This window comes from Dromiciops gliroides, chromosome 3 (assembly GCF_019393635.1).
Source record: "Dromiciops gliroides isolate mDroGli1 chromosome 3, mDroGli1.pri, whole genome shotgun sequence".
NCBI lineage: Eukaryota > Metazoa > Chordata > Mammalia > Microbiotheria > Microbiotheriidae > Dromiciops > Dromiciops gliroides.
In genome coordinates this window covers 454389548-454526139 of record NC_057863.1, presented here as the reverse complement: position 1 = coordinate 454526139, position 136592 = coordinate 454389548, and the positions used below count along the sequence as shown (strand labels likewise).

General features: G+C 36.8%; 1 protein-coding gene across 1 annotated transcript; it reads right to left on the bottom strand.

Moving 5' to 3' along the window:
* Window positions 1-33816: 33816 nt before the first annotated feature.
* IFIH1 (interferon induced with helicase C domain 1) lies at window positions 33817-128962 on the bottom strand. The gene is made up of 16 exons (XM_043998878.1): window positions 128207-128962; window positions 116598-116769; window positions 107423-107584; window positions 78474-78578; window positions 68200-68414; window positions 62670-62880; window positions 61779-61996; window positions 57758-57874; window positions 55074-55197; window positions 52962-53213; window positions 50619-50881; window positions 50193-50342; window positions 46590-46751; window positions 37100-37290; window positions 35430-35523; window positions 33817-35295 (listed from the first exon to the last, which is right to left on the bottom strand). The coding sequence occupies exons 1-16, from the start codon at window positions 128657-128659 to the stop codon at window positions 35116-35118; spliced, it is 3069 nt and encodes a 1022-aa protein (XP_043854813.1). The 5' UTR covers window positions 128660-128962; the 3' UTR covers window positions 33817-35115.
* Between the last annotated feature and the right edge of the window lie 7630 nt (window positions 128963-136592).

Genomic DNA, 136592 nt, shown 5'->3' with positions numbered 1-136592 from the left:
AGATTTAAAATAACTTTATTTGCAACTAAACGAAGGATTAAAAGTAAAATATTGTTTTCTCTATGTGTACTGTCTGCTCAATTTTTAACAGCAGATGACAATAATGGTATATAGGACTACATAAGAAATAAAATTATCCTTGTCTATCCTGCCTCTCTTGGGGAGCTTAAGAAATCCTTAAATAACTATTTATCTCAATGCAATCCCTTTGTCTATATAGCTTCACATGCACATCTGTTAAATATAGGCATTCTTTAAAAATCAAATGTCTGATTTTAATTAAAGAATAAAGATTGATATGATTATGTTAGATATGTGTGAACATATTATAAAAACTAAGATACATAATTCACCAAACACCCATGAGCAGAGTAGGAATGACTTACAAATGTCCTATTTTTTCCTCCTGAAATAAAATGGACTTCTAGGTGGTTCTGGGATGAGGAACCCAAGAATATGGATGTGTGTTGAAGTTGGCCAGTCAGTGTTATTGTTTGCTATTTATTTTAGCCTACTGGTCTGGGTACTAGCTGAGTTCTTCTCCAGCAGAGACTGGGAAATTGACATGAGAGCTTTCACACTCAGACTTTCCCCAGACACACCTCACTGAATTCCAGGATTATGAAAACTTATGCTGAGGAAAATGAGTCATTAGGCACTTACTAGCACAAAGACATAGCCACTCCAGGCTTCTGGAAGACATCTCCCTTTGCAGATGGCCAGTAAATGAGATCAACCTTTCTGGACCTGTAGGAATCAATAAAGGTCTTATTATTCACTAAATGGTGTTTCCCAGTGACCCAAGTGACATCCTCGATTTCATGACATCTTAAGGCAAAAGCTACCAATCTCTTCTTGACCTTCAGGCAAATTGTTCTGCTTGGGATAATTCACTTTAGTTTGGTACTTGTTCAGAGATAATGTTCTGAGCAGTTCCATTCGTTCTCCTGCCTTCTGAAACCACCAATTCTATTATAGAGAGTTGCATGCAACGAACTTTAAAAGGGTTTTGTGCTTTGGAGAGAGAATCTCTGCAGAACAGTTTATCTCTAATAAATAATTAGAGGGTAATTAAAATGAATATTATTAGCTTTGGGAATGAGAAATTTCATTGCACTGTGACTGGTCTGGTTACAGATGAATTCTTCTACAGTGGCAAGTAGGAGCCAATAAAAAAACCCTCATGTGTCATGTTTTCTCAAGAGAAAGGCAGTGTTCTGTGATGAAGTACAAACTAATTGAAGTCCAAACTGGTAACATAGAGGAAAACTATGAAGGCAAGAAGTTTCTTCTTTTGTGTATTTTTTTCCACTTGATAGCTTAGACTGGCTAAAACTGGAGACATTTAGATGATTCAAATGGTGACTTCTGACATACACCTCCTTGTTAAATTTGTTTAAAGGAAAAACAGTCAGTTTTAACAAAAATAAAACCAACATTATGCTTGTGTTATATTTTCAGTATATTCTGGAAAAACCTGTACATTTTCCTTTTATTTCAGGAAATCAAACGTGTGCTTTTGTTGGTGCATCTACTTCCTCCACTGAAGCAGATTGCAATCTCTCCACAACTTAGCAGGTGGGTCATTCATTTATTCATTCACCAATTACTTATTTTTTAGGTATATATATATATATATATTTTTTTAGTGAGGCAATTGGGGTTGTGACTTGCCCAGGGTCACACAGCTAGTAAGTGTTAAGTGTCTGAGGCCAGATTTGAACTCAGGTACTCCTGACTCCAGGGCCGGTGCTTTATCCACTGCGCCACCTAGCCGCCCCCACCAATTACTTATTAAAGACCAACTATGTACTAGCCATGATGCTATGTGTTAGAGATATGAAGACAAAACAAGAGCCCTTGCCTTCTAAAAGATTGTATTCTATTATGGGGAAACAATATGTACAAAGAAAATAAAATTTAAACTACCAAAAAAGTAATTTCTAGGAGTGGAGGGCACTAGCAATTGTGGGGACTAGGCTAGGTTTGTAAGAGTTTCAGTGGCTGAAAAAATTTACCACACTTTGGCTAACCTGGTATTGAGCCTGTCTGAGCATAGCATGTTCCTCAGACAACAAATAGACCAGGTGTGATTAGGCCTATACCGGCCTTTCCAGCTTAGTGAGACCTGACAAGCTTGTGCTGCACTGACCTCACTTTCTAGAACCCAGGGTCACCTCAACACTGATGAAGCAACAGTAGAGAACTTTAGCAGAAGGATTCTCTTTAGAAGTAATTATGAGGGGACAGCTAGGTGGTGCAGTGGATAAAGTACCGGCCCTGGATTCAGGAGGACCTGAGTTCAAATCCAGCCCCAGACACTTGACACTTACTAGCCTACAAGATCATTTAACCTTTATCATCATGTTATTTATTTATTGGACTTTTGGGATCCAAATTCAGAATGAAAGTCAAAACCAAAATCTTTGATGCTGACCCTTTCATTCTTTATATCTTGTCAGTTCAAGTCAACAAGCATTTACTAAGCACCTACCATATGCAAGACACCATGCCAGATCTTGAGACTACAAAGACAAAAACTAAGTAGTTCCCACTCTCAAGGAACTTACATTCTAATAAGGGGATATAAAACTAGACAGGTGGAACGGTGGATAGTGAGACAGACTTGGAGTCAGGAAGATCCAAGTTCAAATTCTACATCAGCAAGCTGTGTGACTTTTGAGCAAGTCACTTAACTTCTCCCAGATTTAGTTTCCTCATCTATAAAATGGACATGATAATAGCACTTACCTTATAGAGTTGTTGTCTATAACAATATACTTGTCCATAACAGGATCAAGTGAGGTAATACAAATGAAGTGTTTTTCTGCAAACCTAAAAGCTCTATGTAATAGTTATTATTATTACAACAAATAAAAAGATAAATTAATATAAGATGGTTGGAGAAGGAGGGAATACTGACAACTGTGAGGGCTAGAGTTATAAGAAAAAGTAACACCAAGGACTGACACCCATGTTGGACCTTGGAGTAAAATAAGGATTCTGAAGGTCGGAGATAATGTGAGGGGGTAGGAGGATGGACTGAAATCAGGAGCTAGGGGATGCTTTTCATGAATTTAGTGAGACAAGGACTGGAATGTCAGGTTCAGGAAACAGCTAGTAGCTAGTAGGCTAGTCTAGCTGAAACATAGAATGCATGAAGAGGGATAATATATAATATGTTCAGAAATGTATTTAGAGGCAGACTGTGAAGTACAGCCTTAAATGCCTGATTAAAGTGTTGATGTTTTCTCTTAGTACAAGGAGGAGTCATTGAATATTTTTCAGAGAGGTCAGATCAGTGCCTTAGGAAATTGGATTGGAGGAACTGGAGACTGAAAGCAAGGATAACAATTAGAACACTTACAATATACAGGAAAGTGGTAATAGGGGCCTAAACTAGGGTAGTGCAATATAAGTAGAAAGAAAGAGAAAAATCAAAGAGATTTTGTGGAGGTAGAACCAGCTTGACTTGGCAACTGATAAGGAAGTGAGGGAATCAAGTATAACTTGGCAACTAAAAATGTGGATGACTGGGAGGGTGTTAATGCTTTCAACAGAAATAGGGAAGTTTGGAGAAGCTACGTGTTTAGTGGGAACATGATCAGTTCCATTTTAGACATTTTGAATTTGAGATGCCAACAGGACGTCCAGGTGGAGGTATTCAACAGGCAGATGGAGATAGAGAACTAGAGTCCAAGGGAGATTAAGGTTAGTTAATTAATAGATGGGGCAATTGAATCCCTGGGACCGAATGAGATTGCCAAGGAATAGACTATATAGAGAAGAAAAAAACTTCAAGATAGAGCCTTGGAGTCACCTGTGTTTAGAGAAGAAAAGATAGATCACCCTCAAAGAACATAGAAAGAATTGTGCTCTAGGTGCCAAAGCAGGGCCACATATCCAGAGGAGGGGAGAATAATGGAGGATACAGAGTCTGATTGGTTGTCCATCATGTGCCCAAAGTGGAGAGTTCTAATTAAGTATTTCCTGTACTACTAGGAAAGAAACAGGCATGTATATATTAAATTAGGGCTAAAATTATCTATCATCTAACAATGGTAGTTCAATCCCTGTAATTTAGTCAAAACTGGGTTATCATTTCATTATGGACACACAGAGGTTACCAGAGAGATCCATGAAAAAGTTTAGATTTAGATGACCTTTAGTTTCCAACCGTCTCTACCATCCTATGACTCAACTCGATTTGATCTAAAAGTCAACAAGGAGCACATACATGTAAGGAAAATACGCAGTAAAAAGCTTCCAAGTTTGTAATTAATACCTGTTCTCCTAATAAACTACATAATTGGATTCATGATGTTTTATTACAGTGAAAACTGTTTTCAACTTCTGTTTGGCTCATTGAGGCCCAGGAATTTATTTCCCTAGCAAAGTAGATTAAGGAAGAAACATTAGCAGAATAATGTGATTCTATCTAATGTTGGATTCTGAAAAGATCATGAAATGTAATGGCTCTTTCATATATGAAATATGTCATATATTTCACATATTAAAACTTAAAAATAGCAGCTGCTTGGGCATAGCTAAATACTAGCAGGCAGGGATAAAACTGCCTAAATTGTGTTTATTTTCAGACTTGACTATCTGTATTTTCTACTTTGATAAAGTTCTTTGAGATGAATGTGTATTTCACTAGCAAACTGGAATTAGAATTAATGTGGTCTGACTATAAAGGCTTTGTGTATAATAGAGTTGGGCTGAAGGACTTCTAAGATTCCTTCCAACATTCAAATTATATGACTATTTATTATTAAGGACCACTGCAAGAGGCTAGTCAGTCAGTCCACTAGCATTTATCAAGCATCTACTATGTCCCAGGACCTGCATTAAGTGCTGGGGAATAGAAAGAAGGGCAAAACCAAAAACAAACCAAAAACAAAGAAACAAAAAAAACACCCCACAACAAACTAGCAAACAGTTCCTGCTCTTAAGAAGCTGACAGTACTCTCAATGGTGGAAATAGAATGCAAATAGCTATGTGCAAGCAAGATATACATATAAGATAGGTAAATTGGGGGTAGTCTCTGAGAGAAAGTTCAAAGATTAAGAAGTATGGGGAAAGGCTTCTTGTACTAATTGGGAATTTAGTTGAAACCTGAAGGAAGCTAGAGTAGCCAGGAAGTAGAGATAAGAAGGGAGAGTATTCTTGGCATGACAGACAGCCCCTGAAAATGCTCAGGTAAGAGAGATTGAGTTTCCTGTGTGAGGAAGAGCAGTAAGATCAATGTCACTCTGTTCATGTGTAATGTATCAAATTGCTTGCCTTCTCATTAAGGGGGAAGAGAAGGGATGGAGAAAGAGGATTTGGAACTCAACATTGAAAAAAAGAATGGCAAAATTTTTTTACATGTAATTAAAAATGTTTTTGAAAAATCAATAAAAAAAAAGACCAGTGTCCCTGGAGCACAAAGTCTGTGGATGGTAGTAGAGTTTAAGAAGAGTAGAAAGGCAGGCAGGGGGTCCAGTTGTGTAGGGTTTTAAAAACCAAACAGAGGGCATGACTCTGGAGGTAATAAGGAGTCATTGGAGCTTTTGGATGGAGGAAGGGTGGTATAGACAGGCCAGCGTTTTAAGATCTTGACAGTTGAGTGGAAGATGTATTGTAGTGGGGAGAGACTTGAGGCAGAAAGACCAACCAGAAAGCCTGAACCAAGGTGGTAGCAAAGTCAGAGGAGAAAAGGGGGTGAATACAAGAGATGTTAAGATAAAAATGATAGGACTTGACAAATGATTAGATATGGGGAAGGGAGATGAGAGAGAGGGAGAAGTCAAGAATGGCATGTAGGTATCAAGCCTGGGACCCAGTGAACATGGTTTTGTTATTCCCCCCACCCTAGCTTCATTCCCCCCACCCTAGCTTCATTCCCCCCACCCTAGCTTCATTCAGCAACATGTGAGCAGGTACAAAGGCAGTGGATGGTGAGGATAATTCCAGGCTGGGGTTTAGAAGGGCAAAATTTTCAATAAGGGTATGAGATTTGAGAGGACAGTGTAGAGGTGAATTAGTTCACAAAGGTGTTGGGTTGGGGAAGGGAAGCAAGTATAGGTGGTGCAGGGGTGACAGCCTGGGAAACAAATGAAGGGTAGAGAGATTGGAGGTGATGTGAGGATGAAGAACAGGGTTTTGAGCTGCAAGGCAGAGGAAGAGGTGGAATGACAACAGACTATGATCAGGTAAAGGTATGTCAGAGCTCTTGAACATGATTGTAGACCATTTATGGGTAATGGCAAGATGAAGGGTACAGCCATCTTGGTGTGTAATCGTGATGGAGGAATAGGTCATGAGTAATAAGGAAGCTGAGGAACTGGGAGGTGAATGTGATAATTTGGATGTGTAGAAATCTGTAATTTCATCAGCTTCAATGCTCCTTCCACTAACACAACTCACAACCTTTCCATGCCCTCATAAATGAATTTAATGATTGCCAGGGACAAAAGAAATAGTCACCTGGCCAATGATCTTCTGTTAATCTAGCTACAATCAAACAGATCAAACAATCAAACAAACCACCCTGTCCCAGAACCCAACCTGAAGGCTTGCATCTTGGTAGGCCTCCTAAGAGTCTGTGATCTGCTAGCATAGATTTGGTGAACCCTGGGTGACTTCCAAGCCATCAAGAGCCATCAGAGTGGCACATGGATATATTATAGTGAAAAAAACCTTACATGACTCTCAGTTATTTTAGTAAGTTTGTGACATACAAGATTTGGGAAGTAATTTTCTAGAATACTCTAGATGGTCTGATTTTTCCCTTAAAATACTTTGGGGAGCCACAATTTTGTAGAAAGTTGGAGAAAAGAAATTGGGAATGCACTGTTTATGGAGAAAGGGTCAAGGGATTGAGGTCTTGAGATTATACAAAATAAATTGGAGGGATCATCATGGAGGATGCAGAGTCCTGAAGGATATCTATCATGTGCTCAAGGTGGTGTTATTGTTGAGTCATTTCAATCATGTCCAATTCTTCATGGCCCCATTTAGGGTTTTCTTGGCAGAGGTACTAGAGTTATTTGATACTTTCTTCTCCAACCCATTTAATTTTTAAATTTTTTTTATTTTTTGGTAGGGCAATGGGGGTTAAGTGACTTGCCCAGGGTCACACAGCTAATAAGTGTCAAGTGTCTGAGGTCAGATTTGAATTCAGGTCCTCCTGAATCCAAGGCTGGTGCTTTATTCACTGCACCACCTAGCTGCCCCTCCAACCCATTTAACAGATGAGGAAACGGAGGCCAATAGTGTTAAGAGACTTTCCCAGGGTCACACAGCTAGTAAGTGTCTGAGGTTGGATTTGAACTCATGAAGATGAGTCTTTCTGATTCCAAGCCCAGTGCTCAATGTACTGCATCACCTAGTTGTTCAAGGTGAAAAGTTCTTCTTCTTCTTCTTTTTTTTTTTGCATGGGGCAATGAGGGTTAAGGGACTTGCCCAGGGCCACATAGCTTGTGAGGATGGATTTGAACTCAGGTCCTCCTGAATCCAGGGCCGCTGCTTTATCCACTGCACCACCTAGCTGCCCCCAAGGTGAGAAGTTCTTAATGAAAACTCCCAATGCCCAGTAATACCTATGTTATCACTAAAATTAAATCATTATCTAATAATGATAGTTTAATTCCCATGATGACCCTTGAGAGTACCTTTCAAAATGTGCTGTAGTTTATTTTTTTAACTTAAGAATTAGTAATGAGATCCAAGTGCAGCTATTCATTTTTTTCCCATAAGAACTCAGGGTAGCTTACCAGGTATTTTGTGAGAAGTATCAGTTTTATGGATTAGTAAAGTGAGGATTAGCTTTACCCTATATCCATTTCCTCTTGATGTTGTATTTCATGAGCTTTTAATTAGAATATCATTCACTCAATTTTAATTAGATTATTAATTCAGAGCACCTCAATGTAACTTGTCCTCTCTTTATAAAATGATATAAGTGCATTGTTTCTATTTATCAGGGTAATCATATAGTTAGAGCTAGAAATCATGGGGAATATTTGCTATCCCTGCTTCCTTATGGAATTGATGTGCCAAGACTATTAGGATTGAGGATGTTTTTTGTTTTTTAATAGATAATATGCATCTATTTTAGGAATTGACTCAAAGATGTCATCCAATTAGTAAAATCACACAGTTTAATTGCAAAATCTGATACTGTCCACTGTGTTCCCACTGGAAATATTTCTTTTTATGTTAACTTCTCTGCTCTTTAATTCTTGCATTTGGGCCTCTACCGAATACAGAAGAAAGATTAACAGTCACCTGTACTATTACGTTACATTGCTATAACAGCTATTTTTAAGTCTTTTGTTTTGACATTATAGTCATTTTCTGGTATATCACTAGCAGCAACATATCCACAGCAACATTTTCATCTCTCTTCCATCTCCTTTAGCCCCATGGGAGCTTTTCATTTTAACAATCATTCAGTAAATATTCATTAGGTATTTGCTATTTGTCAGGTATCATATGAAAATAATTAAGCATAATTATCAATAATCAACCAACACAGTGACCATATCGGATGGTATGCAATAGTCTATATTAATAGTTTCTGAGGTATATGTAATGGGGCAGCCAGGTGGCACAATGGATAGAGCACTGGTACTAGAGTCAGGAGGACCTGAGTTTAAATCCAGCCTCAGACACTTGATACTTACTAGCTGTGTGACCCTGGGCAAGTCACTTTATTCCGATTGCCTCAAACATCTAGGGCTATCTCCAGTCATTCTGATATATGTATTGCCACTAGACCCAGATGGCTCTGGAGGAAAGAGTGATGTTGGTGACTTTGCACAGCTCTCCCTTATTTAAATCCAATTCACTGTAAGTCATGACATCATCTCTTGATGTCATGGTCCTCTTTGAGAATGAAGGACAAACAACAACAACCTGGTATATGTAACATGTTCATCACCACCCAACATGCATAGCTCTCCAAAGAGAGGAGGATTGTACATTTTCTCAACTCTTAAATGTGGTCAAGATGGGTCATAGAACCATGAACCACGATCAAGTTAATTCTGTCACTCTTCCTGAATGGGCTGTGCTTATCTACTCCCCTATACCATCCCTGTAACTTCCCTATCAGAGTGCCTCCCTCTGACCATCATTCCTCTATGTGTTATACTTCTCTATTAGAACACAAGTTTCTTGAGATCGGGGACTATCATTGCTTTTTTATTTGTATCTCTAGAGCTGAGTATAGTGCTTGCTAAGCATAGGCATTTAGTAAATGTTTTTTTTCACTCATTTGCTCATTCATTCATTCATTCATTCCATGGTGTTTAACTTCCTTTTATTGTTCTTTTTATTTACATGATTGTATTCATAATGCTTCCCCCCATTATTATAGTCACTGTGTATATTGTCTTGTTCTGCTGATTTTACTCTGCATTAGTTTACATAAGCCTTACCAGTAGCATAGGCTTCTGAAATCCTCACCATTTGTACTTACCAATAGTGACAAAAATACTCATTCAAAAATGTAGTAATCATGCTTTCTAATTTGCATTATAAGTAAATAAGATTTTTTGTGAGTTAAAATATAAAGTACCTACATTTTCTGGTATTTTTCCCACCCATCCTCCTAACTTTTACTGGACTCTGGAAATGCCTGGTCCAAAGAGGAAGATGCCAGGACACATTTATGAAGAAAAAATTCATTGTCTGTGATTTTCTCCAGTCCTCTATCTTGTATTTATATAGCAGAGATTTTCCAAGAGTATAAAATACTTTATAATCATTAGATCACCATCTGTGAGCAAAATTTGTAGCATGATACTCCAGATGTAAAAACAGGCTTAGGAAACTCAAATAAGAAGCATCCTCAGGAAGAGAATCAAGGTTTCCTAAAGCCTAATTCAGGGCTAAATAATGGATTATATTGTGTGAGAATATGGGAGAAAAAGCGAAAGGAAGAAATTGAAAAGCAGGAAGTGAATGCTTGGAAGGGCTCTTTGGCAATTCTCAGGTGTGGGGGTAGGGGGCTTATAACTTCTGAAAAAGAATAAGTGTAGGGGTGGAGCCAAGATGCTATCAAAGAGACAGGAACTCATCTAAACTCTCACAAATTCTCCTCCAAACAACTTTCAAATAACACCTCAAATTGATTTCTCAAATAGTAGAACCAACAAAAGGTTGGGGTTAAAAATAATGTTCTAGCCCAAAGACAACTTAGGAGGAAGACAAGAATGGCCTATCATAACAAGGTGGTAGTTGGGCCCGGAGCACAGTGTGGGCCTTGCAGTAGTGCCAGAAACAGGCAATGGGGATGGCTGCAGCAGCAGAAGTTGCAGACAATAAAGAAGTCAGACAGCTGGTCAGAAAGAAATTACAGGGGATCTTTTGCTACTATTGGGTTCAGATCTTTGTTATATTGTGTATATGCAGTTCTGGGTCACAACAAAGAAGAACACTAGCACTTGCAGTATCAGGGAAACAAAGGTCCTGGTCACAGTTCCAGGGCAGGTGACAGGCTTCTGGTCACTCACAAGGGAGCAAGGGCCCTGGCTTTAGTTACAAGGTGGAAAGGAATGCTAGTACTTATGGCTACAGGAGAGCAGGGGCTTGAGTCACAGTTTCAGGGACAAAAGGAGTGATAGCACTTGAAGCCACATGGGGAGCATGACACCTGGTCACAGTCTAGGGCCAGAAGGAGCACTAGCAATTGTGGCAACAGGGGAATAAGGTCCCTCCTGGGTAAAGACCAAAGCACAAGTCAGCAGAGTAGTGACCACACCTCTCCTTAGAAAATACCACCTTGGGAGCTGTGCTGGGCACTTGCTCCCAGTGGCGTTTGGATGGGTGTGGTAAGGGAGAAGCTTTTGGATGCTGCTGTTGCAACCTCCACCGCCTCCTACTTTCCGGTTTCTGCCCCCTCTAGGTACTTCATGTGGACAAAATTGAAAGGAGAAAAAATCGAGCTGTGTTGCATTTGGGCAATTGTATGGTACTTTCATTGAACCCAAGCTGCATGCTGCCACATCTGATATTCTCCAGGGCATCTGGCACAAGCCATACCATAAACTGAAGAAGAAAGATGACCTTTGGAAATTGATGATGAAACTCATTTGAGCTGCCAAAGGCATATGTAAATGAAGAAAAATTTACAAACAACTACACAAGATTAAGTACCACATCATTGAAGCACTCTCTAGAATAGACCCTTTGGGGATTAATTCATCAAATATTATATGTAATATGAGTGGAAAAGGCCCTGTAGAAAGCTTGAGTGTTAAAGACAAGAATAATACCCCACTCATGGCAATCCACCAGGTAGAGGAAGGAGAGGAGCCATTGTGTATCTGAGCTTTTGTGAAACCTGGCAATACTAAGGAGAAAATTGCCTTCTTTGCAGCCCATCAGTGCAGCAACAGGATAGGATCAATGAAAATGAAAAGCATTTGGGATATTGATGAAAGAGCTATCAAGCAAAGGAAGAAATTGGTGGATCTTAAATGTCAAGATATAGTCAGAAAAGATGAAAGAAAGAAAATACCACCTTGGAAGCACTGAAAACTTACACACCCCCAGAACTAGTTCTGAAAACAGTAGCATGAAGAACTTAAAGCTTGGAACAGTGCCCCCTCAACCACCAGGAGAAGAGTCCACCTTTAACAAAAGTTAAAAGTCAAGAAAGAACTAGAAAATGAGCAAACAAGAATAAAAGAACCTGACCATATGAAGTTACTATGGTGACAGGGAAGATCAAGACACAAATTCAGAAGACAGTGATGTAAAAAATGCTACAAGCAAAACCTCAAAGAAAACTGAATGGAAAACAAACCCAACAAGAATTCCTGGAAGAGCTCAAAAAAGATTTTAAAAATCAAATAAGAGATGTAGAAGAAAATTGGGAAAATAAATGAGAGTGATGCAAAAATTATGAAGAGGGAGTCAACAGCTTGGTAAAATAGAAACAAAAAAATACTGAAGAAAATAACACCTTAGAAACTAGAACTGGCCAAATCATAAAAGTGACACAAAAATATACTAAAGAAAACTACTTAAAAAGAAATATTGGCCAAATAGAAAAAGAGGCACAAATATTCACTGAAGAAAAGAATCGCTTACAAAGTAGAATAGGGCGAATGGAAACTAATGACTCTATGAGTCATGAAGAAACAGTAAAACAAAATCAAAAGAAAGAAAAAATAAAAGAAAATGTCAAGTATCTCATTAGAAAAACAACTGACCTGGAGAATAGATCCAGGAGGGATCATTTAAGAATTATTGGACTACCTAAAATCCATGATTAAATAAAAGAGCCTAGGCATAATATTTCAAGAAATTATCAAGGACAACTACTGTGATATCTTAGAATCAGAGGGTAAAATAGAAATTGAAAGAATCTACAGATCACCTTCTTAAAGAGATCCCAAAATGAAAACTCCCAGAAATATTATAGCCAAATCCCAGAGCTTCCAGATCAAGGAGACAATATTGGAAGCAGACAGAAAGAAACAATTCAAATATCATAGAACCATAGTCAGAATGACACAAGATTTAGCAGCTTCTACATTAAAAGATCAGAGGGGTTGGAATATGATATTCTGGAAGACAAAAAAGGTACAACTGTAATCAAGAATAACCTACTCAGCAAAACTGACTATAATTCCTCTGGGGAAAAATATTGATATCTAATGAAATAGAAGATTTTCAAGTATTGCTGATGAAAAGATCAGAGTTGAATAGAAAATCTGTCTTTCAAATATAAGAATCAAGAGAAGCATAAAAAGGAAGTCAGGAAAGAGAAATCATAAGGGATTCAATAAAATTAAACTGTTTATATTCCTATATGAGAAAATGAGATTTATAACCCCTAAGAAATTTATCATTCTTAGACAAATTAGAAGGTATACACATGGAAAGATGGCATATATGTGAGTTGACTATGATGGGATAACTTTTTTTTAAATTAAGGGATGAGAAAGAGGGGAGAAGGAGGAAGGAAGAGGAAGAATGGAGAAAATTATCTTACATAAAAGAAGTGTGGGGGCAGCTAGGTGGCACAGTGGATAGAGCACAAGCCCTGGAGTCAGGAGTACCTGAGTTCAAATCCGGCCTCAGACACCTAACACTTATTAGCTGTGTGACCCTGGGCAAGTCACTTAACCCCAATTGCCTCACTAAAAAAAAAAAAGTGTGAAAGGAAGAGCTTTTACAATGGAAGAGGAAATGGTGTGGGGTAACAGCCAATGCTTAAACCTTACTTTCATTGGAATTGGCTCAAGAAAGGAATAAAATACATACTCAATTGAGTATAGAAATGTATCCTACCCTAGAGAGAAGTAGGAGGGGAAAGGAATAAAAGAAAGGTGGGGGGACTGATAGAAGGGAAGACAGATTAAAAGAGGGAGTGGTCAGAATCAAAACAAACTTTTGAGGAGAAACAAAGGGGAGAGGGAGGGAGGGAGGGAGAGAGAGAGAGAGAGAGAGAGAGAGAGAGAGAGAGAGAGAGAGAGAGAGAGAGAGAGAGAGAGAGAGAGAGAAACTGGAAAAACTAGGATGGAGGGAAATACATAGTAATGATAACAATATGAATGAGATGAAAAAATGGAAGTGCATAGCAGTAGAGATTAAAAACCAGAACCAACAATATGTTGTTTACAAGAAACACATTTGAAACAGAGAGAAACACACAGAGTAAAAAAATAAGGGGTTGGAGCAGAATGATTATGCTTCAGTTGAAGTAAAAAAAAACACACAACACAACAGGAATAACAATCATGATCTCAGACAAAGCAAAAGAAAAATATAGACCTAATTAAAAGAGATAATCAGGGAAACTACATTTTGCTAGAAGGTACCATACACAACAAAGTAATATCAAGGGGCAGCTAGGTGGTGCAGTGGATAGAGCACCGGCCCTGGAGTCAGGAGTACCTGAGTTCAAATCCAGCCTCAGACACATAACACTTACTAGCTGTGTGACCCTGGGCAAGTCACTTAACCCCAATTGCCTCACTAAAAAAAAAAAAAAGTAATATCGATACTAAACATATATGCCCCAAATGGCATAGCATTCAAATTTCTAAAGGAAAAGTTAAATAGGTTACAGAAGGAAATACACAGTAAAACTATACTAGTAGGGGACCTCAGCCTTCTCTAAGAAGTAAGTAAACCTAATCATGAAATAAGCAAGAAAGAAGTTAAGGAGATGAATAGGATTTTAGAAAAGTTAGATATGATAGATTTCTGGAGAAAACTGAATGGGAATAGAGAGGAGTATACCTTTTTCTCAGCTGTATATTGGACCTTCACAAAAACTGACCATGCATTAGGGCATAAAAACCTCAGAACCAAATGCAAAAAAGCAAAGATATTAAATGCATCCTGTTCAGATTATGATGAAATAAAAATTACATTGAATAAAGGACTGTGGAAACATATTAGAAAGTCTTTAGGAAATAAATAATCTAATACTAAAGAATGAGTGGGTCAAAGAACAAATCATAGAATTAATCAATAATTGGGGGCAGCTAGGTGGTGCAGTGGAAAAAGCACCAGCCCTGGATTCAGGAGGACCTGAGTTCAAATACAGCCTCAGACACTTGACACTTACTAGCTGTGTGACCCTGGGTAAGTCACTTAACCCTTATTATCGCGCAAAAAAAAAATCAATCATTTCATTAAAAAAAATGACAACAATGAAACAATATGTCAAAATTTATAGGATGCAGCCAAAGCAATAATTAGGATAAAATGTATATATGTAAAACTTAAATAAAAAAATAGAGAAAGAGCAGATAGATGAATTGGACAAGTAAAAGAAATGGAAAAAAAATAAATTAAAAATCTCCAATTAAACTCAAAATTAAGATTCCTGAAAATCAAAAGAGACATTGATAAAATTACAAGAAAACTATTGTACTAATAAATAAAACTAATGCTGTTTTTATAAAAAAAACAATAAATAAATATTGACTAATTTGATTAAAAAAGAAACCCAAAATACTAGTATCAAAAATGAAAAAGATAAATTCACCATCAATGAAGATGAGATTAAAGCATTTATTAGGATCCATTTTATAAAACTTTATGCTAGAAAATCTAACATTTTAAGTGAAATGGATGAATATTTACAAAAAAATTGTCCAGATTAACAAAAGAAAAAAATGAATAATTAAATATTCCTATCTTAGAAAAAGAAATAAAATAAGCCATAAATGAGGTCCCTAAGAAAAAATCCCCAGGACCAGAAGGATTCACAAATGAATACTACCAAACTTTTTAAAAACAATTAATTCCAAAATATACTAGTTGCAAAACTAAGCAAAAAAGGAGTCCTACCAAATTCCTTTTACAACACAAATATGGTGCTGATATTTTAACCAGGAAAGGCAACAGAGAAAGAACCCTATAAACCAAATTTCCAAATGAATATTGATGCAATATTTTAAAATAAAATACTATCAAGGAGATTATAACAGTATATCACAAAGTCATACACTTTGGTCAGACAGGGATACCAAGAATGCAGGGCTGGTTCAATATTAGGAAAACTGTCAGTATAGTTGACCATATTAATAAAGAAAACCAAAATCATATAATTATCTCAATAGATAGAGAAAAGGCTTTTGACAAAATACAACAGTCAATCCTATTAAAACACTAGAAAGCATAGGAATAAGTGAAGCTTTCTTAAAAATGATCAGTAATATCTAAAACCATCAGCAAGCATATCTGTAATGAAGATAAACTAGACGCCTTCCAAATAAGATCAAGGGTGAAGAAAGAATGCCAATTATCACCTCTGTTATTCAAATATTATTCAATATTGTATTAAAAATGCTAGCTATAGGGGCAGCTAAATGGCGCAGTGGTAAAGCACCGGCCCTGGATTCAGGAGTACCTGAGTTCAAATCCGGCATCAGACACTTGACACTTACTAGCTGTGTGACCCTGGTCAAGTCACTTAACCCTGATTCCCCTGCAAAAACAAAACAAAACAAAACAAAACAAATTGCTAGCTATAGCAATGAGAAGAAAGGAAGTGAAGGAATTATAATAGACAATGAGGAAAGCAAACCATCACTCTTTACAGATTATAAGATGGTATAGTCAGACAATCCTAGAGATTCAACTAAAAAACTAGTTGAAATAATGAACAACTTTAGCAAAGTTGCAGCATACAAAATATACCCACATAAATCATCAGTATTTCTATATATTACCAACAAGGTCCAGCAGCAAGAGACAGAAAGAGCAATTCCATTTGAAAAGACTGCAGATAATATAAAATACTCAGGAAAGAGAATATCATCTAACTACTAAGACAAAACCAGGATCTATGTTTGTCCTTCATTTTCAGAGAGGACCAATAACATCATGGGGTGATGAACTGAATTTAATTGAAGTAAAGTTGCACAAAGTTGTCAGCCTTACTTTCTCTTCCAGAGTTACCAAAGTCCAGTGGCAAGACAAAAGTCAGGATGACTGGTGATGTCTTGGGATGCAGTGGATGACCTTAACATCTTTGATGTTTGACCAAGCTCTAAGCACTGTATAGCACCTGTTTCAGCTTCCTTCATGGCCATTGGAACAAATTCTTCTCACCTTCCTATTCTGCCAGGAGAAGTGTTCACATGCTTGGGTTAGACATGCTCCTAATTATGTTATATTTTGTGTTCAGGAAGGATTAACACATTTGGTTTGAGGGCTTGCTAAGTCCTTGTCAGGACTGCACATCCACCTTTGGTGGTCATCTGTTACCCATCTCTCACCTATGGCTCCAAAAAGCTATAGTATGTGAAGTGGTCATACCCCAGTGAAACTGTCCCAGCACATTGGTTAAATTAGGTTGAGGGTAATCAACAGGCTCAGGAACTATACGAACACAATTACAAAACATTTTTCATACAAACAAAATCAAATATAAACAACTGGAGTAATATTAATTGCTCGTGTTTTAGGCTGAGCCAATATAATAAAAATGACAATTCTATCTAAATTAATTTATTTATTCAGTGTCATACCAATGAAACTACCAAAAAATTCTTTTCTAGAGCTAGAAGAAATGATATCTAAATTCATCTGAAAGAACAAAAGGTCAGGAACATCAAGGGAATTGGTAAAAAAAATATATGAAGGAAGGTGGCCTAATAGCACCAGATCTCAAACTGTATTATAAAGCAGTAATTATCAAAACAATCTGGTACTGGCTAAGAAATAGAGTGGTATATCAGTAGAATAAATTAGGCATACAATACACAGTAGTAAATTACTATAGTAATTTTTGATAAATTGTAGTAATATTTGATAAATACAAAGATCCAAGCTTTTGGGATAAGTACTCACTATTTGATAAAAATTGCTGAGAAAACTTGAAAGCAGTTTCGCAGAAACTATGTACAGACCAACATCTCACACCATATAACAAGATAAAGTCAAAATGGGTACATGATTTACACATAAAAGTTGATACTATAAGTAAATTATGGGAGCATGGCAAATTTTACCTGTCAGATCTATGGATAAGGGAAGAATTTATGCCTGAGCAATTGATAAAGATTGTTGTGGGTTGCAAAATGTATAATTTTGATTACATTAAATTAAAAATGTTTTATACAAACAAAACTAATGTGGCCAAAATTAGAAAGAGAACAGCAAACTGGAGGAAAGATTTTAAAGCAAGTTTCTCTGATAAAGGCCTCATTTCTCAAATACAGAGAGAATTGAGTCAAATTCATAAGAATATGAGTCATTCTCCAATTGATAAATGGTCAAAGGACATAAGTGGGCAGTTTTGAGAAGAAATCAAATCTATCTCTAGTCATATGAAAAATGCTCTAAATCACTATAAATTAGAGAAGTGGAAATTAAAACAACCCTGAAGTACTACCTCATACCTATCAGATTAGATAATATGAAAGAAAAGAAAATGACAAATGTTTGAGGGGATGTGGGAAAATTAGGACACTAGTGCATTGGTTTTGTTTGTTTATTTTTTAGCGAGGCACAGTTAGTAAGCATTAAGTGTCTGAGGCTGGATTTGAACTCAGGTACTCCTGACTCCAGGGCCGGTGCTCTATCCACTGTGCCACCAGGCTGCCCCTGACACTAACGCATTGTTGCTGGAGCTGTGAGCTGATCCAGCCATTCTGGAGAACAATTTGGAACTATGGCCAAAGGGCTAAAAAACTGTGCATAACTTTTGACTCGGCGATATCCCTAATAGGTCTGTATCCTAAAGAGATTACAGGGAAAAAGGCAAAGGACCTATACAAACAAAAATATTTATAGCGGCTCTTTTTGTGGTGGCTAAGAATTGTAATTTGAAGGGAGGCCCATAATTAGAGAATAGCTGAACAGCCATTGTGATATATGATTGTGATGGAATACTATTGTGTTGAGAAATGATAAGCAAGATGCTTTCAGCCAAACCTGGAAAGACATGAACTGGTACAAAGTGAATTGAGCAGAACCAGGAGAACATCGTACACAGTAACAGCAGTATTGTATAATGATCAACTGTGAATGACTTAGTTATTCTCAGTAATACAATGATCCAAGATCATTCCAAAGGACTTATGATGAAAAAAAGTATCCACTTCCAGAGGAAGAATTGATGGAGTCTGAATGCGAATTGAAGCATACTTTTTAAACTTTTTTTTTGTTTTCTTTTACAACATGACTAATACGGAAATATATTTTGCATGACTGCACATGCATAATCTATATAAAATTGTTTGCCTTCTCGAGGATGAATATGGGGAGGGAGAGAATTTGGAACTCAAAATTTTAAAAAACAAATATTAAAAATGTTTTACATGTAATTGAGAAAAATAAACTAAAATAAGATTGGAGAAAACAGGAAAAAAGAATTTGCCGGGAGTTTATGGAAAACAAGTTCTGCCAATAAATGTATTGTACTATTTTAAAAAAATGCAAAACAATCAATATACAGTATTTGCTTGCTCCTCCTTCCCTACCTCTAACACTGCTTAGAGAGTTGCTTTGGCTGGGAAATAGGTACTTTAAAATCCCAGCACTAATCTTTGTATCAGACATATATGTGAGCATGGCCAAAAGATTAAGGAGGATTTGTCATTTATAGTTAGTCAATTAACTCTGAGTTGGAAAATTGGAACTGGCTCTTGAATTGAATTTTCTCCACGTCTGTACCAAGAGATGAAATGGGTTGGATAATCTTACAGTCTGACAAAGGTCCAATTACCTCATACCACAAACTAAAGGCAGGGCCCCAAACAGGGGAGTTTTGTGACCTGAAACCCTTACAACCCCACTACTCTGTGTTTCATGTAACCCATTTTCCTGACCTCTCTAGAAAAGAAGCTTGGGCCTCACTCAGCTTGTGTCCTCAGTGACAAACATATCAGTTAGCCCACTCAACTCGTTAGCTGAACTCTGTTGCCTGAGGGTTGATAGAGAAGAATACAGAAAGAAGCCTTGGTGTATTATAGTCATTGGTTTGGGGGACTAGGAAGGGACAAAACTCCACATATTAAAAGGGACTCTGAGGGGCAGCTAGGTGGCGCAGTGGATAGAACACCGGTCTTGGAGTCAGGAGGACCTGAGTTCAACTCCGACCGCAGACACTTTATACTTACTAGCTGTGTGACAAGTGACAAGTCACTTAACCCCAATTGCCTCACAAAAAAGTGAGGGAGTCATTCCAAACCTTATCATGGGGGGTAAGAAAATTCTATCAAATGTAATTCAGCAATCAATATACAGAGAGTGAAAAAACAGCTATTTGCTGAACAAACATTAGAGATTAGGGAAAGAAAGCATGGATATAGCATCAATTATGCGTCTGGCACTGTCTTGAATGCTTTTAAATTTTATTTATTTATTTATTTTTGCTGGGCTATGGGGGTTAAGTGACTTGCCCAGGGTCACACAGCTAGTAAGTGTCAAGTGTCTGAGGCCGGATTTGAACTCAGGTACTCCTGAATTCAGGGATGGTGCTTTATCCACTGCGCCACCTAGGTGCCCTCTTGAATGCTTTTTTACAAATATCTCATTATTCTGGTTTTATAGTTGAAAAAACCAACCCTGAGGCAAACAGAGGTTAAGTGACTTACCCAGAGTCCAACAGCTAAATGTGTAGAGTTCTAGATTTGAACTCATCTTCCTGACTCCAGATCCAGTCCTCTTTCCACTGCACCACCATTTGCCTCTAGTCATAGGCAATTCATATACCACAATAAAACTGGTAAAGTTACAAGATAGAAATTATGCTAAATTATAAATCATATAGAGTACAAAAATTACTTTTTTCTTATCTCCTATCATGCTATACTTTTATATTCCTTATATTGTTACCAACTCTTCATGGTGGAGGACCTATCCCCATTTCTTTTCATTCTGTTGCACTCATTCTTCATTTTCAGTGTCTCTGATACATCATCTCCATTCTCCCTGCCACAATTCTAGGCTTAGACCTTCATCAGCTTGTGTGTGAATTACTACAGAGGCCCCCTATAGGACCATCTCTCCAATTTCTCCCTCCCTTTAATCTATCCTGTAAACTCCTGCCAAAATATTCCCTTGAGAATATTTCTTTTCTTATATAACTCCCCTCCTCAAGAACCCAGAATGGCTTCTTATTACCTGCCAGACATACTCTAACCTCCTTAGTATGCCATCTATTGTTTCCACCTGGCCCTTATCTATTTAGGACTACCTACTGCTCTGCCCCCACAAGGTGTCAGTTTGAGCCTAATTCTGCCCCCTCCTTCTGTTCCAACATTGGCACACCATAGTCATGATCACCTCAGTTCCTTATTGTTAATGTTGTTCCACCTTTCTCCTTCTCTGTCTCTTCTCCAGGTCAGCAAGTATTCTCCCCTCCTCTCTGCATATTCTAATTTCACCCATTCTTTAAAGTCCATCATCTCATCTCTTCCACAAAGTTTCCCCAATCAATCTGATCTCTTCCATCTCTGATCTAATAGTCTGTACCACAAAATTGACTCCCCAGGGTCACAAATTTCCCTTTTTATCCTTTATTGGTTTACCAGCACCCTAAGCATATAAATAACATTTCATAATTATTTCGTGATTTGCCTTGGCTTACTTCAATAAGTATGTATTAAGTGTTTATTATGTGCAGAACATTAGACCAGGGGTTAGGGAGAGAGATGAGTTTGCCCTAGAAAAGCTTACTTATTATTTTGTTTGTTTGTTTTGTTTGTTTTTGTTTTGCAGGGTGATGAGGGTTAAGTGACTTTCCCAAGGTCACACAGCTAGTTAAGTATCAAGTGTCTGAGGCTGGATTTGAATTCAGGATCTCCTGAATACAAGGCCAGTGCTTTATCTACTGTGCCCCCTAGCTGCCCCCAAAGCTTATTTATTCTTGAAGATATCAGGGAAAGGACAAAAGGATGGAAGGAAGGAAGGAAGACATAAATATATGAAACAATTAAAGAACATTCCTATGTAATAATAATACTTTACATTTATAAAGAGCTTTAAACACTTTATATCTTTCCTAAATAATAGAATCTCCTTCACAAATTTAGTAGACTTAGTTCTTTAGCAGAGGTATCTACTGCAATTGCAGACAAGAGCTATAGGTAGCAAAGCATTTCCTCTTAAACCAGAGACATAATCTCCTAGAAATATACACAGAGTGCAGGAGGGAGGAAGAATGGGCTCTCTTAAAGCATAGTTTATAGTGAGACTATGCATGTAGGGAACACATGTGACCAAGGCAATTCACAGTTCTTGATCTGCAGGTCTCTCTGGAGGGTCTTTAGACATTCTCTGCAGGGCATGGTATGGATGATAGATGAATTACTCTGATGTTCAAGTGATCTGGCTCTTTGAAGGACACAGTGTCTCTGTGGGACTGGTGGCTCGATTGGACTTGCTCTTTCTTACATCTCTATTTTAGTACTTCTTAGAAAGCATTAGATGATATATAGGTGGGACGGTGGATAGAACACTTGACCTGGAATCAGAAAGACCTATTTTTAAAGTACATTGTAAACCTTAAAGTCCTAGAAATGCTAGTTACTGTTATTATAGCCTATATATGTATATATATATTTTTTAACAGTGCTATTTTCTATGTTTTGAGTGCTCTGACAGTAAGGCTAATTAAGTGGCAATAGTGAGAAAAGTGAATTCAGGCAGAGGATTCAGCTTTTTGATTGCGAAATTTGTAAATTTTTCTGTTGTAAGATTTGCTGTTTGTCTGGATTCAGACCATGCAATGATCTGGCTATCAAAATACATTTTTAAAAACTTTGTGGTTTTGTGTTCCATTCCCAAATTATCATCTTGCTAGTGAATTGGTCATATACCCCTGAGTCATTTCCTTTGTGGAGTACAGAGCTTATACACTGGAATAGAGGAATATTTGAAAATTGCAAATACTCATGAAATTATTCTTTGTCTTTTGGTGCTATTTTTCCCTTTAATGTTTTATTTTACTTTAAAATTAAATTTTATTTTAAAATCTTATTATTGAACATTGTTACAGTGAGCTGAACTTTTTCAGTAACTTTAAATTTTAATTAAGTAATTACCATGTATAAAGTATCATGGCTTTTTGGGCTATCCTTCTAGGTTATTGTCAAAATTCTCTATCATTCTTTTTTTTTTTTTTGCAAGGCAATGAGGGGTTAAGTGACTTGCGCAGGGTCACACAGCTAGTAAGTGTTAAGTGTCTGAGGCCGGATTTGAACTCAGGTACTCCTGACTCCAGGGCCGGTGCTCTATCCACTGCGCCACCTAGCTGCCCCCTCCATCATTCATTTTTTTTTTTTTAAGTGAGGCAATTGGGGTTAAGTGACTTGCCCAGGGTCACACAGCTAGTAAGTGTTAAGTGTCTGAGGCCGGATTTGAACTCAGGTACTCCTGACTCCAGGGCCGGTGCTCTATCCACTGCGCCACCTAGCTGCCCCCATCATTCATTTTTAATAATTTTTCCTCTTACACAGTCATAGTTTTCATGTATTTTATTCTCCAGGTTCTGCTTTTTATTTTACTTTTTTCCTTTGTATTATTTCATAAAGTCTTCTTGGATTTTTTTTTATTCTTCCTACTTGACAGTTTTGATGGAATTATAATATTATATTTACATTAGTGTACCATGATATAGTCAAGGATTCCTGTATTGTTAGACATTGGATTGCTTCAAGTTTTGTTGGTTTTTTGCAATTATATATAATGATTTTCTGAAATTCTTTGGACCGAGAATTCTTTTTTGAAAATAACGTTTGTATGCTATATTCCCAATAATGGAATTATTGGGTCAAAGGCTACAATTATTCTCGTAAATTTTATAGCCAAGTGCCAGATTGTTCTCCAGAAAGTTTTATCAGAAAGTATAACCCAATGACATGTCGATCAGGGCTCAAGTTTGAACTAAGAGCTGCAGGAAAGCACTTATAATTGTGGAGATGATCCAGATTTATTGTAATGACCAATAGGAACAGATTTCAATCAGCAGCTGAATCTATAGTAAGTATAATTCAGAGCAGGCCCAAATAGCGATACATCATTCCAGATGCCAGATTCCCATTTAAGGAGGCATGGTAGACTCCATATCTCAAATCAACTGGGAATGCACTCTGGCAACTCATCCACCATGCCTCTAAGCCTAAACTGTCTGGTATCCACAGGGGAGAGGCCTTTATATCTCTTAGGAGCTAGGTGGGAAAGTCCCTGGTCTTTTCATTGATGTCATTTCCCACAGGGTAGACTACAGGCATGCCTATGATGTTAGGTTTTCAGCTTTATCATTTTTGCAAGACCTTCCTAGCTAGCTTTGCACAGGTTTGTCAAAAAACAAATAAACGTGAAGTATTGGCTCAAAGTGAGGTACACATCCCTACTCAGTCCTAGAAAAAGAAGCCAAGAATGAAATAACTGATTTCTAGAGTATAGAAACATAAGCAGAAAAGCAAACCAGAGGAGGGTATGTCTGCCACATAAAATATAGAGTCAGTGCAGGATCTGGGCCTTTCAAGACATTTCATGGCCTAATAATACCACACTGTGGTCCACCACACCTGCCATTATTGAGTTATTTTTAATTCATAGGATCAATCATAGAGCTTGAGCTAGAAAAGACTCGCTCCAGAGGTGGGATTTGAACCTACCTTTTCTGACTCCAGAGTCAGGGCTTTTTCCATACTGGAAAATTACTGCCAATTTGCTGGATATCAGGCGGTACCTCAAAGTTGTTTTTATTTGCACCTTTTTTGATTATTAGTGAAAGCAGAACATTTTTTCTAGTGCATATTAATGACTTGTGTTTCCATCTGTGAAAATTGGCTATTCATATGCTTTGACTACTTATGCCCTTTTTATTTTAGAATTGCTATTCCAGCCAGAATATAATACTCCCCACCTTTCTTTACCTATAGCAAGTTCATATTTTCTTAGAGCAACTAAACTTACTCTGCCCCTAACCTAACCCAAATTATTCTCCATGAGGGCAAGGCCTATTTCTTACTTATATTTGTATCTCCTCCAGCAGCTATTATCATATTCTACATATAATAAATTCTTAACTATATTCATAGGCTTGAATTGGAAGAACTCCAAGCTCTGTATTTAATGCAAGCAAATATTTAATGGGAAAATTTCCAATGTACATACTGACTCCTTCCTCTGTTTAATTTCATGAGACAGTAATCAATGGCTATCTCCATTTATGCTAATAGTTGGAAAATGCAGTAGGGCTTAACAAAGCTTTAGCAGCAGTGTCCTAAATGGTGACACATAAACAGTGTTTTGTGGTCTTTGCTGTTTCTTTGTGTCACTTTGTCTCTTGCTTTCAGTTTCTGTCTTTCTATGTTTTATTATCTTTCCAATTACTGTATGTTGTTGACCATCTCTATATTATTACTTTACTTTTCTCTCAGTGAAGCTTTGTCTACCTTCCTGTCTCTTTCTGTGCAAGTTTATAGATTATATATTATACACATATATGCACAGTTTATCTATATGTGTTATACATATTACATATATTTTCTTTCGGTCTATCTCTGCCTCTCCCCTTCCTGCTACCTCCCTTCATGTCTTGTTCTTAATAAGTACATATGAAGACAAAAAGCTTACCTTTTATTATTTGTTGTGTTTGTTGAATGAAAAACCAAAGCCATCAACCACAATACAAAAAGAATGTCACTTAATCTCCCTGAGCCTCAGTTTCCTCATGCGTAAAATGAGTCTTCTAGCTCTAAAGCTAAATGAAACCAAATAAACCTTATGACAAAAAAATCTATACCCAATAGAAACAAAACATTAAATACATTTTTCTCCTATTGTTTATTTATTTTTGACATTTTGTTCTGTTTTCCTCCTGTGGAGTTCTTAATCAGAAAAAACAACAACCCTTCTCTCCCTAAACTTAATATACCTATTTAGTCAGTGACTTGGATAATTGATCAGAATGTACATTTAGGACAAGATAAGCACTTTTTAGAGTAATGATAACCTATGATCTGAATGTAGTAAATTAATTTCAGAAAGGTAGGGTAGCTTTGATATTATAAGACAAGATTTCAGAGGAAGGACAGGTTAAGTGGCTCTGATTATTGAATACTGTCAATTAAAGTAAAGCTGTATCAATCCATTTCAGGGGAAAAAAGCAGATAGTAATATGACTGATCTATTCATTTGAAACATTGTCATTATGTTCCAATGCCTGAAGCTAAATATATTGTATAGGAACTTATTAAGATGCTTATTAAGATGACCAAAATGTGTTGACTGTTAGTTCAGTGATCTCTTCCTTTCTTGTATACATAGTCAAAGACTGATAGGACAAAGAGGGGAAGATAAGTACAAAGGAGTACAGAAGATTGGTTTTGAGAGAGATAATTGCTTTCAATGAATGTTCATCTTGGAAAGTTGATATCACCCAAATGGCTTATGTAACCTTGCTATTAAATGGGTTCTGGGCTTCTTTGTCAAGTGTCAAATTGATTATGAATGAAAATCTTTGAAAAATAACCAAGCTTCAGCAATAATATTGCAAGTATCCATTATTTTGCCACCAAGGGAATTATTTCTGACCATGTAGATTGTAATTATTCTTAGCAGATAGAAATGCTATAAAGTTTTTAAAAATCACTTAGTGGAGGGGCAGCTAGGTGGTGCAATAGATAAAGCACCCGCCCTGGATTCAGGAAGACCTGAGTTCAAATGTGACTTCAGACACTTGACACTTACTAGCTGTGTGACCCTGGGCAAGTCACTTAACCCTCTTTGCCCCCACACAAAAAAAATCACTTAGTGGCCAGCCTTCTAGCAGTGAGCCTCTCCAAGTATATAGCTAGGTTTGTCCTTAAGATCAGTGGTATACACTCTATCATCATACTTTTACTCATGTCCTACACTAAAAGTATTATACCAATACCTAATGGGGGAAATGGAAGTAAATCTTGGGTTCAATACAAGAGTCGTGGCAAATCCTGCCAAAGTCAGAAAATCTTCTTTTATAAGACCACTGATGGAATAATAAAAAGTTTACCTTTATGTAGTACTTTATAGTTATAAAAACTTTCATATATATTATCTCACTAAATCTCTTCATTCAATAACAAACATTCATTAAACAACTTCTCTGTGCTTAAAGGCACTGTGGCAGGCACCCGGGTAAATTTGAAAAACACAAAATCAGATGAGAGTATTGCCTATTTCTTCATTCATTTCTTCATTCAAAAAAATTAAGTGTGTGAAAATCACTGAAGAAGACACAAAGCTTAGATAAGAGTATGGTGCTAGCCTTTGTATAGCATAAAATCTCTAGTAGGAATAGATGTTTCAAGCAGAGATAACCACAATACCCAATCAATTACCCAAGCAACAAGTATCATTAATCATCTTTTATGTACCAGACACTGTGCTAGATGTTAGGGATGGCAAGACAAGGAATGAAATAATCCCTCCTGTCAAACATCTTATCTTCTAATGTGTATACAATATGATATATGTATCTGTAGGTTGAATAAAGAAATGTTATGCATGAAAGGCACTGGCTAGGGCTTGTCTCTGGGTCACACCCACTTATCTCTCTGGTGTTGGCTGGCTGGGGGTGAAAGTGGGTGCTGCTACAATCAGAACTTTCCCATCAACAGAGGGTCCATTAGAAAGTTACAAGACTAAATACTATATGAAGTCTGGGGAAGGTTTGGGGTGAAGAATGTTTATTATCATAAAAATTCTGGGGGAAGACAACGTGTTGTAATAGAAAGAGTTTGGGATCAGAAGTCAGATGAGGCTTTGAATCTTCACTTCTGATAATTACCAGGGGCCAGTCACTTAACCTCTCTTAATCTATTTACTAATCTATAAAATAAATATGATACCTATAGTACTTGCCTGCCTCTTGATGCTATTGTAAAGATGAAATGTAATAATGCATGTAAAGTAATTCATAAGCCTGAAAGTACTATATAAATGTAAGCTATGATAGTTTTTGTTACTGAAAGAGGAGAAGAAAAGAAGGCTTCCTGAAAGAGGGAGCATTTGATTTGCAGTTAACAGTTGAGTAAAAATACAACAGGCAAAAGAGGAGAGGAGTGGTAATAACATGAGTAAAGACAGAAATGGAAAAACATATGCATGGTCAGAGGCCAGAAAAATAATAGTCCAGTTTGCCTGGTATATAGAGTGTACAGAGGGGAGTAATGAGTTTAGGCTGAAAACATTTTTACTTTTTTGCTACTTTCTTTTCTGGGTTGCATGCTAGGAAAAGGACTTTGATTTTAACACAGGTAGAGAAAAACTTAAAAAATTTTAGCAGAAAAGTGACATGACTATATATCTATGCATAAAAAAATATTATTCTGGCCATGGCATAGAGGATGGATTAGAGGGCAGCAGGAGTTGAAATGGGAATACCTGTTAGGGATCTATTGTAATAAATAATCCATGAAGGTGGAAATGAATGTAGGTAATAGGGTAGAAGCACATTACTCTTGGGAGAATGGGGTGCAAATGAGAGAGGTAGCAGAGATGGCAAATGTCACACATGAGAGATGATGGGAGAAAAGTTAAAAAGAACCCAAAGCTTGTGAACATAGGAGACTACTGGTGCCACAGAGAGAAATGATACAGTAAACAACAATAATAACATAGAAATAATACAATAGTACAGGGAAAGGGAGAAAGGTGATAAGCTCATCTTGGGACATAATGAGTTTGAGGCACCAATGGTATCCTGGATATAGCTTGGAGGTAGTCCTAAAACTCAGAGAGGCCAGGGTCAAAGATGGATTTGGGAGACATCTGCATGACTTCCATGAACTGCCAGTACATGGGAATGAGGTGGTGATTGAAGCCACAGAAATGAAGCCTGTAGTCTAGTCGGAAATATAAGGTAAGATAAACACATAAACTATTTTTTGTTTTTGTTTTAAATAAGGGTTCTTTTTTTTTTTTCAGGGCAATGAGGGTTAAGTGACTTGCCCAGGATCACACAGATAGTAAGTGTCAAGTGTCTGAGGCCATATTTGAATGCAGGTCCTCCTGAATCCAGGGCCAGTGCTTTATTCACCGTACCACCTAGCTGCCCCTAACATAAACTATTTTTTAAAGGACATAAGTGGGAGGTTAACTTCCTCATGGGAAGTGGAATGGTGGAAGAAGGATTCATGGAAAAGGGTAACATTACATCAAGGCCTTGAAATATGGGTATAATTTTAAAAGGCGAAGAATATTCCAGGCAAGAACAAAGTATGGGCAGTTTGGGGGATACGGTGGGATCAGTCTTGGACGTTAGGGAGACTAGGGTGTGGGATGGGTTGAAGGAGAGATTGGTTGGAAGTGGGGAGAGCTGTGAAGGGGCTATTGCTGTAGACAGTTAAGAGGTAATAAAGGCCTGAGCCAGACTAGAGCAAGTTGTAAAGAAAGGGAGTGGTCTGGATGCCAGATCATAAGACCATAGGATGAAAAATTTGAAGCTGAAAAGGACCTTAGATTACATAGACTCCAACCTCTAAATTTTACAGATGAGGAAATTGAATTACAGGGAGGTTAAATGATTTATTTGCACAGAATCACTCATTTAGTAAATGCCAGAGGCAGGATTTTTATTTCAGAGGCGAAATCAATAGGACATAAAAACTGGAGGGTGATGGAAAGGGAAAAACCAAAGATGATTTCAAGGTCTCAGGATATGTAAATAGGAGAATTTCATTGAAAGAAGTGGGTAAAAAAATAGTCCAAAGATTAAAAGTAAGCATAACAAAATTATAAAGGTCAAATACTACTTAAATGAAGAGATATGAGTAGACACCCCCAAACTATGCTTTCATGGAGGTCGGGGTGGGAATCCTACATTACGCATTGCACTTATTTTCTGTCTTTTTTAATGTATCAATTAGTTGCACTGATTTTTTTCCACTTTAAAACATGCCATTTGCAGGGAGCAGCTAGGTGGAGCAGTGGATAAAACACCAGCCCTGGATTCATGAGGACCTGAGTTCAAATTCGACCTCATACACTTGACACTTACTAGCTGTGTGACCTTGGGCAAGTCACTTAACCCTCATTGCCCCAAAACCCCCTAAATAGGGAAAAAATAGATGTTAAAAATGCTATTTGCAATGATCCAAGACAATTCCAAAGGACTCATGATGAAAATTGCTATCCACCGCCAGAGAATTGATAAACTCTGAGTACAAATTGAAGTATAATTTTCTCACTTTATTTTTCTTGGGTTTTTGGTTCTTTGCCACATGGCCAATATAGAAATGTTTTGCATGATTTCACATGTATAATGGGTATCATATTACTTGCCTTATCAGTGGGTAAGGAGGGGGCTGGAGGAAGTAAGAGAAATTTGGAACTTGATAAATATTTTTTTTTAATTTAAAAATACTATTTGCTCTCTGAGAGGGGAAGGAAGAAAGATACTGGGGATAACAATGCTGATGTAAGACAAAGAAGATAATAAAAACTTGTTTTTTGACAAAAAGAAAGTGATGGATAAGTCAGAAGAAAGATATTGAGTTCAGTTTCAGATAGGTTGAACTTGAAGTGCCAGCAAGACTTCCACAAAGGGAAGTCTAGTAAGCAATGAAACTTGGTGCTCAGAAAAGTTCAGCGTTATAGACAGAGATTTGGGGATCATTCACATAGCGGCAACTTTTGAAGTAATGAGAATTGTTGTTATTACTGAGACAGAAATATTACTCCATTTTACAGGTGAGTAGCTGAGGCTGAGAGAGGTTGTCTTACATGAGGCCCCACAACTGATAAGAGGTGGAGATAGACTCTCAGCTTGGGTCTTCTGCTTCTCCTTCCCACCGGGCCCATTCTCTTTCCATTCCCCTACACTGCCTCTCACCAGATGAATAGGCTTCATTATATAAGGCTAAGCATATTTGGAAAGTGTTTGGATTGTAATTTAATAGCACCAGTAAATATCCTCCTCTTAAAGAATATTTCTGCTCTTGACATCAAGGACTTTAATGTAGAAACCAGTGGATCTGGTTTATAATAGGATTTTGCAAAGTATAAACTAACATCATTCTACTATGTCCAAATTTCATCTTCAAAGGAGATTTTTATGAAAGACTGATTAATATCATTCAAGAAAAGGATTTTATGACACATTTGGTAGCAAATCTCTAAAAATTTAAAGAACTGCAAATCTCTCATATGGTTTGTATCATTATTATTATTTTAATAACTAATGACTTGAAAACACTATGAAGTTCAAAAACATGTTAAAGACAATCAATTAAACCACAAGCATTTATTAACTACATTTCTGTCAGTGTGAATAAATGAATTCCTTGAAGTGGTCACATTAGTCAAATTATCACTGCATTTCTCCACTGGGCTAGAACCAGTTACCATATTTTACATTGCTAAAATTTGAATAGTGCAACTTTAAATACATAGGATAGGATCACTTCAGGGGATTTCTTATTCTAACTAATGATAACACTGATGCCAGGTACTAGGTTAGGCACTGGAAATACAAAGTAAAGAAGTGAAATAGTTCACTACCCTTCAAGGAATTACCAGCCTGGTTGGAGGAGTTGGCATACACAAATAGGTAGTTACCAAATAGATTTTAAAAAATCAGGGGGACAGGGAGGTACTAAGCTGGGAGTGAGGATCTGAAAAGGAAGTTTGCCTATCTGGTGTTTAAGCTGATGTAGGAGCAAATTCCAGGCACAGGGGACAGCCTATGTAAAAACATGAAGACGGGAAATGGAGTATCCCATGAGATACTGTGATACAGGTTTGGCTGTGTGTGAAGTGAGAACAATGTAATAAAGCTGGAAAGGCAGGTTGAGGTCATGTTGTGTAAGTGCTTCGTATGCTCCAATAAGGAGTTCATATCTGATCCTAGAAGCAGGAAGGAACCATTGGAGTTTATTTATTAGGTGTTAGACTTTGGCAGTGATGTGGAGGATGGAATGGAGAAGAAATGTGAAGAAAAACGATTAGGAGGTTATTCCAATAGTCCACAAGAGATGATGTGAACCTGAACTAGAATGGCCAAATTCCACTAGCTTGGTTGAGGAGGAATTTTGTTCTTAAAGAAAAGAAAATTTCTCATATTTATACTCTTTCCCATTTAATATTTGGCTACTTTTTTTGAAGCTCAATGATTTTCCAGCATTATTGGCTAAATAATCAAAACATTCATTACAAGGACTGAAGGACAAGAAATGTCTATTTTTTTTGCAAACCTTATAGATTTAGTAAGCCCTTATGGATGCTTGATAAATGTTTATTAATGAAAGTGATGATAGAAATTCTTCTAGTTGTAATCACAAAAGACATAAGCATGGGACTCCCTCCTGGACTAGGATAAACATCTGAATAATAGCTAAAATGTGTAATGGCTGAAGGCAGGAGTTATTAACTGTTTTGTGGGTCATAGTTTCCTTTTGTAGTTTGGGGAAGCCTATGAACTCTTTTTCAGAAAAAAATGTTTTGAAATAAATAAAATACATAAGGTTGCAAAGGAAACCAATCATGTTAAATTATCAATATATTTTTTAATTCATAAATATAAGGTTTAAAATTCCAGGTTTAGTTTATAGTTCATTTTTTTTTCTTTTAATGTGGGTAGTTTCTTTTAAATTCTGTTAGTTTCTTGGGCAGGGCATCTAGCTTCTAGGTAAAGGAACAATTGGAAAACAGTACCTGAGCTTTAAATATATGATAACTTAACATTTTCTGTGTTATAAAATTAAAATGTAGAATAATAGAAACAAAAAATCATTTTAATTCAACAAACATTTATTATCTATTATATAAGACAAAAATAAAACAATCCTTATATTTGAGGGCAATAACACGTACACAAATAAGTAAATACAAAGTAATTTCAAAAAGGATAAAGTGCTAATAATTTGGGGAATAAAGAAAGGCCTTAAGGAAGAGGTAGTACCTGAGCTGTGCTTCGAAGGAAGCTAGGAATTCTAACAAGGTCAGTTTGTGGTTTCTCTAGAATAACTCTGAGAACTATAATTCCCTGGAAGTTTCTGTCACCATGCCTTCCTTTAAATATCCTTCCTCAACAGTATGCCTTTCTTAAAGACCCATTCATTGGGCTGAGGTGTTTCATATGTTCATCGAAGCATTCTGCAATCTATGACTACCCATCTTTATCTCTGGTTCATTAAGAATGGGCAGGAAAGTGAAATCGTAGCCACCCAAAAATGCAAGAAGAAAAATGTATGCAAATAGTGCATCCTTATTAGATGTTAATAAGCTGTTTTCTTTGCTGTGACTTACACTGGAGTGATATGGCACCATTATTAAAAAAAATTTTTAAAACCCACCTCTACATGCTCATTCATGCATACTTCCAACTAAGCATTTATCAGTCAACCACCAAGCATTTATTAAGGACCTACTATGTGTCAGGCACTGTGCTAGTTACTATGGTTACAGAAACAAAGAAGTAAACAATTCCTACTGTCAAAGAACTTCTATTTGAAAACAGTAGTTCATAACCTATTTTGGGTCATGAACCTTTTTGGCAGTGTAATGAAGCCAAATGTTTTTAACTGCATAAAATGCATAGGATTACAAAGGAAATGATTACATTGAAATGCAGTTATTAAAATGTTTTTAAAAGTTTATGGACCCCAGGTTGTTAAGAACCGCATTCTAAAGCTTCCATTCTGTGTAATGCATTGTGTTAGAAGGTCAGTACAGTGCTTAATGAATACTTGATGAATACTTGAAAAGCAGTCCTGGTCCACAAGAAGCTTGCAATTCAGTGAGGATTTAAGATATACATAGAAAGAAGCACAAGACAAATAAAAATATACATGTATAAAAGCAGCACAAAGTACAAAAAAAGCCAGATTTTTTCCCGTGTCTAGTTTTTTCCCTCTCTTGTGAAAACATGCTAAAATAACAATGCAGAGTTTTACTTTGCAGAGAATTCCCCAATAGCATAAACAATGCCAAGAGGGCTGTATTTGTAGGCCAGAGATAACATACATGCATGTTCTATAAAGTGCCTAACATGCTCTGGACACTTACAACTCAAAGATGTGTTTTTCTTTCTGAATAAAATGTCATTCACTACCGATCTTCATTTGAGACATATAGCTTAAGATTTTGTAAAGAAAACAATAACTTCTGAATTGAAGAAATCACTGGGAAACTTAGATGAAAAGGATCTGATGTTTATTGATATTTCAAAAATTCATAGCCATTCATTTAGCTATTTTATGCTTTGTTATTTTTGTACAGGAGCAGCTCCGTGGATCAGTGCACAGAGCACTGGGCTTGGAATCAAGAAAACTAATCTTCCACGAGTTCAAATCTGGCCTCAGATACTTATTAGCTGTGTGACTCTGGGTAAGTTACTTAACCCTGTTTGTCTCTGTTCCTCCTCTATAAACTGAGCTGGGGAAGGAAATGACACACCACTGTGGTATCTTCACCAAGAAAACCTCATGTGGAGTCACAAAGAGTCAAACACAACTCAAACAACTGAATAACAACAAGAAGTTCTTGTAGAGTTTCCAGATGCTACTTGAAGAATGTTCTACTTTCTGTGTAGTCTATTGGAGTTCTTTGGAGGCATTTTTTGGTTTGGTTTGGTTTGAGTAAGGCATGGGTGGGTGATGGGATGGGGTGGAATAGATTAATTTGTCCTTTTTGCATTTCATATGATAAATCTTTTTGATCAATATCCATCCAGATCTAGATATCATCAGAAAAAAATCCAAAGAACATGGTGCTAATTAATTTATATCACTAAACTGAAAAACCAGTAGAGCTGAAGGAAGAATCTTCAATACGTAGCCAAAATTCCTCTTCTTAACACATCAGGAGAGAACTACATTCTTGTAGCAAATCAGCTGAAGGAATTTGGTAATTATTGCTCATTGATAAAGACTGACAGTAGTTGCTGGTTCTCCCTTTTTGGGGAAAAGGGAGGAGTATCACAGAGAAGTATTTTAACAGGGGTGTTCTGTCAACTTGGGGAATGTTCAGTGACTCACATAACTACTATTTGGTTGTTCTCATTGACTTTTATAGGAACTAGGAAATAGCCACAGGAAGGCGGCCATTCCTGAAAAGAAAGAGGTAAAAATGATCTCTTTTGGCATAAATTAGCAGAAATCAGGAAACTTGGGAATAAATAATGGCAATGACTCATATAGAAGAATGTATTATTTATTTAAGTTCTGACTATCTAGGACTTCTCTCTTGCATTTCTTTTCCTTCTGAGTTCCTGTCTTTTTTGGTAATTTTCCTGCCGATTGTCATGACTTTCACAGAGAATACGAGGGTAGTACGTTTCAAATGAAGCTTATTCTAGTTTTCTGAGCATTGTATGATGCTAGCTCCTACATTAATCAAATTCTTCAAAGAGCACAAAATGATTTAGAGAAATTTCTCATTTGTTCTTCCATTGCTCTGCTGCAATCATTGCAAAAAAAAAAAAAATAAGACCCATGGGGGCAGCTAGGTGGAACAGTGGATAAAGCACTGGCCCTGGATTCAGGAGCACCTGAGTTTAAATCTGGTCTAAGATACCTGACACTAGTGGTGTGACCTTGGGCAAGTCACTTAACCCTCACTGCCCCACAAAAAAAAAGAAAAAAAAAACGAAGACCCTGTATTCTTTGCAAAAAATATAAAGTTCAAAGAATTGAAAGAATATTAAGTCCGTATTAATCTTCATCACTAAACATGCAATGTTCTGTGTAGTCAAGCTTTGGAAACATTATAGGCAATTCCACCCACTTTTTGTACTGTTTCTTTTGAGAATTATTTTTAAAAGCCACCACAAAATTTTTTATTTTGAGACAAGGTAAATCTAAACCTTTGTGCACCATCATAGTTCCCCAGCCCTGGAAAGAAAAGAAAAGACAAGGTATAAATTTCATATACATATATATTTATGTATATATGCACATATACTTTCACATATAAATATCATATGAAATCTGATTGTTGCTTGAAAGGACAAAACCAACAAGCTTACCTGGCCGCACTGCCTGCAAATGATCTCACCATTTATTTGATAGTCTGCGAATTTCTTTTGTAGTGCTTTATTTTCTCTTACACTGTAGAGTTTCCTAAAATTTGACAAGGGATATCAAATCAAGTACTTTTGTCTTTGTGAAATCTGAATTGGTATCAGAGCTTTGCCCTGCCAGAACAAGTTTCAGATTGTAAATATCCCAGATACTCTTTTTTTTTTATTTGTTTGTTTTTTAGGCAAAGGGGGTTAAGTGACTTGCCCAGGGTCACACAGCTAGTAAGTGTCAGGTGTCTGAGGCCGGATTTGAACTCAGGTCCTCCTGAATCCAGGGCCGGTGCTTTAACCACTGCGCCATCTAGCTGCCCCCCCAGATACTCTTTTTCAATCAAGAAACATAACTTCATGTTCCCTACTGTGGCCTTTATTTTCCAACATTTGCTCAAGTTTTTTTGAATACTTTGAACAGCTGTTTTTCTCTATTCCGCCAGAAGACACCCCTTCAATTTCAAAAGCAATGCTCAGATTTCTTGAGTGTTTCCTTTGACCAGTTTTGATGCTCATTTCCCTAACTGCAGTCTATATGCACATATTAGCTTTGAACTGGCTTCATCACAGGGGACAAGTGATTTAACTTCTCCTGCCTTCAGTCTCCTCATATATAAACTGACAGGTTTCACTAGAAAATAATGGTAATAGCTGGCATTTTTGTTCAGTTGTTTCAATCATGTCTGACACTTTGTGACCCCATTTGGGGTTTTATTGGCAAAGATACTGATAGTAATTTACATAATCTCATGTGAACCTCACAACAGTTTTGTGAAGTAGATATTTATTTTCATTTTACATATGAGGAAATTGAGGCTAAGAGATTGTGCCTTTCCCTTTGTCACACAGCAAGTAAATATCAGAAGTTGTGTTGAATCTAAGTCTTCCTGACTCTAAGACTTTCAACTATGCCACACCAATTCCCAGGATCCTTTTGCTTCTAAAATCCAATTCGTGATTCTAAGACTATGTTCAATTTTTAATCTCCCACATTTGATTATGAATCTATCCAAAGCAATCATATATAAAATTTAATAGAAATTTATAGTACCCACTACAGTGTTATACATCAAGGGATCTTATTACATTCTTAATAACAAATGTCAGATGCTTTGTGCAGTCTACATGCCTGCTATTTTCAAGGACACTGAGCTTGATTTAAATTAAAGGCTGGATGATCACTTGTTGGGTGATATCCCAAAAAGTCAGCTTTGGATATTTCATTATTAAAATGATTCCATGAAATTAAGATCTCAACCAATATAACTTTTAACACAGTTCTGAAAAACAGGCAGTGATGTCCTTCCTAGAAGTCTGGTGGGTTAGGGTGATACCCTGGCTTCTTTTTTGGGGGTGGGGGGGGGCGGGCTAAGTATCATTGCAATAATACAATGACAGGCAGCTCAGTGCTATGTCAGTCATGCATTCACTTGTAAAGGTAATTTTTTTTTTCCAGGAAAACTTGTTCTCTAAAAGGTTGTTTTAGAACTTTGGTAAGGATAAGAGAGCAGAGAATAGAAAATCTTGTAATCAACACATGCTGAATGCATTTTAAAAGTATCTACAATTAAAACTACAATACACCCTTTAAGAAAAACCTTAAATATTAATTGGGAGAAGCTTACTTAAATTCCTGTGTCATGTTGACATGGTGCATGTTCTCAATTACTTGGATGTTTTCTCCAGAACAGGCCAGCACACTACAGTTTTTACAGAGGAAGGTTATTTGTGATGGATTGTCCTTGAATTGCTTTGCAAGACTTTTCTTAGTTTTCATTTTCTTTTCCATTATGCTTTGCATTTGTAACTCCAAAATCTGCACCAAAAAATAGAATTGAAAGTTCAACTTTTTAAACCTTGAATACTTTAAAACCTCTAGGCATTGGGTCACTTACATGCCATGAAAATACTGACATGTGTTGTCTTTGCTCTGATGATTGTAAACTTTATAATAATTTAAAAAAACATTAGAGAAAACAAACACTTAGCTCTTGTGCCTTAGCATAGCATTCTGCACAGAGTAGGTGCTTCATGAATGATTGTTAAGGTTGTTGAATCTGTGGTCAATAACCAGGAATGCTATGAGGTTCAAATGAAATGAAGGATATAAACTACTCTGCAAACCTTAAAGTGATATGTAAATACCAGTTATTATGAGTCTTATTAGCCTCTAGCCCCCAAGGCTCCAGTCTGACTATACTGCCTGAGGCTTCTACTGTAATCCTGCTAGGCTCCCTACAACAATATAGGGGTATGCTAGTAAATATTTAACATTTGGGCCCTGGAAGGGGGAATATATGCATACGTTTTTAAAAGTTTAATTCCTAGGGGGCAGCTAGGTGGCACAGTGGATAAAGCACCAGCCTTGGATTCAGAAGGACACGAGTTCAAATCCAGCTTCAGATACTTGACACTTACTAGCTGTGTGACCCTGGGCAAGTCATTTTTTTTGTTTGTTTTTGTTTTGTGGGGCAATGGGGGTTAAGTGACTTGCCCAAGGTCACACAGCTAGTAAGTGTCAAGTGTCTGAGGCGGGATTTGAACTCAGGTACTCCTGAATCCAGGGCCAGTGCTTTATCCACTGTGCCACCTAGCTGCCCCTGGGCAAGTCATTTAACCCTCATTGTTAACATTTTCTTAAGTCTAGACCATCAATAATATCATAAATCAAGCTCTGATTTGTAGCAGTTGACAATTTCTGAAGTGTAAATGCTTATACTGAAAATTTAACAATCAGTTCTCACAAGTGGTTGGAGTTGGCTCCAGCATACCCTAAAAGTAACTAAAAGTAATCAGTCAATATGCTTAAACCAGCTAGACATAGTGAGAGGATGATTGGACTAGGAGTCAGGAAGCCAATAAGCATGTATTTTCTAAGTACCTACTACGTAACAGGCACCATGCTAGGGACGGGTGATACAAACAAATGGAAAAGTCCCTGACCATAACGGGTTACTTTATATTATGGATTCTAGTCCCAGCCACATTAGCTAGACTACTTAATAACAGCACAAATTTGAGCAAGTTTCTGAAACTTTCTAGGCTTTTGTTTCCTTACCTGTGAAATGGTAGATCACAATGACCTCTTAAGTCCTATCTAGCCATAACATTCTTTTTTTTTTTTTTGTAGGGCAATGAGGGTTAAGTGACTTGCCCAGAGCCACACAGCTAGTAAGTGTCAAGTGTCTGAGGCTAGATTTGAACTCAGGTCCTCCTGAATCCAGGGCTGGTGCTCTATCCACTGCACCACCAGCTGCCCCTGGCCATAACATTCTAAGAGAATTCATATACAGGTTCATGATTGATTTTTAAGGACTAGCCATCAACATATTTAATTCTAGACTGTTTTTTTCTTTGTTTCATGCTGAATGAAAACCAGTCTTAATGTTAGCTCAAAGAAAGCATAAGAAGGTGTGATGTTTAAAAAAGTCTAAGAGACATAGTTTCTGGGTAATTTAATCATTTTATTAACAACGTCAGCAGGTTATCAATAAAAGGTTGGCCATTTAGCCATCTCTCTTAGACCAAAGACAATCATGGCAGTGGATTCGCAAATTATATGCCCTTAAAAACAGCAGGTGGTTCAACAAACAGCAATCAACTCTAATTGGTTAACATGATTGAAAGTGGACTATATTAAAATGAAGGGCTGAGTATCTCTTGGATAGGGAGAGTAACTCTGTACCAGATCATCCATAGCTTTAGACTATCAATTCAAAGAATTATACCCCAGGGGCAGCTAGGTGGCACAGTAGATAGAGCACCGGCCCTGGACTCAGGAGGACCTGAGTTCAAATCCAGCCCCAGACACTTGACACATACTAGCTGTGTGACCCTGAGCAAGTCACTTAACCCCAATTGCCTCACCAAAAAAAAAAAATTATACCCCACCCAAGCCTGAGCAGAACACAATAGCTTCCACCAGGATGGGGCCTGGAACAAGATGAGGTGAGTTAATGCAATCTCATTATATATTACTAATGTCCTTCTGAAGAGAAATGGAACCTTTAAAATGAAGAATTTAGAAGAAGGGGAGTACCTCTGAATCTCCCTCAAGATATTGGTTATTAATAATTTCTCACAAAGGTGAATCTTCCAGGATAGGGGTTCTTAATATTGTCTTGTGTTTGTACTTCTTTAGCAATATGGGAAAACAATGAAGCCAAGAATAAGATCCATAATAATAGTTTCAGAATGTTTAAAAATACATACAATAAAGTATATAAGATTACAAAGGAAGAAACAATATTCAATTTAGTTTTCAAAAATATGTTTGTAAAAACAAGTTCATATATCCCAGGTTAGAAATGCTTTTCTTTCTTTCTTTTCTTTTCTTTTTTTTTTTTACTATGCCCCAAGGGCTATAAAAGTGTGCATACCCTTTGATTCAGCAATGCCACTGCTATTTTTTTGTTTTGTTTTGTTTTAGTGAGGCAATGAGGGTTAAGTGACTTGCCCAGGGTCAGACAGCTAGTAAGTGTCAAGTGTCTGAGGCCAGCTTTGAACTCAGGGTCTCCTGAATCCAGGGCCAGTGCTTTATCCACTGCGCCACCTAGCTGCCCCTACTGCTACATTTTTATCCCAAAAACATCCAAAAAAAGAGCAAAGGACCTATTTGTACCAAAATATTTTTAGAAGCTCTTTTTGTGGTAGTTAAGCATTGGAAATCAAAGGGATTCCTATCAATTGGATAATGGCTAAACAAGATATGGTATATGATTGTAATAGAATATTATTGTACTATAAGAAATGACAAGCAGGATGATTTTGGAAAAACCTGGAAAAACTTACATGAACTGATGTATAGTGAAGTGAACAGAAACAGGAGAATGCAGTACATAGTAAAAGCGGTATTGTTCTATGAAGAACTGTTAATGACTTAGCTATTCTCAGCAATATTTTGATCCAAGATAATCCCAAAGGATTTATGATGAAGCCTGCTATCCACCTCCACAGAAAGAACTGATACTGATGGAATACAGACTGAAGCATGCTATTTATCACTTTCTTTCATCTTTTCTTTTATTCGAGTCTTCTTATACAAAATTACTAATATGGAAATGTTTTACATAATTGCACAAGTATAACCTATATCTGATTGCTTACCATTTCTCAGGGAGGGAGGAGGGGAGAGGGGAGGGAATAGAATTTGGTATTCAAAACTTTAAATAAAAATTTTTATTATTTTTTTAAAAATCAGCAATTTGGGGGCAAAAAAAAAGAAATGCTTGTTCTAGAAGGAAAATTATACTACATATCCCAAGTCCACAAATAGCTAGTAACATTTGTGTTCTTGAGGCATGGCCTGCCCATTGAAAGCTTTCTACCCTTGTTCTATTGTCCAGTGAAGACTGAGTTTTCAATTCAATGTAACAAGGGAAGACTTTTCATAAAGTGATTCCATTCAGTTCCTAAACACTGTTCCTACTATGTACAAGGCACTAAAGAAACAAAGACAAAAAAAAAAAAAACAAAACAACCCAACAGAACAGACCCTACCTTCGAAGGGCTTGCTGGGGAAATATATCAGAATACAAATTAAATATTATCTGATAATTTGAAAAGAGCTATTAGCCAGGAGGCTTGTGGAAAGCTTCACTGAGAATTTTTTTGACTGAGTTGAATCTTGAAGCAAGATAAGGATTCTGAAAGACTGGGATGAAGAAGGATTGTCTTTTAGGCATAGGGAATAGCTAATAGAAATGTGGAGAAGAAAGAGATGGAAAGTTGAGATTGCAGAGCAGCTATTAAATTGTCCAGTTTGTTTAGGACAAAGTGCATGGAGGGGAATAATGCAAAATCTACTTGAAAAGTAAGTGGCATTCAGATTCAAATGTCAAAACTTGACATTTTGATTCTATTTCAGAGGCAGTAGTCTGCTAATGAAAGCTTTTGACCAGGGAAGGGAGATGGTCTGACTTGTGCCTACAAAGGTAATTTTGGCAATGAGGTGAGGGAGTTAAGATTTAAAGCAGGGGACATTTGATTAGGGAAGATAAGGGCAACAGATGTTGAGGCATAATCAATAGGATTTGGCAACTGATTCACTCATACAGTATGAGAGAGGGAAGAGTCAAGGATGACTCAGAAATGATCAACTGAGGTGAGCAGGAAAATAGTGATGCCCTCAACCGAAACAGGGAAGTTTGGAGGTTTGGGGAGGATGATGATAAATTCTACCATATGCTTTGTTAACACCTCAAAATCAACATATCTTCGGGAGAATTTATCAACATTCTTGCTAAACCTCTAAACTTTCCTAGATCTAGAAATTTGCCAGTAAAAAAGGAGGAGAGATTTAAAATACAGCTTAGGAAAATGGAACAATTAAATGAAGATTTTATTTTTTAAGGATGGAGGGAGGCCTGAGTATATTTGTAGGAAGGATCCAATAGATAGGGAGAGACTGAAGATAAGAGAGAGGGAGTAATGATAGAGGGCCAAAACTCCCAGAACAAAGAGAAAGGACACAATGACACAAGTAGAGTAGTTAGTGTTGGTTAATTGTCAGTCCTCTTATTCTTTTCAAATTACTTGTATTACTTTGGGTTTTTTTTCCTTTTCTTTTTTTTTGCAGGGCAATGAGGGTCAAGTGACTTGCCCAGGGTCACACAGCTAGTGAGTGTCAAGTATCTGAGGCTGGATTTGAACTCAGGTCCTCCTGAATCCAGGGCCAGTACTTTATCCACTGTGCCATCTAGCTGCTCCACTTGTATTACTTTGAGTTGATTTCAAATATACTTGTCTGTGTACATGTTGAATCTTCCCAAGAGAATGTAAGTTCCTTGAGGATAAAGACTATTGAGTTTTTTGTCTTTGTTATACGGAGTACCAAACATAGTGCCTGGAACATAGTAGGCACTTAATAAATGTTCGTTAAACTGAATCGAATTAGCAAGGAATTAATTGGCCATGGGGAATTCAATTTTCTGACATTGAATTGTACATATTTTTAAAACCCCTCACTGTGCCTCCTCTTGGTGTTATGCCCTAGGTCATTGCCCACCTTTGCCTCCCTAGCTGTATGAAAACACATGATTCTATAGTAAAACTGAATCCACAAATGAGAAGGATTTTATAATGTGTTGTTAAAAATGTGTATTAGCTTTTGGATTATTCCTAGTTTAGTGTATATGTGTCAAACTTCCTATGATGACCATAGGATTTAGAGTTGACTATACTGTACATATTATCTATGGCCTCTTTCATTTCAGTGGACACCTGTTTTTATGGCAAGTGCCACTTCTTTGAGGGAGCCCTCCCTGATCCATCTGCCCAGGAATGGGCCCACTTATCTTTGTATTTTTCACCTCTTTGAGGTACATTTATTCCCATATTATAAAGCACTGAGTTGGTTGCATCTTATACCCTTCTGTTAGACCATCAGTTTTTGAAGGCATTAATCATCTTCTGTTCTTCCTCAAGGTGTCTATAAAAACACACACATATGCACACATATACATATATATAATAGATACTCAATATATTTGTTAAACTGAACTGAATTACACAGGAACTCTGTGCATATGTTGACAATTTTAACAACCGTGGGACACATGGATCCTAGACTAATATTGTCAGTCAGTCAACAAACATTTATTAAGAACCTATACTATGTGTGGGCACCTAGGTGGTGCAGTGGATAAAGTATCGGCCTTGGATTCAGCAGGACCTGAGTTCAAATCTGGTCTCAGACACCTGACACTTACTAGCTGTGTGACCCTGGGCAAGTCACTTAACCCTCATTGCCCCACAGAAAAATTTTAAAATAGACAATGATAGAACCTATTGTGCGCCAGGCACTGTGCTAAGGTCTGGGGATACAAAGAGAGGTAAGAAACAATCCGCCTTCTCTAGGAGCTTACAGTCCTATTCTTTTTTTTTTTTTTTTTTAAGTGAGGCAATTGGGGTTAAGTGACTTGCCCAGGGTCACACAGCTAGTAAATGTTAAGTGTCTGAGGCCGGATTTGAACTCAGGTACTCCTGACTCCAGGGCCGACGCTCTATCCATTGTGCCATCTAGCTGCCCCACAATCCTATTCTAATGAGCAAATATTATCTTTCAAATGAAAGCTTCTTTATCACATTGTTATACAGGCCCCTCTTCTCTGTCATGCCAGGGTGAAGTTTTTTAATTCATCTTATTGACTGGTAGGTAAATGTCCTATCTACCCAAGCTTTAACATGACTTTTCTGCATCCCTCAGCACCAAAAGAAGGCTATGGGCTACCTTGAATACCTGACAACTACATCATGCCTGGGGGCTATGGATGACAAAGTTAAATTTTAGATGAGGGCAGAGGACCCAAAGGAAAAAAACAAACTCCAAAGCAAGACCATACGCACATCATAAGGCTGTATGACGCTGACTTAATCAATCAAGTATAAACAACTTTTACACATAAGGTAAAAGACTATGAGGAATTGAAGTATTATGTTCACTAGGATGTTTGGCTGGGCTGGTCATGCTAGATGTGAATATCAAGACATTTACAGTTCAATGAACTGAAGAAAGGAGGCATTCTAGCATAGCACCCTGTTCATGTGGGTGCTTATGAAGTACTATGTGATGAATCACACACAGTAGGCAGAAGAAACTTTTTAGGAGTACACTAAGACTATGTAAGATTTACATAAGATGCTGAAAGAGCAACCCAGAAATATCACAAGGGTTTTAAAAAATGAGAACAATAGGGCAATAGACATTGTTATGATGATGATGGTGGTGGTGGTGGTGGTGGTGGTGGTGGTGGTAGTGGTGGTGGGAACTGTTGCAATCAGATTAAGTATAGAGAAACTGAAAAAGGCGCTGGGTGAATTCCAGGGAGAAAGAGTAGAAGAACATCTCTTGTCCCTAAAAATATGGTTTGGTTTAGGAAGTTTAAGGTCAGAAATACTGCTTCAGAAAAACCAAGAGGATGCTGAATCTATTTTGTGTCTGCTGTATACATTGAGCCTAGGTCCAGAGAAGGCCTGGAGGGTCTGAGTTTGATCTAGAAGTTGCTATCCTTGAGTTAAGTTAAATAACTCAAAAATTTAGGTATGACTTTTCATTTCTCATTAAGAACCCAGTTTCTTAATTGTCAATGGACTAGATTACAAAGTCCATGAAGGCAGGGGACATCTGTTATCTAAACTTTTATCTCTTCCAAACATCTATCACAACATCCTGCCTGCATACAGCAGAAATTTAATAAATATTTGTTAAATGTCAGGATATTTTAACAGAAATAATTTCCCAGTGGTATTATCAGTCCTAGAGGTAGCTAGGTGGTATAGTGATTAGAGCGCTGGGCTTCAGAAAGATTCATCATCATGAGTTCAAATCCAGTCTCAGACACTAGCTGTGTGACCCTGGAAAAGTCACTTAGCCCTGTTTGCCTCAGTTCCTCATCTGTCAAATGGGCTGGAGAAGGTAATGGCAAATCACTCCAGTATCTTTGCCAAGAAAACCCCCAAATCGGATCATGGACAGTTGGACATGACTGAAACGACTGAACAACAATTATTAGTCCACAAATATTTAGTTTGTCCTCTGGCCTGACTGTGGGAAATTGAAAATCTTTTTTTTGGGGGGGTGGGGCAGGACGCGAGGCAATTAGCCCATGGTCACACAGCTAGTAAGTGTCAAGTATCTGAGATCGGATTTGAATTCAGGTCCTCCTGAGTTGAGGGCTGGTGCTTTATCCACTGCACCACTTAGCTGCCCCCTGAATTTGAGAGTTTTAAAGATAAGGTACCATGTTGTAATGTGGCATTGGATTCGTAGTTAGAAGACCTGGGTTCAGATCCCCGTTTAGATATGTGACACCTATGGATGTACCCTCTAGCAAGTAATTTAATGTCTTTGGGTTTCAGTTTTACCAATCTATAAAACAAGAGAGTTGGACTAAATATCTCTAAGGTCTGTTACATTTCTAAATCCTAACTCTGTGTCCTTGGGTAAGTCCCTTAAATTCTCAGTGCTCTAAGCAACTATCTAAGATTCAAGTTGCAAAGAAGGTGCTGATCTTCACTGTAAAAGGGAGTTTATGCAACAGGGAATTTCCAGTATCAATGGATATAGGTCCAGACACCAGACCTATTCCCAGGATTCTGTGATATTTAGATAGGACAGAAGTCTGAGTGGGTTTGGGAAAAAAAAGTTCTCTCCATAAGGCAACATGTACCAACTTGGAATCCACAAAATATTATTCAGGATAGAACCAGATTCCATGTTTAAATAAAAGAACACCCACATCTATATAGTCCGGTTAATTTCCTTCCAAAATACCGATTTGCTATTATGCAGATGTATCTTTAGATCCTCTGAAGTGATGAATTTCCTTAAATTCTTCAGCAACAGCACATCAATCCTTCATTTTATCATACCTCTACCTTAAATTACAATATGTTGGAATGTGGTTCATTCTAGTACCACAAACATTAGTTTAACTGGTGAGCTATACTAGTTTCCTTGGGTTAGGATTAGCATTAACTGATGTTGATAAAGCCCATCTTTGGCACAATCTGACCTATTTGATTTGTTTGAGATTTCTTGCATCCTACAGATTTTGAGAGTATATTTGTGTGTGGATTTGGATTTAAGAAGCAGAAGCCTGGTGTTACTTGCTATTTCCAATGGAAATAGATCTTTCCTCTTCCAGCCACAGAGATGGGTATCACAACCATATATAGACATTTTTTCTTTTTGTTTTCTTTTTCGTGGCTGGGTCTCAACTCACTTGGGCCACTAATAGGCTTAATTCTACTCCCTACTGATTAGTGCAGTACTTTTGACCAGCTCTATTTTTAACCTGGGCTGGTTTTGACATTCCTGAGGTAGCCTAGTAGCCTGCAACTCCCAGGCACTCATCATATAGGCGCAGCACTTTGTGTAGATGTGCAATTGACTTAGCCTAATATAGTTTAGAACTCCTGAGCTCAGGCTCCCTAGTGTCAGGGATTATAGGTGTGGACCACCATGCCTAGTGAGAGTTCTTTTAAAATGAACATGATATTGTAGAGGGAAAGATTCCTGTATAGGTACAGATTAGACTAGAGGCCTATAACAACTGAGACTCTATGATACTCTATGAAAATTAACTGCAAAGTAAAGATGGTCACTAACAGTACCTTATGAGCATATTCCTCTGGCTTCATATTTTGAACCCGGTCAATAGCTTTATGCATCATCTTCTCACGATACAAATTAACACTTTCACGTTCAACAACTCCTGAGCCACCACTTGCCACCAATACATATGTGCTTTCGTCAGCTCGAGCTCGACCTCGGGCCTATAAAAACATAAAAGAAAAGAATTATCTAATGAAAAATCCTGACTCCACCCACCTCCTTTTAAAACAAAATATGGGATGGTAGTACTCTTTGCCCCATGATCATTATGCTGGAAGCAAAATATTGCGATAAAGACAATAGAAGTCAAGCAGGCTATTGCATACATTCAAGAACCAATCTGACACATTCTTTCTCAGGTACTTGTGTGCTGAGCAGCTAAAAATTAAATTAAAAGACAGTGGTTGCTTTGATGTAGCTTACTTTCTAGTAGGGAGATATCACACATGTTCAAACAACTAGAATATAAAATATTTGCCATCTAACAAGTTTCCATACATCACATTATTTACTTCTTTGTATTCACATTTATTTAAAAATACCACCAATAAGTTCCCATACATCACATTATTTACTTCTTTGTATTCACATTTATTTAAAAATACCACCAATACAAAATACAATGAAATTAGTCTCTTCAGGGTATTTGCAGGATTTTCTTAGCAATGATTTTATACTTTAACTTTTTTAATATTTTATACTTTTAAAATACTTTATACATTTATATGCTAAGCTGTTTGTTACAATTTGTAGATTAGTAGATACTCTTTCTGTCAGGTCTTGGCTTGTTGAAAATGCTGGTATCAAACACTTTTATTTATGTGAAATTGAATATTCAAAAAGGAAGAAGAGGGGATATTTAGCTATTTTAGAGTATCAACAAAAAGTATAACTTAGCAGCAGTACATGCACGGTCACTTTATTCCCACTTTATTCCATAAAAGGTACAATTTAATATCCACTCAGATAAAATACTCTCTTTTGCCTAATGGAAGAGAAAAATAAAGAGGAGGAAAACCTGGATAAAAATTGGGACAGCTAGATTGCACAGTGGGTAAAGCACTGGCCTCAGATTCAGAAGGACCTGAGTTCAAATCAGGCCTCAGACACTTGACACTTACTAGCTGTGTGGCCTTGAGCAAGTCACTTAAGCCTCATTGCCCAGCAAAAAACAATAACAATAACAACAACAACAAAATTGCTAATACAAACCCTGATGATTATTTTTTATCTTTAAAGGGAGATGGGCATAAAAGTTGAGAATTCTGTAATTTCATAGAGAAATCCAGACTGAGTTATGTCTTAATTTAGAAATCTTTCAATGTTCTAGAAAATCCTGGAGGCTGAGTCAATGGCCAATAATAGAGATAATGCAGACATGCTATGAATGAAATGGCCTATTTCCACCTTTGCAAAAGAACAACAATACTGTATTGTTTAGAGTTTTAGTAAACAGAGACAAAAAGAATTCAAGTATCATATGCCTTAAAAAGTAGGCTGAAGTTTTTAATATGGTAACTATAATTATTATTATTTTTATTTTGCGGGGCAATGACAGTTAAGTAACTTGCCCAGGGTCACGCAGATAGTAAGTGTCAAGTGTTTGAGGCCGGATTTGAACTCAGGTACTCCTGACTCCAGGGCCGGTGCTCTATCCACTGCACCACCTAGCTGCCCCTGAGGCCTGATTTGTAACTATGTTAATGAAGCAAAAATAAAGCTGTTGGTCTATGCTCTCTCTTTTACCTGGAAAGGGAAACAAAACAAATTTTGAAGCCATTTATCTCGAGCTCCCAACTCTTCAATGATCACGTCTATGTAGTTAAATCTCAGATCTATATATCCAACCCCAGTCTTTCTCCTATACATGAGTCTCATATCACTAAATTTCTATTAGACATCTCTATATGGATGTCTTGTAAGACTTTCAAAATTAACCTATCCCAAACAAAGCCCATTATCTCTTCCCCCAAACCCTCCCTCTTCTCCTGACATCTCTATTTCTGTTGAGGACATCATAATTCTCCCAATTGTCCAATTTGTCAACTTGGATCATGCTTAATTCTTCTATCTCTCTCATCCTTCACATTCTCTCAGCTGCCTAGTCTTGTCAGTTTTATCCCCACAAAATACCTTTCATCTGTCTCCTTCTCTGTACTCATCAGTCTAGTTCAGCCCCTCACCACCCTTTGCTTGAACTTACAGCAGTAGTGTCTTTGATGCTAGCTTTTCCCCTCTCCAATTTATCCTCCATACACGTGACAGACTGATTTCCTTAGAACACAACTCTGATCTTGACCTCCCAAAATTCAAGATGCCCCACTGTCTTTCTCTTGATGCTAGGCTAACATACAAACTCCTCTGCTTGTCTTTTCAAACATTTCACGGTATGGCTCCACAGAACTGATCTTTACAGGTTTCTTGTCCATCATCTTCCTTTACATACTCTGTATTCCAACCAAACTTCTCTGTACATGACATTCTATCTCCCATTTCTGTGCCTTTGCAGAAGCTGTCCTTCATGTCTGGAATGTCTTCCTTTCTTACCTCTGCTTCAAACAATTTTTACCATCATTTAAAGTTCAGCTTTAAATGTCCTAGAAGAAGCATATCCCGATCCCTCTAATTGTTAGTGCCCTTCCCCTGACAATTACTTTGCATGTATGTGTGTGTATATATACATAGTTAGATGTATGTGTATAACAATTTAAGCTCTTTGAGGTGAGGAAATGTTTCCTTTTTGTTTTTGTGTCTTCGGTGACTAGTGTGATATCTGGCATAAAGTATGCTTTAAATAATTCTTTTTAAAATTAAAGGATTGTGTCTATATTTCTCTCTATATATTTAGGTATATGTGTATATATACATATAAAGAAAGAGCAGGAAAAGATGAGAGAGGGAGAAAGAAGAGAGAAGAGGTAGCACAGTGTTGTGTGGCTACAGAGCTGGTATCAAAGGTAGGAAAGTTTGGGTTCAAGTATCTCCCTAACACATACTGCCAGAGTGACCCTGGGCAAATCACTTAACCCTTCACCTTTTAGTACTCTGAGATATTCTTTAAAACTATAAGTTGTGGGGGCAGCTAGGTGGTGCAGTGGATAGAGCACCGGCCCTGGATTCAGGAGGACCTGAGTTCAAATCTGGCCTCAGACACTTAACACTTACTAGCTGTGTGACCCTGGGCAAGTCACTTAACAGCAATTGCCTCACACAAAAAAACCAAACCAAACCAAAACAAAAAAACCATTAAGTTGCTGAAAAAGTGCCTACCTATATTGGTAGAGCACATTTTCTCATCTGGGAGACTTTTAGACCAATGAAATCACAGGTCCGGTCCAAGTTCCCATTTCCATTGATCAAGGGAGACAGTTCTTGATACACTAATTCATTATCTAACTCAGCTTAAGATACTTAGCTTGTCTAGGCTTTGGATTTCTCATCAGTCAAATGAGGATATCTAGATGAATTCTAAGGTCACTTTCAGTTCTAATATTCTATTCTTCTATAAGTACTTTGCAGTGTTTGCAGACAAATAGCAAAATAAAACAGACAAAAGGAAAAATGAATAGAGTATGAAAGAAATTAAGATTAACTAAATATACCTGTAACATGGCTATTTCATTGGTGACAAGACCATAACGGATAACAATATTACATTCTTTTATATCCAGGCCTTCTTCAGCTACTGTGGTAGCAATAAGCAGGTTTATTTTTCCAGTACGAAAATTATTAATTACTTCCTTTTGTTCATTCTGCAGAAAGAGTTCAAAAAGTTAGTTTTATGTTGTTGAACATATTTAATATTTTCCCCACTGGAAGAATTATTATAAAATGAAGCTTGGTATAAATCAAATGGTATCACTAGTTTTTGGGTTTGAGCTAATTAACTGCTGATTGTCATCTTGATAATATGACATGTTAAAAAAACATTTTCAATTTCTACTCTGGGGACTGGAAGACTAATTTTAAGCTATGGAAATGAAATAGTGGGTAAACTGGGAGTAGAAAGGAAGTACTCAATGGGATACCTGTGTCATGGGTTTAAATTCACTGCTGTTTCCAGCCCCAATCAGATGGTGAGCTTTTACTCCTACTTCTGCAAATTTTTGAATGTCGTTAATCCACTGAGAGAGAGCAAATGCACTTTGCCGAGTCTTGGTGAAGATTATTCCTCGGGCTACAGATCCATCAGTTTTAGTAAATTCTTCTATTATAGTGTTTCGTAATTTGGTCAGTTTTTCATTTTCGTGATCTGGAGTGATGGCCAGTTTTTTCAGTTTTTTCTCATTTTCTTTAAAAAGCAATTAGGGGAAAAAATCACCAAAATGTACAAAAATACACAAAAATTCCTGGAATTAGGAACTAAAAGTGTCCTGATTACATAAGGATTCAAGGTTCAGTTAGTATAACTTAAATGTGGCAGAAAATCCAGTCAAAACAATCATGTTAACCAATCTATTTCAAAGCTCGCACAGTGAAAATTTCAGTCACATCATAAAGAAACAGGATAAAATTCAGAGTTCCCCATATTACTTTTCTCTCTGTGATTCTTTGAAGATCCAGGATATATACAGGTTATGGAATTCTCACAGCCTGTTTGTGTTTTACTTGATAAATTATAGAGCACTGCTCATGAAACAAGGAGGTTAAATGAATTGCCCAGGGCCACAAAGCTAGTTAAGTGTTAGAAGCAAGATTTAGTTCTATCCAAACTAGTCAGAAGTAGGTTCTCAACAAGGATATAAACATGTGTGAATCATGCATGAATTCAAATTCAACAAAACTTTTTAAGTGTATTATCATACACAATGTAGGGCAGCTAGGTGGCACAACAGATAGAGAACTTGGCCTGAAATCAGGAATTTTCCTGAGTTCAAATCCGGTCTCAGACACTTATTAGCTGTGTGACCTTGGGCAAGTCACTCAACCCTGTTTGCCTCAGTTCTTCATCTGTAAAATGAGCTGGGAGAAGGAATTGGCAAACTACTTCAGCATCTTTGCCAAGAAAACCCCAAATGGGGTCATGAAGAGTAGAACATGAATAGAATGACTGAACAACAACATATGCAATGTGTTGTGCTAGGCACCAGACATATCAATATAAAAAAAATGCTATCTTCAAGGAGCTTACAAACTAAGGAAAATATTGTATAAGAATATGTACATCTTTACAAATAAGCATGATACAAGGTAGAGTTTTATAAAGGCAAAGAAGCAAGAAACTTGAGACAAAACTCTTTCAGTCGGGGTAATAAGGAAAGGTTTTATGGAGAAAAAAAAAAGGTTCTATGACATGTGAGCTAAGAAAGATTTCAGTAGGCAGAGATGTAGAGTGTGCTCCAGGCATGGAGGAAAAGCTTGAATGATTGCTTACAGAGAGACAGGAAAGTATAGGAAAAAATTGGAGAACAGAAAAAAGTCTCATGGTTGGAAATGGAGAATGTGTCAAGGGAAGTGATCAGACTTTGAACTGGAAAAGAAGATTGGAGCTATACTATTAGGGAGATTTTTTTTAAAAAAGTAAATGTTGGGCAGCTGGGTGGTGCAGTGGCTAAAGCACCGGCCCTGGATTCAAGAGACCCTGAGTTCAAAGCTGGCCTCAGACACTTGACACTCACTAGCTGTCTGACCCTGGGCAAGTCACTTAACCCTCACTGCCCCCCCCCCCAAAAGTAAATGTTAATTTTTTAAAAATTAAGTTGGGCAGCTAGGTGGTGCAGTGGATAAAGCACCGGCCCTGGATTCCGGGGAACCTGAGTTGAAATCTGGACTCAGACACTTGACACTTACTAGCTGTGTGACCATGGGCAAGTCACTTAATCCTCATTGTCCCACTGAAAAAAAAAAATTAAGTTAATGTTAATTTTTTTAAGCTAATGTCTCTCTGAATTGGAAATTACATCAGAAGTCATCTGCAGCTGACTTCCTTAACCAGTGCACCTAACCTTCAAAGGAAGACATCAGATGAGGAAGAAAAACACCATTATCTTTTTTTTTTTTTTTGGTGTGTCAAGTGTCTGAGGCCGGATTTGAACTCAGGTCCTCCTGAGTCCAGGGCCCGTGCTTTATCCACTGCACCACCTAGCTGTACCCCATTATCTTTTTTTTTTTTTAAGTGAGGCAACTAGGGTTAAGTGACTTGCCCAGGGTCACACAGCTACTAAGTGTTAAGTGTCTGAGGCCGGATTTGAACTCAGGTACTCCTGACTCCAGAGCCAGTGCTCTATCCACTGCGCCACCTAGCTGCCCCCCCCATTATCTTTTAAAATAACCTACTCTACTTTTTTAGATAGTTCTAAGTATTAGGAAAATTTTCCATATATCAAATTTAATTCTGCTTCTCTGCAATTTAAATAAAAATTGATTCTTACCATAAAATAAATTTAGAAGAAAGGTGTCTGTTTCATCTAATTTCAATAGTTTCCTTTTATTGTCATCCTCCTCGTCCTCCTCACTATCATATTCTTGGGCTGCTATCTTCTTCTCCTTTTCATCATTATAGAAACTTCTGAGGTGGCGGTACGCATCAATCATTCGGATTGTGTCATTGATTTGTAGGGCTTCATTGTACTTCCTCAAATGCTCTGCACAAACACGATCTTTGCGATTCCCTTGTTTTGCAGCTTTAAAGAAAAAATAGTGACATAAAAGAAAATACTCCCTAGGGTCATGCTATACACATCCCTGTATAAAATGCTAACTCTTCCTCAAATCTGCTTCTCTTTGAGGCCAGTCCCCTGTGCTGCCCCGTATCTGATATAACTGGTTGAAGTTTTCTAGACTCTGTAGTGGCTTTGAAAGCATGCCAGGAGAGCATAAAGCACAAATGTGCATATTAGTAATGCTTCTAAATCTATACCAGGCATGCCCTAAGGAAAGGGGTGGTGTCAGACATTTCTAAAAGGTGTCTACTTTCCACCGAATCTAAGGCAGTCATTACTCCCAAATAGTACTTATTTTGCCAATATGGCTACAGACATAAGGTACAACCTGAGAGGAAACACACAGACACAGACACAGACACAGACACAGACACAGACACAGACACAGACACGCGCACGCGCACATGCGCACACATGCACTATCTACTCTCTTGGCTTTTTTTCTAATGAAGCTGGTGTGTCAGCAGGGCACACAGACAAAGGCACACACCCAGTGACTAAAGACGACCACAGCTGTATGCCTTGCCACAACTACAACCCTATCTGCTGCCTTTCCCCTCTACTTTCACACTGTAATGCTCTATAATTAAGGCTTGTAAAAGACCACCTTCACATATACAAAAAAAACCCTTTCTAACATATGTACGTATGTATGTTGGGTATATACACATATAACATATACATATATATTTCTGCTGTGTGTGAATGTATATATGTGTTTGTGTACATATGCACATACACACAGAGAAAATATAATCCTGCTATGTATATGCATATAAATATATTTTTGTATATACGTGTAGGCACACAAACATGTATGCATGCATAGATACACGCGGTAGCAGCCATATCTATCTCTGTTTCTATGTCTATATCTGTATCTTAGCTATAGGCTACCATATCTGTATTGTGTGTGTACATGGATATACACACATGTACGCATGTGTATATGTGTGTGTGTGCATGATGGCAGTAGGCTGCCCATCTGAATGGAAATATTAAGGCCCTTTCTTCCAGTGCCAATGGCCATACTTGCTTCCTTCTAGATTCTATGAGTCTGCTACATCACCTTTCCTCTTATGCAAACATTGTGAACCCAGGAAACCATAAAAGTGCTGTCTTATTCTGCTAGAAAAGCTTTATTAGGAGGCAGCACAGTATAGGACAAAGGGTGGTTCATTTGCAGTCTGAGGCCCTGCTGACACGCATCTCCACTTCTGCCACTTACTATCTGTGTGCCCTTGCTCAAGTCACAATCTCTTTAGGGCTCAGTTCCATCTTTTCAAAAATGAGAGCTTGACTAGATGACCTCAGTTCTCATGCACTGAACATAGATTTGTAGGGACTGTTTAAGGATTAAAATACCTCCAACACCCACTGAGTCTTATGGTTTAAGCATACTGTCCGGTTCTATTCCTCATCAAAAGAGAAACCCCGCTGTACTTCCGAGGTCCAAGGCTGTAATTTGTTCCCTTCCTTGAAACAGTTCATCTACACTGCAGGCTTCTCTTCAACTAACACTGGGGGAAATATGTTAGGTCTATTTATCTTTTGACATCAGCTTGTAATATTATCTTGAAGGGTTTTTGGGGGGGGAAACATAATAAGACAGAGATGATAACGGGATCAAGATGTTAAATAGCTTGATGCCTCTTTCCTTTAACAAAACATCAAGACATGTTGGTCTTTATCCTAACTTTGTACTGCAACTGCAATACACAGATAAATAAATCTTAGAAAATGTAGAGTAGTAAATATGAGTTTCTGAAACATTAACATAAGAAATCAAATGCAAAGGTACTTAATAAAACCCCAAATTACCTCTTTTCTCTTGCTGAATGACCCATTGTTCATAGGTTTGTGTCCCAAAATCAGATCTTGGATTCATTTGACAAAAGGTGTGAATGTTTGCCATTATTTCTAGAAGTTTCTTTTTAAATGGATTCTAAAAATAAAACAATAATAATTTTTATATTGGTGACTGACCTCTGTTAAAATAATATCTTTATTATTATGAACTTCAGCAGAAATATTTGTTTAGGATAAAGAAAAGGGTATATTTCTAATGATGCAGAGTAGTAGTGGTGGCAGTGGTGGTAGTAGTAGTAGTAGTAAACTAGCATTTATATATTTATATGTGCCAGGCATTGTGCTAAGTATTTTATAATCAGTACCTCATTTTATCCCCACAACAACTCAGGGAGGTAGGTGCTATTATATTATTCACATTCTACGCTTGAGGATAATGAAGCAGACAACAATTAAATGACTTCCTCCAGGTCACACAGCTAGAAAGTATCTGAGGCCAGATTTGTACTCAGGTTTTCTTGACTCCAGATCCACCTCTCTATACACTGTACCAACTAGCTGTGCAAGATATGTCTATGTGTCTATGCATATGTCTTCTTTCTTTTTTCTCTCCCTCTTATCCTTTATTCTCTCTTCCCCTCTTCCTCCTAACTTCCCATTTTTTTTTTTTAGTGAGGCAACTGGGGTTAAGTGACTTGCCCAGGGTCACACAGCTAGTAAGTGTTAAGTGTCTGAGGCCAGATTTGAACTCAGGTACTCCTGACTCCAAGGCCAGTGCTCTATCCACTGTGCCACCTAGCTTCCCCCCCATTTTTTTTAATATCACACACAGAGCACACCAATATATACTGCTACTGTTGGAATAAATCCAATTGTTTCAAAGAATAGAGTTAATGAATGATAAATAACTTTCATATTTGGTGGGAAAGTGTATAATTAAACTTAAGGAAAACTAACTTTTTTATCAACTTAAAGAGATGAAGATTAATATAAAGTCAGAAACAATTCTTAACTTCTTAAAAATCAGAAACTGTTCTTATACAAATGAGAAGCAGAGCAGAATTTAATCCATTAAGGCTGACAAATGAAACAACCAAAGAAAGGAAAAACAGTGCTAATACCATTGTCATATAAGTTGGTATACTTGATTGTTAATATTTTAAAAACTATTAAGTAAAATATATAATGGTTTTGAATAAAAGGCTAGAAAAAACAAATTTCAAATGGTGGCTCTAAGTAGACTTAGAAGCAATACAAAAACCTGTTAGGTGAAATATATATTTGTTTTTAATCATATATAAAATTATTGACTAACTACGGAATCATGATGGCCTAAACTGAGATAGGTATTTATGTCATCTCAATGAAGCGAATTAATTGCAAATGTAAGGGTGGAGGTTGACTGAATTAATCAATTTTCACCTCCATTCCAAAAGAAGTAACTAAGAAGATGCTATGCCCTTATAGCTTATCAGGTGAGAGTACTTCTACTGAATTAATCAATCAATCAAGGTGTTAGTTCTAGTATGAGAAGTTACTGATCCATTTGGAAGGTGTAAAAGCCATTTGTTTGAAAGTGAGTGACACTGCACAGAAGGTGTATTGAGATTGGCTGAGTGGATTCAATTGTTGGTTGTAGGTCTTCCATAAGATATGTTAAGGGCTAAAATTCTAGCTAGTCTGTCTAAAATATCCAATGAGTGGTCGCCAATAAATTATAAGCTTTAGCAAGAGTTAGACTTTTAAGCGTTTATTAAGGAGAATAAGAATTTGGTAAAGAGAGAGAGAAAGGCCTAGATTCCTATCTATTAAAGGGAGAGCACATTTCTAGCTCCGCTCTCCACCAGAGTCCAAAGGAAAGAGAGTGAGCCCAAGCGCCAGTCTCTTCCTTCCTCTTCCCACTAGCCCGCGTCACTTCCTTTTCCAAAGAAAAGACTCCTGGTCTTGCCCTCAAAGACCTTCGTTTCATGGGTGGAACTTTTCTACAGTAAGTCTCCAGCAGGTGGCGTCATTCCAATCGTTACAGTTAGTAATATCAGTTTCAGAACCCAGCATTCCTATGTCTAGAAGCCTAGAGGAGAAAGTAGTTCTAGCTAAGTCCTTGAGACCAAACTACTTAAAGAAGAGGAGAAAAGCCTCTGTCTCTGCCTGTGCTGCTCCATCTGTTCAGAGGAGGTCCTGAGGTATTGTGCAAATTTGGAAGAATTAGATTTCTCATAGATTTTCTCATATTTTCTTCAGAACAGCCAATGGAACTGTTTGCATTTGGATCCCAAATTATACAAGACGAAGAAAGATAGCCCCAAAGAATCTATATCTTGTGTAAGGGGACCTTAATGAGAATTTCTGGAAGAGTAATAGTGTTTTAGCTTAACAGTAATGGAATTCTGCAAGATGATCAAGGCTAAAGTGGATTACTACCCTCAATTTTAGTCTAGTAAATGTTCTCTGACAGCCTATCTGCAACAAAAAGCCAAAAATGAGAAAAGAAAAAATTTGATATAGTTTTCCCCCTTGCTATCAATGCATAATAACAAAACTGAGGTTTTATTTTCTAATAGTTTTAGATGACGTTGCTTTTTAGGAGGAAAGGGTAAAATAGCTGTATAATTTTTTAAACCTGAAATAATGATTATTTTTTATTTTAAAAACATCATCTGTATAAAAAAAAGCAGTACATAAATTTCCAAACCTACTTCTCTGTTGTCATCTGCAATCACAAACTTCTTATAAGGTTCCTTCACTTGTTCTTTTAAGAGGCCAGCATTTTCTTTAACAGTGATAATTGTACTTGCGTCAAGATTAGCACATATCTGTACAAAGAAAAGTTGTCAGTACTTAATTAATTACTCTTCATTCACATATTGGATTCAATTTGGCACAGAAGCCTTTCTCATGTAAGAAACAGACAACATTCCTTATTTACTTTGTTTACCTACAGGTTCTCCAGGTATTCTCTCCAGTAAAGCAAAACCCCACAGCAATTACCCCAGCCTGGGCACATTCCCCTGCTCCCTCCTTCCACACACTGATGACTGATGCTCTGGGACAGTTCCACTCCCAGGATGAACCTCTATGGGCAATGATAATCTATCTGAACTTATTCTTCAGTGATTAACATACTTTCCTCCTCATCCCAGTGATTCTGAAACCTAGATTGGCAGTGTTCAAACCCTGCTCTTCCTCTTACTTCTTAACCTTCTCAACTGGAGGGTGCTGGAAACAGCTCCAACCAACTTGTGAAAACTGACTAAAATTTTCAGTGTGAATGTTTACTCTTCAGAAACCAGCGAATGCTACAAATCAGAGCTTCGTGTGTTGTTTTGTTTATTGTCTAGACTTAAGAAAGTGAGGGAAAAGTTGATAATGTAGCCTAAACTTAATAGCATGCTGTGTGCATTTTTTTCTCAGAAAGTCAGTTGTTATATGTTTACCAGCACACCCCTACAATTTCACTCTTATCTCCCACTCCATGGTCATATTGGAATACTCCTTGTTTATCACTGCCACTTTGAGGCTCATCCTCTACCACCAAAGCTCAATCAATATTTAACACTCAAGATTCTAGAGGTCTAATGACCTCCGGGATACTCTCCTTCCTTCCTCAGTGGTTCAGGGCCTGGCTCACAGTTTTTCTCTTCTCTCCAACTTCCACCCTCATCTTAGGGGACTTCAAGATCCATACTGATCCTTCTTCAAACACCCTAAGCAATCAGCTCAATTTACTCATTTTCTATGACCTATTCTTCCACCCCACCACATATATGTATGGAGATGGACATATCCTTGATCTTACTATCACCTGCAAATGTATCACATCCATGTTCATGAACTCTGAAATTCCTTTACTGAATCAGAATCTATTGTCATCCCACTTCTTTTTACATGTAGCTCCAAAACTAGTTCCTTACCAAGACATCTAGGTGGCTCATTGGATCTCTATCATGATAGGCCTGTAGTGAGGAAGACCTGAATTAAAATTTGACCTCAGACACTAGCTAGCTGTGTGACCTTGGGTAAGTCACTTCATCTTTGTTTTCCTACAGTTCCCTCAACTGTAAAATGGAGATAATAATAGCACCTACCTTCTAAGGTTGTGAGGAAGAAAAATGAGATCATATTTGTGAAAGTGCTTTGAAAACCTTAAAGTGCTAAAATAAATGCTAGTATTATTGCAATGATCTCCAGTCCTTTCTGAGACTATCATCCCCTGCACTGGCTATCCTCTCCTTCCTTCCCCAGTTCAACTCTACACTGTCTTCTTTTCTTGTGTCTCTCATTCCCTTATCCTACTGTAGATCTTGTTCTGTCAAGACTCAACCAGGGGTCACTGCTCCCATCCACTGCCTTCCTTCCAATACACATGCTGCTGAATGAAGAGATAATTACAATACTGTGAGGACCACATTCACTAAAGATTTACTGGGAGCTTTGCTCAGCAACTCTTTGATAAAGATAGAAGCCATCATGTATAGTATTGTTCTGGCTTTCGAGAGAAGTTTCTCATATTGTTTGGCTGAACACTCCATAAAACAACAACAACAACAACTTGGTTTTGGTGACTAAAATGTGGATATGAAAAATGGACCTGTGTTCCACTAAGTTTACTGAGTTCAATTTGTGACTCACAACTTAATATTTGCTTCCTTAGCATAGAACCTTATATGTAGCAGACTACTGATATGATTTATTGAACTGAATTGAATTAAATCAAATCTATCTCTGTTATGCCTTGGCAGCAGGTGCTCCTTGTAACTCCTAAATGCTTATGTGATAATAAGAGTTCATCGCTAACATTTATTTTTAAATTGTTTATTGATTTTATTTTTAATTTATAGAATAAAACATGCATTTCTATAACACGGTATAATAAAAAAGATGGTTGTACATGAAATTGCAAATCTATTATGTACAGGTATGCTATTCCTTTTAAATATACAATAAATTTGTCATAGATTTCTTTTTTCACATGGTAGGAACTGTAGAAATGCTAATAATAGTAACTAATGGCTAATGTTTCCATAGTGCCTACTATGGGCCAGACGCTGTACTAAGTACTTCACAGATATCATTTCATTTTATCTTCACAACAACTCTGGGAGGTAGGTGCTATTATTATCCTCATTTTATAGTTCAGTTAACTGAGGCAACGGGATCTTTGCCCAGGGTCACACAGTTAATTAGTGTCTGAGGCTGGATTTGAACTCAGGTTTTCCATGCCCAGCACTCTTTCTGATCTATAAGCAAATTGTAAAACTTTTCTTTGTGGTCACTATCTGAAGTTATAAAACATGGTTTGTAGCACTTCTTTCATCAGAGAAGGTCATCAGGTCTGTGTTTTCTTATTTGTTATTTTTGTGTGAAATTAATAGGATAGTGCTCTGGTTAGATTTTGTTTAAGTAAGAAATAAGAATACCAAAGATTGAATCAGATAGAAAACAATTCAGAGGAATATCACATTTTCAGACATTCATGTCACGTACCATCCTCTCAATGTACAGTGGAAGCTTTCATTCTTAATAAATTATACCTTTGCTAATGCATATTTCTATGAATGGACATCTCTGTATATAGTTGTGGTAAGATGGAGAAGTAGGTCATGAGAGTAAGTTGACCTGAGAGCTTAGGATGTTTGAGCAAATACCAGCTTAGATCTTGAAATCCCCTAGTATAAGGGTGGGAGTTGGAGAGGAGAGAAAGACTGCAAACCAGGCATTGTTATTAAATTTACAAAAACATATACTTGAATAGCTTTTGATGTTTTGTAAAGCACTTTCAAAGATCATTTGGGCCTCATAAAAACCATATAATCCAGATGGGGCAGGCATTATTAGACCATTTTTTATAGATGAGGAAGTGGCAGCTTAAAGAAATTGAATGTCTTCCTTTAGGTCACATGAGTGGTAAAGAAGCTGTGACTCAAACCTCAAATCTTGCACATTTCAGATTTCAACTTATCTTCTCTTCTTAAGATAACTCAGTACCTTTCTGTTAAAAAAAGAAGACATTAACTTTGTCCCAGTTTATTAAATATGGTAGTCTTCCACAGTTCATGTGATACTGTTCTCTTTCAAATATAAACAGCTGAATCAATGTTTTGCAGAAGGTATCTACATAGATTTTCTGTGGTACATATTTATTTCTCTTTCTTTCTTTTCTTTTCTTTTTTTGTGGACCAATGAGAGTTAAGTGACTTGCCCAGGGTCACGCAGCTAGTAAGTGTCAAGTGTCTGAGGCTAGATTTGAACTTAGGTCCTCCTGAATTCAGGGCTGGTGCTTTATCCACCGGGACACCTAGCTGCCCCCCCCCCATATTTATTTCTCTTAAACATAAATCATTGAATGCTTCTCTGTGTTCATTCCACTAAAAATTAATGAACATAAATTAAAATTTCAAACCAACACCTCAGTAAAATTGACAATGTATAACTGATCATTGAACCGGACCGTGATTTCATTAGGATAGTGAGAGTCCTCCCTTTAACAATGCAGCTCAGCACCTCCCTCTGCAATGTATGCTCTAAGACAGTTGCTTTGGTCAGTGAGAGAATAAGTGACTTGAGTGAGCACTGTATCAGAGCCAGTATACCATAGGTAATACTTGAACCCAAGTCTTCCTGACCATGAGGCCAGCTCTCAATTTACTATATGACACTGCTTCTTCTATATTGTACAATATTACTTTTAAATTACTCACTTTCAAAGGAATTACTTACTTTTAAAATATGTTCTTCAGCTTTAGCTTGCTTATTGGCCCCTCCCACACCAGGTGAAGCTGTCAGTCCAAGTATTTGAGGTTGAGGTACCACTGGCTTATTTTCCTTCTTGAACTGACGGTTCTTCATCTTTTGTTTCAGATAACGTGTCATTATATTATTATAGACAGCTTCTTTGTGGGTATGATGGCATTCATCAATGATGATGAGGGAAAAGTCTAGAAAGAAAATAAAATGGTTCAAATTATTCTTTCAAATGAACTTCTCTGAGTCTATTACAATTTTTAAAACATTAAATTATTTTTAACTTCTATGTCTTATAGGGGGATATTTTTGGTTTTTAATTAGAATGGTAACATTTCATTTGTCACAAAATGATATTATTTTTCAGGCAACAATTATTACCTTATAGATTTTCATATGATTTAGAGATAGAAGGGACCTTATACCCTTAATTTTATAGATGAGGATATGAGGCTTAGAAAAGGGGGTGAAACTTGACCATGGTCATTCTTATGGTTATTACTAGAATAAGCATTCGAATCCACATCTTCTTATCCCTAAATCCAGAAATGGTGGCTAAACTGTTTTATTCCCTCAAAACATTAATACTATTATGGAAAATTAATATGTAATATCTTTTCATTTTCCATTATGTTGCCTTAGTATATTTCCCTTTCTCCCAATATCAACTGAGAATGATTTTGTTCCATAGGTAGCTCTAATAAAGGTACCTTCTATTATGAATAAAGAAACATGTAAGTCCCTAACAAAAAGATTGAAAAAATAAATGAAAAAAAATCATAAAATACCAACTAAATCAAGGTTTCTTTTTTCCTTCTATCAAAGACCACTGAATTTCTATTCACAGTAATAAAATTCTCTTAGTACCTGATAACTGGACACCATCATCATCTCCATTCTCTAAATTCAAAAGGGAATTCTCCAAGATTTGAGCAGTACTGATAATAACATCATGGGAGTTTACAACTTCTGGGAAGGATATTTTCAGTTGGGAATCACCACTTACTCCAATGACACGATACCATTTCTTCAAGAATGGATTAAACTCTTTGCGGAAGTGCTGTTCAACTAATGGTACCTAAGTAATACACCCAAAGCAGAAAAAAAAAATGACTTCACTTACTAGTTAGTTAGTTGAAATCCAAAATTGTTCCACACACATTACTAAGGCAAAGAAAGCTAGAATAGCAATCATTATCTCAAAGTTAAAGTTAAAATAGATTGAATTAAATGAGATAAACAGGGAAACTATATTATGATAAAAGATACCATAGATAATGAAATAATACCAATACCAAACCTATATGCACCAAATGCTATAGCATCCAAAATATTAAAGGAAAAGTTAGATGAATTCCAGGTGGAAATAGATAGCAAAACTATTATAGTGTGGGACTTCAACCTTCTCCTATTAGAATTAGATAAATATAACAAAAAATAAATTTTTAAAAAGTCAAGTAGACAAATAGAACCTTAGATGGACTAGATATGATAGATATCTGCAGGGAATTCAATGGGAATAGAAAGGAATATGCTTTTTCCTCAGTGATATATGGTACCTTTACCAAAATTGACTGTGTATTAGGGCATACAAACTTTATAGTTAAATGTAGAAAACAGAAATATTAAATACAACATTTTAATGTTATAATGCAATAAAATTATATTTAATAAGGGATCATGGAAACAGATGAAAAATGAAATGGAGACTAAATAGTCTATTATTAGCCTATTATTAAAGAATGAGTGGGTTAAAGAAAAAGTCATAGGTACAATAAGTACTTTTATTAAAGGGAATGATAATGAGACAACATACTAAAACCTATGGGATGCAACAAAAGTAATAATCAGAAGAAAATTTATATCTTTAAATGCCTACATCAATAAAATAAGAAAGAGAAGACTAATAATTAGTTATAAAATTTTTAAAAATTGGAAAAGAACAAATTAAAAATCCTCAATTAAACACCAAATTGAAAATTGTAAAAATTAAGGGTGAAATCAATAAAATGGAATTTAAGAAAAACATCGAATTGATAAATAAAACTAGAAGTTGGTTTTATTCAAAAGAACAAATAAAATAGATCATCAGTTAATATGATTTTTAAAAACAGAGAAAACCAAATAACTATTATCAAAATTGAGAAGGACGAATATACCACTAATGAAGATGAAATTAAATCAATTATTAGGAATTATTTTGCCCAATTATATGTCAATAAATTCAACAATTTAAGCAAAATGGAAGAATAATAACAACAATATAAACTGCCTAGATTAACAGAAGAGGAAATAGACTATCTAAATAAAGCTATTTTAGAAAAAGGACAGAATTGAACTTCCTAAGAAAAAAGCATTAGGACCAGATGGATTTGCAAGTTAATTTTTCCCAAACATTTAAAGATCAACTAATTCCAATAATTATTTGGAATAGTAGGCAAAGAAGGAGTCCTGCCAAACTAATATGATGCTGATACCTAAACCAGGAAGAGCAAAAAGAGAGAAAGAAAATTATAGACCAATTTTACTAATGAATATGGATGCAAAAATTCTAAATAAAACACTAGTTAAGAAACTACAGCAACATATCACAAAGATTATACATTATGACCAAGTAAAATTTATGCTAGGAATGCTGCAGGGATGGTTTAATAGGAAAACTATTAACATAATTGATTATATCAACAACAAAAATCATATGATTATCTCAATGGATGCAGAAAAAAACTTTTGATAAAATAGAACACTCATTTCTTTAAAAAGAAAAACCTTGAAAGCATAGGTATAAATGGATATTTCCTTAAAATAATAAGAAACACCTACCTAAAACCATCTAAAAGCATTATTTGTAATGAGGATAAGCTAGAAGCCTTCCCAGCAAGATCCGAAGTGAAACAAAGGTGTCTGTTATCACCAATATTATTCAATATTATATTAGAAATGCTAGGGCAAAGGGCAGCTAGGTGGCTCAGTGGATAGAGCATCAGCCCTGGATTCAAGGGGACCTGAGTTCAAATCTGGCCTCAAACACTTAACACTTACTAGCTGTGAGCTGTGTGACACTGGGCAAGTGGGCAAGTCACTTAAACCCAATTGCCTCACCAAAAAAAAAAAAAAAAAGAAAGAAAGAAATGCTAGGGCAGCTAGGTGGCTCAGTGGATAGACCATCAGCCCTGGATTCAGGAGGACCTGAGTTCAAATCTGGCCTCAGACACTTATCACTTACTAGCTGTGTGACCCTGGGCAAGTCACTTAACCCCAACTGACCTGCAAAAAAGAAAGAAAGAAAGAAATGCTAGCAGCAGCAATAATAAAAGAAAAAGAAATTAAAGGAATTAGAATGGGCAATGACGTAATGAAACAATTCCTTTTTGCAGACAATATGATGGTATACTTGGAAAATGCTAGAGATTCAACTAAAAGGTGAGTTGAAACAATGAATAATTTTAGCAAAGTAGCAGGATAGAAAGTAAACCCACATAAATTGTCATTGTCTATATATAACCAACAAAATCCTTCAAGAAGAGATAATAAGAGATACCCAATTTAAAATAACTATAGACATCATAAAATTCTTAGGAGTGTATCTGCCAAGACAAATCCAGCAATTACATGAACATAATTATAAAACATTTTTATACAAATAAAGTCAGATTTAAATAATTGGAGAAATAGTAATTGCTCATGGGTGGGCAGAACCAATATAATAAAAATGACAATTTTATTGAACTCATCTACTTATTCAATGCCATTACAATTAAATTACAAAAAAATTAGTTTCTTCAGTTAGAAAAAATGGTAACAAAATTCATTTGGAAGAAAAAAAGGTCAAGAATATCAAAGGAATTAATGAAAAAAGTAAAGGAAGAAGTTTAGCAGTACCAGATCTTAAACTATATTATAGTTTATTATAAAGCAATTATCAAAACTATTTGGTCCTGCCTAAGAAATAGAAAGGTGGATCAGTGGAATGGAGTAGACATACAATATACAGTAGTAAATTATTATAGTAACATTGTGTTTGACAAATGTAAAGATATAACCTTTGGGATAAGAATTCACAATTTGGTAAGAATTATTGGGAAAACTAGAAGGTAGTATGGCAGAAATTGGGTATAGACCAATATTAAACCATTTACCAAGATATGGTCAAGATGTATACATGACTTAGATATAAAGGGAGATATCATAAGTAATTTAGAAGAATATGTAACATATGACCTTACCAGACTTATGAATAGGAGAATTTGTGAATAAACAAGAGGTTGAAAGCATTGTGAGATGTAAAATGATACTTTTAGTTATATTAAATTAAAAAGTTTTTTTTAGACTAGTAAAACCAATGTAGTCACAATTAGAAGGAAAATAGAAAATTGGGGGGGAAATTTTTATTGATGGTTTCTTGGATAAAGGTCCCATATCTCAAATATTTAGAAACTGTTGTCAAATTTATAAGAATATGACTTATTCCCCAACTGATAAATGGTTAAAGGATATAACAGGCAGTTTTTTGATGAAGAAATCAAAGCTATATATAGTCATATGAAAAAATGCTCTAAATCATTATCGATTGGAGAAATCCATATTAAAACAACTTTAAGGTATCGTCTCATGGCTATCAGATTGATTAAAATGATAAAAAGGGGAAAATAATGAATGTGGGAGGAGACATGGAAAAACTGGGACACTAATAAACTGTTGGTGGAACTGTGAACTGATCTAACCATTTTGGAGAACAATCAGGAACTATGTCCTGAGTTATAAAGCTGTGTATACCCTTTAACCCAGCAATAGCACTATTAGGTGTGTTTCCCAAGGCAATTAGGAAAAAAGAAAAGAACCTATATGTTCTAAAATATTTATAGAAGCTCTCAAAAAACCCAAAAAACAAACCACATATCTTTATGATTCTTTGTACAAAGAACTCTACAAAAAGATGACATGTACAAAATGCACTGTGAGCTACATAGTGGAAATGACATAAAAATTTGGATCTTTCCTGCATTTTTCTGAACATGTTTACTTGAGCATTGAAAAGCATTTCTCATTTTAAAGTTTTAATTGCAATAGCAATTAAAAGGTTATGCAATATTTTTATGTAAGGAAGATGTTGATGTTTCATTTTGCAAATATATCTTTTTAATAATCTCAAAGATTGGATAGAAAAATTATGTTCCTCAAAAAATGCTTCATTTTGCACTGGGAATGTAAATGAATTACACTGTGCATTTGGGAAATAGAACAGTATTTTTAATGACCTCAAGTGGCTCCCTGACAGACATCATCATCTTTTTAACACCAATAATCTACCGGGAATACAATGTGGTTATATCATATGGTTGCTGATCAAAGAACACCACAATTTCTGAAAAATTAAAATTATAGATCACTGGAGATACACACAATTGGCATTAAGTTAACTATAACATATTACCAATAAGGCACAGTAGAATAAAAGATATCCAAAACATAAGTGATCGAAAAACAAGGTGAATCAATTCCCTTAGTGAAAACAAGGTATAACATATAGATGATCTAAGTGCTACCTGGTACCTTTGTAATCCTAAAAGACCTAGAGGAAGGAGTTCAGAACACAGGGTAAGCTTATTTAAGGAAAGGAAGACAGAAAGACACTAACAAGAATTATACAGTATTAGGTTTGTGTGGGTTGCAAACTACATTGTGGACAACCAAATCATGGAGCCATTGAAATATTGATGTAAATATTAAATTACTCTATCTAGTTTATAGTGTGGAAAATGATAAATATTGAGAATCTCTGAATTATTGAATGTAAGTATTAGAGGGACCTTAGAAATTACCTAGTCTTATGGTGTCATACTCAAATAGAAATAGATCGCTGTGGGCTTAGAAAACCACAAATTTACGCTTTCTCTATATTGCCATGTAATTTTATTTATTTTCTAAACATTTCACAATTATATTTTAATCTGGCTTGGTCCACACTCAAGAGTTTTGCAGGCTACAGATTTGATACCTCTGACTTAGTTGAGTCCCTTGAAAGGTTAATCATCTATCCAAAAAAATTTATCTAATTCTAGATTTCCATTCCCCCACATTGGGATTGTCCATGTTAATATTTTATGATAATTTCTACTAGCACAAATTAACTTTAAGTTGTCTCAAGGAAAATGCATTAATATTCATAAGTTATAACCATTAAAATGTGAGATTTGGGCATTAAAAATTTTTAGAGTGACAAGTTAACTGTTACTTATAACTTCAGGTATAAAGGGGAAAAAGAATGATAATACCCCTTTAATTAAACTATTCTTTTGGGATTTGTTGTTATAATAATTGTTGTGAAACTTAAATGTGTTAGAATAACAAAAGAAAACAAAAATGAAAAACCATTATTTAGATGTGACTTATATACCTTATTCACAAGCACCATAACTTTTCCAGGTTCTGATGCTTTTTTCTTCTTATCTAGGTGGTCCTTGGCAATGTAAACAGCTACTCTTGTTTTGCCACTTCCTGTAGGGAGGCATATAATAATATTCTTCCCTTCTAAAGCTGGTTTGGCCACTTCCATTTGGTAAGACCTGAGGACTAGTTCTGGCTCAGGAGATGCTCTTTGCTTCTCATCATCTTGGATGGAACGAAGTTAAATTGGGGAGGGGCAGAGAGGGAAGAGAAAAAGAAAAGGGTCAAATGAGATACACTCATAAACACTGAATGAGATATGGGCCTTGTCTCCCATATTCCTTTTTGTGTACAGTCTAATTCAAACCTTTTCTTGCTCTGCTGCACAGATGGAGTTTCTGCTCTCAGTTTGCATTTACGAGATGAAAAAAAAAAAGGAGCTTTGGGTCAAAAAAATTATTGCAATATCATTCCCTTTAGAAAGTTTTAAAGACCATCTGAGTTTAACAATTATTAATATTGAATCTATTTATGTACTAATTCTCAAAGAAAAAAAATAGCCTCATTGAGATGAAATTAATCCTGTTCCAAGTTAAATAAAAACCCATCCAAAGTTTTATAAAATCTCTAGAGAAAAATGAAATTGTAGGACTTATCAGTATTACATTACATATGCAATAAGAGCTCTCTTTCCCCTACCAGTGATTCCAATAAAACCAAAGAGAATCCATTAGCGTTAAAAAAAGTTGCTGATGGTTCCATTTCAGAATGTATTTTAACTTATTTTGATAGTACTATTTGAACGGTAGGAAAATTCACACCAAACAGTGCTTAGTAATAGTCATCTACTAACCCTGCAGGAAGTTTGCCTTCTGTATGAATGAATACAAACAGATGCATTACATTTAAACTAACATTGGATCATCTGTCTGATTCATTTAATTTCAGTATCATCAAATTCTCATTCTAGCCCACCAGACTTTAAAATGCTATATTTTGAGTTCTTTTTATGCTTATTTTGCAGTTAGTTAACAATTATTAATAATTCATCTAAATTATTTACATTAAGGTGAACCTTTATCCAAGAACATCATTACTTCTTCAAAAAAGTCTCTTTATAGATCACCAAAATACTAACATTTCACTTATTTTAACTACATTCATCACTTTTTAAAAATACTTTTTGCATAAGAACTAGTACATTTGTAAGAGAAGATATATTTTAAGCAGTGTTTAACTTCAAGATCAGTGTATTTACTTTTGCTAATTTGCTGTTTGAGCTAGACAGTTTGTTAAAAGGTATCAACAAGATCAGTTCTCTTTTGTTTTATTTCAATCTGCATACATTTTTGCACAGATTAAAAAAATGCTGCTTCCATCAAAATAGTTACATGTATTTTAAAATTTATTTATAAAATTGTTCCTCCTGTTGTCTTCCACTCTTCCTACCCAACTCATGCTACCCTATCTGTGGATATTAAGATTCAGAGAAAGACACAGTGACTTTATAAGTCTTTTTTCCCATAAGGGAGCATAGATCATATTGATATAGAATGTGATTGGGGGACTATAACTTAGAGAGCATTGAGTTCAACACCGCATATTTTATAGATGAAATTCAGTCTCAAAGAAAGTTATGCGACTTGTCCAACTGTTCAGTTTCAAAGATCCTTTTCTAATTTTAACATCACATGATCTTATTGTTTATCATTAATTCTATAAATGAGTCAAAGTGGATTTTTTTACTGCTCAAGTAGTTAGGTCTAAGTGTTATTCATGATTTTTATATAACTTTTTCATTTATTAAAGTTTCTTTGAAGATTATGAAACTTGATAGATAACTGCAAGTAGAAGAGGCAGGAATAAGAGGTGTATTCAATGTTGATAGAAAAGCCAAATAAAAAGCCCTGCTTACTAGTAAGTGCTAACTGGTCAGTTTGATTCTTGCTATATCATATTCCCTTTTGTGAGTAAGGAAGAATTTCTCTATATAATCAACAGTGGAAGAGTTTTCAACCCTTTGTTGTTAAAAGTGGAAAATTGAACTGATTTTCATTTAACAAAGCTACTACTAATCAGTTTCCTTTTTTTTTTTTTTTTTTTTTTTAGTGAGGCAATTGGGGTTAAGTGACTTGCCCAGGGTCACACAGCTAGTAAGTGTTAAGTGTCTGAGGCCGGATTTGAACTCAGGTACTCCTGACTCCAGGGCCGGTGCTCTATCCACTGCGCCACCTAGCTGCCCCAATCAGTTTCCTTTTAAAAATCAGTTTGAATTTTGTTTTATTGTGAGTATTTTTTTTTAATTAATTTGATTCCCTTTGGGAAAGTGAAATCAACTAATGAAAAGGGCATTTTTAATGGGCAAAGATTTTTAAAATATCCTCCCCCTACAACAAATATTGAGCCTGAAAACATAAAAATTATCTTTCTTTTTAGAATTCTATAGCTTGCAAATGTCCAAATTAAAATAAAATATTCTTTAAATAATAATATGCGACTGGAACCACACCATGTGGCAAATTTCAGCCTCAAGTTGATTTTGACAGCTGAGTTATTCTTGAAGAAAAAAGGTCTGTCACTGCATGTGTTAGAAATCCAAAAAGCATAACTCCACCTAAAATAAGTAATGATGGAAAAGTACAGCATTCCAGCTGGACAGGATGAAATGCATTATCTACAAATCTATGGGGAATAATAGCTACATATTAAGCAAATATTTAATGCCAAAAATATTAACACGAGAAGCATTTTGATCCAATATGAATGAGTCAGGAAAAAATTGCTATGTTTGACTGGAAGGTAACTTACCTTTACAAAAGAGTGACTGGTTATACAGTTCTGGGGTATAATACACATAGATATGAACAGGCTCCCAAAGTCCTGTTCTGATGCTTCATCCTTGGGGTAAACTGGGGTTCTCAAAGGTTTCTCAAGGAGTGAAAACTCTGACAGCTTCTACCATGCTAGAAATACTTTGAGTACAGTTCCAGCAACAGATTGAGTCCACTTTTCAAGGACCAGCCTAGATAAGTATGAAAGGCTCATCACCAGTAGAACTGGCCATTTGGTGATGAGATTTTTTGGCCATGAACAACCTATGAAACAAAAATAAACCTAAGACCTATGTGCCTAACTGTCAGCTTCTTGTAGTAAAGGTGGCAGTATCAGGAAAGAGGGATAGAATGCTTAGAATCACATTGTTTTTATATTATCTACATTTTTTTCTTATATGTTGGCATTCTAAATGTGATATGCTTATCAATGACTAGCTAGGAAAGCACAGAGAATGGGTCAAGAGGGCCGGCACTTTTGGGGAAGATGAAGGGAGAGTGAGAATGCTCTCCCAGGGTGTGTGAGCATATTACTAAAGGCACTAAACTGCATTAATCTTTATATTCTTGCTATAAATTAAACTAGGTGGAAAAAAAGTGGCCACTAAATGAAAGAATGGCTTATACTTTCTCCTTGGACAGACAAATAAAGAAATTAGCATAGTTGATTTTACTCTTTGTTTAAATACAATACTTCACAGAACATTTAGTCATCTCATATTGATGATCATATAATAATAACAGTAATAGTTAAATTTATGTATGCTTTAAGTTTTAAAAAGAACTTTACAAATATTTCCTTTGATCCTCACAATAATCTACATAATAGGTGCTATTATTATCCCATATTATAATAAGGAAACTGAGGTCTAGAGAAGTAAACTACCTTGCTCAGAGTCACATACAACTAGTAAGTGGTTAAGGCAAAATTTGAACTCAGGTTTTCTTGACTCTGAAGCTAGAACTCTATGCTCTGTGCCACCTATCTTACCTGCTTATGAAAAACATTTTTAAAAAAATTCACCAGCATCACTTTCAGAGGATTAAGATGTACCAAAATTATGAGAAAGAGCTTAATTAAATACTTTAAATTATAACAATATATAACCTGATGCTCAGCAAATTCAACACAAAGAGGGAAATAAGCAAAAATGATATAAAATATAATGGAAAATATGGATAAAAAATAAGGAATTAGAGAAGCCTAATACTTGTAGAGGCCTCATGGCTGCATATCTTCTTCAAAGAGAGAATCAGCAGTCACTAGACATAACAAGCACCAAATAACATTGAAAAAATGAAAATGATTATATCTTAACATTGATAGTTGGAATCATTACTGAATCAATTGTGTGTATATAATCAAACACCAAATTGTTAAAACAAATATCAAAATTAGTACAAAGCTAGAAGAATAAAAATCAGAAAAAGATATGGTGTATAATTGAAACAAATCAGTCAAAACCTTTTAAACTAGATGGGATATGGGAAAGAGAATATGGACATGGACAATGACATTGTATGTGAATACAGGAGTTTAAACAATGTAAATCAACTGCCATAAAAATAAAAAGGCCAAAAAAACTATCTTTTTCATCATCAAACATTTTACCTCTCAGGCAGAAGATATGACTGCCATAGGAAATGTGGTTTTAGAATATAAATTTGTTCATAAAATTTCACAAAGAAAGATGATGGATTATGAACATCATCACCTAATAAAATGGAGAAAAACAGCAAAAGGTAAAAACAATTTGAAGAAAGCTTGGCAACAGATACAACTAAGAAAAGTCATCTAAGGAAATTTAAAGATGAAAATGTGATGGTTCTAAATTGCTCTCCAGAATGGTTGGATCAGTTTACAGCTCCACCAACAGTGCATTAGTGTGAGCCAAGATTGCAGAGAGAAGCCAGGAAGTTGCCTGAGCTCTCCTGAGTTTCCCTCAAAAACATTAAATCAAGCCTCTAAATGGATTCTGGAACTACAGAACCTACAAGATAGAGAGACACAATCTCCCAACTTAAGATAATTTAGAAGACTTCAGGAAAGGTCTGTGTCACTTGGGTGAAAGGGGAGGGCAGAGCAGCACAGCTCAACACAACACAGCTCAGTGTAGCTCAGAGGGAGTTTGGGCAAGTCAGCAGGAGGCTCCTGACCACAGCATAACTCAGTAGCTGAGGCCCCTTGGTCCTGGCTCAGAAGGCTGGTGGCACAACAGGCCATTTGTGAGACCCACCAGCCCTGGCTGAGAGGGCAAACTGACAGAAAACCACACACAGGACAGGTGCGACTTGGCCAAGTCATCTTAGCCCAGGGAGCAAGCCCAGGGCAATGAGAAATCCAAAAGCCACAGAGTCCTTGGAGCAGAAAACAGGCCCCTATGCCCAAGGAGCAGACCTCAACTTTGTAAGTTTAAAAATAGGCTACAATATGAGTAAGAAACAGAAAAGGACCCTTACCATTGACAGCTTCTATGGTGACAGGGAAGACCAAAACACAAAAATGAGGACAATACTGTCAAAATGCTTACATGTAAAGCCTCAAGTGGGAAGATGAATTGGTCTCAAGACCAAAAAGCCTTCTTGGAAGAGCTCAAAAAGGCTTTTAAAAATCCAATGAGAGGGGCAGCCAGATGGCGCAGTGGATAAAGCATCGGCCCTGGATTCAAGAGTACTTGAGTTCAAATCTGGCCTCAGACACTTGACACTTACTAGCTGTGTGACCCTGGGCAAGTCACTTAACCCTCATTGCCCCACCAAAAAAAAAATCCAATGAGAGAGGTAGAAGAAAAAAAATGGGGAGAGAAATGAGAATTACACAAAAAAATTATGAAAAAAGAGTCAACAGCTTGGAAAAGGAAGCACAAAAATTGACAGAAGAAAATAATTCCTTACAAAATACAATTGGCCAAATGGAAAATGAGGTGCAAAAGCTTACTGAGGAAAATAATGCCTTAAAAATTAGAATTGGGCAGATGGAAGCTAATGATTCCATGGGACACCAAGAATCTGTTAAGCAGAACAAGACTGAAAAATAAAAGAAAATGTGTGAAGATGAAAATGTAACACCACCAAACAAGAAAAATGGAAAATATCTGTAAAGATTTTCATAACAAACCTTTTTTTAACCATCAAGGACAAGTTAGCCAACAAATCTAGTCTCTAACATCATGGCCCCTGATGTGCCTGAAGAGGAGGTAGAAATGATAAATTGAAGAAATGATAGGAAAAAACACAAACATGGGAAAAGCAGCTAGATTAGAGCAGTGGAGGGAGAAGAAATCCCTGCTTGAGTCAACATAATTGTGATGATCTTGAGGGATGGCTTCACATGGTATCTGAAAGTGGGGAGGATGCTAAAAGGTATAGAAAAACCCCTCAAATCATATTAGTACCCCAAAAAAGGCAACCAAGAGAACAATTATTACTGCACTAAATGTCTACTTTTTAATAAAATCTTTCTATTTTCTAATCTATATATAATTTTTATGAAAATATATCAAGGGCTTCCTCAGTGTGGTATTGGGAGGAGAGAGATATACTTGTATACAATATTCCATTATATGCCAAATCTTTACCATTATACAATTGAATGGATGATGCCTAATATACAAGATTTCACTGTGCCATTTTTGATCCTTAAAAAAAAGCATTTTAGGGGCAGCTAGGTGGCGCAGTGGATAGAGCACGGGCCCTGGAGTCAGAAGTACCCGAGTTCAAATTCTGGCCTCAGACATTTAATGCACGCTTACTAGCTGTGTGACCCTGGGCAAGTCACTCAACCCCAATTGCCTCACTAAAAAAAAAAAAAAGCATTTTATTCTACAGAGAAAAACACTGTCTTAAAGGTTATCTTCTAACAAGGTGTCCTCCATTGATACATTAAAATTATTCAAGATTTCTTGAAAGGTATAACAGAAATACCCTTGTTTGAAGACTCCTTTATTGTAGCATAAAACAAGGAGATTTATTCATGCCATACATGTTTGTCCATGCAATGAAAGCGATGCAGTTCAAAGTCCAACCTGAAGACAACCTGGACAATGAGGTCCCCCAAATGCTCCTGTTTTCAGATAATACTATGTTCTTTGCATCGAACTCTGGAACACTGTATAGCCCCTTTGCACAGAAAAAAGTTAAGTGGATGAAGAACAAACAGTAAAGTGTATGAATAATAAGTCCAGAATTAAATAAGAGGAGAATGGGATAGTTTGCTTTCAGTAAACTGCAAAGTTCCTTTCATAACCGCAAACTTCTCCCCAAAATAAAGACCCACTTTTTAAAAAAGCAATGTTTTACCAGGATTGTTGTTTGGCTATGGGTCATAGAACATAAGGGTCTCTTAGGAATTCCTTAGAAATGAGTCTCGGGGGCAGCTAGGTGGTGCAGTGGATAGAGCACTGGCTCTGGATTCAGGAGGACCTGAGTTCAAATCCGACCTCAGACACTTAACACTTACTAGCTGTGTAACCCTGGGCAAGTTACTTAACCTCAAATGCCTCACTGAAAAAAAAAAAAAAAAGAACTGATAAAAATGAGTCTCACCCAGTGGTCAATGGAGGCACACATGATATGTATAAGCAGACTGCAATGTGTAACAAACGATGAACTCTAAAGAGGAACCATAGTAAAATATGTCACCAAGGAAATATATGCTTGAAAAATAAGGTAGGCTGGGGATGTGATAAATTACTTCTAAGATTCCCTCTCATTCTAAATCTACAATACTGTTGTCTAAATAAAGACACAAGTGCAGCACCTATGGATGTGTGTTTTTATTGTTGTGGCTAAAGATTAAACTTCAATTCGTGTCTGAAGTAAGGGGTGGGGGAAATGACAAATGTTTGTAGATTGTGATTCCCCCATTCCCCCAATTAGAATGTGAACTTTTTTAGAGCAGGGAATGTTTTTGCCTTTCTTTTTTATCTCCAGTGCTTAGCATAGTGACTGGCACATAGTGGGTATTTAATAAATGATTGTTAGCTGACTTACTAATTTGCATTTTGAAAGTATGTTTAGGATTGGATTTAACAAGTCTTATAATTTCAGAACAAAAAAATTCAGCAAACATTTATGTATAACACTTAGTAAATGCATAGTAAACATTTGTTGAATGAATGAATGAATGAATGTTGAAGAACCCTTACTTAGATAAATAATAATGAGCCTAAAAATCAAAAAGCCTAAAGAGAATCACAATCCATTAAGGTACTTAATATGCTGTGAATCTAGCTGGAAATTAGGCTTGTTATGAGAGTAAGGTCTTCATTCATTTTCTTTATTAAACCATCATGGCAAGCAAACTACCTAGTGAGAAAAGTTTATAAGGGTCTTTGAAACCCTGAACTACTTAGTTCTATATAACTCCTTCTAAAACAAATTGTTTCCACTTCCTTATGCCTAATAAATTTACCCATTTTACCTCCCAATGATCTACTTTCTTCACCCTTGTTAGCAACTTAACTGACCTAGATATTATCATACTTGAATAGGTGGAGTCCCCAAAATCACAGTATAATTTAAATAGCTTTAATAGTTTAAATCTGCACAGATTTTTGGGATACCAAGTATTATGTCCTTTTATACTTTGTTTCCCAATTTATTCCATCAGAAAGCTTCCTCAGATCTATTCTCCACATCATTATTTCACTTAATGAAATTATTTTCCTTGAAATCCTCTTCAATGGAAGTGAACTCTCATCTCCCTTTATGCTTAAGGCTGAGAAGTCTCTGCAAATTTCTTACTCCCAACTAGTAAGGCCAGAGCCCTGTTGCTACAATTACTCAATAACCTCTCCTCTCTGGAACATAATACTCTCTGATTATACCACCCTATTCTCCACCCACCTACCTATTTCTTATCCTCAACTTGAAATAATCCCTTCCCCCTTTTAGTACTTTGACATTTATTAGTAGGATGATCTGGGAAGTACTAAACTCAATTTCTGATGGTAGGTACTCAAAATACATGATTGAAATACCTAAATTTCTGTGCAATTTCATTGGCATAGAGACCTCGCAGGTGTGGAAACTCCATCTACCAATGCAGGTCGGCACCTTCTCTTCAAGTTAAAGTCTTAGAGAGTTGACCAGAGCACTGACTTGCCCAGAGTTGACCAGTATGTGTCAGTAGTGAGCTTCCAACCCAACTCTTCTAGGTTCAAAAGCCAGCTCTCCTACAACATTCTTTTATCTAATAATAGGAGCAAAATTTAAATGAGCAATAATAACAACTTATATTTAAGTCATACTTTAAATTATTTAAACCACAACACCCCTGATGTGAAGTAGGTAGTGGAAGTATTATTATAACAAAATTGAGGTTGTTACTTTCCCAAGTCATGTAAGCATGTGCCAAAGTCAGTATTTGATTCCTTCCCAACTCCAAGTTTATTTCACCACCACACTGCCTTCCACAGGGAAAGACATATAGTAAATATTAAATTAAAAAAATACTGAGCTGAATTCTTTTTAATTTAAAAGAAAGATGCTTTTAAAATTATTATACATAGTTTGGTATTCAAAATAGCAATTTCTCCTATTGTGATTTAAGAAGTAGAACTATGAGAAATGAAACGTGATCAAAAGAAAGTATGAATCTCCTCTTCAGATCTTTAAGAACAATATACAGTTTCTGGAATGATTCTATAATGTTGCCTCTTTGGTCCAATATTCCTGTGATTTCTTTGAAAATCCCTTAGTTTTTGAATTTATGGGATTCTTTTGAGTGCTTGGCAGGGACCTTCCAAATATACACAGATTCTTTATTCTGTTTCTCCACCACTAGGCTATAGTATCAGAAAAGACTGGAATATTTCATCTCTAATGTGACCATTTTCCTAACTCTAAAATATGAATAGTAGATAATTTTTGCCAGTGGTCTTCACACAAGCCTTTAAAATATTTTCCCCCTATATCAACTGACCAAATCATTTATAATTCTTGTTTCTTTTCCAGCAATATTTAAAAGAAATGGAGTACTTTTTCCCTTTCTACATGTCCTTTTTGAATACACATTTTTATTATATTATTATCTACAAAGCTACATACATTTTAACTCTCATTAGCCAATTCTTTATTAATTCTTGGATTAAAAATATGCCCCTGGGCATTTGGGCACATGTACAAAAAGGAATACAGAATCCAAAAGCATTAAATTAAATTATAACAGATTTCATAAATAAAATAGCCATGACTCTATGGAATTTAGAATGTGCCAGACCAAAAAGACAGGTTCTGCATCTAAATTAGATTATTTAGTTCTAAAAGACTTTTGTAGGTTACACTTCAAAAGAAGGTATATGGCAAAGTTCCAAAACGACCTCACAGTGAAAAAGAATTGTTTCACTTCCATAAATACACTAAGTAGGGTATAAGCACCAGCCCCCACTCTTCCTACTATATGTTGTCTTATTTCACACTTTTTAAGGTTTACACAACAGTTATGCGGTACCTGAATCACTTCCCATGGTGCCTGAAACACTGCCCATGTTGCTGTTATGTCCAAGACTTTCATCTAAGCAGCTGACACTTCCTTCTGCCAAACTTGTGTCTGATTCTGCAAAGGAAAACATTTTAAAATATTTTTAAAATATTTCCAAGCGTAAACGTATTTTTAACTGCACACCTCTACAATACACAGTACATACAGTTCAGTGTGAGTGGTGATGGCACACCCAAAAGAGATATTGAAAAGGTAAGGTAAGAGTTTCTGGCCAGCTATACTAAAAAAAAATATCACCACTATGGGCAAGTAGCTGCTGAATGGGGAAACAAACATTGACTATCAACTATGAAATAATGGTTTTAGTAAGTGCAACACAGTGCATGCCCACCACAGGGAGATAGAGAAGGTCTAATGCCATCACTGCACTGGGACTTACTAGAGTCGGGCACCCTTGTTTTTCCATCTGTGCAAGTTTTGCCATAAAGGGAAGAACTGAATTTGATATCATTATCTTATCTACCAAAAAAAATCTGGAATTTATTGTATTCTATACATGTAAATTTTGCAAGATATTAGTTGTCTAGTAATATACTGATCAACTATGAAAATACTATAATTAGACCCAAAAGATCCAATATCAAATCACCAAGTTGAAATTTCATTTGCTTTTCACTGATAAGTAAGAAGACAGATTGATTTCAAATTCATACTAGAAGGAAGAATTAAGGTTGGAAATCATCCTTGCCTTTTATTAGCATTAAGCTAAATCTTAGTAAAGGAATGATAGCTCATGTGAATAGCAGATGAAAGGATTCATTAACATCCCTTTAACCACTCTGATTTTCCCTTTTTGGTTCTCAAATAAATTATTCTGGTAAACCCTTTCATCATCCCTCCAAATATCCTCTCTGTGTATTTCTCTCCAAGGCACAGTCAAAGAATCAGGATCAATAGTTAAGATTTCTTAAGGTCCAGATTCCCAGGCTTTCTTCAAGGCTCTGCTCAGAGGCCTCCTCCTTCAGCAGATCTCTCCTGAAATCCCTACTTGTTAGTACCCTCCTCTGTCTACATGCTCAAGGAGATTATGTGGAGGGACTTTGTGGGTGATCTGTATTCATTTATCTGTGAACATTCTCCTTCCTTTGAGAATCCAAGCTCCTTGAGGGCAGAGAATGCTTTAGTTTTGACTTTGTAACTCCAGCACTAGAGCCAAGTGATTTGTACATAATAGGCACTTAATAATTGCTTGTTGGATGAATAAAAGAACTGAATCAATTTAAATGCTTGTATTTTGATAATAAAATAGAAATCACATGTCATTTCCACTTCACTATGGAAATTTTTATGTTACACATGGTTTAGGGAGATTAAATAATTTCTCATTTCTGCTTCCAGATAACTATTATGATTTCTGGTTCACTAGAACTAATTTTAGCCAAAAATTAATAGATAAAAATTAAATATAGAACCTATTTTTAAAAAAAATTCTAGATGAAGTTTTCATAGGTATTTTTCCCATTTCATTTTATTCCTTGCCTTTTTCCACTAAATAACATCCTCCTCTCATTGGTACATCTGCCCATAAAATTTTTCTACTTGACAACTCTATCCCACACTTTCCTCAGAGCTACTAACAAGAGGTACCTCTGGGAATTGCAAAGTGCCATATTTAAAATCTCTCAGTGAGATGTATAGGTTTTCCCATGCAATCATAAGGGAGCCTTCAAATCTGAGTTTTGGAGCTAATCTGTGACAACTGATAAGCACAGTATTTTCACATTTTTGTATTTATGTTGTTCTAATATACTTAAACAATATGCATATTAGCAGAGAATTTTTCTATAAATTTCTTATCATCTCTCTTTAGCTTTCAAGAGACGTGACGTGCATATTTTATTGGATCAGGCTAGAATTCACTAAGTTTCACAAGCTAAAAAAGAACTCATCCGATATCGGAAGGGAGAGTTTAACTTAAATCCACAAATATTTATTAAATACCCACTATTAGTGTGCAAGGCAAGGTGCTGGAGACACTAACCTAAACAAATGGCACAGTTGATGCCCCTAAGGGACTTATAACATGATTCACTTATGTCTCTTACTTGCCTGGTTCAATTGCCATTTACGATTTAATAGAGGATTATGGGTTTAGTAAAGGAAGGAACCTTAAAAGTCATTTAGTCTAATCTCATTTTATAGATGAGGAAATGAAGTGATGTGCCTAAAGTCACACAATCTGAGTCAGAATTTGAACCTAGGTTCTTTGAGTTCTCTTTCCACTGTAGCATGTTCCTTCCCTTACAAAACCCCAACACTACACAATATTCACCATCTGCCTTCTCGGCTCCTACATTCATGCTGCTGATGAATGGTGCCAGAAGGCCATCACAAATTTCTGTGTTATCTGTTCTATTTTGCATCTTACAGCTAAGATACAATCCCTTTACTCTTCCCTAATTAAGTCTTCACTGTGATTGTTCCAAACCTTTTCTTCTTTGCTTAAGCTTTCCACACACGTTTCCTTTCCCCTTTCTCTCAGCCAAGAACCTCTCGTCATACTTTTTGAGTCTATTCATGAACTCTTTCTAGTGCTCTATTCTGCATATAAACCCCTCTTGACATCGTTCCCTATTCTCTCTTTTGGGGGGGGGGAGGGCAATGGGGGTTAAGTGACTTGCCCAGGGTCACACAGCTAGTAAATGTCAAGTGTCTGAGGCTGGATTTGAACTCAGGTCCTCCTGAATCCTGGGCCGCTGCTTTATCCACAGCACCACCTAGCTGCCCCTATCATTCCCTATTCTCTTCCTTTGTTCTTGTCTCTGTTTAGAGGTAACCCTTCTTGGGGTTAAGTGACTTCACTTAACCCTCATTGCCCCGCCCCCCCCCCGAAAAAGAGGTAACCATTTTCTGTGTGAATCCCAGCCTCTTTATTTATGCCTTTTATCCCATCCCATACAATTTTCTTCAGGTGATTGACCTACTATGACCACTACCTTCCTCTAATCTTCAATTTCATTATATCCAGTCCTACTCTCTCTTATCAGAATAGATCTATTTCATAAGATAAATTTCAAACTAGATGTTCTGTAGACATTTCAAACTCAACATGTCCAAAAGAAAATCCATTTCCCCCCCAGCCAAATCCACCTTGCTTCTGAAATTCCCCATTACTGTTGAGGGTGCCTATTCTTCTAGTCTTCCAGTTTACAACTGTGGTGCCATACTCGAGTGCTCACTCTCACTCACCCTACATATCCAACCAGTTGCCAAAGCCAGTCATTTCTATCTCTACAACAATTCTTTCACATGTCTTCTCTCCACATAGCCACCACCCTGGTTTGCTTTACTTCTCCCCTAGATTATTGTAATAGCCTGCTAATTGGTTTCCCTGCCTTAAGTTTCTCCCAACTCTATCTCCCATATTGTCACAAAGTGAATTTACCAAATTGCAAGTCTGACAATCTCAAAGGACTCCTGGTGAAGCATGCTATCTGCCTACAGAGAAAGAACTGATACTGTCTGAATGCAGACTGAAGCATGTTATTTTTCCTCCCTCCTTCCCTTCCTTTTTTCTTATTCAAGGATTCTTGTACAAAATGACTATTATGGAAACATGATTGCATGTGCATAAATTATATCAGATTGCTTGCCCTCTTAGAGAGGGGAAAATGGGGGGGTAGAATTTGGAACTCAAAACTTTAAAAAAATGTTTAATAATTGTTTTAACATGTATTTGGGGAGGAGATAAAATATTATTAAAATATGAGGAAAAAAGTCAAAATGCAAGTCTGAGCATCTTGCCACTGTTTAATAAACTCTGATGGCTCCCTATTGCCTCCAGGATCAAATATAAACTCTACTCTTTGGCATTAAAAAAATCTCTTTATATCCTGATCCTTTCTTACCTTTCCAATCTTCTTATAAATGACTCCCTTCCTAGCACTTTAAGATCTAAACTGTCCTACTTAACTCTTCAACACATGATATTATTTCCCCTCTCTATGCCTTTGCACTGACTGTCCCCTGTATCTAGAATGCCTCTCTTTTTATCTCCACCTCTTAGAATTCTTGTGCCACCATAAATGAGGCCTTCTCTGCCCTCTCAGGTGATGGTGCACTCCCTCCCTCCCATAACTTCATGCTATTCCTTTTATATGTATTACACACACACACACACACACACACACACACACACACACACACACAGAGGTATGTGTAGATGTTCCCTCATCAGAATGTAGAACTTCCTAAGGTAATTAATGGTTTTGTATCCTCAGTGATCAGCATAGCTCCCAGCACCAATTAAGCACTTATATTGTTGACATCAATCAATGGAGAAATTTGTCCTTTTTCTCTCCCCTTTCAAAGAAAAGCTGTCTATACTTCGTCTCCACTTCCTCTCATCATTTCTCATCCCTTTGCAATCTTTTTTTTAGACCTAAAACTGCTTTATTCAAGGTGACCAATGATCTTTTAAATTATTTTTATTTTTCAAGTAACTAGCGTTTTTAATGTATCTTTTCTTCTCATTAACCATCTTCCTTAGTTAAACTAATTCAAAACAAAACAAAACAAAACGAATCCTTCAGTATATACTACATAGTTTGGCAAAATAAATTCCCCTATTAGCCACTCTCCAAAACTGTACATCTCTTTCCACATTTTAAATTCACCACTTCTATCAGGAAGGAGGTTAGTGGTGTGCTTCAATTTTTTAGACTTGAGTTGATCATTTTGTCTAACAGAGTTTTAAAATCTAAAATCATTTTTCTCTATAATGTTCATCATTATATAAATTATTTTCCTGTTTCTGCTCATTTTATTCTGCATCAGTTCATAAATTGTCCATTTTGTCATTTGTTACAGTACAGCAATATTCCATTCTATTCACATACTACAATTTGTTTAGGTATTTAGGAATATAGTACAATAGGAAGACAAACCCTTAGTTCCCAGTTTGGAGCTACTATGAAAAGAGCTCCTATAAATATGTTTCAAACATATAGATACTTTTATTCTTTATAGTGTGGGTCTAGCATAGTTGGGTCAAAGGATATGTAGTATGGGATAACTTTTTGGCCATTGTTCCAAATTAATTTCTTTTGTTTTTTGTTTTTGTTTTTGTTTTTGGTGAGGCAATTGGGGTTAAGTGACTTGCCCAAGGTCACATAGCTAGTAAGTGTTAAGTGTCTGAGGCCAGGTTTGAACTCAGGTCCTCCTGACTCCAGGGCCGGTGCTCTATCCACTGCGCCACTTAGCTGCCCCCTCCAAACTAATTTCAAGAATGGCAGGACCATTTTTCTGCTCAACCAATGGTGCACAAATGTTCCTATTTTTCCACATCCTCTCCAGCACTTAATCATTGTCCACTTTTGTCATCTTTGCCAATTGGATAGCTGTAATGCGGGACTTCAGCAATGGCCTCTTAAATCCTGTGTTGCCTTCTCGGTCTTAATCTTTCTTAACCTTTCAGCAGCTGTGACACTGTTCATTACCCCTTCCTTTTACAATAGTTTCTCCTCTCTGGGTTTTTGTGACATGTTTCTTTGTTTGCTCTCCTACTCTCTGGGCAGCTCCTTTCCAGTTTCCTTTCTAGATCCTTATCTAAAGTGACCTGATAGACAAAGCCCCAGGACTAGAGGCAGGAAGACCTGAGCTCAAATCTCACCTCAGATACTTACTAGCTGTGTGACCTTGGGTGGGTCATTTAACCTGTCTATTTTAGTTTCCTTAACTATTAAATGGAGATAATAATAGCTCATACCTCCCAGGTTGTTGTTATGAGGATCCAATTAGATAATTGTAAAGCATTTAGCACATCCCTGGCACATAGGCAATTCATACATACATATATACATACATATACATATATATGTATATATATGTATATATATTCATATCCCTCCCCCTCTTCTCTACCCCCACCCCCACCCCCAGCATCTCCCTTCTCTTGGTTGTGCCTCAGGACACTGTCCTGGGTCCTGTTCTCTTCTTTCCCTATACTTCTTGGGTGACTGCATCAGCTCCCATGGGCTCAAGTACTATCTCTATGCCTATGGCTCCCATAGCTACATATCTATCCTATTCTCTCCACTCGCAGAGTTGCCATCACAGTTCAGGTAACGCCTAGCACAACTGCCAACTCAATATTCCTAATGCACAGGTTTGATCGCATCACACCTCTGATCAAAAAACCCTAGTGGCTCCATTTTACCTCTAGAATAAAATAGGAACTGCTCTATTTGGCATTAAAGTCCTTTGGAATTTGGCTCCAGCCTACATTTCCAGGATTATTGCACATTATTATTCATATACGCTACATTTCAGCCAAATTGGCCTACATGCTATTCCCCAAACATGCCATTCTAGCTCCCCAAGCCACATCTTTGAATAGGCTGTCCCCCATTCACTTTGTCCTTACCTCTTCCTTTCAGAATCCCTAGCTTCTGAGGGCAGCTAGGTGGCACAGTGGATAAAACACTGGCTCTGGATTCAGGAAGACCTGGGTTCAAATCCGGCCTCAGACACTTGACACTTACTAGCTGTGTGACCCTGGGCAAGTCACTTAACCCTCACTGCCCTACACCAAAAAAAAAAAAAATCCCTAACTTCCTTCAAGCTCAAATGCTTCCTCCTACGCAATGACTATTTTGAGCCCTCCAATTGCTAATGCTCCCCACCCCCACCCCACCCCATCCCACCAATTACTTGGTAGTTACTTTATATCTGTGTTCATGTTTCTCTCTATATTTTTCTCCCTCCCTGCTGTCTTTGTATCTCTAGGGCTTAGCAGAATGACTGGAACATAGTGGGTGTTGAATAAATTCTTGTAGAATGAATGAACGAATCAATCAATCAATAAGTATTTATTAAGTGTTGACTGTATGCTAGTCACCATGCTAAGTCCTGGGGATACTAAGACAAAAGTAAATAGCCCCAGCCCTCAAGGAGATTACATTCTAATGAAGTAAATATGTATATAAATAAATAGATGGGCAGTTAGCTGGCTCACTGGATAAATAGCTGGGCCTGGAGTCAGGAAGACCTGAGTTCACATGCTTCCCTGGTGACTTACTAGCTATGTGACCCTGAGTAAGTCACTTAACAACCATTTGCCTCATCTTCCTCATCTGGAAAATGAGCTGGAGGAGAAAATGGCAAACCATTACAGTATGTTTGTCAAGAAAACCCCAAATGGGATCACAAAGAGTTGGACTTGATTGAAATGACTGAACAATGACAACAACAAATATGCATATGAGTATATGCAAAATAAAAATCCGTGCACCTGATAAAGCCTAGTCCTGCACATGCAGTCTGATCTGCCAGGTACCAATTCACATGAATGCTTGATGTGCCTGTACCATGTGTGTATGATGTGGAATAAAAGGTCTTGACACTACTTTGTTTTTGTATTTTTTTCCTGAGGCAATGGGGGTTAAGTGACTTGCCCAGGGTCACACAGCTAGTGTCAAATGTCTGAGGCTGGACTTGAACTCAGGTCCTCCTGAATCCAGGGACAGTGCTTTATCCACTGCGCCACCTAGCTGCCCCCTTGACTCTACTTTGGACCATGCACACATATTCTGGGACTTCTCTGGTTGCATACTGAGTAATGAAGAAAACCTTTTAATTAGCTGATGAGTTCGAACTGAAAGTCCATACAAAAGGAATCAACCAACTTATTTGATCTCATCTTGGAGGAGATCGATGCAAGGCCTACTGTAAGCCTCTAGGTCAGAAGAGAGAGGTTGTGCCGGTCATGCGTTCTTCCCACTCCGGCAGATGTGAAGCCATGAGTGTACAGCATTGTTTCTTCTATCTCTGTTCTGATTTACTTTCTTGCTATTAGTTGAATAAGTGTCGGAAATAGATTGGATTAGGCTACAACCTTACAAGTTTTGAAGGGTTAGACAGGCCACAAGAGAGAGACAGGTATAGGAACTGGAATTGCACTTGAGACTGGTAAACCTGTATAGCCCTGAAATCCAAACTACTTGACCCAGCCCAGGAACAGATCAACCAGGTATCTGCTATCCATCAGTTATGCTACATTTGGAAGTAAACTTGGTGGAAGTGAATCCTTTTTTTTTTTAATCCTTATTTTAAATTATTATATAAAAGTTGTTTGTCTTTAGTATCATTATTAGTATTAAAGAGGAAGGACTTAAGTTGGATCCTCAAGAAAGAGTTGAAGCTTAACAGACTTTTTAAAAATTCAGGGTATTGACGAACTGGATCCCTTTGTTTCAGACCTTTTTGGGGGGGGGGCGGGGATAGAATTCCCTTAAGTGTTTTCCCTCTTAACTTCTGATTGATCCTCAGTCAAAAAGTATAACTGTCACTAAAATTTAAATAATTAAAAATATTTGGGCACATTTTAATAACAATTTATATACATTTAATCATTTAAATCTTACCATAACCTTGCCAGATAGGTACTAGAGGTATTATTATTCCCATTATAAAGATGATGAAACTGAGGTTCAGAGAAAGTAAGATCACAAGTCAGTGTCAGACACCCAGGTCTCACCTGATTCCAAGTCCAGTGTCCTTGAGAAATATCAGTTTAAACAGTTGTGGTTCCTTTATAGAATTACAGGATGACAGAGTTGAAAAGGACACCAGAAGATATTTAATCCATCTTGTGCCTGAACACAACTTCTCTCTACAACATCATCAACAAGCAGACATCCAGCCTTTGAAGACATTCAGTGAGGAAGAACCCATTACCTCCTGAGACAGCCCATTACACTTCTGGACAAATCTAAATTGTTAGAAAGTTTTTCCAGCCTAAATATGGCTTCTGGTATTTCTTCCCATTGCTTTTCCTTCTGCCTTCTGGGGCCACACAAAACAAGTCTAATTCCTTCAAATACTTGAAGAAGCTATCAACTTTCCCCTCCCCTGAGTCCCCCCTTTTATAAGGAACACCCCCAGTTCCTTCCTTATATGACATACACACAAGGACCTTCATTACCCTGGTTGCTCTCCTATAAGCTGATCAATGTCCTTAAACTGTGGCACCCAGAACTGAATACAAGATTCCAAATGCGGTATAAATAAGGCAGAGATTAAGACCATCACCTCCTTATTTCTGGACGCTATACCTCTCTTGATGAGGTCCAAGATCGCACGCACACACACACACACACACACACACACACACACACACACACACACACACATACAATATTGGAGAAGGGAATGGCAAACCACTTCAGTATCTTTGCCAAAAAAACCCAAATGGGATCAAAAAGAGTTGGATACAACTGAAATGACTCAAAACACACAAACACACACACACACACACACACACATATAGTGATACGTACATATTTACATACATACATACACACACATATATATATTTATATTTATATATTTATACACAGAGAGGCACTGCCACATCACACTGCTGATTGATCTTGGGTTTGTAGTCTACTAAAACTCCTAGATCTTTTTCGAATTGTCATCTATCCATACTTCCACTGTCCCTTATCTGTGAAATGAATTTTTAAAACCCAAATATAAGACTTTATGTTTGTACCTAATGAATTTCATCTTACTAGATTTAACCTAATGCCCTAGCCAGCCCTTCAAGATCTTTTGAATATTGACTCTCTTATCTAGCATGTCATCCCTTCCCACTTAGCATCATCTGCAAATCTAATGCACATGCCAGCTATGCTTTATAGCATACAAAGATTCTTATACTTGTCATCCTGAAGGATTTGAAATGCGCCAAAAATACAGCACATAAGATGCATCTACATATTCTCCATTTGATCTGAAGCATTTCCTGATAGATTTGACAATATTATTTGTAACATCAGAAAGTGTTCTTTCGAAAAAGGTGATAAAAATAAGAATCCATTCAGATATGATTTAACTTGGATGAAATTCCTACCTGGTATCAAGATTCAGTCAGTCTGCCTAGTTTTAAACCTATACCAGGACACTATCTTTTAAAAGAATATTTTTCATATATCTTTTATATGCTTCATATCCTTTGAGTACCAAATATTTTTAGAGTAATACCTATTTCCTAATGAATGAAGATGTGTATAGAGAAGGAAAAACAGGATCAAAAAGTTAACTGTCTTAACTGGATCACTACATGGTACCACAGAAATGAGTTGTTAATATGGTTTTCAACCCCCCTCCCCAAGTGGTTTTACAGAGAAATAGTTAATATGGATCAATCCAATTATTCTCCATTTGCCCTTGTTCATGGCCCAAAATTTCTTCTTGCTAAAGTTTCATTGTTTACAAAGCACAGTTTATTATCCCTATATGATTGTGAGGCATTATTCATTAACAAAAGATTAGAGGGAAATGACTCGACAAGAAACAGAATACACATTCAAAGTTCTTGTGAACATTTTTATATAGCTGTTTTATTGAATTGAGAAATAACTACAGTTTCTCCTGGGAAGCACAAAGCAATGTATGAACAGAGTAGAATGTAGCATCAATTTATGTTAAATTTTTCAAGTAACTGAACAGGTGATATTCTATTGGATTTTTTTTGGCGAGGCAAAAGGGGTTAAGTGACTTGCCCAGGGTCACACAGCTAGTAAGTGTCAAGTGTCTGAGGCCCGAGTAGAACTCAGGTACTCCTGAATCCAGGGCCAGTGCTTTATCCACTGCGCCACCTAGCTGCCTCCTTATTCTATTGGATTTTTAAAAATCCAAATTTGTTATTTCATTGTCAACAGAACTCATCCGGTCAGTGTAAATCAGCAAGTTCTCTTTATCAATTTTATTTATTATTTTATCTTTATCTTATTTATTATCAAGTTGGCTGCAACAAGACAGTGATATCCCTAGGGTCATACAGTCAATAATGCTTGAACCTGAACCCAGACAGTTTGGATTCCAAGATCAACTTGCTCTATACACTATTCCATTCTGCCTCTCACTATACTGAAATAACAGAAATTAAACTTAAGTAAAAAGAATTTCTGTGATACTTTATCAAAATAATATGCTATATCACACATATGTGCCATGGCTATAAAGTAATGAGACTCGTTCTACGAGCCATACACACAAATCAACTTAATCAGTTTATACTGGTAAAAACACACATTAAATGACAACTGACAAATTCAATGTGTGATTTAGTAATAGCTTAAAATACCATATTGATGTATTAAGCCAATTAGAGACCCAAAGTAAAATGCAGTGCAGTATATAAAGTTTTTAAATGCCAAAGTTAACACACACACACACACACACACACACACACACACACACACACACACACACACACACACACTTACTTCCTGGCATGAATTAATTTTAGATTTATCTCAATGTGAAGTGTGCCCTCTGCTGGACAAAAATAAAATTACAATAAGTTGATAACCATATACTATTTTATATTTATGTTATAATAATAAAGACCAGATACAATGTATTAAGCAGGATATCCCCAAATTTTAGTTTTCTTTTGGGCGTGGCAATGTATCCTCCCCAAGTCTTCTGGAACAGCACATCATGTTATTTACAGATTCCCCCCACCCACTTTACTTTCCTCTTTTCCTTTCCCCAGTCTCTTCCTCACCTCCACAACCCACCTTTTTCCAAAACACAAACTTTCACTACATAGATAGATAGATAGATAGATAGATAGATAGATAGATAGATAGATAGATAGATAGATAGATAGATAGATAGACAAATAAATGAATGAATAGATTTAGAATGGAGTAGACCTAAATGACTGCTGTATAAAATGAACTCAAGCTCCCACTCCACTTTAAACTACAGAGCTGAACTACAGCCCTAAAATAATCACATTTCTACCTTTCTGGGGAACTTAATTCCCCATTAAATTCTGATGTATGATTCATTCCCAATGTCCTGAGGCACCACCTCCCCAGACACACTTGTGTCCGTGTTGGTGCTGTTCACCGTCTAGACTGGACCCCTCACACCTGAAAGTGTGACCACAAGCATGAGAGTTGCCCCTTTGTCCTATACTAGCATATGTGTAATATGGCCATTTTTAATAGTATAAAAATTCCTTTTAAGAAAACATCTGATTTTTCTGACAAACATGCTTAAATTTATTTTAAAGGATATGTATATGTACCTACACACACACACACACACACACACACACACAGACATTTTGGTCTTTTACATTTTTCCCCTCTATTCCAGGGAACATGTGTTCCCTGAGTGCAGAAGGGAGAAAAGCCTCCTCCACCCACTTCCCACATTCTCTCCTGGATCCAATTCAATTAAAAAAAAAAATTATCAAGTATGCACTACTAGTAAGGCCCCGTGCTAGGCCTCAGGGTTAAATCAAAGATGAAGGATACTAAAGCAGTGGAGGGGATAGGGAAATAAGAATAATTACTGTACAAAGCAGCATGTGGTAAATGCATAGGAAAGGTACAAAATCTTCTAAGAAGTTAAAGGGGAGAGAAAACACTCTCAACTGAGATACTGGGGAAAATTTCAAGGAGACCACCTGAGCTGACCCTTCCTTGATGGCATTTCAATTGGAAGAAATTTGCAGGTAAGGGGAGATGGGGGGACAGAAGAGGATCAGGGAATTACTGATTTATAGCAGAAAGTGACCCTGAGATCACAAGGATCTCAAAGTCTGCTGGGAAGGGCAGTGAGTCAGAAGAGGACAGGATGAGTGGGTGGACAAGTGAATGTGAGAATTGGAATGACACCTCCTGCGGGGAGGGATATAGTGAGCTCTGGCCTGAAAAGAAACCATGTGACTTTAACCTCTGGAAGTGACCTTTTCTGGGGTTTCTAAGGTCAGTTTGGCGTCAGGAAGTGATGTTTGCTCATGGGTCCTACCAAATCAAAGTTACCAGCCAATTAGCTTGGAGCTCTGTGTGTGTGTGGATGGCCCTGTTTCCTGTTTCACAAGAGGTTCTGGGAGAAGAGGAGGAGCAAGCGAGCCTTTTGGTGGGAGACTTTGGCAGGGGAACAAGAGACAAGCAGGATAGGGAAAGCAAGCAAATTTCATACTTGATCCACATGTTTCTCTTTACTTACCCCTAATATACTTTAATAAATACTTAATGCCCAAAGATTGGTGCTATACGTTTTCTAATTTAAGGTGACCACTCATTAGATTTTAGACATCATAGCTAGAATTTTAGCCCCTTATATGAGTAACCCAGCTGAGGCACTGAGGATGCAAAAGCAGGTTGGAGTCAGGTTGTGACAGGTCTTGAGTACCTTCTGCTCAGGGGGTTTGGGTTTTATTTTGTCTAGTGACAAGTTATCATAGCTTTTTATTTAAAAAAAAACCAACAGAGAACTGATACTCTGGAAGCAGTATAAGATGAACTGGAATGTTGAGAAACTGGAAACAAAGAAAACAAAAAACTATGGCAATCTGTAGATCCATTTGAGCCTCTCTCCCATGCTCCCTATTCAGATTTTCAGCTACCTATTGGAAAGCTCCAGGTAGATGTCCCAGAAGCAGCTTAAATTCAGTCTCTAGAATAGCATCAGCATTCTATCCTCATAAGTGATTCCTAATAATCAACTATCTACTTCTTTTGATGACATCACCATCTACTCCATCATCAGTGTTCAAAAGTCATCACTCTTGTCCTCTTTCATCTCCTGCTTCTATTTAGTCTTGAGTCCCTATCAATCTGTTCCTACAGTATTTCTCTCAGCCATCTCCTCAGTTCCAGACTCTGTCTGGTACTAGCCTTTCATTACTATCTGCATGACTAACTATTCTCTTGGCCGCCAGTTTCTCTTCCCTCTAATATAGCCTTCAAACCATTGCTGATCAGGCTGTAGAACCCTTCAATGGCTTCCAATAATCTATCAAATACAGCCTAAGGGGCAGCTAGGTGGCACAGTGGATAAAGCACCAGCCCTGGATTCAGGAGGACCTGAGTTCAAATCCAGCCTCAGACATTTGACACTTACTAGCTGTGTGACCCCAGGCAAGTGTCACTTAACCTTCAATGCCCCGCAAAAATAAATAAATAAATAAATGGATGAATGAATGAATGAATGAATGAATGAATGAATGAATGAATAAATCAATAGATAAATAGATGCTAGATAGCTAGATAAATTGACAGACAGAGATAGATAGACAAACAAATAGATTAAAATAATAAAAATAAAATAAAATACAGCTTAAATTCTTTAGCCTAGAATTCAAGGCCCTCCCAAACCCTGGTGTCTCCAAACTTATAACATTCCTTTGATATGTGCTATGTTCTACCCAAATTATGCTCCATTCTGTGCCACGTACATGCTCAGTGATTTCCCATGTCGTGTCTTTGTTCCTACTTTTCCCTTTGCCTAGAATGATCTGCTTGTTGAAAACCTACTCATTCTTAATTTCCTGCCTCCTTCAGGAATCCTTTCCAGATCTCTACCAACAGAAATAGCCTTTTCTTCCTCCAGTGTTACACAGTACTTTTAACCAGTTCTGCACTCTTATTATATTCTATTCCAAATTATACTTGCATATTGTATAATGTTTTTTTTTTATCTCTGTATGTGTCATATACTCCTTCTAGACCATTTGTTACCTACCTTAGTGCTTAGCATAATACGTTGCACACTGTAGGCACTTAGTAAATGGTTGTCAAATGAATGTTTACAGTTCGAAAGGTAATGAGGGCCTGAACTAAAGTGGAAACAATGTGAGTAGAAATACAAGAATGGATGTGTGAAATGCTGTGAGGATAAAAGCCTCAGATCTTGAGATATTTGATTGAATGGGGATGGGGAAATTAGGGAGAAGGAAAAAGGAGTCAAATATGACTTGAAGGAATAGGAAAGTTAGAAGGAGAAATAGAGTTGGATTTGAGAGTGGGAAACTGGTGATTTTAGGACTTATTAAGTGAGAAACATCAACAGGAAACTAAAAATTCAGGACTCAGGGGAGAAGCCAGGGCTGGAGATAAGAGTTGAGAGAGTCATTCATAGAGTTGATAGTTGAAGCCAGGTACTGAGTGAAATTACAAAGGGAAACACTATAAAAAAGGAAAAATAGAGAGCACAGGACTGAGCTTTGGAAGATACCCATATTAAGTGGCAATAAAAAGATGAGGAACCAAAAAAAGCTTGGGGCAAGGGGGACAGACCAAGCCAATCCAATTGCATGTTATTCACCTTCATGCACTCCATATTCCAGCCAAACTGGCTGACTTGCTTTTCCTTACACTGGGCACTCCTTGCCATTTTAGAGTTTGTCTCTAAGGCCTGAACTGTACTCCTTCCTCACCAAGACTTCTAGGAATTCCTAGATTTCTTCAAGGCTCATTTGTCATCTTCATCAGGAAGGCTTTCTGATCCCCTTAATTATTAGTGTTCTCATCTCAAGTAAATACTTATATTTTAATATGTTGTATTTTCTCAGTAAGACGTTAGCGCCATTAGGGCAAGGCCTGCTTTGTTTTTGTCATCGTATTCCTTGTAACTAGTATAGTGTTTTGTATAGCTGTTGTACATTTAAACTGTGACATTAAAAAATATGAACACCCACATCCACATATTAAAAATGACCTGCCCCATTGGCTACCCCACAGGAAGAAGAGAGAGACCCAGGCATATTCATTTATTCATTCACTTAGTTATTATGTACCTATTATCACAAGGTATTGTGCATGTGACAGATCTGAAGATTTTTTGGAAAAAATGAGCGATTGTTAGAAATAAGGGTCCACAGTAGTAAACAATGGGTCAGAATGTTTTCTTTGCCCAACAGATGAGATGTGGGGAGATTAAACTTTGGAAAGTTGGCTGAGGGAATCTGGATCCAAATCCTGCTTTACGCACTTTTGACAGCATAGTGATTTGGGGCAAATAAGTCACTTAAGTTCTTTATGCTTCAGTTTTCTTATTCATAAGGTAATGGGATTGCTTCTAAGATGTCTTCCAACTCTGAATCTATGATCCTATAAAAATGCATTCCTCTATTTATAAATTATTATTAGAAAATAAAATATGTGAAGTTATTGAACACATCCATATTAATCTGGTATTTAATTATTCAAATGATTCCATTTTCCTTGTACCAATTTCACTTTAAAATCTGCAGTTTAAAATTTAAATTTTTAAGTTATACTTCCTAAACTGATCATTTCAAAGTTGGCCACCAAATAAAAATTTTTAAAAGAAACACTAACCTTTTCCTGTAGGATATGAAGCACATTAAAATTCAACTGAATTTAATACAACTCACATTTCTTAAGACCTACCATGTACAGTGAGTGCATGGTACTAGATAATTGAGATTTAAAATTGAAAAACTGCAGTATTTGACCTCAAGGAGCTTACAATCTAGTAGAAGGAAAAGGTGTGTACACAAATAACTATAATACAAGTCATAATGTAACTACGTGTGTAGGAGGCTTAGATAGCTAGTGGATAGCAGCTGCTGGAATTTAAGGTGCTACCCTTCATTGTTGTTTTTGGGTTTCAGCAGTTCATGAAGTATGCTGTCCACATTTTCTGGGTAAGGTGGAGGTGGGAGGGGGAGAAGAAGAGGAATTGGTAAACTAGGTGATGATTTGTACGGCCGGATGAGAAAGAAATTTGGTTTGGAAAGGATAAGGAAGATTTATCCAGGAATAAATACAGACCAGACCCAAGATTGGACTTTGATATATAAAAAATGCAGGGGAAAATGCTACAACAGATGGGGGAGGGGGAAGGTATTTCCATAAAGGTCAATTTTTAAACTCCTCCTACAGAACACGATCTACTCTTTGCAAAATATATCTACAATAACTCCCAGAACATAATGTCACCAGATAAACCTTAGGAATGGAACATATGGGGAAATATGAAAAAGAAGGTAGTGAAGTCTGAAAACAAGCAGGTTGGTGAGCTCATTAGCTGGGGTGGAATTTAAAAATCTTCACGTGAAAGAATATATAAATCAAAATAGACACACGTATTCAGATGCATGCGCACTAGGCATTCACACATACCACTCTCATATACAAAAACTTAACTTTCTATCACTGCTGAATTATAAGGCTGTTAGGATGGAGTTTCACTATGTGTCTTTATAAATGCAAAAGCACCCTCTGGTGGAAAATGCAAGGTATTTGTTACAGTGAGGAACTAGATAGAGCAACCATAAATAATATCCAGAGACAAAAATTGGGGAGGGATTTCTGTTTCATTTTGCAAATGCGGAAAGGTTTTTATTACAAATCCAAATTTATATTTTTAACCGACTTGACCTTACTCTTATTTTAATAAGCTATATTAACCACTCCAAAAGCAAAGCACCCAAAAAATGATATTTAAAAATAAGTCATCATTTCTTTCAATATATATGTGGCATTTTTCAGTTCTTGGTGACATATGCAGATCTTAAATTTATTGTAACAAACAACGACTTATTTTTAAATATCCTGGTACAGAGAGTTTGTGTGGTCTAGTACATAATGGGGCTAGACATCTCTAATACTTGTAGTATGGCCACAGGTAGGTTATTTAACCTGAACCTCAGTATTCTTATTTGTAAAAAGGGGAAAATACTACCTGTAATTACCTACCTCACAGGATTATTATAAGAAATATGCTCTGTAAACTTTTAAATTTTTTTCCTGCTCCCTTCAGGAGAGGTACTATATAAGATAGAGAACTGACCTTGAGTCAATAAAACCTAGGTTCAAATCCCAACTCCTATGGGTAAATTTAACTTTCCTTAGTCTCAGTTTTCTCAATTGTAAAATGAATATAATCTTTATTTACAGGGCTGTTGTGAGGTTCAAATGAAATGACATTAGTAAGACACTCTTCAATCCATATAGCACTATATAAATGTCAGTTGTTAACATTCACTAGCAACACAGAGATTGTAGATGGGTTCCTCTAAAGTCTCCTTTGACGGTGACCAGGAATTTCAAATTATTAATTGTATACTTCTTACTATGATTTCTGAGGGGGAAAAGTCCACTTCTCTTTAAAGATTACTTTGAATTCTCTGGCTAGATCTGTGGGGAAAAAATTCCAGCATGTGCCCTAACCTCACTTTTGACCTCCAATATCATCTTTAACTGCCTATCTTGAACTGGATGTCCTTTAGAAAATCCCCCCAGACTACACATGTCCAAAATCAAGCTTATCTTTCCCCATCAAACCCTCCTCTCCTTCTAACTTTCCTATTGTTAGTGGCACCATCATCTTCCCAGTCCTTTAAGCTCACAACTCTCTCGTCATCCTTGACTCCTCACTGTCTCTCACCGCCCATCTCTAATCTGTTGCCAAGGCCTGTTGGTTTCACCTTTGTAACATCTCTTGAATGCAGCTCTGTCTCTCTTCTCATGCTGCCACAACCCTGTTTCAGGCCCTCATCCCCTCAGGTCTGGGCTACTGCACTAGTCAGCTGATGGGTCCACCTGCCTCAAGTCTCTACCCACTCCAGTCCATCCTTCACTCATTTGTCAAACTAATCTTCCTAAAGCATTGGTCTGCCTACATCATCTTCCTACTCTATATACTCCAGTGGTCCCCTATCATCTCTAGAATCAAAATTTTAAAAATCCTCTGGCTTTTGGGGGCAGCTAGGTGGCACAGTGGATAAAGCACCGGGCCTGGATTCAGGAGTACCTGAGTTCAAATCAAGCCTCAGACACTTGACACTTACTAGCTGTGTGACCCTGGGCAAGTCACTTAACCCTCATTGCCCTGCCAAAAAAAAAGGAAAAAAGAAAAAAGAAAAAAAATCCTCTGGCTTTTAAAGATTTTTTTTATAACATGGTCCCTATAGGTCTTTTCAGGTTTTTTTACACTTTAGACCCCTCCACATAATCCATGATCTAGTGACATTTGCCTCTTTGAAGTTTCTCAAACAAATTACTCCATCTCCTGACTCTGGGCATTTCCACTGGCTATCCCCCATACCTGGAATACTTCCCCTCCTCATCTCTACCTCTCAGCTTCAGGTTTCAGCTAAAATCTCAGCTTCTACAGGGAATTTCTGAGTCCTCCTTAATTCTAGTACCTTCCCTCTTTTGATTATTTTCAATTTATCCTGTATATAGCTTGTTTATACAGTACTTTTTGCATGCTATCACCCCAATTAAACTGTGAGCTCCTTAAGAACAGGGACTGTCTTTTGCATTTCTTTGTATCATTAAGCATTTGGCACAGTGCTAGACACAAAGTAGGCCTATAATAAATGTTTAGTGACTAACCGATATACACGCCATTAGAAACAGTTCAACCATGTTGCCAATCCTTGTATTAAAATTCCATACAACAGTTCACATTTACAGCTAATGTGAATTATAAATACCATTCTAATCCAGTATAACACTAGCACAATGCCTACCTGTAATAGGTCCTCAATAAATCTTTCTCGAATGGATGAATTCAAAAAGATAAGTATGTGTTAAAATTTTAAAATGAGTTCAAAAAATATTAGGTAGTCCTAAATCTGAAATTGCAGGTCATTTTAAAAAATTTTGCCAAACCTAGTTTTGTCTTTCTGCAAGTGAATTTAGCACATGTAAATATGCCAGATTGATGATTCTAAAAACTGAGGTCTTCTGTCTACTTACAGAATGGGTGCAGCTTGAGTAACAAGTTTTTTTATGCTACTTTGCTTTTGCTGTTCGTGAAATCTTCATAAAATACATTAGAATCTAAAATGAGGCTTATTCAGTATTGAGAAAATACCTAAGGCAATAAGCAGGCAACAATGCAAAGTAGGGATCTGAGAGAACTTGAGCGTGCTATAGTAGGGCTTTGGAGTCAATACATGGGTCTGAATCCAGCCTCTGACACTAATTAGTTCTGCAACTATCAACAAATCATTTAATTTCTCTAAGGCTCAGTTTCTTTATCTGAAAATGAAGATGAAAATACTTGTATTGCCTACTTCACATGGGTTTTGTGGGGAAAGTGCTTCTTAAAACTTTAAGTATAATATATATATGCATATATGTGTGTACATATATATACATATATCACATGAACTATTATTTCTTTTGACTATCCAATTCTAAGAATTTTATATAGGCAAAACGTCCTTCCCAAAATCTCCATAACAAAAGGTTTTCCACTACTACCAAGGAAGGGCCTACGTATGTGAAGTAAATTTGGCACTATAAAATTTTAGTACTATACAACAACAATAAAAATTCCAGTTCCTTAGAATATCTGTGTGTGTGTTCACATGTATGTTTGTGAGTGTGGTCATATGTGGTTTCTTTTCCCCCAGTGAAATCAGCTCTGGTATAGTCATGCTAAATCATAAGGCACTATAAGCAGGCACAATTTTTATCTTCTCTAGAAAGCCAGAATTTACCTTTGCCCTAGATAAAGAATTGGACTCTGTCCAAATATCTTGTGTGGTTTACATTTAGAATGACCAGAGACATTTTGGATTGGATGGGATCCTCAGCTTACTCAGAAAATGAAGAAATGGTATTCTAAGCCACTGGTCAAAAATCTTTGAAAAACCAAGGAGAAGGGTACTACTGTCAGGCTAGAAATGGACAAATGCTGGCTTAATTTTCAAAAACAGGAAGATGGTAAAGTTTGGGAAACAAAATGTGCTGACGACTTGATGTTAATTCATTGGATTGTTCTAGAATGAATTATTAAAGGAATGGCTTATGAGCATTTAGAAAGTGAGGCAGTGATGACTAAAAGCCAACATGGTTTCATTAAGAAGAGGTTGGTCAATCTAATTTCTTTTTCTTTTTGACATGGTTACTTACCAGGTAAATCAGAAGCATAGTGCAGATATGTCTCCACAGACTTCCATTCAGTGAATTCACAGACATGGTCAAATTAAAAAACCTTCTAAATGTTTCTTTCATGATACTAAACATAACCCTCTAAGGATTAAGGATTCTTAAATGAATGAATACAGCAAGGAAAGCACAACCAGGAGAATGACAAACACAATGACTATCATAAAAATAATACTAATAATACTAAAAGGCTATCAAACTCTGATTAATTGAAATGACCAACCTCAGTCCGAGAAAACAGATGATGAACTCCCCAACTGTTTAATAAAGGTAGATGACTATGGGTGTAGAGTATTGAATACCAAATCTTAACAGTGAGTGTCAGCTGGTCTTGCTTAACTGATTTGTTGTTGTTGTTGTTGTTATTACAAGAAAGTTCTATGGGAGAGGTGAATGACTATTGTGTAAAAAATAAAAGGAACCAATAAAAATTCTTTTAAAAAATAATTTGGTTAATTCAACTTTTTAAAAAATTTTCATTCAATTAGCCAAGATCTTATAGAAAGAGAAACAAATAAGAGCAAATGAATTTTTGAAGGAGAATTTGAATTCTTTAAAAGAAATTTTAATTCTGGAAGATATCATTTGACTATTTTTTAATCTGCTTGTGACCCTGGGCAAGTCACTTAACCCTCACTGCCCCCCCCTCAAAATCTGCTTGTGGCATCATAAATAGACAGTTGATCTTGGAATTAGGAAGACCTGAGTTCAAATCCAGCCTTAGACACTTACTAGCTATATGACTTTGGGGAAGTCAGCTAACCTTCAGCTGCAAAATACAAGGATCAAATGAGAACATATTTGTAAAAAGGGCTTAACACAGTGTCTGGCAAATAGTAGTTACTATATAAGTGCTCATTTCCTTATTCCCCCTACTTTTCCAAACTATATTTGATTATTCACCTAACTATATATTTATTCATATATTTGACTATCATCAAGCTCTATCCAGTTATGGCTCATCATCTAGTACTAGGGATCTATAAAATTGGGACAGTAATAGCATTTATCTCAAAGTGTTATTGGAAAGATCAAATGAGACAACACTTATAAAGTGTTTTGCTATAAAATAATCTATTATTTATGTGTTTGGTATTAATTATTATTTTGTTATTAAACCTGAAGGTTCAAATAATCAATCCTTTTAATTAAAAAAAATTATACAAATATTCCCAGGTGAAAGAAGTTTCCAAAGCAGTTCATGAAAATAAAGGCAAGTCAAAGGACTCTGAAAAGAAATTAAAGGTAATCAACAAGTAGATTCTCTGAAGGTCTCAGGAGCTACCCACAAAAGTCACTTGTATAAATTATTCTTGCCCAAAGGACCTACAGCTGGGTCACAGATCAATACAATGGGCCCAGACTCAAACTACTCTAAGCTTGCACCATAGATTCTCCATTCACAACAGTACCAACTGATATTGTGGGAGTGTGAGGGGTCATCCCACATCTGCCCAGTTCCATGAGTATCCTGGAAAACAACACTCCACTCCACCCTCCAACACCAGGCTACCAATAACAAAGGTGTCCAAGATAATGAACATCAGATTCACAGCTCATTCTTCATTCTTATAGCAATGCTAAAGGGGCACCACTGAAAATGCAAAATTAATTCAACTCCTATTGATGGTCCACTTAGCTGGCTAAGGTCTGCCCCAATCAGCTAGCAGAAGACTACCTGACCATTTCCAGTCTCAGAAATAGGGGAGGGGTATGTGGAACAGAATGAATATGTGGGCCAGGATGAGGAAGTGGGCTCTTGTGCCTAAAAGCTGAGGTTTGTGACCCTGGCTACCTATATTATTGGCAGCTAGGAGTAAAAGGGTAGAGTGTTGTGGGCCATGATATTGGTAGAAGTGGGGGGAAAATGAGTTAACATTCACACACAGACGTACACATACCTCCTTGAGACCCCAGGAAACCTCCCCGCCAATAGGTTTTAATTTATTTAACAATGGTGTTTACTTTGACAAACTGCCTTGGGAATAGCTTTTACCTAGGGGTATTTATATACATATATGTGTGTATGTGTATATATTTTATGTATAATTTTATATGTGTGTGTATGTGTACATACACATGTTTATTATATAAGTCCTCTGGCCCTGAATGATCCTTTGCACTGGACCATGAACCATGACTGGGACCCCAGGAAACAAGGTTCTCTCAGTTTGTCATATCTAGTACTCTAATTTTGACTTTTAGAAGTTTAATGAATTGGTTCAGAAAACTGACAAACTCAAAATCCACACAACTCTTTCATAGCTCTGGATGTAAAGCCTCTGGTTTTTTATTATGTCTTGCCCTTATTTACAGTGAGAAAAATATGAAGGCCTTTGTCAAGGTATAAAGACTATAGAATTCTGTCCCATCCTCAAATAACATATTCCTACAAAAAGATACAAATCCCAATTTCCTTTACTAGTTTTTAGTCTAACCTTTGAAGATTATAATGTCCAGAGTGGCCTAAAGTTAAAGTCAAATATTCTTTTCTTTTCCTTTGCTTTTATTTCCTGTTAAATTTAGGGATGTCTCTTGTGAAAACTGCTGGTTAGGCAAAACTTATAGGAAAAAAGGTAATTCCTCCTCCTCAATCATAAAGGCTAGAGAGGTCACAGAGATCTCAGAGGTCATCTAGTTTAGCTTATACCTAAACAAAAATAACATCTACAATATCACCAACAAATGACCATCCAGTGTCTGATTTAAGACCCTCAGTAAAGGAGACACTACTACCAGATGGAGAAGATAAAATACTGGATGCATCGTCAAGAAAACCTGAATTAGAATTCTATCTTTGACACAACAATTATGTGACTGTTACAAGGCTTATTCTAGCCCCCAGAAGGGACCGGGTGATATGTCTCATATATGCTAAACATTGCCATATATGAAGTAAAGAACAAAAGTGTAGAGTGAATATTTTGTATACAATATGTACAGTATACTGAGATAGGGTTGGAAGAGATCAGAATTGCCAGAAATTCAGACCATGAAAAAACTTAATACCAATTATATGTACATTTTACTAAAATATTATTCCTGAGTGTTAGAGTACTGTATCTATTCATAAAGTCTCTATAGAAGGGCTGGTCTCTGGGATCTGAGAAATTTATAGATAAATATTTTGCAGAGTCCAGGCAAGGTCATGGGATGGGGCCCAATAAATCTATAGTCAAGCATGGGTAGAGTCAGCCTTCAACCTCACTTCTTTCTTCTCTCTCCCTTACCTTGTGAGGGCCAAAATTTGATATACAGAGTATATTAGGGTGACTCGCCTTAATATTGGGGCCCCAGAAATATGATGGACTCTTTTAGGTTTAATTTACCCTTTGAACTTTCCTTTTTTTTTTTTTTTTTTTTGGTGAGGCAATTGGGGTTAAGTGACTTGCCCAGGGTCACACAGCTAGAAAGTGTCGAGTGTCTGAGGCCGGATTTGAACTCAGGTACTCCTGAATCCAGGGTCAGTGCTTTATCCACTGTGCCACCTAACTGCCCCAGCCACCTAGCTGCCCCTGAACTTTCCTTTTTATATATTCCTTCCAGGCCAATAAGAAAAGGAGCCTCTGAGCTTTAGTTCATAAAGGATCAGGTTTTATTACTTTGGAATTAATTAAACCACAAAGGTAAAACCAATTAAGGAAATAAGGAAGTAGAAATACAAATAGATAGTCTTAACTCTAAGCTTGGTTCATGCAATCCCAGAGCATTCCCAATTAAGCTAGTTCAAAGGAAATTAGGGTTTTCCATAAGTGACTTACCGACCCCAGGGTCAGTATGCAGTTTTCCAGTGCCACACTGAGACCCAGACTGCTAACACGCCGCCATGCTGAGTGCCACCAGACTGACTTCCAGGCCGAACAAAAGCAAACTCTTTGAACACACCCCGCCTTCTGGAAGTTCCCTCCCTTCTGGTTGCATTCCGTTTTTTTCCTCCCCCAAAAGGGGAGGTCCTTCTCAGTAGCATACATAATCTCAGGGTGGGCCGGGTGTGGCCCCTCCCAAATGATTCAGCTAAAACTTTCAATATTAATCTTTACCACAAATAATTTTTACCACAACCTAATCAACCAACTCCAATGTCAAATGATCCCAAAGCATAGCTGTGATACTATAACACATAAAACCTTGCTTACCTACCAAATACTACCCTAGAACTACTGAGAAACAAGGAAAACTGAGGGAACATCCTTGGCACACATTAGAGATGGAAATGATTTGTGAGAAAAAAGGGCAAGTTGGGAAATCAGTGCTAATGTGCTTCTAGAAGCTGATCTGATGCCACAAGTAATTGTATAGATGGCTAGTGGAGGCCCAATTTGCAGCATCCTCTGAACCAGCCCTCCAAGGCAAGCTTCAGGGCTGAAAATAACGCCTGTCAATAAACCTCTAGATTTAGAATATATTTGTGTTTGAGCAATTTATTTCCTTAAAGAGACTGTACTGCTAAATGTAGAAAATCAAGTGGGGTGGGGAAGAGGGCCATATTTGATCAATTTTCTTTTACAATTCAAGAAACTCTTCTGGACCCAAAATTTAGCAATCATGAGCAAGTCTGGGACATAATAAGAACTTAATAAATGCTAGCTGACTTACTGACTTTTTTCAAGCTCAGTCTTCTGATCTGCAAAATGAAGATAATAGCTACAATATTTATCTTGCTCATTTATTTATGACTCAAACAAGATAATTAATGTAAAGTACTTTGCAAATCTTCAAATTTTATATACAAGTATCAGCTATTATCTCCTGAGATACATTCCAATTTTTAACATATTTAAATCATACAAAGATTTTTTACTCTTTAAATAGAGTAAAAAAATCTACTTTTCAGCAACTTGTACTCCCTAACAAAGAGAGTAAGATTTATCCTCCTTTTATCCTAAAAGAGCTTTTGTGATCACCCTTTAAATACCTGAAGTAGCTACTATCTTCCTCCCAAGCCTTTGCCTTCCCCAGCTAAACATTCAATAGTTCCCTTGAAGCACTACTCAGGTGACATGATCTCGAGTCATTTCATCATCATGATTGCCTTCCTTTGACTATAGTCTGGATTGTCCATGTCCTTTCTAAAACACCACTCCTAAAATTGAATATACTTTGGATGTGATCTGACCATGGCAGAATATTAAGGCTGCTCACCTCCTTTATTCAGGACAGTGACTGGAGCAGCTAGGTGATGAAGAGGATAGAGCATTGAGCCTGGAATCAAGCCCTGAATTCAAATCCAATGTCTGATACTTATTAGTTGTGTAACCTCAGGCAAGTCACTTAATCTTTGTTTTCAATACAATAAACATTTATTAAGCACCTCCTGTGTACTAGGCACTGTGCTAAGCACTGGGGGTACAAAAGAGAGGCAAAAAACAGTTCCTGCCTCAAAGCACTTATAATACAATGAGGGAGACAACAAGCAAATAAATATATACGATACAAAGCAAGTTATATCTAGGATAAATAAGAAATAATTAAAAGAGGGAAAGCACTAGAATTTTAAAATATATTTAAAAAAATAATAATAAACTTTTTTGTTAATAGTTTTGAGTTCCAAATTTATCTCTCCTTCCCTCCCTCCTCTCCCCCCTCCCTTAGGCAGTAAGCAGTCAGGTATGGATTATACACAAAGCACTAGAATTAAGAGGGATTAGGGCAGGTATCCTGCAAAAGGTAGGATTTTAGTTGGGATTTAAAGGAAGCCAGGGAACTCAGGAATCAAAGAGGAAGAGGGAGAGTATTCCAGGCATAGGGAACAACCAGAAAAACAATTCCCAGAGGTGAGGTGTAAAATGGGGATAATAATAGCACCGACCTCACAGGGTTGCTGTGAGGAGTAAATGAAAAAATATTTGTAAAGCCTGGAACAGAGAAGGTGTTTTGCTGTTTTCTTTCCTGCCTTCTTAATGTAGACTGATAGAATGTAAGCCTAAATAAAACCTTCCACTGGCAATTTTGGCTGCCATGACACACTTGTGACTTGTTTTTAATCTAACCCCATCCCCTCCAGAGTTTTTTTTTTTTTTAAGAGAAGCTGTTATTTAGCCTACCTCCCCCACCCTGTAACTTGTGCAAGGGAGGGTGTAGTGGGTGTCCAGGAAGGACTAGCACTTCTGATGTGAGGGCTTCGGGGCGGTATATCTACCTTTGGTGTCCGACTATCCCTCAGTTCTCATCTGTGGCTCCTATAAGCTATAGCATTTGTAGCAGTCACACCCCAGTAACTGGTGAGTTAGGGGCATCTCTACCCCAAGCATGTGAAGACTTTCCCTGGAAGAATGGGCAGATGAGAATAATTTGTTGCAACGGCCATGAAGCAGGTTCTGAGGAGCACTTAGAGCTTAGTCAGACATCAAAGATGCCAAGGTTATAACTGCATCTAAAGCTACTGCCAGTCATTCTGATTTTTGTGTTGCCACTGTACTTTAATGACTCAGGAAGAGAGAGTGAAGCTGACAATTTTGTGCAACTCTGCCCCACTTAAATCCAATTCATCCACAAGTCAAAGCATCACCTCGTGATGTCACTGGTCCTCTTTGAAAACAAAGGTTGAATAATAACATCATATGCAGGAACACAAGTATTTTATTTTACTGATCCTATTTATCCTTATTAAATTTAGTCTTATTCAAGATAAGGATAATTTAGTTTTATTCAAGTCAGGCTATCATTCTAACCTGTCTCCTTGTATCCTTGCTGTTATTGGTTTTTGTTTTTGTTTTTTTTCAGTTGTGTCCGACTCTATATATGGGGGTTTTTTTGGATAGATCCTGGAGTAGTTTGCCATGAAGAACTAAGACAAACAGGGTTTAGTGAATTGCTCAGGGTCACACAGCTATCTGTATCTGAGGTTAGATTTGAACTCAAGAAGATGAGTCTTCCTGATCCCAAGCCCAATGCTTTATCTACTATGCTACCTAGCTGCCCAAGGTCTATGTCCAATGTTAGTTCCAGATTATCTGCAAATCTGATAAGGATAACATCAAACTATTTATGCTTTCATTCAATTTATTGATAAAAATTTTGAAGAGCATGGGATCAAGGCATTTCTGATTCATTTTTTCCCTCCAAGTTGACATCAACATATTAATTAATGATTTTTCTTTGAGTCTGGTCAGTTAGTCAATGCACATTCAGTTCATTGCACTATTGGTATATAGATATCATATAATTTATAATCAAGCCAACTATAATTTTAGTCTAATCATAATAACTAATATTCCAGTCTAATTCTCTTTTAGTTATGAAGACCTGACTTTTGTATAGCTTTTAAGAGCTTTTTATCAATTATAAATAAATGATAAAACACAAATATGTAATTATCTGCTAAGACTGTCCCCCCATAAAATGCATTATTTTGTATAAGACACTATGCTATAATAGTTTTTAAAATGTCATTTCAAATGAATCAAAATTCATTTGATTTTAATCATCAAATGAATGAATTATTTATTAATAATGAATTGCAAATCTTAAAATATCACACAAATTAGTATTATAGGCAACTTTATAATTGCTATTTTCTTTATATCTAAAATTACCATGAATGGTTTAAGTTAAATAGCTTTAAAACCTTTCAAATGCCCCATAGTTTGTTTTAATAACTTAAATAAAATATAAATATTATTGATCAGAGAAAAGGAAGTTTGTTTCATTCCTTTAAAGCAGTGGAGTCAAACTCAAATAGAAAGAAAGGGGTACACTAAACTATAAATAAGGACCCCTGCAGGCCACATATTGACTTAGAAAACCACATATTAACACTATGTTGTAGTTTATTTTTAAAAATATCTCCCAATTAAATATTTAAAGATATTTCCCAATTAAAAATATTCCCCAGGGCAGCTAGGTGGCACAGTGGATAGAGCACTGGCCCTGGAGTCAGGAGGACCTGAGTTCAAATCTGGCCTCAGACACAACACTTACTAGCGGTATGACCCTGGGCAAGTCACTTAACCCCAATTGCCTCACCAAAACAAAATTAAAAATTAAATAAATAAATAATACCCAATTTCTCAATACTACCCAATTTCAATCTTGTTCAAGTCTCTTTTTTAAAGTATGATTTTTAAAAAATTTTTCAGAAAACCACGTATACCAACATTATTTCCCCTTTTTTTGATTGACTTAATTTCTTCTATACCTAATAAGATTGTTGTTACTCATTGTGTAAGATTAGACTCTGTGAAGGGTTCATAATATTAGATAGTACAATGTTACCTGAAACCAAAGAAGAATATGCAAAAGATGATTCCAATTCATCACTTTCAACAGTTAGGCCATTGTTTTCTTGCTCTTGTTGATCCGATAAAGAAATAAGTGTCTCTTCAATGACATGATCATCCTTTGGGGGTAATTTCTCAATTCCATTTTCCTTAATCTCTGGTTTTTGAGCAAAAATATTAAAATATAAATGATATTTAAAAACAAGTTACTTTTCAAAGACATCATATATTTTTATCTCTTTCTAACAGAAATATTTCAAGTAGCATTTTTTCTTTAAAATTAAAGTTTAGTTTAAAATGTTTATCTTTTACTCAATTTCTAAAAGCTAGCATCCTGTATTTTAACCTTATAAATATTTATCTTCCATAAAATCCTGCTCAAGTTTCTCTTTGTGTCATGGATGTGATTCTGGGCTTTGAAAGGCTCTGTCAGTGGACTGCATGTTCTGGCATCTGTTACTAAACTAGAAAGGTTTCAAGTAGGGTGATGGCAATAGCCTATTTCTGCTTTCCAGGACTAGCCTAGCTAAGTATAGTGAGGTTCATCATCATTGGGTGTGGTAAAACTTCATGACATTGTCTGAACCTAGCCCTGCCTGGCTCAGAAACCAGTCCTGTTTCTTTGAGACCAGATATATTTAATGAAAAACCCAGGACCTAGGTTATACTGTCTAGAAACACAATCAGATCTGAAGTTTGTTGCAAGTAATGTGAGGAGTTTCCTCTTGCTATATATCTTTTTTTTTTTTTAGTGAGGCAGTTGGGGTTAAGTGACTTGCCCAGGGTCACACAACTAGTAAATGTTAAGTGTCTGAGGCCAGATTTGAACTCAGGTACTCCTGACTCCAGGGCCAGTGCTCTATCCACTGCGCCACCTAGCTGCCCCTGCTATATATCTTAAGCAACTCATATGTTTTATCTGGAAACTGCCTTCATGCTGGCCAATCAGCTACTGTTTCCTTGCTCAGACCCTATTTATTGTCCCCCCAAAAGATGATCAAAGAGAATTGCCAGCCCATATGCTTGAGAATAATTTACATGTGCATTAAGGATATCCATGATGAAGATATGATAGCTATAGGATAAAGGCATGGGAATGAATAATCAGACTTTTTCACCTATTAATCTATAGCAGATTGCATCTTCCTATGATTCACTGAAAAGTATAGATAAAACAAACCCCAGTATTTATCATTTACTGTAAAAAAGAATTTGCTTCGAACCAGAAGAACATTGTACACAGTATCATCAACATTGAGTGTTGATCTACTGTGATGGACCATATTCTTCTCACCAATGCAATGGCACAGAAGAGTTCCAGGGAACTCGTGATAGAAGAGGATCTCCAAATCCAAGAAAAAAACAAAAAACTGCGGAGTATAGATGCTGAATGAACCATACTATTTCTTTTGTTTTTGATGCTGTTGTTTTTTTTTCTATTATGAGGTTTTTCATCATTGCTCTGATTTTTTCTCTTATAACATGACTAATGCAGAAATAGGATTAATGTTATTATGTGTATATATATATAACCTATATCAGATTACCTGCTGTCTAGGGGAGGGGGGAGGGGAGGGAGGGAGAAAAATCTGAAATTGTAAAGCTTGTATAAACAAAAGTTGAGAACTATCTTTACATGTAACGGAAAAAAATAAAATACTTTATTAATTAAAAAAAAGAATTTGCTTCAATAGAATAAAATGCTGTCTTAAAGTTGGTTTTCAATAAATCAAAAAACACTTACTAAGCACCTAATATGTGCTTAGTTAACCAGGGACTGTGGTAGGTGCTAGGGATAAGCAGACAAAAATTAAACAGTCATTCCTCCCAAGGAACTTATAACCTACCGGGGGAGATAGAATACAAAATAAATACAACAAATGAAAGGTTGTTAAATTAAAGATAAATACAAGGAAGGTAGGTGGGGGATGCTCACAATTGAGAGGGCTCAGAAAAGGTTTTTTGTAGGATATTGTGTTTGAGCTGAGCCTTGAAAGAGGAAAGGGATGCTTTTAGACAGGATGAGGAGGAAGTACATTTCAGTACATGCAGTCATTGAGGAGACAGAGTTTCATGTGTGAGGAACAAAAAAGACCAGTTTGGCTGGACCTTATTGAATAGGAAGGGATATATGTTTAATGAGGCCAGAAAGATAGGATGGAACCAGGTTATGATTTTTAAAACCAAGTAGCATGGTTTGTATTTTATGTGACAGGTAAAAGGGAACTACTAGAACTGATTGCTTATGGGAGAGATATGGCTGGATCTGTATTTAAAGAAAATCACTCTAGTAGCTCTATAAATAATGCACTAAAGTAAGGATTGACTTGAGACAGGGAGACCAATTTGGAGGCTACTGTAATAAATAGACCAGGAAAGAAGTGATGAGGACCTGAACTAACTTGATGGTTTTATGAATAGAAGGAAGGGACAGATTGCGAGATAACATGTATGTAGAAATGGCAAGATCTGGTAAGTAATTGGATGTACTGAGATTATGAACTTAGCAAAATGCAAGAATAGTGATGCCCTCAATAGAACCAAGGAAATTCAGGAGAGGTAGTTTTGTGTACAAAAGATAATGAATTTAGTTTGATGCTATCAGCACAATATCAATTGAAAATATGAGGATCAAAATGAGTTTGACATGTCTCCAAGGCATCCAGTTAGAAATGTCCAACCGGAGAGGCCGAGGCTGGCTAATTTTTTGAGCTCTGAGCTGGGAGCTGCAATAGCCTATATTAATTAGGCATCTGGGTTGCCTAAAGAGGGGCAAATAGTCCTAAGCTGGAAACAGAACAGGTCAAAGTTTCCATTCTAAGTGGTCTTGGCCTCAGAGTAGCCCTTGAATTTCCCATGTAGGTGAGATGGGAGACCTAGTCTTAAGTTCGGTGGGTTTTTATTGTTTTCTTTTGTTTTCTTTTAGTGAAATTCCAAAAGGCAATTAGTGATGTAGTACTGGAGTTTAGGAGAGAGAGAGAGTAGCAACTCTTATCTGTGAGTTACCTGAATAGAGAGGATAATTAAAAATATAGTAGCTGGGGGGCAGCTAGGTGGCACAGTGAATAAAGCAACAGCCCTGGATTCAGGAGGACCTGAGTTCAAGTCCAGCCACAGACAGCTGAGACTTACTAGCTGTGTGACCCTGGGCAAGTCACTTAACCCTGCCAAAAACAACAAAAACAACAACAAAAATAAAAACTACAGTAGCTGATGAGGTCATCAAGAGAAAGAATGTAAATAGAGAAGTGAAGAAGGCCCAGGACAGATTCTTGGGGTATACCCATTGTTAGTAGGGCAGGAAAATGAGAAGCCAGGAATGAAGATTGAGAAGAAGCAATTAGTCAGGTAGAAGATATGGCACAAAATTCCCAAGAGAAGATATGGGAAGAGGAGACAGTCAATAGTGTTGCAACTAATGCAGCAGGAGGGCAGGTAGGTGGCACAGTGGATAAAGCACTAGCCCTGGATTCAGGAGGACCTGAGTTCAAAGATGGCCTCAGACACTTGACACTTACTAGCTGTGTGACCCTGGGCAAGTCACTTAATCCTCATTGCCCCGCAAAAAAAAAGAAAGGAAGAAAGGAAGAAAGAAAGAAAGAAGAAAGAAAGAAAGAAAGAAAGAAAGAAAGAAAGAAAGAAAGAAAGAAAGAAAGAAAGAAAGAAAGAAAGAAAGAAAGAAAGAAAGAAAGAAAGAAAGAAGAAAAAAACCAAATGCAGAAGAGGTCAAGAAAATAAGAACTTAGAAGGGAACATCAGATCTGGCAAATGAGAGATCACTGGTACTTTAGAGAAAGCTATTTCAGTTTAGCAATCAGGTTGTAGTCAGACTGCAAAGATGTCTCTCATGACTATAACAAAATTATAAAATATTCCTTGAAATATTTAACAACTATTTTTTAAAAAAGCAAGATATGAATAGGTGCTCACCAGAGATTTTTGCCATTCTAATCAAGGATCTCAGAAGTTTAATCTAAATACCAGTGGGATTGCTTATAGATGGGGAGATCCTCTTATTTTCAGGTGATACTGTGCTGGTAGCATCAAGCTCCAGAAGACTGCAGAGCCTTCTAAATGGCCTCCATAATCACTCAAGAGAATTGGTCTAACTAACTTACAGGAAAATCCAAGTGGATAAAGAATACTTTTTGACCTGATTAGAACATGCATCTGAATAGACAATACAGAGAGCTGGTCCATCAATACAAAATTTTAAAGAAACTATACGTGGAAAATGTAATGGAAATAGAATAGAATACTAAGGAGATAGTTGTCTGGAATGCATTTAGAAAATTTTGGAATGCTTTAAATGACTCCAATCTTCTTTCAATGATGTATGTGTGAAGGTTATAAACTGTCACAAACTCCAAAGAATTAACGTTGTTGGTCATTCAAAGGATAATAGACAGACCTATGGTGGGCATGAGTTAGGCTGCAACATTTAACCAACAAAAAACTGTCCAAGAGAAAAACTGCAAAGGATATCATCAGGAAGATGTATAATGGAAAATGAGGTGCGCTGGTCATATAGCAAGATCCAGGCATTTTTACATAGAAAGCTTATGTGACCTAATAGTATCCATGCAAGTGATCTGAAGAAAGAGTTCCCAACATTTAAGGTTGTCCCTTTATGAAGGATTTAGGAAAGGAAATGAACAGGATGCAAGAAGTTTGTAATTTGATTGGGTTGCTACCTATACTATTGGAGGGAGGCTGTATATCAATGCATAGATTCATCAAAGTATATAAGTAACTGTATTTATATTTTTAAGACAGATGTCCTTCATTAATGCCTTAATTATGTTAAGAATACAGATTTGGAAAAAATAATACAGATTTGGTGGGCAGAGAGCAGCTCAAGATCATTGAAAGTCATTCTCAGTTTCTCCAATGTAATCCAGCTTGCTCTCATCCCCCTATTCAATCAAAGTCATTGTTCACTGTGGCACCAACTCAACACACTGCTCACATAATGCCATACCATAATTTAAGGACCAAATATTCTTTATCCAGTTAGCTTTTTTACTAGGCCAATTTCTCTTAATATAGCTCATTGAAAAGGGCCTCTAGTGTTCTAGGATAATTAACACATTGTCATCCATTGTGAGCAGGAGCATTCAAAGAGCCTTACCATATATAGTGAATTCCTTTTCCATGTGGACTTTGCAGAGGATATTCTTGTTGACACTGGAGAATACCTTTGGTAGACTCCAGGTTTTCCTGCCTCCTTTTATACGGATCATCTAAAGTTCTCTAAACAAAATTATTTCTGTGGCTGTACGTATCAAAGAATTTTGTATGATCATAATGTGAGTATATCAAACATCTAATTGTTGAAGAAGAGTACTTAAGGCTGACTTTTGACTGAGGCTGAGGCTCAGACTTGAGTGGAGACTAAGGCTAACTACCAACTCAATTTTTTTCCCTTTTTTTTGGTCATTAACAATCAATAAACACATCAAGCTGTTTTTTCTCTAACCCTTTTAGTCAGTGGTATGACTATGAAGGTATAGTCTGGTATAGTGAATTATCTACAGAAGCCTGCTTGTTCTCACCTAATTTATCAAGGATATTTTCAATCTATCAGAGGAGGTAGGAAGCAGTGGGATCAATGATACAAGTGGAGAGAATGGCCTTGAAGAGAAGGACCACTTCATCATCATCAGAGATTAGAGTAAAGAAGGTCAGAATGAGAAATGATATAATGAAGTTTTGATGAAGAATAGAGGGAATGATCTCCCTTTTTTTCAGTAAAGTATGAGTGAATGACATGGTGAATGATCGTTCTTTTCTCAGTAAAGTATGAGGTAAATTCTGCTGAAAGAGTAAAAGGAATGGAGTTTGGGGAAATTAGCCGGAAAAGAGAAGGTCTGGAACAGCTGCCAGTTATGAGATAATGGTAATGAGATAAAGAATCAATTAAGAGGGCAGCTAGGTGGCGCAATGGATAAAGCATCAGCCTTGGATTCAGGAGGACCTGAGTTCAAATCCAGCCTCAGACACTTGACACTTAATAGCTGTGTGACCCTGGGCAAGTCACTTAACCCTCATTGCCCCACAAAAACCAAAAACAAACGAGAAATCAATTAAGAATGAGTAAAAAATTGTCTTTAAGTAGTAATGGCAAAGTTGAGATTAGATAAACTTGTAGTGGACCCAGTCTGCAGGGTTTATGACTTCACTCAGCATCATTCAGCAGAAATGTAAGAAGCAGATAGTGGATGTAATCTAGGATGAGGGTTGAGAGAATTAAGGACAGTGTAATATAGAACTGATTAAATTAAAGGATAATATAGTATGAACTACAGGATAAAGATTGAGAAGGGGGAAAGTGAGGCTACAGCAGACAATAAATATTCTTCATCCACTTAAGGTTTTCAGTGTAGCTCATTAGGCAAACTCTTTTGAATGGTTGTGAATCTCAGTAAGGAGTCTGTCTAAGGTTCTTGGGCTTGATGCAATTATCAGTGTCATCTACAAACAGGTATATCAGGAAAAATTCTGCCATCTATGGGAATTTCCTCTTCAATTTTGACTCAGCCAAATATCCTACATGACATTGGAGAATACTTCTGGTAAGCAGATATGTGTCTTAGTTTCATGCCTAAATGGATATTGAAAATCAAAGTATTGTTGAATAAAATTATCTCTCTGACTTCATCTTTCAAGCTTGGAGAAGCTCTTTTTGGAAAAGAGCTTTAAAAAAGACATTTTCTTTACTAAGTAAAATATTTTTTCATGAGATAGGGACTGGACCAGTGGTTTTATTAATAAAGGGAACTTTTGAAACTCACTCAAGGTACAAGTGAATACCTTTTTTTTTTCAATTTATAGTGTTAGAGATATGCCTATCCCCAGAGCACTAAGAGGTTATGTGACTTGCATAGGGTCACACAACCAGTATATCTCAAGAGGTCTTGAACTTAGGTCTTCCAAGATCCAAGGTTGGCTCTCTATCTACTATGTCTTGGTTGCCACTTGCCTTTTAAAAATAAATTTTTAAAAAACACCACTATCTTATACATTCTGCATTTATCAGTCAATTGTGGACTTGTGAAGTAGTCTGCTGTATAATATCATTTATTAAAGCTTGCCTATTGTCTTCTTAATATCTTCATCTACAATATACTTTAAATGTTTGTACATCATTCTATCAGGGTTTTCTAGAGATGAAGAAGTAGGAATATGGGTGAGCAGTTATAAATGATCTCACAATGATCTTTTTTTAAAAGTAGTAATAGCAGGGGGCAGCTAGGTGGCACAGTGGACCAGCCCTGGATTCAGGAAGACCTGAGTTCAAATCCAGTCTCAGACACTTGACACTTACTAGCTGTGTGACCCTGGGCAAGTCATTTAACCCCTGTTGCCCCACACACAAAAAAAAAGAAATAGTAATAGCAGCTATGATTTTTTTCTAACTGCATATCTTTGCCTTTTGCTGGAGCATTGATCTGCCAATACTTTCAAATTTGTGCTTTCTTTACTGTAGATTTCTTTTTCTGTCTTCATCTTCTTCAAAAACATTTCCACTTATGATAAGATTATAGTATTTAGAGCTAGAAATTATCAAGATCAATTACCATATTTTATATATTTAATCTGGTTGTGCACTGGACCTGGAGGCAGGAAGACTTGAGACACTTTTAGAGGTCATTTCCCCAGGCCTTTAATTTACTATCACTTCATTCTCATAACCCCCAGGTTTAAGATTACTTCATGTGTAATGTCAGGCTTTCCTGACCATCTTAGTTCTTACTGTTATCTTTCTCTTCAAATAAAGTAATGCTTCTAATATAGTAAATTTATTCCAAATTTATAAGATTAAGAACCATCTCACAATTAATAAGTGGTGAAAGGATATGAAGAAACATTTTTCAGAGGAAGAAATTCATGCTATCAATAGACATATGAAAAAATGCTCTAAATCACTAGTAATTAAAGAAGTAAATTAAAACAACTCTGAAGTTCTATCTCACATTTATCAGATTGGAAAAGTTGTCCAAAAAAACTGACAAATGCTCTAGGAGCTATAGGAAAACAGGCACATTGTTGGTGGAATAGGGATCTTATCTAGTTATTCTGGAAAATTGTTTGTAACTGTGCCTTAAGAGCTATTAAAATGTGTATATCCGTTAACCCAGTTATACCACTACTAGGTCAAACAGAACAAACAAAAAGGAAAAGGATGCCTTTGTACAAAAATGTTTATAACAATTCTTGTGTGGCAAAGAACTGGAAATTGAGGTGATTTCCATCAATTGGGGAACTACTATTGTTCTGTAAAAAATAAGCAGGAGGAAGACTGGGAGAAGAGATGGGGGAGGAAGCAGGGAGGGGAAGGATGGAAAAGAGGAAGGGAGAGGGGCAAAGAAGGGGTAGGGGGAGGAGGAGAAAATGTAGCATTTCCCAACTCTGCTCAAATTGTCAATTTGTGTCCCCAGAAGGCTACTAAAGACACAGTTAATACAAAACATTCTCCTAAAACCTGGTTTACTCCTTCCCACAAATATACACAGCATCCATGGGAGGAGTAAACTTAAACTTAGACCATAATAATAGTGGGGCACTTGTGTAAGAAATATGTATGACAAAGGTTTCACTCACAGCAACTGCTCTGGAAGGCCTTATACAAAAACCTTTAATGTAGGAGTTATTTCCAAATCAATTTATTTGTGTTCACTCAAAATATCATCTACTTTTCCTCCTCTAAGGTAAACATTTTTAAAAAGAAAGAAAATGTTTTATATGGTATTATATTATATTTTATAATACATTATATTTAAAATATTTCATTTTGAATTATATTTATATTGCATTTTGGTTTTGTATAATAATAACTTGTTAACAATATCCTCCCCCACAATATCTTGCCCAAAGGTTATCTAGTCCAGTTTCTTCATTTAAAAGATGAAGCTCCAGCTGTGTGACCCTGGGCAAGTCACTTAACCCTCATTGCCCCACAAAAAAAAAAAAAAAGGAAAAAAAGATGAAGCTAAGACCTAAGGAGGTAAAGTGGTAATATCTAAAATTCTTCTATCCCTCAAAGACTACTATTCTAATTTCTTAGATGCTTGGCATTATGTAAACATAGATTTCATTAAGTATGCAATGTTTTGGTAAGGTACCAAAATTTGTTTTCATTTGACATCTATAGAAAAAAAAGAAATAACCTTCATTGTCTTCCAAGTGATCAATGCCTGTGAGGTCTTCAGCAAGTTGAAAATACTCAGTTTCACGAAGGATACTCAAAAATTTAGAAAACCAATCTTCTTTTTGCACTATTCTACTTAGTAGTTCCCTGACAGCACATTCATTTCCATGATTTTCACCAAGAAGAACAACCTAGTTCAAAAAGAAAAATAGAATTAAAGAATATAAAACTTCACAAATCCAAAATGATGTTAATAATTACCAGAAAAAAAAAGTTTACAGTTAGTCACAAGTATAAATAAAGGCTCAGATTAGGACAAAGAAACCAGGAATGTTCCTACCTAGCAAAGAGGCATCCTTCACCATGAAAAGCAATGGTTTCCAAACTTTATGGAGCAACACTCTCCCTTTTTAAATAAATGAATGAATGAATAAGCATAATAATAAGCATAATAAATAAAGTCATTGCTTCACTTATTTTTCTTAAAAAACTTAGAATAATATTTTCTTAGTTCATATTTTACTTAAAAATTAAGATGTATTAAAATGTCATACTACAAATGATTAGAGGTACAATAAGATATATAAAATACATAATTTCTGAAACCCACTTACTGTAATATTTCCAAAGATTTAGGGAAAAAGGGGACCTTTGAGGTCATCTAGTTCAACTCCCTCATTTTACAGTTAACTCAACTGAGGCTCAGTTGTCCAAGTCCAGGTGGGTAATAAGTGGCAGAGCCAGGTTTTGAACTTGGATTTCTCTTCTCCAAATCTAGCATGTTTTCCAATGCATCATGCTGCATCCCAAAGAGGACAGTAAAAACACAACAGTAATAGGAACCCTTTAATTCTTCCTCCACTGCCACTCAAATTCTTTAAATTTTATAGGTATTGGGGCTAGGGGTGAAGGAAAGACTATTATACCATTTGATTGAGCTCTCTGACACTCATTTAAAGTCTTATTATTTCAATAAATATGGTAATCCTTGCTAGTTTTATATAATGCTTTAAGGTTTGCAAAGTGTTTTACACATGCTATCTCATTTTATCCTGACAACGACCCTGGGAGGTAAGTGGTATTATCATCCCCATTTTACAGATGAGGAAACAGAGGAGGCTGAGAGATGTTATATAACTTGGCCCAGGGTCACACAGCTTTGAAGTCTCTGAGACAGAATTCAGGTCTTCCTGATTCCAAGAGCAGCCCTCTATCCACTACATTACCTACAAGCTTAAAATATTCCCTTAAACAATACATAAAAGATGACTTGTTTTTTCTACCATTTATCATTTTCTAGTTTGACTTTCTAAAAATCTATTTCCTATATTACCAACTCTCAGAACCTTCCTATTTAAATTCCTTCTTCCCTTATATTTGTCACATTACTATTTGCTGATTTAAGAGAGAATTGACAAAGATGTTAAATATGACTAGATTGTATACCTTCTTTTAACCCAAGACATCCCCATATTTCATTTATACTACCCTTTAATCAGTTTTCAATCCCTCTCAGAGCTCATACACAAGCTGATAAGACAATATTTCTCTAGTAAGAATGAATAAATATAATGAATATTTTATTAAAAAATCAAGATCCATTATACCTACTACTTTTCATTCTACTATTAATGTGCTAATTTGATTTAAAAAAGCAATAACAATTGTGATTCTTTTGTCTTCCCTGAAGTCATGAGCCTCAGAATATTATTATTCCCTGGAGATTTTGTTTTGTTTTAATATTCATTTGAAACTCTTCATCACATTTGTATAACTTGGGCAGCCTGGTCAATATTCTGGTAAATAAATCTCCCACTTTGGGTTTTTTGGGGGGGGCAATGGGGGTTAAGTGACTTGCCCAGGGTCACACAGCCAGTAAGTGTCAAGTGTCTGAGGCCGGATTTGAACTCAGGAACTCCTGAACCCAGGGCTGGTGCTTTATCCACTGCGCCACCTAGCCGCCCCCTCTCTCTTTGGGTTTTGACAAATGTATCAAATCCCTGGGAAGCAATAGTTTTACCTAATTATCCATTGCAAAAGAGCCTAAAGAAATCCAATTTTCATATATACATATATATGTATATGCATGTATGTGTGTATACTTGTAATATATACGCATACACATATGTATGTATAATTTGCCACTAAACTCCTGAAAAGTAATTGAAACCTGAAGATATAATAGTTAAAAAAGAAAAAAAAAACACCCAAAAAACAAAAAAAGATTAAAAGTGGTAAAAGCAGGCAGTCTTCAAAGGAAAATTTCTAGCAAGCTACCAGCAACTATAACAAAGAATGCTCCAAACCACTATTTGTAAGATAAATGCAAATTAAAATAAACTCTGTGGTTTTGCCTCACAACTAGCAAATTGTGAAAAAATGACAAAAGATGAAAATTATCAGTGCTGGAGCTTGGTTTTATGAAAAAGAAACAAACAAGAAACAACAACCACCAACTTTCATATGGTGGTCAACCTTTTGGTGATGTTTTTCTATATTTAGCTAGGTTGGTCCTCAAACAATAAGCACTCAGTCCTTCACAGGATCTATACAAAGCTGATTGACAAGGCCTTGCATTAATGCCCCATGCTAACATGAATCCAAGAATCCAGCATCACTCCCATACCACGTTAAGGTCTTGGAGTAAGGGTTCTATGAAGGAGGCGTGTCAAATGCCAATTAACTTTAAAGCCTTAGTACTTATCAGGATCAAAGTTAAGGAAAAAGTTAAGGAAGCTTATTTAGCCACAACTGAGAAAGAATGTTCAACAAGGTTACAACATGGATTCAACTGGGCACAGCCTCCCTTGTCTCTATGTTGGCCATCTTGACACTCCAGATTATTCTCTTAAAGTTTTTGTAGAGATGGTTTGATGGTTATTAATATCTGGATCACCTTTTTTCAGTAGTGATAACATCTGTGATTGTTTTAAAAATTCCTTCCTCACTTCTTTTGTCTGGCTTGGGAACTGATCATTCCTCAATGCCCTTATAAAATTGTATCCCTTCCAGCATGCATCTTCTTTGTGCATACTTGGTTTTGTCCTCTTCCACATGGGTTTTCTTTGTGCCATTTTTGTTTCTTCATGTAGCACACTGGGCACGGGACTGTGATGTTATAGAACAAATGTAGAGGCTCTATAGTTACTGAGGGAGAAAACTGTTATAGAAACTTTCACACATCGTCAACAGTTTTTGTTACTTTGTTGTCCTTCCAGTTTCATCCTTTAATGGGTAGAGCTTAATTAGGTCCTTTGCCAAACTTTCTATAAACTTGAAACATTTAAAGGATCAGAGTGTCACAGAGCTAGATCAAGAAAAGAGCTTGGAAGCCATCTTGTAGTCTCTTTTTACCAATAAGGAAAGTGAGGCCCAATTAATTATAGATACATGTAATGTTTTCAAAAGCATTTTTTTTTTTGCAGGGCAATAGGGGTTAAGTGACTTACTGGTCAATGGTCTCGGGGGCAGCTAGGTGGTGCAGTGGATAAAGCACTGGCCCTGGATTCAGGAGGATCTGAGTTCAAATCTGACCTCAGACACTTGACACTTACTAGCTGTGTGACCCTGGGCAAGTCACTTAACCTTCATTGCCCTACCAAAAAAAAAAAAAAGATCTAGTTACTCAAATCAATGGTCTCATTATATACAGATAGCTGATCTAGAAATGACTCCCACATTAGTGAGCACTCATTTCCTCTGTACTAAAATATAATCAGCTTCAAATATGGTAGTCATATCACTGCTTGCCTTCCTACACTCTTGTTGAAGGAGGTATTCTTTATATTTAAATGTGATGTTTCTGTGTTGTCTCCACATTTTTGGCCACTTTCATTTGTTAATCTTGAGCCATATTTCCAAACATATTTTTTACCATACTCCCTCATGCCCACCTTTGCTTTGAAGTCATAGAGTAGCAAAGTTAATTTAATTTGGAGAAATTTATAGAGTTCTTTGTATAATTGTTCTCCCTCCTTTCCATACTCTGCAAAAGGTGTTGGCACATGACCTACAATTAGTCTTTTTACAAGGGTTCTCAGTAGAGTGACAATACCAGATGACCAAATATCCCATAAAATAATGTTTCTTGCTGCCTTTGGACATACTCTACCATTTCCTTTATTTAACTCTGCAAGAAGAATCTGTAAGCCATCCTTCTGTTTGGCTACTGCTTCTTTATCTTTCCTGGTCTGATTATGAATAAGCATTTCAATATTGGAAGGATTACAGATTTAGAGCTAAAATGGACCTTGTATATCAATATCCTTTATTTTATAGATGAGAAAAACAAAATTACCAAGAAAAGTTTATGAGTTGCCTCACATGAGTTGTAGCAAACCTGAGATGAGGACCTAGATCTCTTCAATTTAAGTCCAACGCTCTTTCTACTACCCCATAGCTGCTCACTCTCAACTCATTTGTAACTGGAAAAGGATATGACATCTGGGTTACCAATAATTGAGCTCATGTTTTTAGGTAGTATAAAAACTGTGGTTTCTTAACACCATTATGCCATTGTTATTGAAGAAAGAATGAGGACTAACAGGAGTTGAGACAATTTCTTTTCATAGATTGCTATGGCTAAGTCATTTATCATCTAATAGCCAGCTTACTAGTGATCAGGCTCTCCATGTGTAGCTAGGATGGCCCTCCAAAAGTAGACTCAATCTGTCATTGCGAATGTACTCACAGCCGCTTTTGCCACATGGTAGAATTTACCAGAGCTGAATTTTGCCAGCATTGATCTCAAAACCCAGGGTTATCTTTATACCATAATGAGATCCTGAAGCAGGACTTTTGTGGATACACTACATTTTAACTTAAGATATAAAATATATTATATAAAATATAAAAATATATCAGATATAAAAAAACATGCACCTTTCACAACAAAGTAAACTTGGGATTTTATATGTCGAAGTGAGGCGTGCTGGCAAATTAGTTCAACAGTTTATCCATTATTATCTTTTTAAGCCAGAGTTATGTCTTTCTTCATGAATCATTCAGAAAGATACATATAGTCTGTAAAGATTCAAAATTCAACACAAGTGTTTTATCTAAATTTTAAGCCAGTTGAAAAGTATCTGCATCTTAATCTTTTAAATATGGTACATGGTCTAAAAAACCTGCTTCTAGTAAGAAATTTAAAATTCACTGATACTTCCACAGGCTAATATGCAGTTTTTTAGATGTATACTATCCCTGACAATGTCAACCACACTCTTCAGTGGAACTAAAAATATATTATAATGGGCAAAGTTATTTGTCTCAGAAATATTCCAAAGACTCACAAGGAAACATCTTCCTCAGAGAGCTTGAAAGATACAGCTCTTCATTAGTTATGGCTCCTGTCTTTGGAAATGTTTATTTGGGAGAGGTTATGGGTTGTGAGTCACTCTGGCCTTGAGTGTCATCTATACACAAATGCCACCTAACTCTATATCGCCTTTGTGTCAGTCCCCTTGCGTTATTCCCAGCTGTCCTAGGGCTTGCCAGGAATCAGATCTTGGATGAAATCTCACTGGCAGAAATTCAACCCAGGCAAGACAAAAGTGATGCTGATAGGCAGAAGTATTTAGAGTAAATAATGAGAAGTGCCACTTCACTGGCAATTGGAAGAGTATACCCAGCAAATATAAACAACTTTGTGGTGTTACTGGACTCTGTTGCTTCTGGACTCCCTAACAGTACCGTGGCTGGAAATGCCATCTTCCATCTCCAGCTGGCTTGAAGGCTGTGTACTTTCTTCCAAAATAAGATTCTGCCACAGTGATGTACACATTTGTCATATCCAGCTGGACTACTGTAATGTGATCTTTCTGGTTCTCAATACACAAAACAACTTGGAGATTACAGAGGAGTAAAATTAAATAATTCAGTTAAACTGGGCCATCAAATCTATATGTTGGCTTCAATCTTTGCCAAGACTATAAAAAGTTGATTGAATAGGATCCATAAGATGACCAAACTGAATTGACTGTTACGATGATTAATGCATTTCCTGTAACTCAATGGCAGTGATGGTCCTAAAAATTAATTTGTTCAAAAAATTGTTGAATTGGTGATATCTTCAAGATATGACCTCTGACTTTGGTCATAGAACACATTGTTTAACATGCATTCAGAACAAGATTTTGACTCATATGATTAAGTTTTAAAAGGTTCTTGTTCAGCATTTATTCTGATATTAAGCTCTTAGGGTAGTTTACCAGGACATGAGCAAAGAAAAATTGTTATGGGATCTAGAGAACTCATATGATTCCCTAAGCTAGCAAAATATCTACTGAGAGTAAAGGTTTTTAATTTTTTGGGTGGAGTGTTGGCAGTCTGATGAAATCTACAGGCCCCTTTCTTGGAATAATGCTTTTAAATGAACAAAATAAAATTCATAGGTTCATAGATCAAGATTCTAGATCTTTAACTATAGATTTCACAGATCCTAGATAAAGAAGGAAGAGATTTCATTCTTATTGTGCTTTTTACCCAAAAGGTTTGGAAGTTACAATTAAGGTTACTCAACTCCTATAGGTCTTCATCCAAACATCATTGTCCACTCCCATTCATTTTTCATTCCTATGCCCCCAAAATTCTCCTACCCCAAAGTTTCAACCAAACACCACCCAGGCTTTCCTCTATGCCCTCCAGAATGCCTGTATCAAAAGTAACAAACTCCCTTTATTTTAAATCTTTTCACCTCTTATTCCTTCTGTCTACTAGCTATTACTATTATTAAACCTGGCTCCCTCCTGAAGACAAAGCCTACTTGGTCACCCTTTCAAACTAGCTGCACTTTCATTCATTCTCCTTGGCTTACTGGTCAAGAAAGGAAAGTTGTAATACTCCTTACTCCCCATTGCCACTTCAAGGTTCTCCTTCTACCTCCATTACTTATTAACGTCTCTTCCTTTGAGGTTCATGCTGTTTGTATTTATTGTTGTTGTTTGTCCTTCATTTTTTGAAAAGGACCAATGACATTGCAAGGGTGATGTCTTGATTTGAGCATGAATTAGATTTAAGTGAGGCAGAGTCACACAGAGTTGTCAGTCTCACTCTCTCTTCCAGTCATGAAGGTCCAGTGGCAAGATAAAAGTCAAGACAACTGGCAATACCCAGGGATGCAATGGATGACCTTGGTGTCTACAATATCTGACCAAATTCAGAGTGTTCCGCAGTGCCCGCTTCAACTGCCTTCATGCCCACTGGAACAAGTTGTTCTCATCCAGTCATTCCACAGTGGGGAACATCTTCACGTGCTTGGAGTAGACATCTCCCTAACTCATTGATGTATTTTAGACCTGTCAGTTACCCTCAACCTAGTCTAACCCATCTGCTGAGCAGTTTTACTGGGTTGTAGCTACTGCATGCTATAGCTTCTTGGAGCCACAGGTGAGAGTTGGATGGGAGGTATACACCAAAAGTGGATGAGCAGCTTTAAAAAGGGCTTGGCAAGCCCTCACACCAGAGGTGCTAGTCCTCCCTTAATACCTGCTACACTTTTATTTACTACCCACTCAAAATGGTGGTAACTATTGTCTGTAGACTCCCAGGTCACTCCCCTTCCTTTCTCAATGAGTTCAGTATTCACAATTGAGTTCACAATTCACAATTCACAGTTCACAATTTTTCTCTTCTTCCCCTACTCTCATGCTAGGAGATTTCAATCACCCTAACTCAGTTCTTCCACCTTCTCATTTCCCATGAACTACTCCACCCCACCTCAGCCACGAGGATGGTCATACTGTTGATCTTCACATCATCTACAAATGTACCACCTTTATGTTCAAAAATTCCCAAATCCTCTTATCCAACTATAATTTACTGGCTTTTGATCTCTCCTTCTGTCTTCCCTTATAAAACCATACTCCTCTTTTATACCATGATCTCTAATTTCTTCAACACTCAGTTTTCTCCTAGGTCATCTACCCTGCACTAACCAGTCTCTTCTCTTTTCCCTATATTGATGCCTTGATCAACTAATTCAATTCTATACTATCCTCCTCTTTTGAGTTCCTAGTTCTCCTTATGAAAATGCTGATTATGCTGGGCCAGGTCTCAGCTCTGGACTCCCACCAATACTTCTCTTTGACCTCTCTGCTGCCTTTAACATTGTTGATCACTCTCTCCTCCCTGATACTCTCTTCTCAATAGTTTTTTAGGACACCATTCTCTCTTGGTTCTCATCCTACCTATTTGGCCACTCCTTCTTTGTCTCCTTTGCTGGATCATCTTCCAGGTTATGCCTTCTAAACTTATGTACCCCTTGGAGTTTGGTCTTTGGTCCCCTTCTCTTCTCCCTCTATCCTACTTCATTTAGTGATCTCATTAGCTCCTATAGATTTAATTACCATCTCAATGCTGATGCTTCTCAAATCTTTCCTGGAACTCTCTGCTGACCTCCAGTCTCACATCTCCAACTACCTTTCAGACATCTCAAACTGGATGTCCAATGGACATCTTAAACTCAATATATTCAAAAAAGAACTCAATATTCCCCCAAAAAACACTGGTGCCCCCCCTTTCTCTATTACTATAGAAGAGACAATAGCACTAGTCCCTCAGGCTCCCTGGCTTCCAGTACCTTAGTCATCCTGGACTCCTTATTTTCTCTTACTTCCCCATAAGCAATTTGTTACTATACATCATCGATTTCACCTTTGAAATTTCTCTGATATATGTCCCCTTCTCTCATATGATACTATCATCACCCGTTATCATATCATGACTTGATTATAGAAATAGCTAGGGTCTGCCTGACTCAAGTCTTTCCCCAGTCTAGTCCATCCTTCACTTGGCTGTCAAACTAATCTTCCTAAAGCACAGGTTTGGCTTTATCATCCCCCTACTCAGTATACTCCCATGACTCCCTATCACCTCCAGAATAAAATAAGAAATCTTCAGTTTGACTTTTAAAGTTTTTTATAACTTGGTCTCTTCTGGTCTTTTCAGGTTTTTTTTTTTTATATTTTAGTTCCCTCCACATAATCTGTGATCTAGTGACATTGGCCTCTTTTTCCTCACGCAAATGACTCCAGGCATTTCCACTGGCAATCCCCCATGCCTGGAATACTCCCTCTTCATTGGCTTCAAGTTTCAGCTAAAATCCCACCTTCTATAGGAGAACTTTCCTGATTTCCCCTTAATTCTAGTGCCTTCCCTCTGTTGATTTCTTACAATTTATCCTGTATATACTTGTTTATACATAGTTGTTTGCATGTTGTCTCCCCCATTACATTGTGAGCTCCTTAAGAACAGCGACTCCCTTTTGCTTTTCTTTGTATACCTAGCATTTAGCACAGTATTTGACACAGTAAAAAATTAGAATAAACAAAAGTTGAGAACTATCTTTACATGTAACGGAAAAAATAAAATACCTCATACATTAAAAAAAAATTAGAAATGATGCCTATCAAGTGGGGAATGACTAAACTGTGTTACATAAACATAATGGAATATTACTATGATGTAAGAAATGATGAATGTGATGAATATAGAGAACCATGGAAAGATTTACATGAACATGATACAAAGTAAAGTAAGCAAAGCCATGAAAATATATATAATGACTACAAGGTAAATGAACAGAACCACAAAATAACTGGAAATGAATGTTGTAAAATTACAAAGAACAAGTTTGGTTCCAAAGAAGTAATATATAAAGCTATCTCCTTTCACTCCTCTGCAAAAAAAGGGGGAGAGAGGTCTACAGGTATGGAATATTGAATATACTGTCAAGTTTTTTAAAAATTCCATTGATAATATTTGCTGATTTTTAAAAATACTTTCCCCAATTACATGAAAAAACAATTTTAAACATTTGGTGTTTTTTTTTTAAATTTTGAGTTCTAAATTCTCTCTCTCCCTCCTTTTTCTCTTTCCTTTGAGGGTAAGCAATTTGATATAGTTATACATATGCAATTATACCAAACATTTTTCATATTAGTCTTGCTGTGAAAGAAAACACAGACTTGAAAAAATCCAGTAACATGCAATAAAAATGAAAAATAGTATGCTTTTATCTGCATTCAGACTCCATCAGTTCTTTCTCTGGAAGTGTATAGCATTTTTCATCAAGAGTCCTTTGGAATTGTCTGGGACCAGTGTATTGTTGAAAATAGCTAAGTCATTCATAGTTGATCATCAATTGCTGTTACTATGTACAATGTTCTCCTGGTTCTCCTTGCTTCATTTTACATCAGTTCATGTAAATCTTTCCAAGTTTTTCTAAAATCATCCTGCTTGTCATTTATTTATTATAGCACAACAGTATTTATTCCATTACAATCATATACAAGAACTTGTTCAGTCATTTCCCAATTGACATTATCTTTCTTTCTTTTTTAACGGTTATATAACCTGAAGGGAAAGGAATGGGCAAGATACAGGAGTAAATTTAAGTGACATAAAAATAAGATATAAATTTTAAAATAATGTATAAAATTATATTGTTTCCATTCTGAAACCAAAGAAAGAAATCAGCAGGGCTCTTACCCAAGAGAATGTCAGAGGGGTGCTGCATGTTTGACCTGTTACAAGGCACACTGATTCTTGCAATATGGGAACCTCTCCCTTCCAGTTTTTAAAATACCAAACATAATTAATACTATATGAGTTTTTCATGATGTTTTTGTTTTTTTTTTTTTGCAGGGCAATGGGGGTTAAGTGCCCAGGGTCACACAACTAGTAAGTGTCAAGTGTCTGAGGTCGGATTTGAACTCAGGTACTCCTGACTCCAGGGCCGGTGCTCTAGGTGCTCTATCCACTGCGCCATCTAGCTGCCCCGAGTTTTTCATGATGAAATCAGAGTTTAAATGGGTTTGGATAGGGATCATAGAGACCATAAAGCCCAGACTACAGCTATACAATAATTCCCTTACACACTTGAAAGCAAAATGTCCCCACTCTTAAAAACAGTCTGTCAGGGCAGCTAGGTGGCACTGTGGATAAAGCACCGGCCCTGGATTCAGGAGGACCTGAGTTCAAATCCAGTTCAGACACTTGACACTTACTAGCTGTGTGACCCTGGGCAAGTCATTTAACCCTCATTGCCCCGCAAGAAAAAAAACCCCAACCAAACAAACAAAAAACAACAACAACAACAAAAACCCAAACAAACAAAAATAGTCTGTGTTTAACAGTTTCCAAAAAGTGCTTTACTAGAGGTACGTATGTGTATAAATATGTGTATATAATAAAGAATACACACACATATGTCTAATCAATACTATGTGGCAGGAGGGGAGAGAGGTTGGGAAGAAGTAAGAGAACAGCCCTCTCATGTCAGGTTTTCTGAGTTGTAGATCGAGAACTGGAAGACACCTGAGAAGCTATCTCGGCCAAATCCCTCCTTTTACAGAGGATAAAACTGAGGCCCAGAGAGATTAGGTGATTTGCCCAAGGCCATAAAGATAGACAGAATTTGAACCCAGGTCCTCCAACTCTAGAATTTCTCTTTTCATCCTACCAAGCTAGCTATCATCTTGTCAAAGAATAACTTGGTCAAATGTACCCCCCAAAATACTTGGACTAGAATACATACATGTGAGCACACATACGTACAACACAGGCATTTGCATTTGTAAGAACTGCACACCAAAGGGGGACAAGGACTCTATCTGAAGAGGCACCTACCCGATTTCTGTCTTCCTTTGTTAGCAGAGCCTTCTCCAAGCATCTGTCCACAACATCAGTAGCTAGAAGCTTGTCGACCAGGGTGGGTTGCAAAATGTCCAGCAGTTGGACGCACTGATCATAACAGGACTCCAAAGATGGCGAGGGCAAGTCAGCGAGGTCTGGACTCACATAGCGAGCAGCTAAGGAGCAGCCCCCATTCTTAAGTCCTGTGAGAAACTCCTCAGTCCAGCCAGGCCCCCAGGTCCCTTTCTCCAAGGTGCTCAAGAGTAACTCTGCGGCTGCCGCGTTCCCCTCGGTAACAGCAGTGCGCTGTATACGTTCTTTCTCAACTCTCCCCAGGAAAGTCAGGTAGTCCAGCACAGGTTCCACCTGGATGTATTGCTTCAGCCTGGGCCTGAAGCACAAGATCAGATTAAGGAAATTCTTCTCCGGGGAATACTCACTCGACATCTTTCACAGGTAGATGGGGAAGGGACTGCAGTCACCCTGGAGCTGCAGTCCTTCAGCGCGCTCGCCTCTGCGCGTTCCTCCTGTCCTCTTAGAGCCACTGGTTCTTTCTGTCTCCAAGGTGATTGCAGGGCTCAAGAAGCTCCCAGCTCTGCCTGCCTACCGGGCGCTGACCTTCCAAGGACTTGGCGCAGATGGACAACTAACCCGGGTACTCTGTGGGATCGGACCCAGTCCTGGCCACCAGTCGCAGTGGTCAGTGCAGTGACACTATCCTGTCCCCTCTCTGCACTCCCACAGCCCACGTTTCTGCTGTTTCAGTCGCCAGGCTTGAGACTGGCTCCCAAAGAGGAAGTCGGTTTTTAAAGTTTGGATGGGGCAGTTTCTGTTTCGATTCCTGGCTTTGGCAGTTTGCATCTGTAAAGGGCAAGGGGTGGAGTCGGGCTGGTTGTTAGGGGAGGAGTTCTCGCTGGTGTTCAGAGGCAAAAATAAACTACATCTTCATTTTGTAAGTCAACAAAGAAGCTCTGGATCGCAGGAAAGGCAAACTAACCAGTGTCCACGAAGTGCCTTGTCCGTCCCCAAATCTGCAGACCCAATGTGTACGCCCCAGCCTCCACTCCAAGGACTAACTGGTTACTTTCAGACCTTATTTTTTTCCCTCTGTAAAACTCAGGAGTTGGACTAAATGATCTCCAACGGCCCTTTCAGCTCCACTATTCTGTGTTTGAAGTCCAAGTCTGAATCATTGCAGAAAGAGAAAGACAGAGACAGAGACAGAGGCAGAGACAGACAGACAGAGAAACAGAGACAAAGAAACAGAGACAGACAGACAGACAGAGACAGAGACAGACAGAGAGACAGGCAGAGAGACAGAGACAGACACAGAGACAGAGAGACAGAGACAGGCAGAGACAGAGAGACAGAGAAACAGAGACAGAGAGACAAAGACAGAGAGACAGAGACAGAGAGACAGAGAAACAGAGACAGACAGAGAAACAGAGAGACAGAGAAACAGAGACAGAGAGACAGAGACAAAGACAGAGAGACAGAGACAGAGAGACAAAGACAGAGACAGAGACACACAGAGAGTATAATGGCAAGTGGCCCAGACTTGGAGTAGTGTGGTCATGAGCTAGTTATTTAAGCTGTGCCTCCAGGCAGCTCTGTAAGGTGTGTATGTGAGAGAGAGAGAGAGAGAGAGAGAGAGAGAGAGAGAGAGAGAGAGAGAGAGAGAGAGAGAGAGAGAGAGAGAGAGAGGAGAGAAAAAAGAAAAAAGAGGGAGAAAAAAAGGGGGAGGGGTTCAAGAGAGGGAGAGAAAGATAGACAGTGTTTGGGCAATTCATATATTAGGAAGTTCCATTCTCATGTGAAGGAAAATCAGACAGGAAGTTGTTACCTATATATTAATCAAACATATGAAAGAAAGCAACAAGAGGGATCATAATGAAGCACTAACCAAATACAAGTTTGCAATAAAACATTGGCATAGAAAGGAATTTTATTATTAGCTCCTTTGGGTAAAAGAGTATGTCATATTCCTTTACTTCTACTCTTTCAGTACCTACCTCAGTTGGTCTGCCATAGGGAATGATCAAAAAAATGCTCATTGATTGCTTGACACTGGGATGTATAAATGGAAGAGGAATATACCAATTACAAGACAAATTTACCAAGTATGTACTATGAGACTAGCACAGTGGTAGAGTTAATAAAGATATGAGAATTACTAGATATCATAATAGCTGACTTTGTATGTTGAAAGGCAGTATGCTACAGTGAAGAGTGATCTAGATTTGAAGTTAGGAAGACCTGGGTTCAAAAATCTACCTCTAACACATTAACTCTGTGGCTATGGACAGATTTTTTAAATTCTCCAAGCCCCAGTTTCCTCAAGGGTAAAATGGTGATAATTTCAGTAGTACCTACTTCACAGAATTGTGAAACTCATATGAGAAAATGTTTATAAAGCGCTTTGCAAAACTAAAAAGGGGAGACTTACAGCACTAAAAGATTTTCTCATAAGAATTGAAATTTGAAGTCTTCGTGGAATCCAAATCACTTTCAACATATTAGAAAATGAGCTTTCTGCCAGTCTTGTGGGATGGGTACTACAGATTTGATTATCCCCGTTTTACAGATGAGGAAACTGAGACTCAGAGAGGTTAAATGACTTGCCCGTGGTCATGCAGTTACTAAATGTCAGAAAGATTTCAAACCTAGATTTTTTTTTATTATTATTATGCCTTAATCTCTAAAAATATGATCCCTGTTCAAGGAGGAGTTTATAATCTAACTGAGAAAACAAAACAAATACCTGTGAAACAATTATTAAGCAAGATAGTACTTGTTCTATAATGCTAATTTACAGTCACTAAGCAATAAAGGGTTCTATAATGCTAATTTACAGTCACTAAGCAATAAAGGTTAACTGAGAAATAGATCACTGTTAGCTTGTCCCCAGTGGCAAAGTGAATAGTTCTGGACCTGGAGTCAGGAAAACTCTCCTGAGTTTAAATCTGACCTCAAACACTTCCTAGCTGTATGACTGTGGTCGTCAATTAACCCTGTTTGATTCAGTTTCCTCATCTGTAAAATGAGCTGGAGAAGGAAATGGCAAACCACTCCAGTATCTTTGTCAAAGAAAACCCCCAGGTGGGATCACAGAGAGTTGGACACAACTGAAAAATGACTTAACAACAGCAACATAATTTTATGGAGGGGGTAAAGACTTCAAGGATTGGTAGTATATGTTGTTTTGCTTTGTTTTTTTTAGTGAGGCAATTGGGGTTAAGTGACTTGCCCAGGTTCATACAGCTAGTAAGTGTTAAGTGTCTGAGGTCACATTTGAACTCAGGTCCTCCTGACTCCAGGGCTGGTGCTCTATCCACTGCACCACCAAGCTGCCCCAGTATATGTTTTTGTTTTTTGTTTTTTTGCAGGGCAATGGAGGTTAAGTGACTTGCCCAGGGTCACACAGCTAGTAAGTATCAAGTGTCTGAGGTCACATTTGAACTCAGGTCCTCCTGAATCCAGGGCTGGTGCTTTATCCACTGCACCACCTAGCTTCCTAAGTAGAGAAAAATAGGTGTTCTATGTGAGGCAAATAGCAGACACAGAAGACGATTCCTGTTACAGAAGCAGGGAAAGACTGATGAAATGCTTTCAGGAGTGTTTTACCTACTTTTGAGCTCTAAGAAGAAATAGGCATACAGAAAATTTTGAGGAGTTTGAGCCAAAACCCACAAATTTAATTTAAGATTTTGGGGAAAACATATGAGCAAGAGTGAATTAACTTCAGTTGCTTGCTTTAGAGAAAACTGAGAAAAGGCTTCTAGTTTGTGAAAGATGTTTATAAAGATAATCAACTGTTCTCTTCCCTATAGATTCAGTGATGGATTCAGGGTAGTTATAAGGAAAACTTTCTGCCATTTGACAGTGAAAGTTGATAAAAATTAGACTGTAGTCATCAGGGAGTTAGGTGAAGGAATTTCTCTGTGTGCGGGTGTGTATGAGAAAAAACTTTTGTACTTTCTCTTTAAATTTCAAGTATGTCAGAGACATTTTATTGATATATATGGTGGTACAGTAGATAGAATATTGGACTTGGGTTAGGAAGACTGGAGTTCAAATCCAGTCTCAGACACTTACTAGCTCTGTGACTCTACCTCTCTAAGCCTCAGTTTCCTCATTCATAAAAATGAGGATAAAAATAATGCCTACCTCATGAGGTTGTCATGAGGACCAAATGAGGTCACACACACATGTTATCTGTCTATCTGTCTATCTGTCTATCTACCTAACTATCCACCCATCTATTCATCCATCCATCTATCCATCCATCCATCCATCAATGTTAGCTATTACATATACACACATATTTATATATGTGTATATAGGTATATATGTGTATACATGTATGTATACACACATGTACACATTACTACTTTGAGGGAGTGACAAATGGCAAATTAACCCCTACTAATTAAAACTCTCCCTCCCAAGGAAAGTCTTCAAATACTTTACAGTTTTCAGAAACAAAGACAAAATTCCACAGTCAAGATTAAACAACGGTTCAGAATTTAGGTAATGCTCTCAGTGTTATCAAATCCAGTGATATAATAACATTCAATCCCTCTTTAACCACTGCCTCCACAAATTCTCATTTAATCATGGTCAAAAGTGAATAAATGAAAAAAAGAAGAATCTTAAAAGTGAATAAATGAATGAAAGCCATTTATTAAAAGCTTACTAAATGAAAAACACTGAGTTAGAGCCAGAGACACAAATAGCAAGTTAAGACAGTTCTAACTTTCAAGGAGCTCACATTATAAAGGGGGAGAACCCATAGATAGAATATTTTAGCTGTAAGTCAGATAGAAAATTCCCAGGTCCTTAGGTTACAATGATGAAGCATATGGTAACAGATCATATTCAATGTCATTTTCATTGATTAACTCATATCATTATGTGATGACTTTAGAAGCAATAATTTTCTTGGCCTTCAGTAGCTATGGCTGCAACACCCACAAAAGCAGTTATCATATGTCCTGGGGTGTGAGGGAGAAGAGTTCTTGGAATGATGGAGGTGGGGGTTAGGCTGGAAACAAAACTGTGGTCTGGGGATATTGCAACTCCTGGGATTCTTGGGCTTATATATTCATATGTGGCAGATGATCAGTAGTTGGTGAATTTAAGAAGTACTTCTATTAATTGAATTAATAAAAAATCTTCCTTCTCATAAATCACTGTAATAATTACTTCAGGGAAAAGTCCTTCCTTCATTGATCAGGCCTTTCTCTTTAAATGGTTGGGTTTTCAATAAAAATGATTTTTAAAAGATTTCAGTGTAGGACATTGTTTCAGAATGAACAGTTAAAGTAATACTGGTAAAACTTTAAAGTGTGCTCCTAAAATTTTTTTGTGATATATATAATCTAAAGAGGGAAAGAGGGAGTGGGCTATGGAGCTCAACTTTCAGATGGCTTTTTTTTTTTAGAACTTTACACATAAAGAGAATAGGTTCCCCACTATCTGGAATAGCATTCCAGGCAAAGACTACCCTATGGTGTAGATATCTCCCATTCTTGAAGCCTTTCCCCAATCCCATCAATTTCACACACTGTTGCAATAAAAATCTTTTTAAAAAACATCATTATAAATGGTCAAAGGATATGAACAGTTTTCAGACAAATCGAAGCTATGGTCATATTAAAAGTTTTCTAGACAAAAGCAAATTAAAACAACTCTGAGATGCCACTTCATACCTATCAGATTGGCTAATATGACAAAAAAGGAAAATGTTGGATGTTGGAGGGATATGAGAAAACTGGGATAGTAATGCACTGTTGGTGGAGTTGTAAATGGGTCCCACCATTCTGGAGAGCAAAAAAACTGTGAATATCTTTTCATACAGCCATACTACAGTTAGGTCTATATCACAAAGACATGAAAACAAAAATGGAAAAGGACCTATTTGTACAAAAAATATTTATAACAGCTCTTTTTGTGGTGACTAAGAATTGGAAATTGAGGGTTTGCCCATCATTTGGGGAATGGCTAAACAAGCTGTGCTATATGATTTTAATGGAATATTATTGTGCTATAAGAAATGACAAGCAAGATGATTTCAGAAAAACCTGGAAAGACTTATATGAACTGATGCATAATGAAGTGAACAGAACCAGGAGAACATTGTAACCAGTAACAGCTATATTGTTCCATGAAGAACTGTGAATGACTTAGCTATTTTCAGTGATACAGTGGTCCAAGACAATCCCAAAGGACTAATCATGAATCATACTACGAGAAAAGTATCCTCCAGAGAAAGAACTGATATTGTTTGAATACAGACTAAACATGTTATTTTTCACTTTCTTTCATTTTTTTCTTTTTATTCAAGTCTTCTTGTACAAAATTACTTATATGGAAATGTTTTACATAATTGCACATGTATAACCTATATCTGATTGTGTACTGTCTCGTGAAGGGGGGAGGGAGAAGGTGGGATAGAATTTGGAACTCAAAACTTTAAATAAAAATGTTTTTAAAAAACAGCCCATCATTACACACATGCCATTAAAAAACTTTCAGTAACAATCCACTGACCATTGCCATTAAAGGCTCAGCATAATCTGGCCTTTAACTCTGTAATCTTATTTGTCAGTCTTGTTCAAGATAAATTCTAAGGGTCAATTCATTCCCCTGCCCCCCTTAACACCAGGCATATGGCTGTTTCTTACTATGTTTGCTCACATCAAATGGTTGAATGGAACTGAATTTCTAAAATGCCTTCCTATATATTTTTTTCAAGTCCTACTCCTTCTTCAAGGCCCAGATCAAATTATGCTTCCCCTACGAAGCCTCTTCTTCCATTCATCTTCTTGAGATCAGTTATTGTCCTCTGTTCTGAACTCCTGTAGCATTTGTTATTTGTAGTGCTCCTTTGGCATTTAACTTATGCTGTTTAGCATTACTTATTATTTTCTGTATTATGTCTTAGAAGGAATTTTCAAAGGAATCTTATCAGATGTCAATTTGATCTATCAATTTCATGAGTATTCAGGGCAGGAGCCTTTGTCAGGAAGCCACCTCCCCAAAGAGAAACCATTGACTTTTAAAAAATTTGTAATAAAGTATTTTATTTTTTTCCCGTTACATGTAAAGGTAGTTCCCAACTTTTGTTTATACAAGCTTTCCAATTACAGATTTTTCTCCCTCCCTTTCCTCCCTCCCTCCTCCCCTAGACAGCAGATAATCTGATATAGGTTTTATATATATATATATATATATATATATATATACATACATATATATATATATATATATATATGTATGTATGTATACACACACATATATATATATAATAACATTAAACATATTTCTGCATTAGTCATGTTATAAGAGAAAAATTAGAGCAATTATGAAAAACCTTAAAATAGAAAAACAACAGCACCAAAGACAAAAGAAATAGTATGGTTCATTCAACATCTATACTCCACAGTTCTTTTTTTTTTTTCCTAGATTTGGAGATCCTCTTCTATCATGAGTTCCTTGGAACTCTTCTGTACCATTCATTGCATTGGCAAGAAGAATATAGTCTATCACAGTAGATCAACACACAATGTTGATGGTACTGTGTACAATGTTCTTCTGGTTCTGGTCATCTCATTCATCATCAGCTCACGCAAGACCCTCCAGGTTTCTCTGAACTCCTCCTGCTCATCGTTTCTTACAGCACAATAGTATTCCATTACATTCATATACCACAACTTGTCCAGCCATTCCCCAATTGATGGGCATCCCCTCAACTTACAATTCCTTGCCGCCACGTAAAGAGCAGCTATAAATTTTTTTGTACATGTGGGTCCCTCTCCCCTTTCCATGATCTCTTTGGGAAAAAGAACCAAAAGTGGTATTGTTGGGTCAAAGGGTATGCACAGCTTTATAGCCCTGTGGGCATAATTCCAAATTGCTCTCCAGAATGGTTGGATCCATTCACAGCTCCACCAACAATGCATTAGTGTTCCAATTTTCCCACAGCTTCTCCAACATTTATTATTTTCCTTTTTTGTCATTTTAGCCAATCTGATAGGTGTCAGGTGGTACCTCAGAGTTGTTTTAATTTGCATCTCTCTAATCATTAGAGATTTAGAGCATTTTTTCATATGGGAATAGATAGCTTTGGTTTCTTCATCAGAAAACTGCCTGTTCATATCCTTTGATCATTTCTCAATTGGGGAATGACTTGGATTCTTATAAATTTGGTTTAGTTCCCTATATATTTTAGAAATGAGGCCTTTATCAGAAGTACTGGCCACAAAAATTGTTTCCCAGCTTTCTGCCTCCCTTCTAATTTTGGATGCATTGCTTCTGTTTGTACAATTTTTTAAAATTTAATATAATCAAAATCATCCATTTTGCATTTTATAATATT

What these genes read in the sequence shown, in the direction of transcription:
- IFIH1 (XM_043998878.1), bottom strand. Translation starts at nt 128,659, where the DNA reads ATGTCGAGTGAGTATTCCCCGGAGAAGAATTTCCTTAATCTGATCTTG. An exon ending in CAAAGGAAGACAGAAATCGG is followed by an intron (nt 116,770 to 128,206) that starts GTAGGTGCCTCT and finishes TTTTTGAACTAG; the next exon opens with GTTGTTCTTCTTGGTGAAAA. An exon ending in CAGAGGAATATGCTCATAAG is followed by an intron (nt 37,291 to 46,589) that starts GTACTGTTAGTG and finishes TTTTTGGTGCAG; the next exon opens with ATTTTGGAGTTACAAATGCA.